Source organism: Psittacula echo (genome assembly GCF_963264785.1).
Source record: "Psittacula echo genome assembly, chromosome: 3".
Classification (NCBI taxonomy): Eukaryota; Metazoa; Chordata; class Aves; order Psittaciformes; family Psittacidae; genus Psittacula; species Psittacula echo.
In genome coordinates, this window is record NC_137736.1 from 29,102,343 (window position 1) to 29,246,521 (window position 144,179).

Below are 144,179 nucleotides of genomic sequence, written 5' to 3' on the forward strand. Positions count from 1 at the left end.
CAGGCAGCTCTAGGTGCCCATCCCTCATGCTCTGAGGGTGGGCTACAGCTGCATCAGCACGAATCTCTCCAGCACTGGTTCACTGCATCCATTGTCCACCCCTCCTCCACCAGCCCATCTGCTTTCCTCTAAAGGCAATAAATATCCTGCCTGTGCAGTCATCCCTCCCATAGCCTGATCTAGAGCCTTTAATACCTGGTTAAGGCTAGGATAGGAATAAGCTGCTCTTACCTGTTTATCAAGTGCCAAGAGCCCAGGGGAAAGCAAGGAGATGATCCTCCTTATGGTAATTACTTTCACGTTTCTTGTTTGCACCTTATTTGTGAAATTTCTACCAGCATCACTAGGGCATAGAAATAGCTGCCATTTTAGGAAGTGTGTATGAGAGATGTTTTGTCAGTTACCTTTAATTTTCTAAGCCAGATCAGAAGGATTGATCTGTTGTCAATAAGCTTCCTTTCAAATCATGGATGCCCTCATGCACAAAGCCTGCACTTCACTCAGGAAAGCAGAGGGAGCGATGCGAGATTTTTTTCAATGCACATGATCTCAATTTGTAGCACAGCAGGTTAAATCCTAACACAACTTCAGCAAAATGGATCCCGCTTCTTGCTATCCTTTTGTCCGTTCCAAGCAACTAATTTGTGTGTGAATTATGGGTGGGTTTATGTTGCCTTCTCTGCATACAGCATTCTCCTCAAAACATATGTTTCTGTTAGAGCTGTATAGAGGCTTTGTTAGTGGGAATAACAATACTTGTATTACAGAGTTTAAAGTGTGTAGATGCTGTACTGGTAATGCATCTGGTCATTTATGCTTATGGTATGCTTAGTTTATGCCTCTGGTGTAGCATTTGTGAAATACCCTTTTCATTGAATACATTCAAACTGTGCATTGCTATTTGCAAGACTTCTGAAGCCCCTTACATTGATTGTTAGGTATTCACAGTAAATAGCACTGTGTTTTAATTGGGTTGGAGGAGGGCTGTGTTTGGATTTTTTTCTTGTCAGGGAAGCAAATTTAATACAGATGTTCATTAGCGGCATGAAGCCAGAACATGTTAAGGATGATGCCAACCATTTGTTGCAGGTTAAATTAAGGCAAAGGACATGGCAAAAATACAAAAGACTCCTTCATACCTGCAAAGAACTGCTGCTTCTCACAAACCCTGAGCGGCACACAGTCTTTGTATGCAAGAACCTGCGATTTTACCACTCATCACAACTCCAGCCTAAAATTTTCTATTGTTCAAGGCATGCCTCAGTTACAGTCACTTACGGTTTTGAACCAGCCAAGTAAAAATTATGATTGTGGGTTTCTGAAGTTGCTTTCTCCATGAGACGTTAATGTTGGTTATTTGCTCTGCCCTCTTATTTTATTAAGAGAAGTGTATGTAGATTTTCATGAACTTTCTTTCTTTATGCTGCACAGCTCTACAAAAACATAAAATCCTAACTTAAAGGAAAATAAATTAGATTTGGGAGATGCAAACTCCCTAAAAAGAAAAGAAAACAAAGACTTTAATCAGTGTATTGTGATCATGGAAGACATTCTAAAGAAATTTAATGCCATGTAATACATATTTAAAAGGCATCTTTTTGCAGTTGTACATTTGTTCCTGCTTGTTTATGCACGGTAACAAGCAGCACTGAGACACAAAGTGCATTAGAGGCCACCACACAGCACAGCCAACTGTGGAAACAGCAAGTTAATTTAGCATCAGCTTCTTGTGGTTTTAGATGCAAACGGCAGATTCTAGTGGTACCATGCTGATGCAGCTAGTTGTCCTATATCCTTTCTCTTATTCCACTGAGATACCATTCTTGCAGCTGTGAGCTTGGTTGCTACTCTGACACATTACTCGGTTATATGCACTTTTCTTTCTTTATGCTGAGAAAATAATTGCTGTTATAGGACGTGTCTCCTGTGACAAGCTTACCATTGGGATGTAAATGTAGCTTCTTCCATGACTCAGGGAACTCTTTCAGTTCTAGATTGCTAAGAGAGGACCAGGCATGGGCTAGCTCCACCAAAGGACATTTGTGAAACAATTCTGCAGTGGCTGACCCAGCCTCAGTCAATGAATTCGCAATCCAGGGTGAGTCATGTAAGTACCCCAGTCAACCTCAGGGAAAGAGTACATATATTGCACTTGGATCTGTGGACATGTTTTCTAATAAAGGGTGAGACTATGATGCACTCCAGGTTTGCATCTAATGTACTTGGCCACTAATAGTATTCAGTTTATGGGACCATGCTCACATTAATCTGACACAGCCCTTCCAATATGCACATAGTGCGGATACGAAGTCCCCAGCACCAAGTGTTTTCAACTGCACATCTGTTCCCACTGGACCACAATAGTCGCTGATGTACACAAAAGCAGCAGCATGATAATCCAAGCTGTTCAGCTGCATTATCCTCCATCTGAGATTCAGAAACCCTGAGCTTCTTCCTACATGGTTGCCTTTACACGTGAATCACTGGTACAGACAGAGATGTTAAACAGCCACAGATTTTATGTCATCTTTCTCCTAAACACATCAGTGACCACCAGTAAAGCATAGGTGCACAGAAACTTCAGAACCCCCAAAAGGTGAGCAAGGATTTTGATTTATTTTTATTGATTTGTGGATCTTTTTCCAACTCAGTAATCTCCTTCTCTCTCTAAACTGAACTTTCCCTTCAGTTGCTTAATACCACTGGTATGTAATAAGTTCTGAGAGATTTTATACTCTCTCTAAAAGACACGAGCATTCTGATCACAGTAAACAATATTTACAAAGGAAGTTCAAGCTGTTTCCAAAACTTTGACTGAACAGGGTCGAAGTTCATCCAGTGAACTGTATTGTACTCTGCCTGTGCATATCTTTGCCTCTAAATGAGTAAAAGATCATGCTAGAAATTCATTTCGGTACATTCACTGTTAGTGAGAGCCATAAAAGCCATGCTTTTTAAATTTTGACGACTTCCATCAAATCACTTACTGCTGCCAAATGCATAGAACAGCTTAATTAAGGTTAAAAAAAAGGACCATCATATGCAATCAGGATCCTATTATTACAAGAGAAAACCATTATTCCAGTGACCCTACACCCTTCAAAATTGTTTCTGCACATAGATGGAAAAATACTTTATAATGAGTCACCTTTTGACAATAAAGGAAAACCTATCTGGATTTCAAGAACTCTGACAGTTTTTAAAAAATATTTTAGTTTAAGAGAATTTAAGTCTTAGACATGTTACACATGCTAGCTTTTTTAAGCAACAGGGTGGAACTGAATGAGTAGGCTGCAGTATCTCTCTAAGTTCTTTTCAAGAGGCCTCGACTCTTTTTGTTACATATAGATTGTGGCCATAACAGACTGTTAGGGGAAAGGTTTCACCCTGAAAATATAAAAGGACAATAAATCAAAGTATGCATCATCACTTATTAAATCAGAGCTCATCAGGCAAATTTTAGCCTTAGCTCTTAAAACTTTCCCTTAAGAACCCCTCAATAAATATGTTGATGTAAGAGCACAGAAAACATATATTTTATATTAGGATCTGAGATAAATCTTTGTATTTATCTTTAACGAAACCAGGAACTGCTTCAGTATGTGTTAGCTGTGTCTCTTGAACTGTTTTGTAAGTCAGTGTTGCAAGAGGGAAACAATGCAGTGAACTGAGCTCCTAACAGCACTCGTTCCCTCTTTCAACTCTAATTTTACAGTGCTTTGGCACAGGGGGTATGGACAGTAATAACGAAAATCAATGACGCCTGATGAATCCTCCCTCACATTTCAGCTGAGGCTAGGTACAATTTCCTGGAAAAGTGCACCAACAGGGGTTGACTGGCTCAAGAACCTGGGAGTCCCCTGCCCTTCGATGGCTCTTCCCATGCTGTACAGATCAGCAGAGGCTGAAAGAACATCCTCATGGCCTCAGCTTGTAGCAGTGATTCATGGTTTCTAGAGGGCAGGCATACACATGAGGAAGCCTGGTCCGCAGTGGACATTCTTTGAGATGATACGGAGAAGAGGTAATTTGCAGACTCCCAACATTGTGGGATTTCCCCTTTTTTAAAACCTTTCTTTAAGAAACATAATCGGCTTTGTCAAAAGCCATTTCTCACCATTATAATTTACAGATATCTCAAAAAGCAGCAACCTTCACATTTCCAGCTTTTGCAGCAGATTATTATTTCTGGACAAAAAGCAATGGAAATCTTGATAAAGTATGTGAATCAGATGAGAATTGCTTTCTTCTTAAAAAAAAAAAGAGGCAACTGAGGCTCTTGCACGATTCCAGCATAGTGGAAAATTCCCTTTCCTTCTGCTGATCTGAAGATAACTAGCCAAAAAAGGCTGGCTGCATTTATTTTCTCTTTCATGGGATCTCTGCTCAGAACACCGTGTCTACTCCAAAATCTGAAATTCTGGAACTTGTCCCTTTGACTTAGCTGGTGTTTGATTCAGCTACACTTTGCAGTTTGGATGTGACATTGTGTTGGATTTACAAAGTTTATAGAAAATAGTGGAAGCTTTGAGTGATACTTTTTGACTTTTCTCAGTGCAGAGATTCAGAAAATGTTTTGGGGAGATATTCAAAATCAGTAACATTTGTAAATCTTTTCCGGTTCACCTCTCTGCTATCTCTGGCTGACAAGCCAGAAAGTTTATTGGACTCTTCCTGTACTCAGCATCTCAGCAAGGTTAATCGGTTCTTCAGGATATGATTGAGAGCAGAGTTTAGAACTCTAAAAGCAGAATTTAACACTCTGCTATGTATTCAATGTTACAGATTTCTTTTGTTCATCCCTGAGTAAAGAACTTACTGTGAAAAATCATATTCCTGAGCATTTGTCCTGCAGCATCTTTATTCCTTGTTTACAAAGAGAAAGTTGAACGAGTCCACCATATGGGTATAAGAATACTATCTCAGATGGCATATTATTTTATACCATCCTATTTCCCCAAAAATCTGAATTCTTACTCACACACTACCCAAACATTAACGGCAACTACTAAACACTGACATCTGTCCATTATCACCGTACTCTGTTACCTAAGGAAATGAGGTTATAGAATCATAGAATCATAGAATAGTTAGGGTTGGAAAGGACCTTAAGATCATCGAGTTCCAACCCCCCTGTCATGGGCAGGGCCACCTCACACTAAACCATGCCACCCAAGGCTTCGTCCAACCTGGCCTTGAACCCGTCAGGGATGGAGCATTCACAGCCTCCCTGGGCAACCCGTTCCAGTGCCTCACCACCCTCACAGTAAAGAATTTCTTCCTTATATCCAATCTAAACTTCCCCTCTTTAAGTTTGAACCCGTTACCCCTTGTCCTGTCACTACAGTCCCTGATGAAGAGTCCATCCCCAGCATCCTTGTAGGCCCCCTTCAGATACTGGAAGGCTGCCATGAGGTCTCCACACAGCCTTCTCTTCTCCAGGCTGAACAGCCCCAACTTTCTCAGCCTGTCCTCATACGGGAGGTGCTCCAGTCCCCTGATCATCCTCGTGGCCCTCCTCTGGACTTGTTCCAGCAGTTCCATGTCCTTTTTATGTTGAGGACACCAGAACTGCACACAATACTCCAAGTGAGGTCTCACGAGAGCAGAGTAGAGGGGCAGGATCACCTCCTTCAACCTGCTGGTCACACTCCTCTTGATGCATCCCAGGATACAGTTGGCTTTCTGGGCTGCGAGTGCACGCTGAGGCCGGCTCACATTCATTTTCTCATCGACCAACACCCCCAAGTCCTTCTCAATCCCACTGTCCATGTCACCAACAAAGATGTTGAACAAGACCGGTCCCAACACCGATTCCTGAGGGACACCACTCATTACCAGTCTCCAGCCGGACATCTAGCCATTGACCACACAGTATCACAGTATCACAGTATGTTAGAGATTGGAAGGGACCTCAAAAGATCATCTAGTCCAATCCCCCACAACTCTTTGTGTGCGGCCATCCAGCCAGTTCTTTATCCACCGAGTGGTCCACCTATCAAATTGATGTCTCTCCAATTTAGAGACAAGGATGTCATGTGGGACAGTGTCAAATGTTTTGTAGAAGTCCAAGTAGACAACGTCAACTGCTCTACCCCTGTCCATGAGTTCCATAGCCCCATCATAGAAGGCCACCAAATTGTTCAGGCAGGATTTCCCCTTAGTGAAGCCATGCTGGCTGTCACCAAGCACCTCCTTGTTTTTCATGTGCCTTAGCATGCCTTCCAGGAGAATCTGCTCCAAGAGTTTGCCAGGCACAGAGGTGAGACTGACTGGTCTGTAATTCCCCGGGTCATCCACTTTCCCCTTCTTGAAAATGGGGGTTATATTTCCCTTTTTCCAGTCATCGGGAACTTCACCTGCCTGCCATGATTTTTCAAATATGATGGCCAGTGGCTTAGCAACTTCATTTGCCAGCTCCTTCAGGACCCACGGATGGATTTCATCAGGTCCCATGGAATTGTTATGCAGTTGAACTGTCTATCCATCCATCTGCCTGTCTGACAGTTTCCCCAGGCCCCCCTTAACAAGTTCTTGGCCAGTTGCAGTGGCATTTGACAGAAACATTTACAAGAAAAAATTAACAAGTTTCATGAAAATGAAAGTCAGGCAAAGGAGACAGACCCAAATTACTGTCAGCACTGTGGGAAAGGCAGGCAGGGATGAGTCGGCCTCCACCTGGCAGCAGTTACATGGATGATGAGCCAGCATGTCCTCACCTGCCCACTGGTGCAGCGGGGTCCCTGCCTAACCTCTGCCCAGACTGTTCTTTACCCTTCATGGTGGGATAAGAGTATGCGCAGGGAAGAGAAGTTTTTACCACAAGGAAAAGGGTTTACAGACACAAACCTACAGGAAACTTAGCTCCTGGAGCTAGAGATTTCATCAGTTCTGCAGCTCACAGGAAAACTTCTCTCTTATTTATGTGCCAGCTGTGGCTAAAAACCTCTTTTCTGTAGCAGAACCAGAATTTTCTCAGCACTGTACAAATACAGAATACAAAGATAGCCTCTCCTTCTTCCTGCCAAAGTTTCAGTTGTTCTTACGGCAGTTTCCCTCTTCTGATTTCGTGTAAAAAAATCCAATAAAGACAACAAATTGTGCAATAAAGATAATACAGAGTGGCAGGGAAAACACATGTAAAAAATATCTAATGAAGCCAAATCATTGCTGGTGTAAAGTGTCAAGTATGGTTAGTGTCTTTGGATATGTCACTAGATTTATTTTGTATCCTCAGGATATGTTGCTGACAATACCTTCAAGAGGGACTGATTTCTCAGGCGTAGTTGCTCCATGCTGTGAAATCTGTGTATGGGGCTTGTGCAGCTGCTCATCCAATGCGAATGGCTGAAATTATTGCTCCCTCAACCAGAAGTTCCCTCCCTGTAGATGCATTGAGATGAGTAAACTGACCATATGCATGCTCCAAATCTGTTATAATGTGAAAAAGAACAGGTAGCTTTTGTCACACTTGGTCTGTTTCTGGCTCCAGTAAATGAAAATAAATCTGTCCTGTCACCTTAGCAGGCATGATTTTCCTTCTCTCTCATGGGCACTAAGAGGTTTTGACAAGAAAACTACCTTATATTTGAGGAAAAGGAGAGAAAGCAAATAAACATAATGCAATGTCTCAAAAGTTCAGTTGACTGTGCAATCCCAAATTAACCAGGAACAACAAAGCCCTTTACTCCTGGCCAACCCAAAATCCTCCCCAAGGCTCTGTGAGACACAAGGGGAACCAGAAGGGTGCCCACCTTGAGCTAGCCTCCACCCTGCTTACATCAGCCCAGCTCTCCCATCAAGGCTCGCAGTAATGTCAAGTTTTCAAGTACCTGAATCTAACCAGGTTTCCCTTCAAAGTCAGCTTGATGATGTTTCTGCCTCTGACCTTGCCCAGTCAGGGCTAGCTGGTCCCAAGAGGGACTCACAGTGCCAGCGAACATCCCCTCCTGGGACGTGCTGGGAAGGTTTTCCTCACTAAGGCACCCCACAAGCTCAGGGTGATCTGTGTAAGGCACATCTCCTCCTGTGTGACTTCAGCACAACTAAAGCTGCACAAAAGAGGAAGTCAAACAGGTATATTAAAAGCCATGCAGACTCTGGGGAAAGTGCTGGAAATTGTTTTGAAAGACTACAGCAGCTCACTGGTAACTACTGGATCACTTCAGCTGCTTGTCACAACAAAACCAGCCAATTCAAAAGCATAGAAACCCCATGAAACCAAAACAAGCATTGGGTAAGGAAGGTTGCGCTTTATGTAAACGAAGTAAATGAAGGCCATGGAAGTTGGGCCCCCCACTTTTTTCCCATATAGAAGTATAGAAAATAATCTCCAAATCCAATGGTCACAGGGTTTTTAGTTAGACAAATTAATCTTGTCTTGGTCAGGAGGATGAAATTCCCCAAAATCATTTTGTCATTTTTGGTTTTAGTTTTACTACCTCTTTTTTTCTGCCCTTTGGGCAGTTCAAGAAATCATGCGGGGTGCTGAGGAGAGACTTTCAGTGCTCTGTGCTGCTCCATCTCAGCATAAATTTCAGAGACAAAATGTGCAGGAACAGAAAATTCTTCTTTTTTAACTTGAGGAAGGGTTAAGCCCTTTTCTCCTATCTACAAAAATGGGAACAACTTTGAGATATCTTTGCTCTAATCCTTTCTGCTGAGGAATAGCATTGTCTACATCAAGTCACCGTATGGCCTCATACCAAAAGGGCTCTCTTCTTAAAGAAAAAGAAAATTCCATATTCCTGTTTTTATTCATAGTTTCTGCCAAAACTATTTGCAGGCTCTTTTTGTGGGTTAAGAGGAACAGTTCTTTCATCTACACGCAGTTACTTTGACTTAATTTCCTTCAATTCATTCTATCAGCTGCTGTAATTACTTCTCTTCACAGAAACCCTTCACTGCCTGTTATCAAATTCCCGGCACTGCGTGGCTGAGTACCCGCAGCAATACTTAACCACCAGTAACTCAGCACCAGAGCTGAGCGTGTCTTCTTCTGAAGGACAGATTAGCAAACGGGCTCTGTTTAGGTGTTCCTGCTCTGGCAGGGGGATTGGACTAGATGATCTTTTGAGGTCCCTTCCAATCTCTAACATACTGTGATACTGTGATACTGTGTGATACTTCTGATGCTTTCCTTTCCCAGGGTGATAGCAAGATTGTGTCTGCCTGGAACAGAAAGGAAACACCATTCATGCGTGTATGGTTTATTTTGAAAGAAATAGTCAGGAAAAAAATGGCCAGTACAGAGAGGAAGAAACAGGAGTTCCCATTGCTCATTTCTGGCTGCAAAATGAGTTTTGCTGTTGCAATTATCCAGTGTGCTTTCTGTATATTTTCAAATTAACAAGGCAATGTGTTGTGGCAATGTAGACTGAACAGCAAAGGTAAGGAGAGTCTTCCCGGCAAACATTTGGGTAACGCAGGGCAGTCTGTGGTCGGCCTCATCCGTCTATATGGCAGCAGACCAGACTATTGCAGGGCTGGAGCACTGCTGCCGTAGTCAGAAACAGGAACTCGGTCTTTCTCCAGAAAGAAAAACTTTTCCTTTTCACACAATTTCTGGATCTCTCATCCTTCCATGCATCCAAACATGCACACTCCTTTTGGCTAGTGATATTTCCCAGTCACCCATCCACTCTGACCTTATCTTCTCTAGCTCCGTTATACCTTCACTACACATCTCAAATTCACTACATACTGCTTACCTCCTTTGGGTAAGTGGTGACTCTGTTTCTGCTTTGAATATGCTGCTTCTGAGACAACACACCTACTGAACAGGGTTTGACTGCTTTGTTGCAACACCCTCTCCAGAAGTGATACCGTTCCTCAATGCCCGCCCTGTGCTAGCTCAGGAATCACCGGCAGCAGGTCAACTGGCCCTGTACGTGTGTCTTCAGCTGCACCTACTAATTTTATACATACATGCATGGTATGGAGGCTACAGGAAAACTGTTCTGCACTACCTAATCTCCTTTAGAAGAAGATGAGTTCTAACTGGTTTTAAACATAAAGAAAAACAAAAAACTCATTTTATCATCTTTAGACATTAACTTGGGTTTTAAAAGATGTGTAGGTGTGGCACTTAAGGACATGATTTAGCGGTGGCTTTGGCAGTGCTAGGATAAGAGCTGGACTCAATCCTAAAGGTCTTTTCTAATCTAAAAGATTCTATTATTTGTACAAAGAAATCAGATGACAATGGCTTTCCCTCTGCTTTCTTATCTCTTCATCATTTTTCTTCACCCTTTTTTTCTTTGTCTCGCTCATTCTTACCTCGCTCTCTTTCTGATCTTTTCATTCTCTTTTGTGTTTCCCTTATCTTTGAGTTCCTTGATGCTGCACATCACCAACCCCTCCCTCCAGCCTGGTTCCACTTGGTACCCCGAGCTGACAGAAGCCCAGAACTGAGGCAGCAGAGTTCAGTGTAGAGCAAGGTTGTCACGGATAGGACATGCCCTATGTTGCTTAGCACGTGAATGCAACTCATTGTCTTCTTGATGGTTCTTCCTAAACATAAAGCTCTCAGTTCATACTGGGGAGTGCTGTCTGAAAGGCTACAGCCCAGCACTGAAGGGACAAAGCCAGTTTTCATTTGTTGATGCAGATAGAAATTAGCTTGCACAGACAGACAAAAAATTTGGCTGACTTCTGTATAAGCAAGTTTCATGTCCTGACTCCACAGAAACTCTCTGCATTGCAAACACTGTGCTTCTCAGATGAATTTTGCAGGCTATTCAGTACCACCAGTGTTCTCTGCTCCAGCTTCTTGCTTCACTGCCAGTGATGTCCAGAAAGGTAGATGCCAATCAGCCCCTTCAGGTCCTCTTCCACCAGGCAGCTTCCCCAAGCCTCTAGTGTTGCACGAGTTTGTTGCGGCCCAAGTGCAGGACCCAGCACTTTGCCTTATTGAACCTTGCATCACTGGCCACAGCCCTTCAATCCAGATCCCTCTGCAGAGCCTTCCAACCCTTCAGCACAGCAACTGATCTTGTCCTGATCATTGATGAAGATCTCAAACAGAGCTGGCCCTAGTACTGAGCCCTGAGGAACACAACTTGTGACCGTCTGCCAACTGGATTTACCTCCATTCATCACCACTCTTCGGGCTCAGGCATCCAGTCAGCTTTTTATCCAGCAAAGAGTATGCCTGTCCAAGTCATGAGCAGTCAGTTTCTCCAGAAGAATGCTGTGGGAAATGGTGTCAAAGACTCTACTAAAGTCTAGGCAGATGATATCCACAGCCTTTCCCTCCCTGCTGGCCCAGGCTGAGTGCTTTCCTTACTCATGAATCCTGACTGTAGGCAGGTCTTCGAGGTTTCTGGGAAGCGGGCTTTCACCTTTGCAAGCAGGGGTGTGTGGAAGCATATGATCTGTATCAGCAGCACCTTGTTCATCACAAAAAGCCATGCAAAGAGTAAAAGTAATGCATTTTTTATGTACTTCTTATAAGCACTAATGCCTCTGGGCTATAGACTCCTTTTTTCCCCTTCATGTTCTCTTTTACACTAGTGGCATTTTATCAGGTTGATAATTCAGCTATATAAGAATCCCTTGATATCAGCATTAGTTTTGTCAAATCCCTTACCCACTGAATGAAAACAGATGGGCATTTTGTTGAAACAATAAATCCATTATGTCAACACAATTAATTCTGTTCACTGACTAAAATGTTCAGTTGAGGAACAAAAGGCATTAACCTAATATCTTTATCTAGTTCAAAGTCTTTGATGTCATTGTGGCTTGTGCCAAGGAAAATCCTTCTTTTTGACATATCATTTTATCACCATTTTGTGGGAGTCAGGACACATGTACCTTATCAGGGCTCTGCTGAATGACACAAAGTTATTGCATCTGCTTGTGCTTGTGTTTCCCTCTGTCTGTCTGGACTGGGGCATCGGCAGAGAACCTTTTCTAATTATGTGCTTGTACCATGGTGGTCTGTTCCCTGGGTCAGGGACCATCATTTCTCTGTGTGTTTATATTTGTAATACAAAAGGAAAGGAATATGTTCCCTCTCTGCACTTGCAGCACCAACAATAAGCACTTGATTCCTCTTGGCACTTCTTAATGCTATTATAGACCAAATCACTTTCAAAGTCATTGGTGAACACAAGGGGTTTGGGGGCTCCAAGTTTCTAAATGAGATCAGCTATCCATGCATGTCTCCATATGCCTTAAGGAAAGCTGCTCTCTTCTCACACGTACGTTTTTTCCTACAGCCATTGAAAATCAGAGGTTCAAATTTCACATTATTTCTTCAGGGAATTATTTCATTACAAAGACACCTCAGGTTTCACTGAAGCCCTTAACAGTGGGCTGCACAAGCACAGAGAAAGGAAGTTTTACACTGGAGTAATGTTCTTTTTCTCCCCCTTTCTCCTCAGAAGAGGTGAATTACATTATGAGATGAGTTTTTAAATCAGTGAAGCAGTGCTGCCTCCCTGGAGGTAAGGGTATGGTGGCAGTTTCTCTAAGCATCTTCTGGCACTGGGATGGCTCCTCTGCAGAGAGGCTGGGATTGGAGAGTATCAGAGCAGATGATGCAGGAAAGTCCATCCTGATGTACAGCATGGCCTCCATGTGCTTGAATGGGGCTGAGATGCAGATACAGGGCAGGACCACCGGTGAAGCCACTGCAGCAATTCCTTTACCACCCATGGATGCATGTACCAGGACAGCAGCCCATTCCATAGTAGCAACCCACATGCAGAAGTTCAAATTTGTTTTGCAATAGGCACAGGGTTTGTGCAGCATATCCAGCATCCCATTTGGACATGTCACATAAAGTCAGGTGCTCCTCAGGTTCATCCTCTGAGGGAGGTCCTCCTTTAGAGATACCTATTTTATTTTGTGCTAACAATGCTGTACACAAGCATGCAGATTTTTTTGCTGAATGCACTTTTTCCTGAATGGAAAGGTTGTTATGGAAAGGATTCTGGCAGAGATTTCTCGAATCTGAGATATATATAATTCAAAACTAAATCTCTGGTCTGCCAGAGGAAACCTGTGTGTCACACACTTCCTTTCCTTCAGTGTCCATCTGGAAACGGCCATTGTGGCACTTCTTTTCCTCGCAGTGAGAATAAAGATCTCTTGATGGAAAAGAGGGTTGTGAGGTGTTACTGTGTGCAGTAACCTGAGTTAGAGCTAAGCACAAATATACTTTCAGAAGATGGAAATTTCACAGTGGTCACTTGGCTGTCCACTCCTTACATACCCTGAAAGTAGCAGAACATCAGCCTTTGAAGTACTGCAGGTCCTACACACAAGACTTCAAACACAGGTCAGGGCCCAGGGCTGTGTGAGAGTCATTTTAGCTACATTCATGCTACACCTGCCTTATCTGTGGGACTAACGTTTGATAGCAGATCTAAGAGGTTCATTTTAAGAGAAAAAAGAAAACCAGAAAGAATTAAAAAGATGCTTACAATAAACATTCAAAGCAAATCCTCAAATTACACTTCATCATACCCAAACCTCCTTCAGACTGCATGCCTACATTTCTTTTTCAAATTCCCAGGAGTTAGGTTTTTCTCCTTACACTGTCCAAGAAGCAACAGTGTAGCTCCACACAATGCAGGTAGAATGATTGTGAATTGTGTGGTTATCAATAGATTCCTGATTAGCAATTTTTCTTCCATTCATGCTTGCAGTGATTAAGAAATATCCTGCTCCTTCCTTCATTCTTTAAGAAACCTTCTTTTTTCCTATTCTGCTGGAAAACAATCTGTCTTGGTTGATCTGTGATTTGGCCCTCTGTTGTGGTCAGGCATTGCTTCAGTGTAGCTTGTGAGTCACAGATGTGAGCTGAATTTCTAATGTACTCATGCATATGCTTACCTTTAAGCTGGCAAGTGATCCTTGCAAGATCAATAACATTGTGTTTAAGTACGTGCTTAGGGCTTTGCTGGACTGAGACAGAAGTGTTCAGAATCTACAAAGCTGAATTCCTGGTGGCTAAGTGCTGTAATCTTTAGATTTGTTATAGTTTTAATTTAACAGCTTTCTCACTTATTAGGTAGCTGCTGTCCCCTAGGTGTATTGGCCTTGAGGTTTTTTTGAGTGATCGTTTCAACATTCCCACAGGCCTAAGCTGCTGTATCAGCTAAGGCAGTTCTCTCTCTGAACTTCAGAGGTAGTACAGAAGCTACCGGCAGGATCAAATGATGTGATAGCTATTTTGCTAATTCGGTTAATGAGATGCTTTTTCAGTGTGAGACAGATGTTGCCTATACACACAGGCACAGAGAGAAACCTAGATCTCTAGAAACAGAATTACTGCCTTCAGAAAATGTTCACCTCAGTGTGCTCGTAAATGCTTGTGGGAAGCCATCCTGGTTTACCTAGCTGAACTGTGGTAATAATAAATAAACCTTGGCCACATCACCTAACTGAAGCAGCAGGCATGGTGCCCCATTGTCAAAAAGAGGCTTCAGCCATTCCCCTGTGAGCAGAGCCTGGAGGTGATGAGGGCACCTGGGGTCCACCACTGAGGCCCAGGGATGCAGCAGAGTCAAGAGAGGGCATGGTCTAGCCTCAGCAGCATGGCACCTTTCCCATCCCTCCTCCTCCATAATGCAGGGGGCTCATGACAAACCTGAAGGTCTATTTGGATTTCTATTGCTCAAGAAACACTTCAGAGCACTGTGTGACTGGTGTTTCCTGAGCCTCTGTTAGTGCCTGCATCCGCAGCAAGTCCTGGAGGTCTCAGCAGCTGCATGCTCGAGTCATTGGTTCAGACTCTCATGTCCCCATTCAAGGCCAGAGTGCACGATGTGTGTGTTCCTGGAGCAGATCCTCCACTTCCACTTAATCCAAAAGGGTGCCAGATCACTGGCACCAGCATCTCCCTGAGATGAGAACCGAGGCTGGGTCAGTTGGGGTGATCGGGATGTTGGCTTGGAAAGCACGCCCCAGAGCCAGCTAAAACACTAATGCAAACATGCACTGAGTGCGCTACTCCACATCTGTTTCTGACCGACCTAGTATAGCAGCTTTCAAGTTAAACAGGATTTTTATAGCGACTAAAAGCATTGATTAACCAGTCCTCAAAAGAGATTTTGGTGTGGAACTCATTAGGGCTATGCAGGGTCTTTTCCTACATGTTTTGAAAATAAACCAGAGTTAAAATGGAAAAGGAAAAGAAAGAAAAACGGTTTTTTTACACGTTGTTCATGTTTATCATTTGAAGGCAAGCTTCTCGGAGATGAATGCCTAACGTTTGACTATGAAATCTATTGTCACACATCCCAGCCAGCACTCACCAATTGTTCTCTTGAAATTTTCATAAATGAAAACTGAAAGACTAGTCATTCTAACTTAGTACCAGTGCAATGCCACAGCACAGCTAAAACAGCCAGATGAAAACCACTAATGTAAGATGACGAGCCGCATGGATGCGGGGTATGATGTGCTGAAAGCTGCAGGGCTTTGTGCTCAACATTCAATAGTTTCTACATCATCACCATTGAGATAAAAAGACTTTTTCTCCTTTGTTCCTGTTGCATTAGCAACCCACAGAGCCATGGTGCCACCAGGAGAACTGATGTGGAACCACCTCCCTTAGCAGGAGAGAGAGATACTCAAAGGGTGCAGAGCTTACTGTTAAGTAGGTACATTCATGCCTCTTTAATAAGCTTATAGGAAACAAATACAATCCAGGTCCCATTTCATCTGAAGGCATAACAAAACTTCCTCAGAACTTCAGAGCGTATCATGTCACCGCAGACTGAGCCACACTTATTCAGTAACACAAACTGAGCCATAGCTAGCTCCTGCGCTTCCACTGATGTTTCTCTGCAAGAAGGTAAAGTTAAAACTAGGATCAGGAAAGATAAATTTGTGTCATGAGAAATTAGTAATTTCCATAAGTACCAAACAAAACAAAAGACTGGAATTCCCTACCACACTGAAGAAAAGGTGCATTTGTTCAAAATAGTCTCACAGAAATGATAATGCATCTCTTCTTGTGTTTTGTCTTTAAAGGAGAAAAGCAAAGCCTGTTTTCTCTCTTCATTGAAGAGACTTGCACATTTGCATCTCCAAAGCAGCCCCAGGCAGGTGAACACCATCTCTCTTGAACAGGATAAATCTATGCTCTCTGTGAAGAAGTTACAGTGAGAAGAACTTTCCCCAGCCATGAGTAGGCCTGAGCAAATTGAGCTACCACGGTCATTTGATTTTGATTTACTTCCTTTGAAATCATTTGCATCAGGGATATACTGAGCCTGCTGACTTTTAACAGTGTTTTCCAGCTCCTGCCACGATGGTGTGACAGCAGTTTTCACAGTGCAATAGGCTAGAATTTCCCAGTCGATGGTGTCACCATTGCACCAGCTGGGAACAGGATCAACTGAGAGAGTGTGAATATGCCCAGGGCAGTAGCCTGAACTTTGCTTCAGGAGCCCCAGATGAAAGCAACTAATGTAAAACTTCCTCGCCACCTTAATCGTCATTGCTGATTCTGGAAGGCCTCTTCCACTGTCACCAAAGCAACAGAGAGCTGCCAACAAAAATGGTTGTATGAGTTTTTATCATCTAGCGCCTAAGCTCGAGAGGTGTTTAAACACGCTCAGGATTGTTTTGTCAGCATTTCTGTCTTGTCCTTACACTGTGCTATATTAACAGTCCCTTCAGGCTCAAATTCAGTTGAATTTAACTTTATTATCAAAGCAACATCGTCCCTTCACATGTCTAACATTTGTAGTTTCCAGAAACAAATACTGCATACAATGTCTCAAGGATGTTCTTAATAGAACATCCTGCAAGTATTCTATAGAATACTTATATAGAGCCTGCAAGTGAAGCTGGCTCTAGTTGCTAGGGCAGTGATGGAGGAGCTGTAGGAAGAAAACACTCCATCAAAACCAGACATCACAGGTCAACTGATATGGCCCTCAAGTTTGTGAAATTGTTGTTAACCCCAAATAACTCCTGTTCTTTATGAAACTGGAAAGAGGCCTTTTCCCAGCTGTAAACGCAAGATAGATAGTTAAATTCTGGGATGATGCTTCCTCATTTCTTCCTGATTTCATTGTTTTCAGGACCAGAGAGCAAGAATCCAAGAGAAAGCTTAATCTATATACTATGCTTCCCACAAACAGATCCATTTTGTCACTCCAGGTGACATGGTGATAGGACCAGCCAGAGATCAACATTGCATAATGATACTGCAGATTTTTACGCACAGCTGTGTGGATTACTTGACTGTGTCACAATATGACTCTAAACTCGTGCATGTTTGGGATCTAAGTGTTTTTATTTACACAAGTTTCTTCCTCATGCCACAGCATCAGTCTGCCCAGGGGTGGGTCATCTTTGTGGACTGTGGCTCAGGACAATAGTTTTGCAGAGCGTTAATTCCTCTGATTCATGCTAAGCACATTCTTTGCCTACTGCTGCTGTGCATTTTATACTTACATGTTAGTGTAGAGCCACGAGGCAGCACTTAAAAATGTGCACAGTTTTAAAAGGCAGATAGAGGTGTAGAGGAAGTGAACTGTCACCCAGCTGGTAGCACAATATGTTTTTTGCTTAAAGCCCAGCCATAAAACCAACCAGGTGAAAGCAGCAGCATCCCTGTGAATTTTCAACAACAGAACAAGCAGAGACCTTGCCCTGTGCTGCAGACCTCAGCCTAATGCAAGGGTGAGATGTGAAAACCTGACACAGCGCACAGAAAAATGGAGAGCCCCTCTGGAGCAGACGAGCCCCCTTGCCAGCAGGGACAGGCTCTGTATGGGGGGTGTCTGTTCTGCTGTGCCTGCAGCTCTACCTGCAGATCAGGGCAGCACTCTCCAAGTTCAAGCTATTCAGCCTAAATATCCTAATAAAACAGTCCTCCCCTGCAGTAACTATCCCACAACTGAATAGGCCTGCAGTACATCGCCTCCCTTTCCCAAGAGATTCTCTCTTCATTATTCTCTTTAGTTCCCAGCATTGCCTCACTACCCCCCCCCCCCCCAACTTGATCTTAAGCCTCCACATGTCTGTTTAGCACCTTCCAACCCCTGCTTTTACCTCAACATCCTGAAACATTTTCTTGGGCCATCTACAGAAATAAAGTCAATCGCAGCACACTGCTAGGGGCCTTTCCCTGCATCTCCTTGGAATCTGTTCTTGCAGGTCCCTGGGGAAATGGAGAGGTGAGCCCCACAGCTCCAGCTTATCTGCACCATGCTGTGGTGAATCCTTCCAGACCCAGCTACTTTTTTAATCAGAATGCGTTTGCTGTGCAAATGTGTAATTTTCATCCCAGCACTCAGCTTTATTTTACTTCTAACAGCTCTTTCTTTACTTTTTAAATGGGAGGCAGAGAAAGAAGGGTCATTTAAAAATCATTTCATTACCAACTGCTCATTTTCTCATGCTTCATGAGGTTTTGAGGGGGCAGAGGATTGGATTTTCTTATCTTTTTAAGTTGCTTTTTTTTGCTGTCTTTATCTCCTTTTTCCCGGAGTATTACAGTATATAATTCAACTAATAGCCTGTTATTGCAGTGACCTCGAAGAAAGATGATACTCTTCCTCTAGTTGAGCCTTTTAGTTTCTTACTGGAGATCTAAAGGGCTTTTTTTAATGCTGCATTAGGAACTTATGGGAGAGGATGAAGTAGGTTCTTCTGAGCTGCATTTGTATCAAAGATTGTTTCCACATCCCTCTGCCTTCTCCAACAGAAAGGTTTTCCCCAAAACTCTCTAGTATCACGGAGAACTCTTTAATGCTCTTCACTTCCCACTTTTAAGCACAGCGCTGCAGTTCTCATGCTAGGCTCTCCTCTTGACCTACCCAGCCAGGGCATGTCAGGAAGACTCTCAGGATAAACCTGTAAATGGTCTTGGTGAATGGCTGCTATCTCCCACACCACCTTGCAGATCCTGCAACAGCAGTAGGGGATGATGGGCCATACATGCCACTTCCAAAATTTGCAGGTACAAAATCTGTTTCTCTTCATGCAATATTTGCATCTAAAGCACTGGCACAGGCCTCATGATGGAGGTGAGAAGCTGGCCATCTCCCAAAATTTTTGCCTGTTAAAAGCTGTTTCTCCATTCTGACCCTCCTTTTTAAATCCTTAATGGGATCCTTTGGTCTCTTTGAAGACTTAGTACCAAATGGCAGACAAGCTTGAGGGACAGTCTGCCCTCCTTCACGGGGGCAGATCCGCATGGACCAGGCGCATCACTCCCAGTGTCATTAGTGCTTGGGCAACTACGAAGACACTAAACCCTCTAATATCTCTGGAGAAGTTAATTAACGGGGGTTAATCTCTGCTGAGAAGACACAAATCTGAATCTATCCCTGGAAATTACTTTCTCTAATGGAATGACGTAAAACCCAGCCAGCACCCTGCATCAGGTCTATGGGATCCTTGCAACCGCGCGGGATGCCCTGTGTAATGCGAACAAAGAGGACGGTGCTGGGCTGCCTGCGGAGCACGCCCCTCTTTTCCCTTATTTTTCTGATTATTTGTTTCCCGGAAGCGGAAATCCCCACGTTTTGAACGAGCTCCTCGGCAGGGCGGGAGGGAAGCCGGGAGCGGAGAGGTTTGCTGGAGAAGAGTGACCCCTGCTGGCCACAGCCTGGAAGGGGACCTTGGCCCGCCCGAGAGCTGCGAGGAGGAGAAAGACGAGAAGGAGATGCTGGGTATCGGTGTCCTCTGTCTTTGCCCTTCCCCCCAGACTCCTGTTCTCCCCCATAGAAAAGCGGCCTGGCTCATGTCGGGTTTGGAGCTCTGCATGGTCCCCGCTGCACAGGCAGAGCGCCCCTTTTCAGGGCGGCGCCGGGATTCTTGTGGCAGCCCAGGGGGTTTGCCCTGGGGAAAGCACCGGGCGGGCTCATGCAGAAACACCGCTCCAGCCTCTGCTCTGCCCCGCGCGGTGCGAGGAGCCCGGCCCGGCCGATTGCGGCAGTTCCGCGGCCAGAGCACTGATGTCGGCTGGGGCCCTGGCCACGTGCTGAAGCGATGCTGGAGCTCACTGCCTCCCAGACAGCCCTGAGCACTGGCGACAGATGAGGCTCACACCGTGGTCATTGGGACCAAACCGCATGGGTCACTCCAGAAAGCAAGTCTTGGGTTCCTGCGCAGTCACCAAGTACCAGGTCAGCTGCTTTTATGCTGTCCATCACAAAACACTTGGAGAACGTTGTGCACAGTAGAGAAATCTGAGCGGAAACTCCCCCCCTGGAGGACCAGGTGTGCTGTACTGCTGTGCTGAGTGTGCGGAACAAGGTTTTGGTAGTAGGGGTTCTACAGGGGTGGCTGCTGTGAGAAGCTGGCAGAAGCTTCCCCTGTGTCTGACAAAGCCAATGCCAGTGCACCAATATGGACCCACCACTGGCGAAGGCTGAGCCCATCAGTGACAGTGGTAGCACCTCTGGGATAACAGATTCAAGAAAGGGGAAAAGTTACTGCTCACTGCGGCCAGAGAGAGGGGTCAGAATGTAACAGAAACTTCCCTGAATACACCCAGGTCAGTGCAGAGGGAGGAGAGAGGGTGTTCCAGGCACCAGAGCAGAGATTCCCCTGCAGCCCATGGTACAGACCGTGACGAGGCAGGCTGTGCCCCTGCAACCCATGGAGGTCCATGGTGGAGCAGATATCCACCTGCAGCCTCTGGAGGTCAACAGGGGAGCAGATATCCACCTGCAGCCCATGGAGGTTAACGGGGGAGCAGCATTCCTTACTTGAGGAGGAAGGAGTAGCTGAGATAATGCGTGATGAACTGACTGCAATCCCCCATTCCCTGCACCACTGAGGAGAAGGTAGAGAATTTAGGAGTGAAGTTGAGCCTGGAAAGAATGGAGGGGTGTGGGGAATGTGTTTTTATGGATATATATATTTGGTGTTATTTCTCATTATCCTACTCTGATTTGACTGGTAATAAATTAAACTATTTTCCTCAAGCCAAGTCTGTTTTGCCCATGACCATAACTGGTGACTGATCTCTCCCTGTCCTTAACACTCAAGCCTTTCATTGTTTTTCCTCTCCCCTGTTCAGCAGAGGGGAACAATAGGGCAGCTTTGGTGGGCACCTGGTGTCCAGCCAGGGTCAGCCCACCACAACTGTGAGTTGCCTTGACTAAGCAGGGCAAAGCCTTCCAAATCCTGGGGACACCACACAGGGCTTGCCCTGTGCAGCAGCAGGAGAGCCTCAGGGCTCACTGAGTTTCCCTGGAGGAAACCCAAACAGCAATGACTGTGCAAAGCAATAGGCATTTTCTCTAGGAATTGAAAGGGAAGTTGCTGGAAGTACGGCTGTGTGATTAGATTCAAAATGTAGCACCAGAGACTACTCTGGCACTGGCAACAGGCGATCCAGAGCAACCTGTGTCTGTGGCCTGTGCTGTGGAGCTCCCTTAGTCTCCCAAATACCATTGCCACAGGCAAAAGTCTTGTGACCATGTGCTACCCTGTGCACTAATGCTGGGGAGCCCCAGAGGCTGCAGAAGCAGGACAGCATCTGGTGCAAGGTGGTACCCAGAGAAATTCCTGTAGATGCAGTGAGTGCAAAGGTTCATCCAGGACAGCTGCCTACCGGCCCTTGGGCATGGAGGAGTGCTTGGCTTTTTCCTCATCACACTCCAGGCACACCAGATGTTGATTCGGAGCCTGCTCTCCTTTCATAAACAGTGTAGCATATACTTTATATTCTATTCACACCTCTCTGCAGCTTCATGAATCGCAGTTTCTGGCTTTGGTCCGGTTTGTGCAACATTAATTAATTCCAGGCCCTCTTCTTTTTTTCAATACTCTATTTCTAATTATTTCTTATTTCCTCAGGTTGCGTATTTCATTTCAGACAATTTTTTCTCCAAGAGCAGATTACTTGGCTGTTGTAACAATGTGTGATTGCATATGGGTCACCAGCTAATTGCATAGGTGTGACATGAGGATCCACCTCTCCAGCAAGAGTCTGTCACAGCACTCAAAACCGACCTCTCCAAACTGCATGGAATTGCAAGAGGAACTGGAGGAGGAAGTTTCCCTCCTTCTTACTCTGTGTCACACACGGACAGCTGGCTTGTGGTAGCACAGAGCTTTCAAGCCAAAGCAGCGGGAAGGATTTCGGATCTGGTGCGATGAAGTGCACAGCGAGCTGGCATACAGGAGCTACACTGCTTGTGTGTGTGCTCTCCTAGTTGTGTGCTGCTTTCTGCTTGATGCCCTGACTCTTCTCCATTCCACTACTTCACCAGCTTCCTGAAGGTTTTGGATTAGTCCGGTAATGTTACAAGTTGAAAATAATCCTACCTGAAGTAGCAAACATTAACTTGCTGCAAGAGATGCCACTGCTGTAGGAACTGCTGCAAATGCCATACTTCATTTTCATGTCATTTCCTCTCTGTGCCGTTTATTGTCATCCCCTAGAGAGATGTGGAGCTCTGCAAAATTTAACCATTCGAGCAATCCCTGTCAGACTTCCTGGCAACATATTCAAGATGTTTGACTTCTTTTCACTGTTGTACCTTCATACTTTCAATTATCTGCTGGGGAAGGAAGAAAGTCCTGTAAACTCAATGAGATGGATTGATGGCTCTTTGAGTACCTGAAAGGGCTCAGACTGGAAAAAGAAGCTGGCTATGAGGAACATGACAGGTTTCTAAAGTCAGGGATGACGTGGAAAAAGTAAGTAGAGGTTGACTCTTGAGTTTCCTCCAACATAAAAAGTTAGAGGAGTCAAATGAAACTAGGGGGATCAAGATTCAGAATGAGTAAAAGTGGCACATCCCTGTCTGGGTACCAGACCTTTGAGACTCCTTGCCAAAGGTTGTCTGGATGCAGAAAGCTTGCCTGGCTTCAAGAGTGCACTGGACAGCCTCCTGGAGCAGAAGTCACTGTAAAGCTACTAAGCCCACACCTTTAATGTCATCTGTGGGTGCTGTTTGAGGCAGGATGCTGGGCACACCTGTAGAGGAGCCCTGAGGCATACCCTAGCTTCCATTGCCCCTTGCAGTCAGCCTTTCCCAAGAGATCCCTCCTCCAGAGTAGCTGCTTTCTGAGTAGGATGCTGACCTTTGAACACCTACCGGGCTCTGTGAGAAGGGGGAGTTCTACCTTCAGCTCTGATGTGCCAAAACAGGGTGTTCAGAGGAGATTTTCTCATATTTCCTCAAGTATTTTTCTTCAACTGGGAGAAGACAGGTGAGTAGAAAACATGATTTTATATATCCAAACACAGTTTGGGCAGAAGTCCAGTGGCGCTTTTGCAGCAAAGACCCAGTGGCAAACAGGCACTTCTGCCATTTACTGTGTTTAGTAGACCAGGGGCATCCCAGGAGATATGTCTGCACCTGCACCAAACACTTCTCACTGGGGGTGAGAGGATCAGGAGAAGGTGACTTACAGCTTCTTCAGCTGTCCCACCCCTACAGTAAACCTATGTTCCTGCCATTTGCTATGGAAGACCAAGCATTTGTGAGTGTGTCTATTGGTTGTCATTGCAATGTTTTCACCTTTTGACACAATAGTCAAGATACACTTTGCAGTTTGCTCCTGAATGGAAAAAAAAACCCCAAACAAATCAACAGAAACTTATCCTGCGTGATCAAGTATGGAAGGGTGCAGAGGAGGAGTCACAGCACCACAGGATAACGCAGGTGGAAGGCTCCTCAGTAAGGTCTCTGGTCCAACCCCCTGCCCCAAGCACGGCCAGCTCTGGAATCAGACCAGGCTGCTTAGGGCTTTCTCCACATGGTTCCGGCCCCCCTGCAAGGACTGAGCTGGCACAAGCAGGCGCACTGATGCATATTCTCCTGAGGCCAACTACAGTCAGCATAAGCTGTAACATCAGTGCACAGAGGGAACAGTCACAGAAACCATGTCTTTATTTCCTCCATGGCAAATACGTCATTGGTGACAATTATTCACTGACTCATCAACATCCTTCCCTCTCTGATTAAATTAATTGGAAACACGGAATTGAAAGGCAAAAGCAAATTTGATACCACAGCTGCACATCACGGACAAACCAACCCCTGCTGCCCCCTGTCTGTGTGATTTTTCTGATCAGTTTATTACTCTGCCATAAGAAAGGATTCCTTATTACTTCTGGCTAATTACTACTTTACATGAACAAAAAGCAAACATCCTCCAGACTAATGGCTAAACAGCCTTTTGTAAGCCTTCTACTGGTAGGTACCACAGGCTTGCTGCATAACCTCGTGCGTACTCCTCCTTGTGTGTACCGCTTTCATTTGTCGAGTTTAAAATGGGAACAATTTACCCAGGCCCTAAGATTTCATTATTTCAAAACCCTACTCAAGCTCATGCCCACATACAATGCAGAAGCACTACTCATTATTAGCAGGATGTTGCTGAAAGAAAAGAGAGGAAGCAATTTTTCAAAGGCTTGCTTTCTCCTAATTTCCCCCTAGAATAAGGCAGAGATGCAGCAAGCTTCAAAATACTGGATTGGATTCATTCAGTAATACTGACACGCTGACAGTCTTCAATCAACATGCATGACAGGTGTCGCAATTGAAAGGATTGAAAATGAAGAGTCTGGTGTTCAGCAGAAGTTCTGAGAGCAACTGCTGAGAATAAAACTGAAAGCAAAACAAGTTGCAGAAGACACCGGGAGTAGGAAGATGAGCGATGGGAAGCACTGTTTGATGTCTCCACCATTATATGGCTACATTTAAAATAGCCACATGTAAGGAGCGGGGTCACATTCTTGCCACATTATTTGCAGAGACAATAGCCTCAGAAACAAAGTATTTCCTGTGCTGTCCTGAAAGTGGTGCAAGGAAAGCAAGTCTGCCAGAGAAGACAACAAACAACAACTGACTGCTAAAACCAGTTAAGAAAAGCACTTCCCAAACCTCAGTGTTACCGGCTGACTGTGCTCTCACCACAGATGACCGCTGCTGTTCTTCTACTGCAGGCAAGACCAGTGGGCTATACAAGGCTCTTCTCACAGCTCTGGCAATAACCTCTTGTTTTCTAATAAACCCGTTCCCTCATGTCCACCAGCCCACCTTTCGGGGACAATCTGCCAGAATCCACATAACCCAGTACATCACTACTTCTAGTTCCCCTAAAGAGAAGTGGTGGGGGTTAGGTCTCACCGGTGGGCCAGTTCCTGCCCAGGCTGCCCAAAACACCACCCCACAGCACACTCCTTTATATCTGGACTAAAATTCAGTACCCAAAAGGGAGGGGGTTTGGCTAAACAACCAGCCATGGTGAGACCAGAGAACTCTTCCAATGTAATCGGAATTCTGCTGGAATTTGCTACTTTTTTCTCTTTTTTTTTCCCTTTTTTTAATATATGCACTTAAAATTCCTTGTGACCAGCACAGAAAAAGAAACGGGCCTGACTAATTAGAGACATAAGAAGGAAAATAGCAATTCTCACTTTGGCAAAATACCAGCCGAGTCTTAGCTGAGAGCTCTTTACTAAGCTACAGCATCTGGTAGGTGAGAATACATGAACTGATCCATTGCATTACACTTTCACCTATCACACCTTCTGTGTAAGGCTTGCTATGTGATAAGTGAGCTACATAGTATGAATTTTTAATGCAACGCATGATGTTATTGCAGTAGGACAAGCTCTTTAAGCAGCTTCATATACCAACTGAAAGCTGAAGTCATTTGCTAGAAACATCACAATAATTACCATAGAATCACAGACTGGTTTGGGTTGGAAAGGACCTTAAGATCATCTAGTTCCAAACCCCCTGCCATGTAAGTAAACACACTAAACCTGTGGAGGAGATGAACACATGAACACATCTAAAGAGAGATGGTGGCATTTAAAATGTAAGTTCACACTTGTTCACACTTATTCTGTACTGAGCAAGCTTTGCACTCACGTTTCAGTAGAGGTTGATGCAGCTTCGTGGGTTTGGGGAACAGTGTTGCTGACCATGTGGTTTTAAAGTCAGTGGTGCCACTAGAGGGAAGCTGCATTTTGTCTCAAGGTGTGCATCAAACAGGCACACTGTGGGCAAATACTGGCATCTATCATTTGACCTCATGTCTGTCTTGTTTCCTATCCTCTAACACGCAAGGTCCCATGCTTGCACCTTCCACTGGGGAAATTAATAAATAAGTAAAGCTGAGGTTTCAATTGGATTGAGGGGAGGCTAACAAGCTTGCCTTAGTCTTTCATGTGGGACAGATGGAAGCTCACCACATGCTGGCCAAAGGAGCTGTTACTTACCCCTGAGCTCATTCCCCACCAAAAAGCAGAGCCCAGGCAGGCTGAACCCATTGTAAGGGAATATCCACACACAATACAGGGCACAGTCTGCTAAGGATGGAAAACTTACTATTCAGGAGACTCCCTAGAGGTTCTTAAAGCCAGGAGAACGATCCCAACAGCTTCATCTACTGTAGGATCCGGCCTCTACTTGCTTGCCTCCACTGAGACAGGCACCTGTGCTGGAGCGTACATGTATCACTCTCTTGTATTTTTTTTTTCCCAGTATTTTATTTCTGACAGGCATTTACAACGTTCCATTCATAGAACTAAAAACATAAAAATAGACCTTCTTTCAGCTTATAAAAGAAATATATAAGAACCTTTGACATAGACATGTCATGACATTATGTACAAGAACAACGGTACCTTCCCAGTACCGGCCTTCCAGTATTTCAGCATTGACTGTATTCCACTGGGTACAGCATAGGACAGCTAAAACCTCCACTTCTCTAATATGCTGGGACACAACTGACACGTAGATGATATAAAACAATGATGTGATAATACAAAGGGTATACAAACCTTTCTAAAGCTTTTACGAAAAGAAATCAGAAAATAGCAAAAAGTTAATAGAGAAAGCTTTCATAAGATCAAGTATAGTGCACCAGAAACCAGAACGGAGGGGGCAAGGGGAGAATGCTAGCTGGGACACAAAGACAGTGATGGATTTTGGGGGGGAATAATTTTTGTTACGTTTTAAAATATAGTCAGAGTGGATTTTATAAAATATAATCCTAAAGCTATTATAAAATTTAAGGTTTTCAAAGTACCTACTAATGTGTCAAACATCAATAGATACCATTAAAAACAAAACAAAACAAAAAGAAGGAAAAAAAAAAAAAAAGAAAAAGAAAATTTCTTATAATCTTGCTTTTTTCCTACAGGTGAAACCAAAGTGGGAAAAGCTATATAAATCTTAAAAAAAAAAAAAAGTGCTATTTTGTGTTTCGTATTTGGAAGTCTACTTAAAACCCACAAGATTTTAGTCACATTTTACCCTGTTTTAGATGTTTAAATAAAGATTTAAAATGTTAAAGAGGTTCACTTGTGTAGAACTTGTTCATAATCTATTGCAGTGGAAAAGCTTTTATAAAGGAATCAAAATACACTAGTTTCACCCACAGTAGCAGAGTGGATGAGGTCAGTTTTTTGGCCATGAATTCCCTGTCCCCTAAGCCCAAACTTTGCAAGAGAGAGTGGACCAAATGGATCTGTGATGTTGCTACACTGGCTCCAGCGAGGTTACACTCCAACCTCCATCCGAGGTGGATCGGTTTGGTCCACTACAGTCATGTAATTTTATTTTATTCTTTTTATTATCTAACTAAACTCCAGTCTCAAACATATACAATAATCCTCTTCCTGAAGAAAGTTATACCTAAATAAGAGTTTCCAGTTCATATTTTAATATAAAACCACCATTCCTATCCCTCTGCAAAAAGCTAGCCTTGTATCCTAGACGTGGAGCTACGCTAATGCTGTAAAACTCATATCCCTTTGTGCCCCTGCATCTCAGGTAAAGTACAAAAAAATATTTCTTCAAGTGTTAAATTTGGATCTCTTTTAAGAGAGTTTGGCATCTTTATAATAGTATGTAAAACTAGAGCTTCCAACATTGACATTAAATTAGACCAGCCACAGACCAAGAGGACTTAACACAACATAAATCCCAAACCTTTCCTCACACACTCCTAAAATACATGTATAGTCTCTTACATTTAAAGAGGGAAAAGTAATCAGAGTACTGCAACTGTACACATTAAAAAGGCAGTTTCCTCATTAAGGAGATGAGCCTATGACTGACATTTTACAGTTATAAAACCCTCTGTTCGTTGTGCTCTGTTTAAGCTAGTTCGCTGCATGTAGGTTAAGACATCCAGAGTAATTTGTTTTCCAGTGATTATATTCTCCCCGTACTTGATTTCAGCCCCTGATTATTTCAGAATAAATAAAATAGTGTGAAAGCCCTTGGTAACATAAGACAGGACCTTAAGCTTATTCTGTTCCAGGTTTTGAGCGTTTTACAGTTGCCTAAAGTGTGGCCACATGGCTTCGGACCAATTCAGCTGCCGAAATGGTGTGTGCAAGTGTGCAATCTATCGGGATCAGCTCTCCGCAGTGTGCGGGGGCAGGAGGGAGGGATGAGGGCAGGATGGGGAGACCTACACATCTAGGCAGGGAAGGGGACTGGTTTAGAGCTCTGTGTTCAGTTTCCTGCTAGGGACAAAGTCTTCACGCCTGACCCAGATGACCTCCTCGCCGTGGCCCTCCACGTCGCCGTTGATGCCAGAAAAGGCCGCCTGCTTCTTCAGCTGGGTCATCCTGGAGGCATGCGTGTCCATGGTTGGGCGCGGGTGGTCCCCTCGGCACGGCTGGCTGCTCGTGATGGAGGCTGCCTGCAGTCGCTCCCGAAGGTCTCGATCGGCCACAGCACCTCTCATGGCCTCGCAGTACTCATCGTCATCGCTGAGGATGTCCGTTTCCTTGATGTCCTCCTGCTCCTCATACTGAGCAAGGTCAAACTGTTCCTCTACCCAGCGGTCAGTGTCCCCACTGTGTGTGGACTGCTGGGGCTCTTTTTCAGGGCTGCTTGTGTAGACGGCATCTGAGTCAATGGTAAACCTGTTTCGGGCCAGCCGCCGCCTCCTCCTCCCAAGAGACTTGCTTGGGGCTGACACTGCGCACACACAAAGATAAAACCCCACGGGCTTTTTACACACGGTACAATTCTCTTTAAAAAGACAGTCTTCCAGGGGCCCTTTATTTAACATCACTAGGCACAAAGCAGGCAGACTCCCATGAATGACCTGTCATTCGGCATACTCTCTGCAAACAAGTCACACTTCACTCAGGTACTCAGCACAGGTCTCTCTCCAGCTGAAAAAGGGAGTTTCTGCTACTCAGATCCACAGTTGGGATAATGGCCCACAATTACTGTTCCTCCTAAGCCGTAGGCAGGCAGCCAGCCAGCACAAAGTGCATCTGTTCAGCTCAGCTTCTCACATGCAGTGCCCTGCTGTCAGCACACTGCGAAAACCACCTACCCTTACACTTTGGTATGGGAAATTGCTTTGTCCCAGGTAAAAGCAAAACCATAGGTTCCCAAGTAGCTACCTCAGTGTTGAAAATGCTGCAATAGCATTATTTATGGGGATGTAAGTTCCCTGTCCAGGCTCTGCTGCTTCCCTCCCCGCTCCCTCCCTACTAGGGGGGGAAAAAACAGAAAACCCCAATACCAGAAAAACTTTCAGAAGTTCCTTACTCAGCATCAGCTGGTCTACTAGCTTTTGCAACTGGCCCAATTAGCAAATTCACATCTTCTGTGTTGGAACATCTTCATAAGAGGCTTGTGAGGCAAAACGGGATGAATCCTGCAGCTGAAGGACCTGCAGGCATTCCAGCGCTTTACGTGCACTCACACGTAGCTCCACGGCAAGCAGGTGAACTTCCAGGTTATAGTTTGTCCCCTTCCACTAAACAGCACCTTAGCACTTCCAGTATGTATTTATTAAACTCTAGCTTGGGGGTGAGGTTACATTTTAATATTCCTGAACCTCAAAACATGCATTAAGTACGATAGCTCAGCAGTTGTAAATTTTAACTGTAGTGAGAGGTCTGGACTTTAAGAGAAGATTTTAATCTCTGCAGAATTCATCATGCAAATGTGCCAATGAGCCAAACTGAAAGAAGGTTTGGCATCTGCAGCAGATTAGCCCAATAGGCTGGTTGAATAAGCACTGTGCTAAAACAGTTGCATTTTGGCCCTTCTTTGACTCTTCTTCCATACGATTTTAAGTGTCTCTAAGGCAGATGGCTAGCAACACCCCGAGTGAGAAGCCATGCTGCAAATGTTATTGGTCTGGCCTGCCCATTACAGAAGAGGAACAGAAAGCCTGGTGGTCTACATTGCTGGATCTAATGAGCAGAAAAAAATAAACCAAACCCAAAACCAGACCAGAACAAAACATGCAGCGGTGCTGTGTACTTTTCAGTTGGAGGCAAATGTTTCTTCCCTCCATCATCTAGTGTTCTGAAAATGAAAACCTGCTTTTCCCTGGGATTCTCTCATTGGTTTTGCCTGAAGTCAACTGAAAGGGAAAATCCATGGTTTAGGACAGGCCATTTCAAGAAGAATAGTATCACGTGCATGCTTCTCAAAATGTGAGAAGTAGAAGCACGTGCCCTTTAGCAACAGAGCTGAAAAGGCTAAAATGGAGGACATACAATGCTATCTCTTCAAACAAAGCCACTCACTCAGGGGAGCTGATTTTTCTTGTGCATTTTAGTTTAAAAGTGCTAGGGTTAGCTTGAAATTCTGTACATGCTTTTAAGAAATATGCAGCAGGCTTCTGCTTTGTTCAGCTGAAACCCATCTCCAGATTAAAGTGCACAGCCAATCGATATTGACAAGAATCCCATTTCTTCCTTCCTCACTAGAAGGACTCCTCTGAAGCTGAGCCTTGAGTGCAAAGCAAGGTAAATAGAGGCAATGTAAGGCTCTCAAGGAGGTGAAGCATGGAAAACAAGCAATTTTTACATACGCAGGAGAGAACGTTAATCCTAATACACAAGTAACAGACACCACCACATGTCCTACAATGGTGCTGGGGTTACTGGGATCTTGAAAGTCTGTAGCCCTACAGTACCTGCCCTGTTCATGGCTGGCCTTGCACCTTTTAGAGCACACAATCTTTTTCCACCAAAAGGAACATATTGCTGGGATGAGGGCAAACTTTCGGTTTTAAGAAGTTGTCTTCTGTGTTTATCCCGTAAAATCGAGTGCACTGCCTTCAGAAAGTCCTTCCTGTGTTCTGGTGAACTGAAACATAGGCAAGAATATAAAAGGCAGTGTTATCTCTTGGGAACTGCTAAAAGCTCTCTGTAAATGAGAGAAATGATGGCCAGTTGTGTAATTTAAGACAGCACAAACTGACTGGCATGCACTTCCCCCAGAGAAGACTCAATTTAATACAGAATTTTCAAAGCAAAGCTAAATCAATAAGTCATTGCAATGGACATCCAAGGAAACAAATACACTGTTCATTAACAAAACATTTAGCCATTTACTCCCCTCGAGGCTTCCTTTCCCTCCATTACCTATCACACACTTCACTTTGTCCGATACACATCAAGCTGACCTGTGGTGACTAATTAAATCGTTTGTCTCCTGTTAACACACACCAAGCAGAAGTCCTGCAACTCTCTACTAGCTAGTAGTAGGAATTGGCTTGGTATCAGCTCTGTTGGATCCTGGTTTACTTGTGTACCACGTTCTTATTTGAACTCTAAAACACATCAGTGCAACCACCATAATGAAGATGGACAAAGCTTACTTAAGGAGAGAGCAACACCCTAAGAGGAGGAGTCAGAATGTGGTGGCATGAAAGGCGCCAGCTAAACATGACACATTAGCAGCTACCTGGCATAAAGATGCACTGCTGGCATTTAACTGGATGTAAATTTTAAAAGGAAAACTGTAATAAGGATATTCGCATAATGGTGCAAGGCTGATCAAATATATGTCTTTATTTTAATCCATTTAAAGAAATTCTTTCTAGAAATAAGGCTTTAACACCCTCTCCCCGATTTCCTAGCTTGCTCTTCACAGATTGCCTTAAAGCAAAAACACAGGCAAGCTGGGGTCCAGACGTGCAGCTGCCATTGAAAATACAGTAACACACTTACCTACAGCAAAGGTGAAACGTTCTTTCTGGCCTGCCTTCAGACTCAGATTTAACATGGACAATTTCACATACAGAATTGGCTTCTGCATCTAAAGTGAAAAGCAAGCAGAACTTCATATAAGTTTCTTATATTTAAACTTGATTAGAGTATTTATTCAATCATTCTGCTAATAATATTAAGTCATGGCTGAAAGGCAGCAGTGGGCAAGTGACTGATGAAACAACAGACTTAAACTTGCCAAAAACTAGTAGTATTTTATATGCACTCAGTCCCATAAAAAAATATGGGGAAAACCCCCCAAAATCTCAAACCGAAACCAAAACCCAAAAGACAACACCCAGACAAAAACAATCCAGCTTTTCAGGTATTCCACAGAGTAACGTCACATTCTACAGCTACCTCCCATGTTCTTTCCAATTTCTCTTACGCATTAGAAATGGAGCAAATTGTTTAAAATTATGAAATTTTTAATACTACAGGTTTCATATAAAGCCATCAACCACAAACCCCAAGAATTCACTAGCTCTGTTGTCTCACAGCTGCAAGATTGCCTTCTAGTCTCCAGAAGAGGAACAGAGTGAACCAGGGTCAGCAACAACTTTGCCCTGTTTTTCTAGAACCCTGCCTAGCTTCAGAAAAGTACTAACAAACCAGAGATACACAACTGGAGCTTTTGCTCCTTCATCTCTCTCTCCAGGACTATTATGGATGCTGAGGTTAAGGGTTCCTTTTTCAGGTCCCAGAAACTGCAAGGACAAACATCGGTCAGTGAATGCCCCCTAGCCGAACACCTAGAACCCTGCCAAATTCATGCAGCAGGAACATTACCTGCACTTGCCAATGCGCGAACTTGCAGTGCTTCTAAAGGTATCATGTGGCGAAAGCGGAATGGATCCCAGTCTTCATAAATTGAAGCTCTATGTGATCCTCCCTGGAAGAATTTCAAAATACCATTAGGAAATGAGACACCTTGAGATAGACACAAAGTTCTCCTGTGCCCTGTGCTCCTGCATCCAGCCAGAGACTTGCTGCAATTCTTATTTTCTCACTACAGCATTCTAGTAACCATTGTCACTGAAGTGCCTATCCATCAAGAACTTACTAAAATCCAGACAAAAGCAACCATTAGGCCAATCAATCTTATTAATGATTTCAGTAGTCATTTGAGACCAATGCCGCATTCTCTCCTCCAAGTGCACATACATGCACAAACATGCACTAGTTTTGCTTTAGTCACTCCAAAGTTATCTTGTGGCCAGTTGACAAATCATATAAGCATTTCAAATCACACTTGAGTTTATGCCATACGTGGGAACCAAAACGTTTTCTGTAATAATATAAACTATGCTCCCTATTGTAGCATGTGTTTACCATCAAGCTTAGCTTTAACTTCTAAACCCAAAATCCCCTGGTAGGATCCACTGGTTCGTATATACTGTGGGCTCATTTAATTTAGCTGAGAGCAGCCAGCACTTGCTCAGTGGCATGCAACAGCCAGGACTGAAACGAGGTCATTGTGTTTCTCTAGGAAATTTGACAGACATCAGCTCTCATATTTGGTTCATATACACTGACCAAAGAGTCAAACACAAGAGAGATGTTCAAGGTGATACCTTGTTTCATGAAAGTCCACTCCACAGCACAGAATGGATGGCACAAGCAACATGAGAGAGAGCAAAGGATAAACTAAATGAATGCTGTCAGACTGCTGCATCCAGGATGAACAGCAGGCCACTTGGCATTACCCAGAACCTCAGTTGTGTGGCTGAGAACAAGGATCACATATAAGCACACTCTAGCACCACAGCTTTATGGAAAGCAAATCTTGATCGCAGCACTACAAATGCACACAGCATCACCAAAATAGTTCATGCAACTTACAAGTTTCTTCTTCTGTTTGGAACCATCCTTGTACACAAGGACCACAGCAGTTTTGAACACTAGAGAAAGTCAAAAACAAAAGCCATGTAGTCAGTAAGGATGAGAATGGGTCTCCTCTACGCCCATCCACACAGATCTTTCAACTGCTCAGACAGCCCTTGCCTGAGTCAGGGAGGGAAGGCAGGAGTAAACCTACCAGCCCTCTTGCATACTCTTCGCAAAAAACCCAAGCTCAACAGCTTTTACCACACAAAAACAGGCTACTTCAAAGTCACTTGAAACTTCAAGAGTTTAAGTTATTATTATCAGAACAACTACTCGAACAGCAACAGTTTCATATAAAAATTTAGAAAACTTTAATCCCCCTACCTAAGTTCACCTTGGACAAATGAGGAGCATCCAGCTATGTGCCGCCAGTCGGCATGGACATGATTTGAAGTACTTGCAGGTGGGACAGAGATCTATATTGAATCAAAAAGTGAGCACCACTGGCAAGCAGAGGTGTAATCCAATTCCTCTTTTGCCACATAACCTCCACATGGAGCTGGAGTTTGTCTTTCAAGACTCCAGTTTTCCTTGCTATCTCTTTTTTCAGGTCTCAAGTGCACCCTTTGTTTTCAGACTGAATTGCATGGACACTTAATTTTGGACACCTTATGAAACTAATTCAAAGATTTTTTGGAGTAATTAAGAGTTGCTGCAATTCCTAGCAGCTTTCATGAGACCATTCAGCTTCAGGGTATGACCAGGTGCTTTCCCAGCTTATAGGAAAGCAGTCAATTTTTCTGTGTTCTTCCAGAGAAAAGCTGAAAGTCTTCACTTGTTATATGTGTTTCATATAAAACAAAAAAAAATCACTGGCTTCCTAACCAGCATCACTTTCTGGAAACAAGAAGGGAAAAGCCCATTGCCTCTAAAGAATTTAGGAACAAATAAGGAAAGGTTAGCATACTCTGCATTACCTGACATAATTCTGAAAATAAGAGAGATGTGTGATTTAGCCAATATAAGCTATCATGTACCTTTCCAGGGGACCATACTTCAATTCAGTGGAAAGACCTTGAGATCTGTGCCAGCAGCAGTCTCAGTTTCTAGTTAGGCCACCCAAGAGAGACATCTGCTTGGAGGGAAACAGACCACTCCAAAGCAACCCACTGGGAGTCCTGGCTTAGCTTTTAAGCACTTTTTAAAGCTTAGACAAGTTCTTTCTGGCAGAAGGCATGAAGAAAAAGGCAAAACCTCTGCAAGCCCCCATCACATTCTACAGGATGTGAAGCAGAGTTACTTGTCATTGACCAGACTACTGATCTATATCTTTTCAGAGACAAATACCTTTCTATATAGTTCTCAGTTCATAGCCTTGGATACAGGTTAAGGTTTCTTAAGAAACTCTTGCACTATTATAGCAGTTGCCTCCAAATTCTTCATCAGTTCTAGATCAACACAGAGAATTTGACCATTGCAGCAGAGACAAATACAGTTTTATGTTCCAACCAACCTTGTGGACAGCAATGCTCAACTACCTTCAACAAATATCTGCAAAGTCATGCTGACAATCTTTTAGGCACTGAAAATAAAATTACTAGGATACAAACCAAATGCTGCCAGCTCAGGCTCCTTCTTCCATTTCCCCAGTGAAGCAGGAGGATTCAGCCATATCACTGTATTATGCAAGAGCAAGTCTCCCATTGAAAGGTCTGCAACCTGTCAATACAAAGACATGCACAAAGACACAACGTGTAATCAGTTCAAGTAAGCTTACTTGAATTTTCAGTTCAAGAAAGTTTGATTGAAATTTATTCCCAAACGAACAATAAAAAGCCCCACATGCAAACTTTGGGAATATTTCATCAGATGACCGCAAGCATGTGCAAACAGGCTGTGACAGTGAGCAACGGATGCATGTAAACCCTTAACTGGCGAGCATAAATTAGGAAAAGTCAAATTCAGAGTCTGGCTCTCATAATTTGGTGGGAACTCAGGGCAAACCTCAGATATTTTCCTTGAATTTTTTTTTTCTCCTTGTCCATCTTTCTCCCCACCAGCTCCTTTTCATTTTGTTTGAACATTCAAGCATGGCCCTCATCCCACACACACAGTTTGGGGTAAAATTTAGAGACCACATTATGTGAAGCAAAGCACTTCCTCCCTACAGTTGCTATGGCTCTTGATTTCACCCTATGGCTCATCTGTGGAAACCACGTTGCTGGAAACAGACTAATATAGGAGTTCATAACAGTTGTTGAGAGATACCTACTAATACTGCAGCAACCAAATCTTTCACTTTGACTTACAGTCTCCGAGACTGACAAATGAAGGACTATTCCCAGTCTACGGGCTACGTTATCCCATTCCCCAACCCTCCTCCCAGTAAAGTCTGACTTTTACCAAAGAACACCACAAACATCATCAGTACAACAATCCGAGGGCTCCTCAATAAGAACAGCAACACTAAGAGATGTGCTAACTGCCTCCTTTCCCAGATTAACACCAGATTACTCTCCCAACAAATGTACTGACATGCTGTCTCTACCACTGCTTGCCAGCACCAACCCTTGTCTCTCCCCTCTACCCATCACCAGATCCTCCTTGCTGCCTCTATCCAGCTCTCATGCTTCTCAATTCTGTCAACACTACTTCAACACTACTCAGTTCCAGACCTCCTTTGTTTTGTAGCCCAATGCCTCTTACATGTGTAACTTCATCCTGGCTGCTAGCAAAACCCCATTACCATTACTTCATACGGTCATGTCTCTCTCCAGCCTTCACCCACATCGGCCCTTTAAGTGTTTCTACCTCTCTTGAGTCTTCCTCAACCTTACTTCATTCCCTTTTTACTGCCCACCACCCTCCTTCCCTGGGCTGCTGGACTGCAGACCTATGTTTTACCAGTAAATGGAGAGTCCAGGTCTCAGCCTGAAACTTCAAGATGCCTTCCACAGGTTTCTGAGATGGTCAGCCAGTACTGAGCCACACTGGATCTTCACGTTTGCATATGTGCCATATGACACATCTAGACCGAAGTCCAAGGCTCTCTCACATATCAAGCCCACTAACACACTTTCTAAAAGAGAAACAGCAGTTTCTCACACACTGCACCTCACATTTTGATCTCTTTTAAAGTGACTAAACAGCTAAGTACAGACTTGCCTCAGCATGACAGTCCACTCAGACTGGTGGGATGAAATTATTTATGTGAAATGAAAAACAACAAGGTGCTTGGTTTACAGCCAGCATGGCTTCACTAAGGGGAAATCCTGCCTGACCAATTTGGTGGCCTTCTATGATGGGGTTACGGAGCTGATGGACAGGGGCAGAGCAGTTGATGTCATCTACCTGGACTTGTGCAAAGCCTTAGACACTGTCCCACACGACACCCTTGTCTCTAAATTGGAGAGACATCAATTTGATGGGTGGACCACTCGGTGGATAAAGAACTGCCTGGATGGCTGCACGCAAAGAGTTGTGGTCAATGGCTCGATGTCTGGCTGGAGACCAGTAACGAGTGGTGTCCCTCAGGGATCGGTGTTGGGAGACATGGCATGGAGACCTCATAGCAGCCTTCCAGTATCTGAAGGGGGGCTATAGGGATGCTGGGGATGGACTATTCATCGGGGACTGTAGTGACAGGACAAGGGGTAACGGGTTCAAACTTAAACAGGGGAAGTTTAGATTGGAAATAAGGAAGAAATTCTTTACTGTTAGGGTGGTGAGGCACTGGAATGGGTTGCCCAGGGAGGTTGTGAATGCTCCATCCCCAGCAGTGTTCAAGGCCAGGCTGGACGAAGCCTTGGGTGGCTTGGTTTAGTGTGAGGTGTCCCTGCCCATGGCAGGGGGTTTGGAAATAGATGATCTTAAGGTCCTTTCCAACCCTAACTATTCTGTGATTCTATGATCCACATAGATGTGGAACAAGGAGAGCTAAGGCATGGACATCATCATAGTGAGCTGCAGGTTATGATGTGATTTTGACTCAAGCACAACATTGCTTAATTCATGTTGGTGAATTAACCCACTGCTTCTTTAGATTGGTCCCACTTGCTGAATCATACATGGAAAACCAGTTTTTGAATTGGATTGGGATTTACCCTTTTACACCAGGATCCACTTAAATGACACAACAAGAAAGGTAAATACTTGATACAACTTAACATTCATGCTACAGGCACCAAAATAACAGCCTTTGTCTCTTAAATTTCATCATATTACCTCTTTTTTCTCCCCTGTTTGCTCTGCTATGAGTTGGTCAAACACTGCCCCATATTCTTCATGGATTTTTTGCATTTCATTAATGTGGCTGGCAACTTTGTTCATTGTTTTTATGGCCACTAGAAGAAAGAGGGAAAAAAAGTATTTTTAAGCCTCTGAGAGGAATAAGGAGGAGTAGGGCTACAGATCAGAGATAAAACAGGGAAAAGCAACTTAGGCTAGCTGCCTACCATCAAGGTGATAATGCTCTTCACTGTCTACATCAGTCAGAGCAAAGAGCTCCTTCAGCAGGAGAGGGTATTTCAGTATCCGCTGGATGGGTTTGATGAGGTAAGACTCCAGTGTGGAGGAGTGCTGTCGTCGAGGATTCTGAGCATCCAGAAATGCCTTGAAAGCAGTGTCTGTCTTGGCTGGAAGATTAACATGAAGCAATTGGATAAATCAAAAACTGTAAAAGCTGCTCTGATAAAGTGACTTTTCCAGCTTTAAATTCATATATACAGAAACATTTTGCAAGTAAGTGCAGATTTATCAAGTCTACAGTATTGGATTTATGCATTTCGGGTTTTAAGTTACTGAAACTTTGCCACAGATGTGCTATTTATGATTTAACAGCAAGCACCCACCTACTGTATCAATACATATAGTTTTTATTTTCACTATCCACAGTATATCTGTGGATAGTGAAAACTGAGTTGACCTTGCAACTATTTTAGAGTAGCATGAATTGTTTTAATCATCTGTTTCCTTTAAGAAAAGGCTCAAATTGGATATTTTTAAGAAATCAATACTCATGAGTCTGGCCTGACAGGTATGCCTGTAATATTGGCGAGTTTGGTTATCGTTATCTCATTAAACCTTAAAATGCAGTACTGAACAACAAAAATCAAGAGCTAGTATGGAGGCAGCAGGGAGCGAACATCTGATAGTACACCATATTTTGGAGCACAGGAAGACTGGACACCTGATTGCTATCATCTTTTCTATGTGACTGCTACTGAATTTATGAAAGTACCATATTCTTTGTTGCTCCCTCCACTGGAGCATAAACTTGAACAATAGCAAGAGATATGGAGAAGGTGGCTTTTTTTTTTTAGACATTAAAGTTATTCATTGCAGGAATATTTCCACACAATTGCTTTTATTAGGGCCATGTTCTCTACCAAGGTTGGGTGGGTTTTTTGCAGACAGTCACCTGATTTCAATAAAGCAACTTCAGTTTCAAATTCAAAAGCCACCTGCACATCTTCTGAGGACACCAAATTACACTTGAAATACACTCCCAGGCTTATCCAAATTTATCACTGGAATAAAATGTCGAGTTCTGTTTGTGCCATAATTCAAATACAACCATTTCTCATTTGTAAATACAGTTAGCAATGAAAAAACAAAGCAAACCAACCTTATCTACCTAGTCTACAGTGTTAACATTAAGGTCTAACAAAATAATGCCAAAAGAAAGCATGGATGTGACTAGCAACAAATCATTTATTCATGCATTCGACAGAGCTGCCAAGTATTCTTTGCAGAATGGTAAATAAGAATTTATAAGTAGAAATGACCAAAACAAAAAAAATGTTCACAGAAAAAAAAAAACAAAAAACAAAACAAACAAACAAACAAAACCTGAACAAAACCAAACCAACCAAGAAACTAAAACAAACACCAAAACTTCTGATTGTCAGGCATCCAGATGTTCTTTGAAAAAATAGGAGCTCCTCCCTAATGACATTGCCTCTACAACTGGAACCATTTGTTTATTTAATGTCTTGGCCAAAAATGAATTGCATGAAGCACTGCTAACTCCAAGAGATTAACTTTCACAGGGGAAAAAGCATTACTCCAAGGCAAGGAGGCTCATGAGCATTTATAAGCCAGACCACAGTTCATTTATCTTCATCTCAGCAAGCCAAGCTCTGCTAGGACATAGAAATTTCTTAGCCAAATTGGAACAAAGGTGAGAGGAAGAATAGAGGGGAGACAGAGCATACTGAAGTTAATATATTTAGACAGCTCCCATAAAACATTCTCCCAGGCTGATCTTTCCTAGTGGGTATCAGCATTCAACCACATCAGCCAGAGCTTCAGTGGGATTCACAGCACAAACTGTAGGAGGATCCAGAGGTCTTTACAAGCGTCACCACTACTGGTTCCAAAGTACATAGAGATCCTTTAGCACACACCACATTGCTCATTTATGAAAGCTTTCCACTTCCCACATGACTGAAAAGAAACTAAACATGTCAGGGGAGAATAAAATAACTGGGGGGGGAGGGGGGGACACGACCCTACACGTGAGGTTAATGACCTCTTGTTATGAGCCACCTGGGTACCATTACATCGATGGTGGTCCAAGAACACCCACGGCACAGAGCTCTCTGCAGCTTCTGAGGCCAAATGCTCTTCCTTACTGTGAAGGCTCTTGGAAAGCAACCAGGCGCATGTGTGCTGCCATTCCTCCACCACAACTCACCCTTGCAAGTTGCATGGTTTGGGGGTACAGTAGACACCTCTCATCATCCACAAGAACAACCTGCACCAGCCTAAACCAACAAGTTGCTGCCACATCTCTCTCTCTGTATGCCCAGGTCTGTCTGTTCAGCACATGGTTCTTACCTTTCACCAGTACTTTGGGGACTTTCGTGTGGCTGGCACAGAAGGCACTGTACAGCTTGAACCGGTCAGCATAGTAAAGAAAGGATCCACCCAAGGAAAACAACACTTTCTAGGATTTTAAAAAAACCAAACAAACAACAAAACAACAAAAAAGGCATTAGGAAAAAAAAAAAAGCATATGAAAGCCAGTTAGTTATCTTCCCTTCTACCAGGTCTTCTGAGTGACAGGACACTGCATTTTTAGAGTGTTTTCACACTATCTAGCAAGAAACAGGCCTAGCCTTGGCCTCTGGATTCAGGCTACATGATTAACATCATTAGCCCAGTTCCAGTTAGATCAATCTAGAGATACCACTGACTCCAGAGGGAACTAGGATCACAGCTCCAGAACTGCATTTAAATGCTTGACCTCAAAACTTTATTGATTTAAGTAATGACCAGAAACCACAGAAAGGACTGGATGTATCCAACTTTGTAATGGATAGACACTAAGAAGCTGCATGCAAGACTATTACCCTCTGTAAAAACACACCAAGGTCTTATTCTTTTGAAAATAAGTTTATGTTAAGGGCCAAACACAATCTTTCTCTAAGATGTCTATGCCACAGTCAAGCATTTGCTCTCCTGCCCACTTAGTAACAAGACAACATGGAGCAGGGGGAGTGAGACAACACATACGCAGCTTGCCTGAAGTCAGCAGAGGCAAGCAAACTGCAGAACTGAAACAATGAAGCCCTGAAATCCCATTTTGCCCAATGCTTTGAGACAACACCCACAGGACAGAACTCAAAATGAAGCTGATGCACTTCTTATAGAAAGAGGTGGAAGCAGCAGCACTTAGAGTTCTCTCCATAAAGAGGCGGCATCTTCCGCACTCCCCTCTCAAAGCTCAGAGCACTCAGTGGTCACAGAGGCTTCATCCACTAAAAAAGTGTCTCTGTGCTCTCCATTAAGGGCACATTTCCTGAAAAACAAAGGCTGTGTTCTAGTTACGCGAGGGCAGCATTCATGACTGCTGCTTATTTTTAAATAAGCACCTGATGGCAAAGCCAGACATGCACAAAGAGGCAAATTCTTTCAGTAGTTCTTCCAGAGCTCTGTATTAGCTGAAGAGCAATCCTAGTGGAATTATTATTATGCATCAAGTCATCCTGTCCTCTACCAAGGTGAGTGCTCAAAGAAAGAGTAAAATTCCCCAAAGACAAACATTGTATTAGCTACTTGCCATAAATCCAGTACATGACTACAGTAGAAATAAACCAAAATCTCTGTTTTCACACTTTTTTAAATGAAGTTTATATATCTTTGGTTTACATTTCTACGTTTGATGCACAACTGCTGATAGTTGAAACTATCTGCCATACATTTCTGCTATACATCAAAAGCCCAAATACAGAATTCGATTTGCAGTTCTAGTGGGCTTCTGAACTACTACATTAGACTTGTCAGAAGAAATATTTCATGGAACTTCCCAGTTTTAGCTTTTCCTAATGGCCTGAGACATGAAATCTGGCAGAAGGGCAAGAATAGCATCTAAAAGCACATGGTGTTGCTGATTTCCAGTGCTCTACATGGCTAAATGTAGCATAAACTACAGTTGTAGCAGTATGTTTTCCAAACAGCTCCAGTATTTGCTAAAAATTATTCCTGAGTAAGTAGATGTAGGTTTTTACATTAACAGTGACAGCAGTCAGGCAAGTAACATGAAGACTGTTAAAGGACTACTTGGAATGTAAACAAAGAGATTACCTTAAATTGCTCAACTTTTTCAAGCTTTTCCAGGTCTGGAACCAGCCTTACTCCATCTTCAAGAGTTTTCAAGAACTCTACCTGGAATGCTACCATTTCAGTCAGATTCCCAAAGAGAACGTCCAGCTAGTAAGGAAAAACAAACAAACAAACCAAAAAGCAAGATGCTGAAAGTATCACTTTGCAGCTAAATCACATTTTCTAGATCTTTGGTAATTCTCAGTCCAATTGTATGATCAGTGTGATATCAGTGTAAAAAAAAACCAAACAACATAACCCTACAGACTGTACATTACTGAGCAGTACTTTTATATTCTGCTCAATCTAGCATCTTAAAAGAAATAGAATTCAAAATGTCTCGATAGCCCTTGCTCAGACAAGCAAGGCAAGATGGGGGGTGGGTGAAGCAGAGGGGTGTGCATAAGCTATCTAGCAGAAAGATAAACAACAGGTATTAACATACCTCATCTGGTGTGAGGAACGTTTCTTTTTGTAGAGGCTTCAGGTATCTCTCCATTAGACAATTTAAGTCCTAAAAAATCAGGAAAAGACTCCCATGTTGGTACACCAAACTGCCTTTGAATATTTACTAAAGTAGCAAAGACCACCATTTACCTAGTCTATGAATTTTTCCCCTACACACATAAGACAAAATAATCAGATTTCACAGAATTTAAGGTAGTAAAAGGAAACTTTTACATGGTTTTATTTAGAAAATCAACACTGGATCTCACTGAGCAGTGTTCCTTTCAACACCACCTAAGTAATTTCAAAATGACAGCATTAAGAATCTGGAAAGCCTACTTTTTCAGATGTTTAAATTACATTTAATTCTACTATCTGTCCCTAGAATAGTAAGTTAATTAAGAGATACATGCATGAAACATAATTTGAAGTATTAGAGAAGAAATTAACAAAATTTTCCAGAAGGAGAAAGTAGGCTGAAAACAACACACTGAGATCCCTTACTTTGACATAGGTGCGCTCTGTCTCGAGAAGTTCACAGATAACCTTTCGCAGTTTATCTGCATCTGTGAGTTGTCTCATGGTGGCCAGCTGGGGTCCTGTAAATTCCTGAGGATGAGCACTTGAATCAGAAGGGTTCATTTCATGCAGACTGCGACAGAAAGCAGCGACCTGCTCTGTACTCTTTAAAAAGAAGGAAGAGGAAAGACCAGCAGTAATATTTTAAGTAAGACCTATAGGAACGATGCAGCTGAGAAGCCTTTGCAGTTAAGCAGTTGCAGGCTGGGGCTTTTCAGCATGTGCCAAAGTCCAGAAGTACACACATCATTTCATATATCTGTCTATCCTACCTCTCAGTGACTGGGGACTCAGGAAGGGGGTGGTGGGAAGAGTTGCACAATTCAAGTCAATTGAAGTGCTGTTCACTAACATTCCTGGTTTCAGATAAGCATGAACTTTAATTAAAATAAGCTGTCCAGCACTTAAGATTGAAAAACAAACAAGGCTCAAGAATGAAACCAAAAACGACTGTGCAAATAAAACACACATCCCAGCCCTCTGCCAGTTCCCTAATTTACTTTGCAAAAGTCCTGTGTCAACACAAACAAGGAGACAACAAGGAGACAGAAACTGTTTAAGCTGCTTTTCGGGGAAGCAGAACCATCTGGGGAACCAAAGCCTCTCAGGGCTTCAAACACAAGCTCTTTGGGAAACTAACTGTGTATCCGTTCTGTGTCTGGAAAAAAGCTTTGCAGGGTGAATAAGTCAGGTTTTTCAGAGCTGTTACATCTAGGTGGTTTCTTTAATGTTTCATCAGGTGTCTATATATACAGTTATCCCCTCTTCACCTCCTGGTGTTCGATCACAGTCTAGCGCCTTTTGTTATGCTGAAAAGTTTGGAGCAGGTATAGCCTCTGGCGCCAGTGACAACAGCCCCAGGCTTCCAGGGTTGCCAAAGCAGCAGCTGTCCTTGTCTCCATCTCTCCCAGAGACCTGGAGGGGGCACGGGAGGGAAAAGTGCTGTTGCACTTCATCACACCTCTCTAACCTTCTGTGTCTCATGCTGCCATGGTATCATAATCCAGATTTAGTGACTTCCCAGCACTGCCTCCATAGCCTACAAATTCATACTAAAATAACTGATTCAAAATTAGCCTGTTCAAACAGAGAATGTGCAAAGAGATAACAACCAAAACAACGCAAAAAATGCATCATCACCTCGCAGTTGGGAGGCAGAGCCCTGACCCTTGGGAGATCACTCCCACCCTTCAGCTGGTAGCAACAACCTCAGCCAGAACCTGCACTACCCTACACCTTCGTGAAGACCCAGTGCTGCAAAAAATCTCTGCATTTTTTAAGCAGCACAGTCTGCTCACACAAAGCCATCTGTCCTTCTCAGTGCACCTACAATGCCATGAAGCCCAAGAGGAGCATTAACCATGCTCGTGACAAGTAAAGGATTTCCTGACATAATGCAGTTGCTTTCCTTAAAGGTATCTTAACGGTTGTAAATGCTCATCAGAGAGTACCACTGCAAGGCATATTAGTAAAGATGCTTATCATGAAAAGGATAATTTTCCTGAGGACACAAGTGTAAGTAACAAACTAATTGTGACTGACTTTATACAAAAATGCCTCTTGGACACTGTTTATTATAGGAAAAATATTAATCCTCAGTATCTGAGGTTTAACTCTGATGAGGAAGAAAGAAATTTTTGTAAATTGAGGGCAGGAAGAAGCAGCGATTTTAACCAGCCTATTTCCAACTTGCTCAGCTTCTGGTAATGACACGTGCCACTGAGGGCTCAGATTTATTACTCCAAGTAATTCCTTTATTTCTCATCAAGATTTCGCCTGTACTCACAGTACTCTTAAGTATAAGCCATACCCGAACTTTTAAGTTAAGCCTACATTAGATTTCAACAGGTGTGATTTTGATCCCAACAGCTCCAAATCCACAAAGCTCAGTAGGTTAAAGCATGACTTCTGCATAGGCAAAACCCCCCACCCTGCCTAAGTTACCTGCTCTGCTGGAAAGGGATAAAGAGCTGACAATTAATATATGTTAATCTGAACCTGCAGAGACTCAGGATATGCAAGCCGAGAAATGCTTAGCTTTGTTACGACTATTTTGTAAAATCATATTTGAGGAAGACTTATCTAGTTGCATTTTGTTTCAAGAGCCAATATACATTATAACTAATTTTATTCATATAAAACACAGCATGGAATCAAAGTCCAAAAATAAACTAAGTATTCTAAGCAGTTCATGCTTGATACTTTGCAGACAGCTCACCATACTGTGCATGCACTTGCAGTAAGTTTCCCTTCAACTGCAGGGAAAGATGGGTCACCCAGAAAGAGAGACTGAAAATCCACTTACACCATGGAACACCAGCTAAACACTAACAAATAGTTGAAAATTGAATAACTGTCATACAGGCACGCAGTCTGCTCCAGAAGGAATATGCCAAAAAGGAAGTGGATAAGACTTTTAAAGGCCTTATCTCCACTTCTGCACACTTAATAAAGCACTCCTTGACTTCGGCCATGCCCAGCTCCAGCCAGCAGCAACAAAGCTCTGCCTTGCCACTGCCCGGCCTCACATCTTTTTGTTATTTCCCAAGTTGCACTCACCTGACACTATTGGGACAGACAAAAAGCCTCCAGCACAGCAGTGTACACAAACAGTTCTCTTGCTTGTTCATTGAACAAACTGTTGTGGCTGTGTGCCTGTCCATCCCTGACTTAAGCCATAACAACCAGGGGGGCTGTGATGGCTGCATGCTGCTTACTCTGGCTGTTGGGGGGATAGATGGCAACACAGTAGCCAAGGGCTGTCTGGAACGGTAACCCAGACGTCTTGCTGGTATGCAAATATGACTATAAGTCAATCACTTTACTCTATAAATAGTGGATAGCCCAGGACCCATTGAGCTTTCCTGTATGGCAGCAGGCTGAAAGCCAGGATATCCCCTTGACTAAGGACACCTCTCAGGGTTACTCCCTGAGGTTGAGAGATTCCTTGCTGCAACAGATTCTCAGTAAGTAATTAATAGCATGTTAAATTTTGACATTGTGGCTAAGTGGCATAGAAGATTGATTGCACATATATAATTTTTTAGACATAAACCATTGACCAAGTCTGGGACTAACTCCAGATCTAGCTGCACCTAGTCTCCTCTCTGAGGAGTTCAGAAAGCAAGAGGGTCCTTTCTGAACCTCATCACTCAAGGGGAGGTTCTCCCAGACTGTTTTGCCTGACCCAGAGCTCTATGCAGTAAATAATCAAGTGTACCTTGCTATCAAATCTTGTTAAACCAGGTGCATTTACTGTTGCACTTTGTTAACTTACTATTTTGTGTCAATTTGTTTTGTTTCTCTCTTTGAGCGAAGCCCATGACTCCAGCTGTGACAATTGTCTTGTTTAATTCCTGAGCCTCATCCTGTCTGCCTTATCTTTACCTTAACAAAAAAATCAATTTCTAGACAGAAAGCGGATGGATATATTGCAAGGGAGGGTCAGAATACTGCTATTTTGATGAAAACTCTCACACAGTATTGACAAAAGCCTCTAAGCCCCTGTTTTTCTAGAGAAAGCAAAAAGAGTAGGAAAGGTCTGGAACAGAAACAGATCCTTTTATCTCCCCAGTACCAGATCTGTTTGGCAGCTGTGACAATGGCATCACTGAACCAGGATTTCTTTAGGAGAATTACCGCATCACACTTTAGGCACAATTCTGCAAGCAATTCCAACTAGCAACCTTAAAATAAGATGGAGAGCTGGCACAACAGGGCTGTAAAGCTAAGTTTATTTTGCAAGTACATTAACCCCTCCTCTGCAGGAGGCTCAGCTGAGAAGCTAAACTCACATCCTCCCCATGCAGGAGGAACAAGTCCTTAAACTCATCAAGCATGTTGGTGCTCCCCAAAGTAGGGAGTTTTGGCTGCCTGCCCTATAGCTTTGAAAGCCAAGTGCCATTTTCTCTTGCGCTTACTGTGTAAAGACATCAGGCAGACTGCCCCCTTGAATGGCATGCAGCACCTCTGTTCTGCCACGGATAACAAACTCTAAGCGGTATTGATCTCCCAAACAAAACTCAGACAAATTGCATCCTTTCATGCGTTGTCAGGACTGCTAATGACATTCCACAATAACAAAAAGCCTCTATAGGGTACGTACACCTCAGCCTCGAATTTATATCCTGAAAATTAAAACATGAAAATTCATTTAACTGCTAATTACTTAGACTAGTCGTGTTGCACAGGAGTTCTGCTCACCAAATACAGCATACGGTACAGAGAGTCACCGGCTTTCCCAGCGCTTTCAGTCTTGAGTTTACGGTTAACTCTCCAAAGAGCCGACATCGCTGCAAGGGCAGTATTGCCAGAGCTATCACTCATCTAGGAGCAAAATCCCAGTTCTCCACATATTCAGCTGATCCGAAAGGCTTCCCCACTCCAGACAGATACTCTGTGCTGCTTATTTGGCACACAACACAGAAGATGGCTGCATTTTAATAAGGAAAGGCAGTGACAACATTTCTCTGAGCAAAGCTTTTCCGCCTGTGTCATTTGCTGCTGGCTTCGTTAGCTCACCACATCAGCTGGAATTACGAGCCGGCTACTGGTCGAAGCTGAGAACTCAACGCCGCTTGTCATAGGCTCATTAAGAGCAAAACTTCAGCAGAGAGGCTGAAATGCAGCAAAGCAGAGGTGAAGGCAGCCTGGGAATATAAATGTTTGTTGCCTGTGGCTGAGCATGAGCCGATTGGCTACAAATGGCACTGCTGTAGAATATTAAACATCTGAAGAGACAGAGGTGAAGAACTGAAAGAACTTAAAAAAGCCAGTTACGCTACTGGAGAACACAGCCCTCAAATCCCTGTTTTAATCCTTTCGCATCTATTGCAACACGTTGAAGGTTTTGAGACTTAATTCTGGTCTTGAATAATGCTGCAGAGAGAAGATGACCTATTTTCTCTGAATAAAAAAAGACCTCCAAATATTATAAGCATGTACACACGCAGCCCATTACAGAACGCTCCCCCAGCCACAAGTGCTGCGAGGTAATTTGTTTTCAATGCAAGAAGCAGATGTCTTTAATTAGAAACAGGGAGAAATGAGTGTCCTGCAGTATTTTAACTGATGACAGTTTTTAAACACATCCTCAGTTAAATTCAAAGGACCATTACAGGAAAAAATATGCACAAAGACTGATCTTGAGATGCAAGACAACGCCTGTTTTAGCCTTCAGTAACCTGCAACATTAAGAGCTTACACATATACTCAGTTTTCAGGGTACCTCCTTTGAACCTCAATTTATTCTACAATATGTAAATGGCCAAAACAGTCAGATCACCACAGAGGCAAGTAACCACTTAAGAAATGACTCTGCTACGAAATGTTCCCAATATTCTGTTGAACTGGAGACTGACAGAGGGATACCATCCAGATGTCATAAACAGCTTGAAACTTGAATTCACATGCTAGATGAAAATAAGCCTGAAGAGGTGGCATAGAGGCCAAATTTCCCCTACTCTTCTTCCTAGGTCTATCCTCATCTTGGCTCCCACAGGAAATGAGGAGAGAAAGTCAGAAGCCCACCCCAGAGCTGAAGCAACTGGGAACACAAGTCAGGCCACTGCCAGTTGTATGGCTTAAAGGAAAACAGTTGCATCCAAAAAGCATACCTGCTTGCTACTGATCACACAGATTTCAACCAAAGAGATACCATACCTGGGAAGGCTGGCTGACGCAGGGAAAGTATCATGAAATTAGATAAGGAGTGAATCCATGGAACAACAGCTATCCCACACCACTGCACTGCCGACATCTCAACTCACCTTGGAAATGGCTTTCTAGCGTTTTATCAGATTAGTTTATAGACATCTCATTTTTGCTTGTTTTTTCACACACACATATATATAATAATTACTTTGACAATAGTGACGGATGAGTAAGTTCTATGTGATCAGGTCTTTAGGATATACAGAAAATAAGACTTCCAGAAAAAGGAGGAATCCTCAGAGCTACTGGTGTATCCTCCAAATCCTTCACCACCACCCACAGCTTGGAGACTTCTGCAGATTAAGAAACAAATACACCCCTACTAAGGAAATACACACCCACGTGCACACATGCTGGGCTGGGGGAAGGGAAATAGACAGCTAGGAGGGGGGAAGAGGAGAAAAGAAGATATGTTCGAGTAACTCCTGTGTTATACATCCACCTATCACTTACATGGGAAAGCTACAGGTAAGTCAGAAGGGACCCAAGCCCAGCTTCTGGTAGGATTTCACAGAGCTTACCTTCACAAAAAGCCTACCCAGCCTGTGCTACAGGAGCAGATGAAAGAGACCTGCAGTGCTGCATTCCTCTCCTTTTCCCATGAATTATTTACTCTCCCCTAGGATCGCTTTGCTGGTTGGAGAGCCGGGAAGTTTCCTCACAGAAGCTCAGAGCTTTCCTCTTCTGCAGTGCTCTGTGGGCAGGAGCAGTCCGCCAGCACCACAGCACGGAGCGGTAGCGTTTGCAGGATTAAGCCCTGCCGCAGGATCATGCTATCACAAGGCAGAAGACAACCCAAACGCTATTTTTGGATCTTCAGCTGCTAATGCTGCATCTGCGCTGAAAGAAGGGGAACTCTGCTTTTAGCTGGGAGGATCCAATGTAGTTAAAATGGATTTCCTCTCCTATCCTGTTTTTGCCAAGAAGGGCAGAAGATAAAGCCTTCCCTGGACTCCACCATCGTAGTGAGATTGGAACCTGGGGCAGTAATGGCAAAAGAGGGGAACATGCCCCTTCTGGTGGTATGAGGGCAGAGTGTTTCACTTCCCATGTACAAAAATAACAGCACTGAGGACATCGGCTTAATCTTCTGCACCATAATCCTAGGAGCATGGAAAGGTGTGGCAGTGCACAGACAGGAAAACACCTTTGCTTTTTCCCTCGCCCTACCAGCCGGGTGGTGACTTCCCATGGGAACACATGTCTTACAGACTCCCCACTCCCCACGTACATCAGCTTTCCCAAGCACAAAGAAAAGCAGAGGGATTAGGAAAACCCTCCGGTTCACTGAGCTTTTGTTTCTTCCCCTCTACAATATACTGGAATATAAGCATTGCAGAATAATTTGTGGGGTTCTGTAGCTTTTGTTAAGAGAGGAACCAGAGAGAAAGCCCACTTAGTACAGAGCTCTTATATGTGAACAGGGACAGCAGCCTGCATCAGTTTGCCAAATTAAGCACCTTACATATACTAAGATGCTTAATGGAAGACCATTTAAAGCAGTTTGTTTCATAACAAACAGAATACAAAATAAAATGCCTCATTCCCCTCTGTATTGCACAAACAAAACTAGAAATATTTCTGAATTTTAAAAGAAAACGTATACTGTTATCAACATTTCATTTACAGAAAGAAAGATGTTCCTCTCAGTGGAAACCGAGGCTTGTTAGAGTTACAAGTTACTCTTCCAATATATGAATATTAAGCATTAGAGCTGCTAATGCACATTTCTCGGTTTAACTAAATCTGCTGAGCCACAGAGCTAATCATGTAATCCTTACGCCTTGCTTCAGGCAATTACAACTCTGAAGATCCAGGAGGCAAGATGCAAAATGGAACCTCACAGCGTGTCGCACAGTTCAGAAATAGAAAGCTACAGAAAGCACAGCAAGAACACTTACTCCCCAAGCAGCTATGTGTTATGTTCAGTGCTCTTCCACAGCTTCAGCAAAAGAGACTCTTTTCAGAGCATATGAAAATCCCACATATTTACAGTTAAAAATCCCAAAGTATCAACAAACTCTTCCACTTACTGAAGAAGAAATTCTTTGTACTTACAAGAAAAAGTTCCGTAATAAAACCTGGAAATAAACTGTACAAGTAATCACCTTCTCTGCATGTATTTCATGCATAGGAATATTTTCTGTTATCTGACTTCCACTGTCTGGCTATCAAAGACAAAACTACAGGCTAGCATGACATAAGAGATCAGGAAACAGGAGGCCAAGGTCCTTTCCTTCCTTTCACTACAATGACAAGTAGAACAGCACAGGGACCAGCTCAGAGCTCACTATAAGACATTTTAGTTAAAACGAGCTGAGAAAAAACCACACCTGTACAGAAGCACAAACTGAATGACAACTGATTTTCATTAGATCATTAATTCCATAGAAAAATAGCTGTAAGCTCCCACCATCACCTGTGCAACAAACAGCTAAAAGCAATCAGTGTCTTTAAAATAAACTCACTTGATCATCACACTTAATGCTGTGTAAAGCTCCTCAGCATCAGAGCAACTGCAAACTACCAACCACTGCAAAACCCATCCCTTAATAGATGGCAATTAACAATCCATTTTCACAACCTCTTAGCTGTAATTGGAGAGTTTTCCTTCAATTTAAGGTAGATTGGCTATAATTACTTTGCATTTAAAAACTAGTATGTGTGCTATACTATTGATTTAAGGAAATACTGTTTAACTTATATTCCTCCTATGTTTGGAGATCAAGAAGGAATAAGAAATCATAGTAATGCACCTGATCTATTAGTTTAGCTGCCCTGCTGTGGTGAAGGAGGTAATAAACCAGTCTGTTTAAAACTATGTGGAAATACTATCACAAGATACCAAAGATGTAAACCAACCCTGGGAAAAGGGCAGAAGTCCTGCTTAAGAGATAGTGATGTACCATAATCAGAGCTGTAATTTGTTACACTCAGTATTTCTGTAAACACCTTAAAGTAAAATTAACATTTTCCCAGGAAAGATGTTCTGATCATGTGCAGCTGTGAAGGCAGCACATCAGGTGTGACTGTATCGTGCTTTCACTCCTTGTCATGTGAAAATGAAACTTTCTCACCTTGCTCATCTTATCGGCCTCGTCAGATGACTCTAAGTCTTGTGCTTCTGCCTCCTCTGGAGCTGCCTCAACAGAGCTGTCCGCATCGCCGGAGTATGAGTGCCCTGCTGAAATTGAGATGCGTGTGAAAACACAACCATAATTTCCAGAAATTGAAAAAGCTGGGTGCAGAAGACATGGAGTTCCCCTGGAGGGCCAGGGCCCATCCAGCACACAAGTACATGCTAACAAGATGTTATGCCAGAGGCACCCAATGACCTCAAAAGACTACCTCAGTTTACAGCTGGGGCCCGATTTAACTACAGGTGTAAAAATAAACAGGTTATGACCACACACACTATTTAGTTAGTAGCAATGAAAGCCGATTCAGAGATAAGGCTAAAATGCCACACTGAAATTCTTACGTTTAGTATTAATTTCTTGGCTGGCAGTAATTGCCTACCTTTATACTTCAGTGGTTTCAAATGGAAACTGCAGCATGTGAACAGGCAGGCCATGCCAAGAAGCAAATCTTGGGACAGCGTTTTCTCCGAGTTAAGTTGAATGTGATGAATTTAAGCTGCTTGCATTTTTGGCCTAACACACCCACTACTGAGTTTCTATGTTGATATTTAAGGAAATGAACCCTGGTTTAGCAGGTTTTAGGAGTGTATTACATTAACTGAAAACTAAATTTCATTTCCATCATTATGTGGCAACAACTATGCACTGCTATACCTGAGCAGTCTTTTGGAGACCGTATTGTTGATACAGCTAATAACTCCTTTGCTTATTGTAAGTAAATGAATATATATATACCTGCAAGTGACAAAAGAAAGAAGTAAACCCAGTGTGAGAGCTCTGTGCACAAATGACTTTTGGAGGGATCTAATTCTCTGACTCAAATACCTGTTAGAAGCAGTATTACTATACCTTAGCCTGTCTTCACAGAAAAACCCACGTGCATCCTGCCACACGAATATGACAATGAATGTCCCACCAGGGATTACACCTTTTATTTAATTCCGTTTATTCTTCAGGTAATGCAGAAAAGCCTAACCAAAGGTCAGAACCCAAGACTCAACAGACAATGAACATAATTCTTGGCTGTATTGTTAGCACGTAGCATTTAAACATTTTGGTGGGAAATTGATCCTTTTCTGTAGCAGAATAGATTGTTTTTAAAACAAGTGCTCTTTGTTTGCCAGCCCTACAAATAAAAGCAACCCAACAGCACACTATGATACCAGCCAGCCCCTCCTATTCACTACTAGGCTGAAACACTTGACATTTTAGAAAGATTAACAGTGATTCAGTACATCAGATGAAGTACCATGTCTATGTTCGTCCCATGCCGACTCTGACGTTACTTGCTATTTTTCAGTTAAACATTTCAGTTTAGGTAAGTCATGTCTATTTGTTTATAAGGAGCATTTGGCTAGATAGCAGTGTTGTGAGTGAAAAGGCCACAGTGGTGATAACACACATCTGTTACACTGATATATTTCAGTTAAACACTGTGTGGTTTGGCCAAAAGGGCTATAATAGCATGGATGGCCTTTTAAATTCAGATAAAATGGCAAGCTGTTTTAAAATTAGGACATTTTGAAAAAACAAACCCTGATTACACACATCTAGTGTATTTGTTTATATTTATACTGTAATGAAATACATTTCATGATACAGAAATGATAGTATCTAAGAAATATGTTTCCTGAGTAAGAAAAATTCTGCTTTTCTCAGTCCCTTCACTGCGACTCAAAAGCCACAGCTCTTCTTTCAAAGAGTTTCATGTTAACGCACAATGTTACATCCTAGGTAAGATTCTCTGCATCAGGGCTGAGAGCACAGATCCAGGTCTGGGTTCCTCAGTACTCAACTTCCAGCCGCTGTTCTTGCAAGCTCTCAGCTACCAAATACAAATTGCACAGTTGTGGAAATACTGCACAATATTTCCACTTTGATAAGTCCAGAAATAATTTGGAAAAATTGGAATTCAAATATTTAGAAATAAATTCAGATCATATTCTGCACACTGGGATGGAGCTAAACTGGACATCAAATGAAATTAAAAGGACGTTAAGGGTAGTTCATAGCTGAGATTTGGAAGACATGCGTCTCTTCTGAAAAGATAGGGTTTACCTTTAAGGAAGATGGACCTGTGGGGGTGGTTTGGCAACACAGAATCTATTTGAAAAAGTGTTTTTTTTCTGTAAGGAATTAGGTTTTCTGAGCCTTTCCCAGATTTTAACGACTCAGACTATCATCGTTCTGGTTTCTCTATTAATGTGTGAAAAAAATCTTAAAACCCTTAAGCTATCCATTAGAAATAAGAGAAAAAAAATATGTGCTATGTGTCATAATTTGTTTGGGGCAGTATGCGTTTTTTGACTGCAATTAATTCCCCATTATTAGCCATGTGAAATACATCTTACAGCTGTTTCTCACCCAGGCCAAGGCAAATAATGTTTGTTTGGGGGTTTTGGCTTTTGCTTTTAAGCTACCACTTTTTCTTTTCCTGTATATTAAAACACCACTTAATCTGTTTCCTGCAGTATAAACACTTTACCCAGCAGACAGCAATCTTTCACTTATGCCTTAATGAGTAGTCACAGCACATGTGCTCAGGGTATTTCTAATGTCTTAAGCTGCCAAAGCCAATGTTGATTTTAGCAGGTTTATCTGCTGATTGTTAAACTCAGGCTATCAGTTCAATAACGCTGCATGTTTCTGCCTTTTAATACCTTCCAGTTACCATCCCATTTCTGTCAGGTTCATTACATCATTTTATTTTTGTCCTGTAAATCTTTATTTAGTTCTGCAAGGAGCCCTGAGGACAATGTGCTCATTTCCTTCTGCAGCACCTGAATGCTGCCCAACCACTACCATTTGCTAGGGATGATAACACATGGGCTTCGCTTGACATTAAGGAATTACAAAGGGAAATCCAAAGAGCAGCAGGAAAAGGGGATCAAATCCATGTGGCCACCAGCACAGATGGAGGTCACACAAGCTCCCAAGTTGCCTCAGCAGTGTAATATCCATGACATTATGACTAATGCCCATTAAATGACCCCCTACTTATTGCAAGAACTAACAAAATAGAAGGAAGTCTTGTATCACTAGAGCAAAGGTGCTGGGTCTTAAAGGCCTGGAGAATCACGTAAAGCTTAAGCGCTGTGCCAACACTTGGCTGAAATTTTCCACAGCTGCTGCTTTCAATTTACAGAGTTGCTGTAGCTCAGGATTTTAACGAGACTTCAGCAATATCTGGTGGTGCTTTTAAAGCCCGCTTCTGGGTGCCAGATTCTTTTTTTCTTTAATGCAGTGGAAAGAAATATTCCTAGCCAAGGCCTGTCAGCTGTGGTGCAAAGCTCAGAAGTGTGCATCCTACTAACACAAAAAGCAGCATACAAATCAGAGAACCCTGCCTCGATGCCTTATTCCCCGGTATGTGGAATGGGCAATACTAAATTCTGTCTTCTCAGTGACAGCATCAGGGAAGTACTGGCAAGGTCACCCATCTGCCAGCATGTTATACACTATGAGCCAGAAGCTATTACAGGCTTCAGTGGTTGAAAGCTTTGGTTTGTAACTTCAAGGTGCCTCAACATCCTAAACAGGTTGGTTTACACATCTTGGCGCACCACACAACACCTTGCTGTGTGACTGAGGCAGAGCTTTGTGACTCCTACAGCCAGCCCGCAGGTGTCAGGGACTGAGGAGTTCAGCCCAGTGTCCTTTCCTGCCCACCTGCCACCACTTGCTCCCTGCAATAGGTTCATTGTGCTTTTCTGTACTTCTTTCACCAATGAAAGTCAGCAATACTGGAAGTCAAATATAGCGATTGCTTAACCAATTTCAGTGGAAAATAAGGAGTGACCCCCATCTGAGCTGAAACCACAGGAGAAATATGGACCAGCAGAAGGTGACTACCCCAGCTGAATCCCAACCAAGACACTGGGGTGTCTGTACTCCCTCAAGAAATGCTGCAAAGGTTTTAGTGGTCAAATGCTGTCAGGAGCTCATGTTTGACTGTAGTCTTAAAAGAAAAGAATATCACTTACTTGGGCAGTTCAGCAGCAACTTCCTTAAACAGAAAGTGTCATTTCTAAATGCTGCTGGGGGACGACCCCATGGTGACAACAGAGTACCTTTCAGAAGAGACTCTGCCATTGAACAGAACAATTTTAATAGATACTGCTAAGAAACTGTCTCTCAGATTAAATTTTTATTTGAGACAAAATTTTGCCTATAAATCCACAATAATAAAGGTAAGTATGCATTTTTTTCTTTTTTAGAAGAATTGTGGTTAGCTTTGAAACACTAAACCACAAAAGAAGGAAACATCACTTTTACACTGGGGTATTCTGTCCCAATGGGAAGTCACACAGAGTTGATAAGTTCTCTGAGGACCTGTAGAACTGAGCTACAACTATCACAGTTTCAGTCAAGTAAGTTATCGAAGAACGTATAGGAACAAACTGAGAAACTGCCTTTCCTGGAGAGCTACAGAACAAGCCTTATAAATCTCTTCTCCTTTTAAGAGAACTCTATTGCTTCTCTTTCTATTTCAGCTAGGTAATAAATTGCACAAATATAGAAAAATCTAGGGAAAAATGCAGATTCAATGACACTTTCCCTGTACCAACTGTTACTGCAGCCACTTTTCATCCTGCCCAGGTCAACGGCCTAGTCAGACACTTGTAATATACTTGAGTAGCCCCTTTGGAATAAACGTGAGTTTTCATAGATGTAGAAATGAAGCATGTGCTCAGGGACCTTGGAAACCAGGGACATTGTGATCAGAAAAAACACCCTTTTCTTCTGCAAGTACTGTGCTGCAGGCTTGGGTTTGTGAAGCCGGCAGGGGGAGCAGCAACACAGCAAGAATATGAAGATGGGCAGCTAACATGCAAAGGGTCAGAAACCTAAAGCCACAATGCAAAAACTGGTGTCCTAATAGCCCCCTTGCTTATTTAAACAGCAGATCTGTCAGTCTTTGGAAGAGCCAAGAATTATAGAATCGTGTAATGGTTTGGGTTGGAAAGGACCTTAAGATCATCTAGTTCCAACCTCCCTGCCATGGGCAGGTTCGCCTCACACTAGACCATGTCGCCCAAGGCTCTGTCCAGCCTGGCCTTGAACGCTGCCAGGGATGGAGCATTTACCACTTCTTTGGACAACCTGTGCCAGTGCCTCACCACCCTTACAGTAAAAAAGGATTTCTTCCTTATATCTAACCTAATGAGAGCTCTGAACACAATTCTGATTGAAGCAACATCCTTGAGCTTTGTCTTTTAAGCTCTTAGAAATAGATTTTGTGAATAACAGTTCTGCATGTCTCTAATTATATGCAAGATCTCTAGATTGCTGCTGGAGTATATGCCCCTGGAATTGTTAAATCAAGCACTGAATGATAACAATATCTTCTAACATGCTACAAAAGGCATTAAATTAGTCATCTGCCTCAGGAAAATAACCCTAAAGAAATTAAGGTTACAGTAAGTCTCAGCTTCTTCTGAAATCCAAATTACTTAGCCTTAGGGGACCTGTGACAGGACAAGGATGGAATGAAAAATAGTGGCCATTCTTATAGTACAATGAAAGTTTGTTTCTGTTTTATATCATAGTCTTGAGACTTCAGCCTCCGGTTCTCCTGCTTTCTGAATAGACACCTCAAAAATACCTAACTGCTTCATATCTGGGAGGTTAATACAGCCATTCAAAATATGGTCATACTTTCTATTTATACATTTTTTACACATTCTGCACAGTGATTTATATGGCTTGCAGTTACCCCTGAAGAGTTAGCTCTCGCACTAGAGGTCTACAAACTACAGGAGCATGCAAAGCCTGAATCTCAGACTCTACCCCAGGGTAAAAAAAGGTAGTGAATTGTGGGGAAACCACAAACAAATATGGATAGTACTTCCATTCCCAAATCCCCTTCTAATAACAAAGCATCTTCTTTATGATTTTGGAGCCATGTAACACTGTGTTTCCAGCTTTCAGCCTTTCATTCCCTGGACTGAGTGGAGCAGAATGGGGAGAATAAACACTCCTCATGGGGAAGGGAGACAGCTGTCTCTGATCCTTCTAGGCAATAAGGAAAACATGCTGCAAGGCTCTAGACAGAATGAGAGCTAGTCCTCAACCAGGATTTATGCAGACTGTGTTAGCAGGAGAGAAGGCTAAAAGCCAGGAAAACAATAATAGATGAAGGAAACAAAACTTGTGGCTCTGCAAGCTTGATGTAGCATTAATTCCTAACGGAAAGTATGTATCATACCCAAGATGCTATTTTTTCACATCAATTAGAGATATAAAATCCAAGGTCATTTCAAGAATCACCTGTTAAACAAACACAATGAACTACTGCGACAGAGCTGATTTGCAGCTCTAGCACCTACCTCAGTATATATAAGGTAATTCCAGATAATGAAACAGCTGTAAGAGACATTGTACCTAATGGGAGCACTGGCAGTCACTTCAGGGAGGTTGACTCCCAGAAACACAGCCCCTCTTTGCTCCTGGAAGACCTCCCACTGAGTAATAAGGCATAAAAAAAGCTTCCTTAAGAAAAATGTAGCACAACATCTTTCTGTTGAAAACACAGAATATGAATTCCTGGCACAAAAACCCTACCCTTTGCTGCCTTCACAGCCAATGATGAATTGCTAGTGAAGAAGATAATGATAGGGCATCAGCATGATCAGTCAAACAGACCCTGAATTTATGGAGAATGGATGTGCCCACAGGTGATTTATACCTGCTGGCTTTCTGGCCCAGCAATGTTTCATTATGCTGAAAGGAGGGCCACGCTACTTCAGGACCAAGGAAAAAAGCTGCATGCTATAAATAAAGCATACAACAGGAATCACTGAGCTGATTTGCCTAGCCAGCCAAACCGCCAGTAATCAACAAGGGCACAAATAAATGGGTCAGTGGGTATTTCATACTTGACTGCTCTCTACAAGAAGCTGTAGAGCTGAAATCAAAAATCTAAGATACAGTCACAATGTCCCAAATAAAAGCACATACCTTTTTTCAAAATTCCATGTGCATCCCAATTTAGGCAACAAATCCCTGAAAAAAGCACAGGGCCAGAAGAAAGGGTTCAGTAAAACACTGTTCAGTAAAACACCTAAACAGAGAGAAATTGATGGGGAGGATCAAAACACCTGCCTCCCAAATGCACACTTGGGTGCATATCCTTGTTTTCACTCCATCCCCAGGCTAAGTCATCCCAAATTAGAGCATCAACATTGTTTAGCTTTAAACACTATCTTAATGTCATTCTTCAGAAGCATATTTCATATAGCAAGTACAGGTGCTTTCAGAAGCTCACAGACACCTGCACATCTGCTGATGAGCTATTGCGTTGCTTCTGTTGGCTAAAGAAGTATTCCTTCCCCTTTGAGGAGGAATGAAAGCGATTCCCAAATGTTTGCTAAGGTTTGAAGGAAAGCAAATGTCAAGAGAGCTCTAGCTTCTGTGCTGCCTGTCACCTGAGAGAGTGAAGGAGGTGACTACAGCCCACCACGGGGAAGCTGTACTGAGAGAAATCTGAAGGGAAAAGGGAGCCCCAAAGCTTAGCCCCAGTCCTGGGGATTTTATTTCTTTATTTAAGGAGGCACTTTGGCCGACCACACAGTTCACGTGCTCTCTGCAGTACATGGAAGAACAAGCAGCCGTTCCACACCACTGTGATAACCACAAAAACAGCTCTGGAGAAGCTAACAAAGGAGGCTAGACATGACTTGAGTCGAGAGCAGCACAAAGGAAGTCGTTTCTACAAAGCAGCAGAGGCAGGAGGTCTGATTTTGCCGTGACATACCCATCAGGCACATCCTGTGTCTTCATTTCACATGGGGCACACAGATTTATTACTGAACACTGTTAAAAGGCAAATGCTATGCTCTTCGGACATATTTTGCAAACTGTGCACTATCTCACCTTCAGCAAGGAAAAGGACCCCTTGAAGACCCTGAAAATACTGATGCAGAGAACTGACAGTGGCAGAGAAACTGCTTGTTGAGACCAGCTGTTGAGACCCTGTGTTACAAAATGTGACTGCTCTGCCTTAGAGATTACTATGTTGCCTAAATACAAAAGTCTCTGTTCCCAATTCTTTGCACCCAGGGCAGACATGCACTTCAGTGAGAAGTCAGAATACAAGGACTCAGCACTCAGGGTTTCAGCAAACAAGCACAGGCAAGGACAAAAGGATGGATCCACGAAGAGCTGGTGTTAAATAGGAAATGGGGGCATCTTGTGGCCAGCTATAAAAATGCACAAAGATGAGCTTGACTTTTCAGCACAAAAGCCTAACTAGGAAAAGTTCAATGAAAATTAAAAGGGGGAAAAGTGCTTCTGAAAATGTTCCATTTTGACTGTCTTTGGGGTTTTATCCCACATCTTACATGAGGTTGCTTTTATCAGTCCCCTCAGAGGTATTTGCAGTAAGCTGGTTTTAAGCTTTCTTGTTTATGCTATTCCAGTTGTTATGAATATCCCACTCCCCAAAGTCAGGCTAGGAGTCCAGCTTTCCTTTTCCTTACTACACGTTCCCGTCACATGAACAATGGCATTTTGCTACATCACTTTCAGTAAATATTTTAAGCAAAACGAGAGCAGCATCCAGATATGTTGAAAGGCAGCCTGTACCTCCCTGACCCTCTGCAGGCAGACATGAGTCAGCTGGGTCCTGAGCCCAAGCAAACTGTCTTTCACTGTGGTTCATTTGCTCCAGCTCAGCATCATGCTGAGCACACTACTCCTGGGTTAGCTCCAGTTTGCACCCAGTCTCATCCCAGAAGCCCCTACACTGAGTGACTGCAGCAGAGAGACATGGCCTGGGAGAAGGCTGACTTTAACACCAGTGAAATGGATTAACAGCCCTGCACCTACTCCAACTTTTTATTCCAAATGCCCAAAACAAAACCGTCTCATAGTTGCCAAAACAATTATTTTGACATTCCTGAAACCTTTACTCTGGGGAGAAAATAAAGTATTTTGACATATTCAAATGGCATTTACAAATTTACCTTAGCTCAGAATACTTCTGATTATCTAGAAACTATTTCTTTTCGGCCATTCCATTAATTTTTCTTGCATTTTAAATAATTAAAAAAAAAAAAAAGCAAGCAGGTATATCCAGTATCTTTCTCTGTTTTCAAGTACAGGGCAGCATTTAGAAGCTCACAAGTAAGACCTGAGTAAGCAGGAAAGTAAGAGGAGACATGGTATAGAATCTTTCCTATCTTACAGAGGTAATGACTAGCAACCACCAAGGTGGCATCCTGCTCTTCTGCAGCCGTTTCTCTTATCCCAGCACAGGTGCTTGTCCTCTGCTGATTTAGGAAGCTAAACTAGTGGCAAACAATTCCTGTTTGCTAGGGATTAATTTTCTGCCAGTTCAGTGCTCTGAACAGGGCAGCATAGTGGGCAGGAATGCCCCTTGCCACCAGAGTGTGCTGTGTGACCAGTTAGGTCCTTTGGCTGTAATGTCAGTCCCTACCTTTAGGTGTTTTGTACTGCCCTTGTGAGTTATTTATGCATGTCAGCAAACACAAAGGTAGCCTGTGCTCCTGGCTAATTCCAGAGAGGATGACGCCTTATTCCCTCCTCCTTCCCTGCCATACATATATCCTGTGGGCAAATCCAAAGGTAAAGGCACCTCCTGAGCAGTCCAGAAGTAAGCAGTTAGTTCCTTGACTCGCTGTACGCACAACTAGATGGTGTGACAGGCATTTGGTGATGACACACATTTCACAGCCTAACTGTGTATGCAGTCATCCTTCACTGCTATCACAGATTACACCTTCCACCTTCCACAGCTTCCATGTATTATCTGCCCAGTGCATTCAGACTGTAATCCCGCTTACTTATACCATGGAAATTATACACAGGGATCAATGGGATTACACCAGCACATTGTAAACGTGTATCCTCCTCCTGGTAATTTCTGCATTGAACCCAATACCTTGGTTGCTCCCAGCAAATGCCAGTGTGCTGTCACTCAAGTCAGATGGGTTTTCCAAGCGACGTGGTGGTGGCTGTGTTAGTTTCTGCCCCTCCTCTATCTCAGGATAGGTGCGCACGGTAAGACATAGTGAAGTCTGAACAAGGGCATCTTTCAGCAAAGCTGAGTCCAGATCCTCAGCAGCTTTCTTGTTAATCTCCACAATTTCATCACCAGCTTTCAGGCCTGCAACACAGAAAGGAACAGGTAAGACTTGCACAGTAAGGTTTCTCTTACCTGCAGATATCAAGGAGCTCAGCCAGGCATTTATGAAGTACCAGACAGTGTCATGTCTAGCCATAAAGTAAACATTAATGACTACAAATGATATGGAAATTTGATAGACTTTTGCGAGATCCATTGTCAGGCTGATACTCTAGTACCTCCCCTAATTGCTCGGTGCCCAGGAAATCCCTCACAACATGCCAGCAGCAAGATATCCCCTTTTTCGTTTTAATATATAAATATATATTGAAGGACAGAGTAAGACTTCTTAAGGTGATGCACACAGGACAGAAAAAGGACGGAGCAGCTCAGCCAGGGTGTATGGTGTAGGACGTCACATAACCTCCTCTCTGGCCCTGCCTGAATCATGTCCTAGCACATTGATCTTCAAAAGGCGTATTTTAGCACTTGGTAAGTTAGTCATTGTATTTTTTCCCATGTGATTTCAGGAGTTATTTATAGCACCAGTGCCCAAGGGAAAAGGGGATCTGCAGAGGAAACAACTGACTCCCACTTGCTTCTGGGGCAACACTGCCATGCCGAGAGGTGACATGCAGCCCTCTGAGGTACCACAGGAAACCTGACCTTCCCCTCAGCCAGGTGGGCCTGCTCTCCAACTAACAACAGCAAGCTGGGACAGGGTTTATCCCAAATAATCTTTAGGGCTAGGCAGGCAGCAGTGCACATCGGTGCCGACAGCCACAATCACTAGAGTTGCTGCTGCAGCTCTTGTCTCCGCTTGAGGGTGATGCTGGTAGTCCCTGACATGCATACCCCCAGGAGCACCTCCTGTGGCACCTCCAATGGGAACATACTCTGCAGTGGTCACCAACCCAACGACAGGAATGTCATCCCAGTCACTGTCCTGGCATTTACAGAGATGAAGGCTGGAATTTACAGGATTGAAAGAGCTGATCTGTGTAGGTGACCTGTCCTCGTGCCATGCAGCCCTCTCTGGCTGGGCAATCATGTGAAGGATGAGTCTTGCCATCTTTAAAGCCTGGATGAAAGGCCTGACTTGATGGGTCTGAGCTACAAACAGAGCTCAGCTGCATCCTCCAGGAAACAGATTATCTATCCTCAGGTTGGACAGGGCTTTGCCCGTAGAAAGGGGGTTGGAACTAGATGGTCTTTAAGGTCCCTTCCAACCCAAACCATTCTATGATTCTAGAAAGAACTGTGGAAGAGAGCAGGCTTAAGAGCCTCACTCTTCTTTAGGTAAATTGAGATCTTTCTAAATGCATGTAATTGTGCCCATAAACTGTAGTGTGGCATGCTGTTCCAGAGAGAATAATATGAACTAGATAGAAAAACTACAAAGTAAATGGACTGTAAAATCATATTTGAAACAAGGACAAAACAAGGCAAGTCAAGCATTTCACATTATTTCATTTATTCTACTTAGTGATGCCATGTCATAATAGTAGTACGTTAATATGCCTGCAACTATAAACATCAATCTGGGGCTTCATTTACTCTTTGTAATCCTTGTTTTGAATCATTTGGGATAAAGCATTGTGTCTATCTTGTACAATCAAGCCTCTCAAATTCCAACAATGGTCTAGCTAATGCAGACCAACAGAAAAAATAAAAAGACAAATAATGAAAAACATTAGGAGAAAATAAAATCAAAGTTTTCTAATTGGACAAAAAATTGAGAATTAAATACTATAACTCATCTGATTAGACTTACAATAGGACATGCAGTCAAAAACAAACATACGTGTAAGTAATAGGAGGAAGAGAATTTTCCTCCCTGCTTTTTGCTAACTCTGGCTATCTTCTCAGAATATTCTTCCAAGTACTGTTCATATAGAAGTGGCTTTTCGTATCAGTTATGAAGAGTAACCTATCACTGAAAGCATGTTTTAGCATTTCAGCCCTACAGGAGGCAGTCTGTGTTCACATATTCATTTAAACTGTTGCTCAAACATTAACTAAAAGCTAATAAGGAAACCCTGCTGAAACCCCCTTACTCTCACCATCTCATTCTCTCTGCTCCCCACAGAAAACATACAGAGTTTTATTTCCTTATATCAGGCTGGCAGAAAGCTGTCCCTCCAGTGCCCATTCAGGGTTTTTTGCAGAACATTCATTCTGTCAGCAAGGGAATCATACGGGGCTGAAGTACGTGAGGAGGACCAGGAAAGAGAAAGATGGTCTTTTCAGGCTTAACAGAAATACACAGCAGCCTCCAGAACCACCCACATGGTTTTCCTAAGTTAGGGTTAGAGACTACAGCTGTGCAAAACCCCAGGCTCCCTGCAACCAGAACTGTTTCTCTGTCCCCTGCCCCTGCTTCTTTCTTCCCAGTTTCTAGCTGTGCAGTCTGTCCCTCCACTGTGCCACTTCTGCCACTCCCGCCACTCATTTCACTACAACCCAAACTCCATTTGCTAGCGGGTCAGGAAACCAGCCACTGCCATGGCAGTTTTCTATCAGGACAGTGAGCTGAATTGGCTCAGCAGAGTGCCGAAATCAGCACAAGACAAAGGGCTCAAGCAGTTTAGAGGATACCAGCCCCCATTCCTTTCAGCAACAGCTAACTGTTGAATAAGCTCTGCAAGACATATAGCCACTCGCCAAGAAAACTCTGGAGGTGTTTCTGAGGACTCTGTGTACATTGGTTATAAAGGTTATGAAGAGAGTCTTCTCACGCTTCACACTCCCCATGTTATACTTCAAAATCCAGACAGGTTTCAGCTGTCCAGCGCTCTGACCAGCACATCCCATGACTGCACAAGCAGCAGTGCTGCCACATCAGAAAGGGCAATGAATGGGAAAAGCAGTAACGGCACAGCAATGTCAGGGTTGACCTCAGCTTGGGTAAGCTGCAGTTAAACCATATCCTGTTCTGCCTTGGGACGAGCCTGGCAGCCTAGTTATCTCTGCCAGTTTCTGGTCCAAGTGCTGTCATGCTTCCTGCAAAGGCTGGAAGCAAAACTAGAGGCAGTAATCCCAGCCAGAGAGAACACTATGATGACCTCTACTGTACCCATTTATCTTGAAGTGACTGACTTGAGAGGGCCCCTGCTCCCCTGTCTAGCTGCAAGGGACATGCTGACCTTGCTACATACACAGCAATTCAAAATTAGGAGGTTAACTATAGCACAGCTGATCCCAAGAGCAGAACAGCCATGTATTTGGTACCTAAGGTTGTTCCCGAAAGACCCTGGTTCCTTTTGGACTAGCACCCTAGTTTAGTATGTTTGCAAAGCTCCTATCTCAACAAGCTCATGGTCTATATCAGAATTAAACAAATAGTAACAAAACCACTCATAAAGTATTTTACCTTTCTTGAAAGCTAAGCCTGTCTCTTTGACACTGTTCACATACAGCCGACGAATCCCTTCTTCTTCCACAGAGGACAGAGAGAAACCTAAGGAAATACCCAGCAAAATGGTTAGAAAAAGCCAATCACTTCCAGTGTGTCCTAACAACTGCACACAATACAGGCAAAGCTGTGCTGTCCCCACACTGAGCAGTTAGGAATTACTTCCTTCTCCTTTTCCTTGAACCTTTACAAAGGTAAAGTTACAAAATGAAATTGGCTTTAACAAAAACGTGAACTGAATTTCTTAGTTTATATATAAGTCATCTACAGCTTTATTTGAGGATATCACAGCTGCAAAACATTGGAACAGACTTCAACTTCTCTTGCCACAAAAGTTTTTTTCAAAAAGTTCTGCTGTTCATAGACAAAAGCTGCACAGAGTGTGGCTTTTGACCCAAACCAACAAAAGCCAGGAAGTGAAGAGCTATGGCTGACATGACATCCTGAACTCAGACAAGGCATAACAGCTCCTGCTAAAGCAGAATGACAACTTTTACTTTTGCAAATTACTGGACTGGACAAGTCTGTAAAAATGCCACTTTCCCTTTTTCCCTTTCTTTACTTAGCTGTTCCTGGCACAACCTGTTATTTGCCAAGTCTCAGCTCAGCACACACTTTGTAGCTATGTTAGAGACCCACAGAATAGCCTTATAATGGAAGTACTGACACAGCCTTAATTTAAATGGTGCAAATGGTACTGTTACATTTGGTTTTGGTAATTTTCTTGCCATTTGTGTTTGACACCATTTAAGATAACAATGGTAAAGGAAATACGGTTAATTAAATGCGGGTTTTTTATTTATGTTGAGAGTTATCTAAAACAGAACATTTGCCTTTCTGAAACTTCATTACTCCCTAAGTGGGTCTAGGCAACCATTTGCTCTCTCTTTTTCCAGCTAGAAAAACATTTACAAGCATCTGGGGGGAGATGCTTGTTTGACATGGATTCAGCCACCAGCCAAGAGGTGCAGATGTGCTGGGAGCCCATTCTGACTTTTAGGACTTCTTTCAGGTTGGTGCTTATAGATGAGAAGTTATTTTTTCATCCATCATTTTAAAAAAAAAAGGAAAAAAAAAGGAGGAGGAAGAATGTGGCAGCCGAGAAGCGAGGAGCATATGGTCCTTCATGACTTACTGAGCTACTTGGAATCTCTATGTGAGCTCCTCAGCCTGAATAAAATGGAATTTGTGAAGCTCACTCAACACACCAACTTTGGCAGAGAGAAAAGCTCTCGACTAAACACAAGAGCAGTTGTAAAATGTAGTAGTGATTGGTTGTCATCACCACAAAGCCTACCTGGAAAACCCTTAACCAGAAGCACAGTGGAGCATGCCCAGGACTACAGTTTGAGTCAGCAAAAATTGTTACTAATACCATGACCCTTTTTGCAACTGAAATGCTGTTTTGCAGCCAATTACCATACAGTTAAAATAAGGTTGAATTGAATCTCAAGTTTTCACTGTGGCTAACTGGAGAGATTAGCACACTTTAGCAGTCCCAAGCTCCCATTCTCCTCCATGAGAAGACCTCTGCCTCCTCCAGTCTGTCAGAGCTAAGAGCATGTGTAGCTGCTTTTTAATTCATTTTTCAGTCAAAAAAAGAAAACATAAATCCTGAGCAGTAATTACTGGCTGAATGGGTGTAAGGAGCAATTACACATGTTGTCATCAGCTTTAAGAGATGAGGTTTGGGCAGCTGACAACAGCCTTGAAATGGTCATCTCACAAACACACTTAACCCCTCCACAGACAGAGTATGTGACCATACCCCAAGCATGGATAAACTGTTTTATTTCCACAGTTGTGATAGTAGCTGGATCTCATAAACAATTTGAAGCAGTATGCCTACCCCACTGCAGTGCCATTGCCAGGGCTTTCACTGCCATAGAATCATAGAATCATAGAATAGTTAGGGTTGGAAAGGACCTTAAGATCATCCAGTTCCAACCCCCCTGCCATGGGCAGGGACACCCCACACTAAACCATGTCACCCAAGGCCTCATCCAACCTGGCCTTGAACACCGCCAAGGATGGAGCATTCACAGCTTCCCTGCGCAACCCATTCCAGTGCCTCACCACCCTCACAGTAAAGAATTTCTTCCTTATATCCAATCTAAACTTCCCCTGTTTCAGTTTGAAAAAGCAGAGCAGGGAACTCATCCAGATGAGAAATACTTCACTCAGCTGTGTGTGTATATATATGTATTTAGTTTATATGTATAGTGTAAATGTTCACTTTCCATATGGCTGAATTCCGCAGGTGCTCAACACAAACACGTGTACAAGCACTGCATGAGAGGAAGGGCAGGAGCGGGTGGAAGCGACAGCGATTGCATAAGCTGGCATCACTGCCAAAAAGATTATCATCAAACTGTGCATGGACTCTGAAACACAGGTGTGAAGAGATGGGTGGTGACCCAGACAGAGCCTCTGCTTCACGGCAAAGTTTTAATGACATGAAAACAAAAGTTTGCACCTATAAGTGCACGTGGCCTCACTGAACCAGCACAATACACGAACAAATCTGCCTCCAGAAAACTACCTCAGCCTCCTGCGATAGACATTTGCTAACAAAAATGCCAGCAACCTCCCAGTACATACAGGAGCTGGAAATCAGTGTGCCCCGATTTCTGCCCACACAATCTTTGTGAAGAGGCTGGTACCAATGAAAAAGGCAAGACTGTGTGTGTCCAGGAATCAGCAACAGCATCACAGTGACACATCTAATGCTGGCAAGGTCCAGCACGCTGGCCAGACACTCCAGGAGTGCCTCTTACCATGGGCATACTGGTGGGAATAGAAACACTAGGAAATGTTCCCAGATGAGCTTTCCCTGAAACACTCTGCTCCATCCTCTTTAGATAGCTTGCACTCATGGTGCAGTCAGGCATGATGGCAAAGCTGCTCCAAAGGCCTGCTAATGCCTGAAGGAGCAGCTCTACGCCTCCCTGGCACCAGGATCTCTTATCTGGCCCAAAATAGCTTGCAAAGCCAGCAGATTCACATCTATTGTCTTTCTGTCAGGCTAGTGAGCTGAACTGGCCTGTCTTAATTGTACCTTCAGTAAAATCATTTCACCTCCCTATCTTCGATACTGTCTGTTAAATGAAGATAACAGCACAAAGTCTACATTGCTGGGATTAACTAATAGCTGCTTGTAAAGTATCTTGAAAATTCAAGGTGATTTACAAGTAGTATTATTGCTATAGCTGGAATACTAGCAACAGCAACAGGTAATGCTGCTAATAATTTTCAAAATCTCATCCATTTTCAAAATGAAGACTTTTCTAGTTCTTCTGGGAATTCTGATATGTTTTTAAATAGAAGAAGTATGAGAAGGTTTGAACAGAAAAAATCCCAAATAATCATCAGAACAAAACATCCCTTAGTGCCCTAGACATCTGTTGCAGTACCAGGTCCTGACTTCTTCCTAGCACTTGCTGAAGAGCTTGTGAGGGGCTGAGACCCAAGCACTGCCCAACCGATGAACCAATCTCAAAAGCAGTCCTGCTCACGCAAAGACTTATGCAGGTGCTTAGATGCTTGGAGGCTGCGTGGTCACATTATTGATTTAGGTCCTTTTCAAAACAAAATCAGTAGCAAGAACCCTTAAGGAATCCTGTTAAAAAGAGCCTATGCTGAAATTTTAAAGCTCTGATCTTTGTATTGCCATAGCTTGTGAACGTGCTGTCGCTTTCTCTCTGGATTGTAAAAGTATATATTGGCAATACTAATTCTGTAAAGAGACTAAAAGAACTAGTAACTCAGTAACAGGATGGAAAAGGATCTCAGGAGGAACCCTAGCCTTCCTTAGCACCAAGACAGGATCAACACTTTACCTCTGCTCCTTCACACACATGTATTTCAGCACACATTTGTCACTGTATAAACCCATAATATCATTTCTATGATACTATAGAAATTCTGCTGCTATTCAGAGTCAAAGTAAGTTTTGCCTTTATTTTATCAATGAGAGGAAAGCCAGCTTTCCTGGGGTGCATTTAGCATTCACTCCCTCCAGGGTCAAGGCCACTGGACAGACGTCTCACACAGATGATCTCGTTTCACAGGACATGACAGTGCATTTCATGGTCTTTCCTATCTATTACTTCAAAAAAGAAGACAAGAGAAAGAGAAGGAAATGCCACCATACCCCTAACTCCTACCGTGTTTTCAGGAACAGCATCATTACTGAAGCTAGGGCTATCACTGTGCTAGTTAATATTTCTTTCTTAGACCTGCAATATTCAAACCACAGTCAGTACCACTGCTTTGTAGCAGAGCTCAATATTCCAATGGCCTGCAGCTGTATAATAAGCAGTTTGGGGATTCCGAATTATTCTAGTCATTAAAACAGAATATTTAGATAAACAGTAAAAAGATGCAGATTGGCTTCCTGCAGGGTAGGTTGCACAAATAACTTTAAAATACACTACAGAATTGTAACTGCCAGACCAAAGGGCAAACTCACCAGGCTGGAAGTCTATAACTTGAAATACTTGAAAGCTAAGAAATATGTCCATCTACACATAAAGATTAGGGATTTTGCTGAAATTACACAGGGAGGTCTTCCTCTGCTTTGCGTTTTATGCACAGATTTGTATAGCATGTCGGGTTCTTGCTCCAGGAGTCCATTCCTCCCCCAGCCTCAGGAACATGGGAGCAAGACAGGGGCAAGACCTGGTGAGCCCCTGGCAGGTGGGGAAAGGGGACAAGCAACCTCTCCTGGGACAGCTGCCCATCTGCAGACCTTGAGATGCCTCCCACCCACAGAAATGCTCCTGGCTGCACCTCTGCTATCATGCTTGGTGGAAGGAGTAAGGAGGGGGAAAGCCTTCTAGCTTGCTAGCAGTGGCAAGCCACAGCAACAGCCCTCTCTCAAACCCCACTGCAGGGCCACCATGAACGGCACAATGCAGGCATTCATGTAGGATGTGACAACTGGCAAAGGATGCTGTTTTCCACCAGTGCTCAGTTGCACAGCCTCTGTAGGTGGTGTTTTGAGAAACTGAAAGAACAAGAAAACAGTTGTCCTTTCTGCCACCGTAGCTCTCATCAGAGAGATGCACATCCTACAGCTCACATACCAGGAAGAACAGCGTTCAGTGCACTACAAATAAAGTAGTAAATGCTTCAGGGCAGGGGGGCAAGCTTTCTGTGCCACAGGCATCAGATGTGCTTTTTTTATTGTGCTCAACAGACCTTACAGGTATATCAGTGAACAGCAAGCAAGAACCTGCCCACAGCAGAAATGACTTGCTAGAAGAATAAAAACAAATCAAGGAGAAACTCACCATAAATATCAGAGGATGCATCAGACTTCTCTATTTGAATGTGCTGTGTAATTTTCTGACAGATTTCTATCTCTTTGTACAGCTGAATAGAAAAAAACAAAATGAAACACAACAATGTTACTGTGGAAGGGAACATTAAATGTAGTTATTTTGAACAGATTTTTTTTTTAATTACAAGCAGCAGAAATGGACTGCGATCATTATTTATCACACAGTTTTTCTCCACGTGTGAGATGTATTAGTAGTGTAACTAAGCTTTAATGTTAGAACAGTTAAAGAGGAGGCAGCAGTGTTTTACTACCACCATCGTAAAAGCAAGGATACATCTATTTCACTTGGTCAATACCATTTTGTGTGCACAAGAAAGAGACCTCCTATTCCTGTTTTCACATTTTATGGGTAGTAATCATCTAACACTTTTATAGTATTTTGATTAATACATTGCAGGAATTCAATTTTTCAATAGTATTAAAATCACAAGGAGGGATTTTCTTTCTTAAACACATTTCTTAATTGTTAGAACACTATCAGATGTGATATGCAGCTCTTTCTTAGCATGAAATTTCACCTTTAACACATTTTTGTTTATTTGTAAGGAGAAAAGCCCCAAAAGTCTTTGAAATGGTCATTAACATCCTTCCTGGGATACCAGCACAAATTTACACCTAGGTAATAACCCAGAAGCCTACACACACAAGTGTAATTTACTCTGCCTTTCAGGGGTAAAGGACCCCTGAGCAGGGAAATCCTACTTTTCCAGACTAAGTCAGATATTTAGAGACTCTGAACTAACATTCTGGGGAGTCAGCCCCGACTTATTTCTCGTAAGACAGCCTTGACACACTGGAAACCCCTGGCTCATCACAAGATTGAAGCCGGTTTTTCCATATCACAGGCTAGCACTGAAGTAACAAACCATTGTTTTGTCTTTGGAAAAAATCATACCCGTAGGTGAATGAGAGCCCAATGTAAATATTAATTTTGTTTACATGCTGGTACGAAGGTGTAAAAAAGCAATTCACAATAATTAACATTTTGAAACTAAGTGACATCAATGTTTGGACTGAAGTATTTAAAGCATTTCTTTAAAAGAGTAACTCAGCGGTAAAGTTTCCTTATAAAAATACAATTTTATGTCCTATGTGTATCAACACTTACATATCTGTTTAACTGCAAATATTAAGTATTACAGAAAGCTAAATACCCATTTAAATGGTTGTATATAGTAAAATAAAACGCAAAATTAAATACGGATGCCATGCTAGCAATATTTTTTAAATGCCATTTTCAAAGACAAGAATGTATGGTTCAGAACCTGACAAAAAAAGGTCAAATGATATTTACAAAGATCTCAGCATGATTTTAGCAAGGATTTTAAAAAGAGAAAAAAGGAGCAAAAATAGCAGTATTTTTAGAACAAAACTTGTGTCTGATCCCTGCAGTCATCTAAACTGAGCATGCAGGACCAGAAGCAAGGACAGCTGACAGGCTCTCACAGGAATACAGAAGCCACTTCTTGCCCGCACCCCAAAGCACTATTCTCAAGCAAGAACTTCTGTTGAATGGGAGGCAAATAACCGGGGTGCTCAGACTGCAGCTGAGCTGCCCAAACCAGACAGCCAGTCTGACAGCAACCCTGAGGTGCTGCTCCCCTTTCTATGACCCACAGATCCACTGTTCTTACACCAAAGGCAGGCAGCATATCTGGGATATGGTGGCACAACATGAAGCTGCCAGCCTCTTGGGCACCATGGGCGGGTGGGGGAAACCCCCTTCAAACCTGCCATGGGGTCCTGGGCTCTGCACAGAGATGTTTGATAGTGATACCAGAGCGATTATCTCAGGGGTTCTGCTATGCACTGGAGAGTGCCCAAGGACAAGATTTCTTCCTGACAGCAGCAGCACCCCTCCAGTGTGACTCCAGTCCCTCATAGTGTTTCTTATAGCAGCTTTGGGATAGGAGTAGTAGTACTGGGGTTTTGTTGGATTTGGGGATCTTTCCCCTCAAAATTTTCTGTTCCTTGCCCTTTTTCCTCTACCATTTTTGGTCTTATCTCAGCACCCAGTCCCACGGACACCTTTTCCAGCATCCCCAGTGCCTTCACCCCAGCCTCATCCTAACTGCCAGATTTTCAGAGAGGCCTTCTGTTTCCTGCTTCCATCTAAAAGTGCCATCCTACCCAAAGTAAAAAGTCTGGCATGCCAAGTTTCAGCCAAAACACTCCAACACTTAGATTACAATAAAAGGTGCTTAAAAGTGTAACTGGCTGGTACAGAACCTAATATTAAATACTCTTCTCTGAACCCTTAGTAACTTTTTTAACACATAAACTGAGCTTGTGAATTTTTGAAAGACTGTCAGGACACAAATGTCACCATTATATTTTGGTGAGGAATGGAATATGGATATTTAATCTCTATTTCTTACTTAAATATATCTGATACATTCTGCAAGAAAAAGGAGTATCTTCCTAAGAAATTACTTTTCTACAGTAATGTATGTCTTTAAAAGCATTTTAGTAGATGGAAGACAGTTCCAGCAAGGTGACATTGATGTGAGACAGTATTATGAACAGAAGGCTACAAAATTAGAGGCATTAGTTTTATCATATTGCACCAGAATCATTTAATTAAATACTTAAGCAAAGCAACATGAATTTGCTCATGAAACAAGCACACACACAAGCAAACATACAAATGTGTGCTGTTTTAATGTTACTACGTCAGATATAACCCTGGAGCACCTATCTACATTAGAATCTTAAAGCAGGTACAGAGTCCCACTGACAGTGGAGTTTTGGTTTAATATAATTGTTTCAGGAAAAGCTGTAACTGATTACTATGTCAATCCTACTTCCTCTCAACATAAGTCACCAAAGTCCTCCCATGCAATGAGAGCTAAAATCTGTCTCCTCTGAGATTTTATTTTCCCCAACTACATTTCAGTTCCCAGTCTCAGTGCTCCAGCAGTTAGCACTTTCTCACTCTTTTTTTTGTTGTTGACAGTGTTAATAGCAAATCCCGGAGCTTCTTTACAAAATGAACAAAAGTATCCATAACCAGTAATGTTTACTTTTTATAAATAAAACAGCCACCCATGAAAAGGACTTTAAAAAGCTTTACAGTGTGCATGTGTAGAATCACAGACTTAAAGCATGACACTAATTCTGTTTGGTCGCTGGGGTTTTTTTAATATCTCATTTCAAAATTCCTTTGAAGTCTGTTTTTGAGATGAATGACATAAAAACATCCAGCTGAAGCAATTAGGAAAGTCTCTTTTCACATCTAACTCCAGAGCTTTTTAACCTCAACGTTTGTCTCCCCATTGAGGAAAAAAAAACAACAGACAGGAAAAGGCAACCTTGAGAGAAATTAAGCTTAAACGTATGTTACAGTGACTTTCACATATTACCTGCGGCTGTTCTTCCTCTCTCTCTTCCACACAGACACATGCATGCACAAACGTAAACTAGACACCAACTCTCTCCTCAAGATTAAATGTTTGGAGAGATTACTTTACTGTAGGCCAATTTGCTATGGTCTGCAAAGCACTGTAACTGCAAGTTAAAAAAAGCATAGCCCTGTGAATTACAAATGTCAGATAAACACTAATTAATACTGTCCTACCAAGTGTCATTTCATTTTGCTCAGTAGGTAGCATTACCAATTCATAGATATCCTCTTCTGGCTTTGGTACATAAAATTGGATCTGGTTTTCAATCAGGAATTTAAGACGCAGGTAGTGAGCAGAGTAATCCAGTTGGTGTGTCTGCAAGAAATGGAGAACAGGTTTTAGAAGAGAAAAGCGATGGCTCACATCATCTATACTTAGAGAACAGCCTGACACTCACGAAGGAAAATACCCCACGCTGTCTTTCACAAAAGGCCCATGATTTCCTAACCTGAACAAGAACTTGAACCTCATCTTCTTTCCCAGGAATAAGTGTTCATTTAACCACTGTCCAGGGTGTCAAGGGCAATGCTGGTACTCTAAGCAGTCTCTTTGGTTCTGCTTATCTGGCAGTTCCACTCCCTCTCATGCTATTGCAGAAATAAGTAAACACTATTATTGCAGAAGACTCAGAACATACCTTTGTATACAAAGGGCATTTAAAATTGCAAGGAGGACAATAAATGCTCTGCTAACAGAGAATTATGTAACTGGAAAGTTTTTGGGTTTGTCTTTCTTAGCATCTTCGTAATTAACTAAGTATGATGTGGTAAATTTCAAGCAAGGTTAATATATATATATATAAATCTGTATGTCCTCTAAATTCAAAACAGCTTGGGATACACAGGCTTTGTAAGGCTAAAAGAAGCCAAGAGCTGCATCCTGGATTACATCCCAGTGGAAACAGGTCACATCATTTTAATGAATTAGTTATAATTAGCTGAGGATGCGGCATTTGGTCTGGGAGATGTTGATGACCTTTTCTCAGCACGATTAATAAGCTTGATTTAAGCAGAGGTTAATGCAGTGTGTAATCAAAACACATTAGAATTATGATAAACACAAAGGATGTCATTCAGAAGTTATTTTCAAAACTTCATAAACTGTTGACTAAAGCTGGTTAAAAGCCCCAAAGTGATTCACAAATACAGGAGGTAAATTCTCCTGTCAGTTCTTGAATTCTATTATTATAGGCTTTTATACCCCGGCCTTTTCATTTTATTTGAGCAAATTACCACAATTTCCTAGGTGGCACTTAAAAACAGTGGCTCATCTGAAAATTCATGCAAGAATGTCATTATTGCCTATTTATTGTGTTTTTTAAAGCCTTGATTATCCAGTTCAAGCCAAGAGGATGATACACCGGCAGTCAGGTGACTGACCACACAGCACAGATGATGAGTAATGTACACTGAGTGACCTGTAGAAAAGATCACACACTGACCTAGCAAACCCTTCAGCAAATACTCAGAGAACAGCGGACGGTTTTGAAAGGCTAGATTAGCCCATGAATAAAAAAGAGCTATGGATAAGAAGGAAAAAATAAGACAGATATATTGCTGCACTCTATGAAGCGCTATGTTCAAATATGTCCAAGTCAAAGACCAAATTACCCTTATATGAAATGCAGTATGTGAAATGGAATAACCTCCGTAATCTGGACAAATACCTAGTTAATTAAATAAAGAATTTGAAACCCATCAAGAGACAAAATAAGAAGAGCTGAATGTAGGAGATCCTTGCCCTCTCCCCTTTTTTTCACTTTTGATAAGCATTTTGTATGCTTTGGTCATTGTTCACTGTTTTAACTAGTTTCCTCTTTCACATGGGCATATGTACAAACACCCCAGAAATTAAAGGAAGCAGAACTGGCTTTAATGGTTCAGAAATTATACAGAGGAATCCTAGATGAGTTTCTGGCCACATTAGTTTACTATCCCTAGACACAAACTGAAGAGTGCCTTGCATACCAACTAAACAAGAACATACAGAGGAGGCATAAACCCATGGACTGCACCACACCCCATGTCTAGAGGGAGGTCTGTGACAAGTCTTTCTGAAAGTCCATGAAATTCTTGAGCCATTTACAGCAAAGCCAGTGGGGAAAATATGTATGTGGAAAAACCATGCCAGCAGAAAAAGGAGCCAGGCAACCTGGCAGCCTCCTCCTGCCATCATGGTGTATCTTCTCATGGTCTCCTGTGCTGAAGCTCTCATGTATGTGCTGCATGAAATGCAGCACCAATGGCCACACGGATCAGCCAGGTCTATGCTGACAAGCTACATGTCAGCTGAAGCCCAGAGGTGGGAGAGAGACCCCAGCCTCAGCCAGGTATGCGTGTCACTTCAAACAGTGACTCCAAAAGCCCTCCTCTTGCAGAGTAGACCCAAAGGGATGCTTTCCAGCCTGCCCCAGGCCAGCAGAAAATCACAACCTGTTGCAGAGGGACACTAATATGTTCAGTCTGGAGCCTCCAGCTACTAGGCGCAGACTAGGAGCTGTCTTAGCCACACTGGCAGGGCAGGGAGCCCTGCTCAGCTACCCCTGCTCAGCCACCTCAGGCTCCCAATGGGGTCAGGGAACCCCACGAGCAGGACTGGGGCACCCCATCACTGCCAGTTCAGAGGCAACCCCTGCCCTGGGGCAGGGGTAGGGTGTGCTCACACCAGCTTGCAACCTGCTCTGCAGGCTGAACCCTGATAGCATCTTAAAAGAGCAGCCTTCCCATAAGGGGTGGCTTGATCTGCTACCCCAGCAGTCAACAACAGGGCTTCTGCCTGCTTTGATATGAGCACTGCCTCAGCTGTGGAGGTGACCACAGACACCTCCATGTTCACGCCTGTCCTTGCAGGGAGATTTGCTTACCAGAAAATCATGTTTGCTGGCCATTTTACAGAGCAAGAGAAGCTAAACACAGGATGACCAATGCTGTACTGATGCCTTGAACTATGTCAGAGCACAGCATTGTCTGAAGAGGTCACTGGGTAAAGCTCACATGTATTTTAAGGCACTCATTTCTTCCAGGAAACACCATCAGCCGAGGCGGATGCCATTCATTCACTACACTGCAATTCAATCCAAGTCAGGCAATGAGAGTCATCACCATTAAAGCTGTGGTGGTGCAGCAGCTGAGCCACACCATTTAGTTAATTAACATTCGTATAGCTGCAGCAAGGCTTTGACTACCTCAAAATTTTACATTAGTTAAACTGTTTCAAATAGGGATATGATTTTCCAGTGAAGTGAAAGGAAAAAGGCCCTCTTAAAGTGAACATAGCCAGTTTGCCCTAAAAGCCATACCATTAACCCACTTTTTCTGTTGCTGGTCTAGCTACATCCAGATGTGGGAAGGTGGGAGCAGAAACAAGGCAGCTTTAATGATACTAATATCCTTTCGAGACCACCCAAAATACCTTTTAGCAGTCCAAATAAGCTTCTTAGTTTATTTATTTCTCTCCTAATAACTCTGTCTATGTCTGGACTAAATTAAGCAGCTAACCCAATTTAAAGCACAACCTGACAGCTCTTGAAGAAGAATTTATAGCCTGGGGTGTGATCCGATTCAACAGGCTCTGCGTGGTGTGGCGGGTCAGCACACAACCCAAACTACTAATCCATTTTATCTCCCTTCTAGTGAAGTGAGGGAAAAACATACTTTCAGCTTGGTGGGGGAGGCCTTCATTGGCACTGAAATGACAGCATCCTGGAAACATGCTAGCCATCCCACCATATTACTCCAGCTTCACACTTGTGTGTGTGGCCTGAACTTTTTCAGCAGGAAAGCACCAGCTCAAAATCAAAGTAAGCCCACAGAGCATCAGGCTTAAGTAACTTCTCAAGAGACTGTGAGCACAGGTCCAGAGACCAGGGGAAATCTGCTTCTTGCCCCTCGTGCAGGTCTGCTTGAAAAATGTGAATTGTGAGCTAGTGCTTTGTTCACTTCTGGTGTTTTATCTAGTTCAGTCAAAAGACTAAATGCCACATTGTCTTCTATGCTTGATTTTTGTTGTTATTCTCTCCATACTGGGTCTGCCTAAGCCTATATACAGTGTGTGTTTCTACGCAATTTTAAGACATAAAGTTATGTAAATGTTAGTAATCGTATGCACACGTTCACACTGATCAGTATTATCCATAGGAAGCAGTTTAATGCACATACACTGATTTTCCTACCTTCCAAGTGATGTTATTAGTTAAATCTTAGGAGAAATCTTTGAGAAATCACTTTAAAATATGCTTTAAACTCTCCTCCCACCAATGTTGAATCATAAGTGTCACAAAACAGCCTCCAAAATCTAACTCGCTGTATAACAAGTAGCAATGTTAGTATAAGAACACATTTTCTATAATGACTTGAGTGCACTTAATGTTCTCCAAAAGAAAAATCAAGCTCAGTTTAATAGCATATATAGATTTAACCACATGTACAAACATGAAGAGGGTTATATGAAATGTAATCTCGAAATGTTTACTGTACCAGAACTTGACTGGTTCTCAGATGGCAGATGGCAAACTGATGTAAAATGATGTGGATCAGATATTAAAGGGGAAAAAATAAGCTGAATTCAAGAGACAGAAGAAAGAGATTGATTATTAAATGCTACAGGAAAGAAGGCATCCATCAGTGTTTTCCAGACTGAAAATTTACAGAAAGGAAAGTAACAGATAGCTCTTTAAAAAAAACATGCACCCACCTCCCCTTTTCCTTATGCACCACTGCTCACAACAATGAAACACGCAGCGAGAGACCAGATTCTCAGCAGGCACCTACTGAAACCAGTGGAGCTACACCAATTTACTCCAGCCAAGGATCTGGCCCACTGAGTTAATCACTCTTACCCAAAGGAAAATATAAATCCTAAAATAAATCATTACTAATTATGTGTCATCCAGCTTCCCTATTATGTCTCTCTCCAAAAATGTCATCTTTTCCTGAATACAATGAAGAGCTTTCACAAGCTGCAGCACTCTTTAATGGTGCACCTTGCAGAGACACGAGCATGCTGTATAATTATTGGAAACAAATGCCTTTCTCTCACCTTCCCTCTGTTTTGAAGCACATGCAACATGTTCTGAAAGTCCTCAAAGTTAAGCTTTTAATAGCAATAAATGTTTTCTTTCCTTTTGCTGTTGTTGTTGTACAAAAGAGGACTCACTTTTTAAGAACAGCACATGACAGGAGTTGGGACTAGCTTGCAGTCAGCTGGTTAGCAGAAAACATATATTATGTAGCTGCCAGAACTGAAAGCTTGTATTTAATTTGTCGAACTTTCAACTTCTCTGCTGAGATATAACTCTTTTAATGGCCAAATGTCTCTGATACTTCATCTTGCAAAGAAATCCAGGTGGTTTTTCTCCCACCCCCCCAAACCACAGATAAAAGCTTTCCTCTCTCTTCCCTCCTGCCACCTACACCTACACAAGGTGAGTCTGATTCCGCAGTGCAGACGGCAAACACAAGCATCTTCTCCTACTCCTGGAGCGGCTGTTTTCTCCATGTATTCCTACCCCACGCCAGCCAGAGGGGAGGAAGCACAGCTTGGGGATAGGAAGGAGGAACAGCACCTGGAAACAGGACAACCTGGCACCTGGGAAAGGGTGAGATCACCCTTCCTGCCTGGCAGAGGAGGGAGTAGGCATGGGAGAGCTTGGCAGAGGCCAAGGGTGGTCAGGCAAGGACAGGGCAACTGCACTACCATGCTCTTGGGTGGCCAATGAAAGGAAGCGGGCTAAGGGCCAGGATGTTGGGGAGCAAAGGGTCCTGCACACAGCTTGGTCTCCAGTGGAGGGGAAGTGGGTGGATGGCAGCAAAGTCAGGGTGTAAAAGCACTGCCGAGGCTCGTGCACAGCAGCCAAAGTGGAAAAGGCAAAAACTAGTCTGCCTTCTTCTCCCTAAAACCATGCCAAGATTAGTCCAGCTGTAGGATCTTTTCTTGCGTGGTGCTAGCATGAAAATTTCAGTGTAATTCATGTTTTTCATCTAACGTACAACTGATTTTCCAACACAGTGCAGTCTCAGCACTGGCATATGAGAAGATCATCATGAGGTTCAACTGAAAGGGCTCAGGGTTGTAGACACTTCACATGGCTCCAGGGCATGCTCACAGCCTTTACCTTGCAAATCATTTCCAGCACATCTCGTGTGGTGTCCCCAGGACGGATGACTGTCAGAACAGGCTGGTTGTTTGGCAGGCAAAACCAGGACGGCGTGAAATACTCATGAACCCAAATATCACAGTCAGGATTGTGCTGGTGGACACTGCTCAGTGCCACTTCTTTTTCTCTCTAAACAGACAAAATCCATTATGACTCTACTAGCCAAATACAATCTCCTTTTTCATCAATAACAAGTGTAAGGAACATTATATGCTGTATCAAAAAAGCCCTCTTATGGAGAAGACATTTTATTCATAAACCTAGACTGAAGGCTTGTCTGGGCAGGAAATTTTGCAGCTTTACCTGAGCAGTATAAAGTGTGCCTTCCCATGCCACCCACACAGCTACTGTGGTTTAATGTGCTTTTCCTGGGATTTCACCCTATGGCTGTTGGGAACGAGGAATGCAACAAAAAATAATAGTGATAAAAAGAGATTTAAAATTAAAACTTCAATGCACTGTGTTTCTGGGTAAACCAATCCAAAGCCAACAAAACTGTTGTAGATGCTACAGTTCCTGTATCTATAAATGGCAAAATAGCAAATCTTTGTATTTCTTCTGAATTTACTGCCTTTTACACAGCCAAGGTGCATTCCAAGCTATAAATCCCCAGGAAGTGATGGAACTGCAGAATGTCTATTTGCTGCAAGTGGGCTCACGCAGCTAAACTCATATTCACTACATGAAAAATGTGCCTCTTAGCACTGTCTTAATGCTGTTTTATAGCTGACTTTTCTTTGGGAAAAGTGACAACAGTTGTAATTGTAGCTGCAAAAGCAGAAGTGCATGAGAAGAAAACAGAAAGCTTTACTTCATAGTTGTGCCAACCCTTGATTATGAAAACCCCATATGGCCACCACAAGGAGCCATTTTCCAGAACCAGTGAGTCCAGGTCCTCTAGCATTTCCCTTGCGTGCAGAGCTAACACCCCTCTGGGTCTGGCACCTCCAGCTGCGATGCCACACACAGTGAGCCCTTTTGAGCATGGGCAACCAGCTCAAACCTCACCAGAGTGGCTACAACCACTACAGCAGGTAAGGCTTGTAGGGTCCTCTCCTCTCCCAGAGGCTCTGCATCCCTTCTTGCATCCCAGAGTCAGTGCTGCATTTAGGCTGGCTGCAAATGGGGGTGAGGGAGACAGCTGGAGAGCTGGTGTTTTACCTTGCCATCTGGAACTGTATCGTCAAAGATGCCTTCAAGGGATTTCTTTACTGAATCAACTCCTTCACCAAACACCTGAGGAACAACAGAGCAACTCTGCTTTAAAACATGAAACCCGAACATTTGCACCGTCTGCAGCACAAGCTTAGGGAAGAACACGGTATCTAACATCTAGCATGAAAATCAAAACATAGAAAAGAAAAATATCAGCTTGTTAAAAGGGAAAGGGGGGTAAAGGATAAGCTGGTGATGGGGCACCATGCTGAAAGACTTGGAGGCCAGTTCTGCTTAGTGGTCTGTCACTGACTTACTTGGTGGAGCGGGACAAACTTTATCTCCTTTTGTGCTCAGTTTCTAAACTTATAATGTGAGGGAAATGAGCACTTCTCCACCTCTGCTAAGGCTGAGATATCAGAAAAAGGGCTCCACTTCTGGCTGGTTTTGTAATAAATCAGCTTCTAAAATGTCCTCAGCAAACATTCAAGTACTGTAAGTCAGCATAACCCTTCTCTAGTGAAATAAGAGTTGGTAACCCAGCACAAGCCAGAGCCAAAATCAATAGGACTCCATGCAGGAGGAACAACAGGATGGGAATATTTACAGGATCCACCCCAACTCAGCACAGGACTGCATCAGACAGGCCAAGAGACTTGTTACTGCAGCAGAGGTTATAATTAAAACTGAAGAAGTTTTATAGCTCCACATCAGGACAGCTTTCTGATCCAGTTGCTGAGTTTGGCTGTTAACTATTCTGTACCTAACATGAAGCAGGAGCTTTGCAGGATGGGAGAAGGACGCTGCTGTTTAGGGATTTACAGTTTACTGCCTCAAATTGGCAACACTTTGCATGCTACTACACACAAGCAGGGAAAATAGGTTCAGGCACTACATTTATACATTTTGCTACTTTCTCAAAACTTTACTTTTTCTTTGACTCTCTCCAGTATGACTTTTCCTTAACCTGGAATAAAATCCCTTCTGATGCCTGTCCTTATTGAGTGAGGATGACAGGGATGGGGAAGAGGAAGGAAGTGTGAAGAATGCATTTATCCCCACTGAAAGAAAAAAAGATTGAGTTCAGGGAAAAAGAAAACAGGTCCGAAGACACAGTGTGGGCGAGATCTTAGGTCAGGACAAGGGATTGAGCTTGATTTGGGGAAAGAAAGTACAAAGCAACAGGGATACCACAGAACCAGCGCAAAGAATTAGGAATGTGCTCACAGAGGCATCTGTTGCTTCCCTGCAAAACCCTGAGCTTTTGATCAGCCACTAAATATTAGGTGAACTTTTACTGTCTCACTAAAAACAAGCTGAACAATTTTGCAGCATTCATCCTCTGCTAAACAAAACAAACACCCACTGCTCCTCTAACAGAAGGAAGAAAAAAATCACAGGGCACAGAACAACGTGTGTCCCAGTCTTTCTCCCCTCAAAAAGTGAAAGAAGAGAAAGAAAATAAAAGCCTACATTTCCTGCAATTAGATGAGGTATGGCTCTCAAAAGCTGAAAGCTATAATTAGGGATGTTTGGAAAGAATAACAGGGAAGCATCTTCCCACCACACTGAAACACATTTTCTAGAGAAATATCTGGGCAAAACTGGGTGGAAACATTTCAGCTTTTGCTCTTTTTAAAATCTGAAGCAAAACACGGACTGTCCCAACTAAATGCAAAGCTTTTGGTCACTTTAGGAAGTTTTCCCCAGACTCCGCTACATGTATATGTTTGTATTCTACAAACTCATCATTTTAAAGAAACAAAAAAGTATGCACTTTTTTACTTTGCTTCCAAAGTTGTATCTGTTTTACACTATTGCTTTGTTGTTTCTGGGTTTAGGGAAAGTACCTGAGAAAAAGAAGAAGCAGCAGAAATGCAGCAACAGTAGAAATGCAACCAATTCAGCCAAAGAAGGTGTGAACACCAAACCTTTGATGGGAGGTGCTGTATACCTATCTGTAACTACGGTCACTGATTTTTGAAGAAGATGTGAAATGACTATATACTGTGAAAGATTAAACAAGCAAGGCTAAGGCTGGATATGTAATTGCTTGATGCAAGTGACTCTTTGCATAAGCTGCATTCTTCACGCTATCAAGTAAGCCTTGAAAAATCCAATATCACAGACTTCCACACACTTACCTGATTGATGCTTGGCCTCCCTTGCTTTTTCTTCGAGGTAGTATCCAGCCCCCAAAGAGAAGAAAACCTGCTTCTTCGTTTACTGGCAGATCTAGACATGGCCTGTGTCCTTCTCCTCACTCCAGACTCCCCTGTGCGAGCCGCCACCTGTCAATGCCACATGGTTTTAGAATCAAAGGTTGCAGCATCCCACTGCACCATGGCTTATATAACCTAACAAACAGTGGAATCTAGTTTGTTAAAAAAAAAGGCAAATACTATGGCAACAATGTGTACTCACAACAGGGACAATGGTGATGCTGCCAGGCTACTTCCTTCTCACTGCCATTTAGCTCACTTCCTCCAACTTCAAACGCCAAAAATTAAAACACACAGTACCAGCAGTCCATCCCCCATTTTCTGGCATTTAATCTGAGGTATTTTGAAGCATCACGAAACAAAGCCTCGGCACCAGTAAGGAGTTTGGGGTTTGGTTTTTGTTTTATTTTTCTTTTTCTTTCCTAACATATTTTCAAAGCTGGCCACATGAAACCTGAGACTTCCACATTTATCTGTTGCTTCTGAAAAGCTTGGTCTTTCTTTTTGCTCTTTCCTGTAGAAGCACTCTGAGCATCCAGGAACTGACTCATAACTGCTACAAGGCAAGATAAAGGCTTGCAAATAGGTCAAGGTATTTAAAACCTGCACTTCCTTAAAGATAGTAACATTTGAAGGCGTGAGCAAAGCACAGGAAGGAAAAAAGTGAGCTGAAATGACCCGTTTGATTAGAGCAATGTTAAATGCTTGGGTACTTGAAAAATGGCCTGTGGCAACCCCTTTGGAGGGAAAAGATATTTGCCTTTACTAAGACCAAATATTTGGGGAGTGTTTTCCAAGTGAGGAAGCTCTGGTAAAAATTAGTGAGACATTAGTCAGAGGTGAAGTGCTTAGGCCAAAGTTTAAGCAGATTTCTCATGTGGAGGTGGCCTCAGGAGAGCTAGCTCTCTCTTGCAAGAAAAGGAGCAGTAGGAGATGGCAGGTGTGAACGGGAGCGCAAGGCAAAGCTAGACAGGCAGACAGACAGATCGACCCACCCTCCCGACTTGGCTGTATGCTTCCTGGAACACCTTTGTACTGGATTCCCACAGCCGAAACTAGCAAAATGTGACTGTCGTTTGGCAGCCCCAGTGGGAACACCCAAATCTCTGAGTGATGCCCTAAGCTACGGAGCTGAGAAACTGGTTGTTTGGGTGCAGCAGACACAAAAGCCCATATAAAGACAAGATGAACAGAAGGCTGGCTTGTGTACCCAGAGAAACGGCACTGTGTGAGTAATGGTGATTCTCCTTAGGAACCATGGAGAAACCAAGCAAAAGGAGAACTTAAAACAGTACTGCAAGTGTCTCAATTTCCACAGCCTGGACTTGTGAGATGTTTCTTAGCTGAACCTGGGACATTTGTGCAGAGACAGCTGAGAGACTTTGCACAGCTTCTGACTAAGGTACTGGCAAACACCTTCGGGAGAGCTAGCGGTGCCACGCTTCACCATGCAGCACCAGCTCAAGTCTGAGACTCACTGCACCATCTCCACGCGACTGAGGGCAAAGGAGGACACGAGAGTTTGCTTAAAAAAGAAGAAAGCACGTGTCTTTTCCAACACAACATATTCAAAACATATTTTTTTTCACTTGGCTCTCAAGAGACACCAGCATGAAGAGGCAGACTGTTTTTCAAACTAATGCTCAGTGCTTTGCTAGATGCAAAAAAATAAGCATAAATGCAAATTACAGCCCGCCACTTAAAAAAAATACATAAATCCACCAGCAATTATCAGGATGATGAAGCTAATCTTTTCATATATGGAAGAATAAAACGCCCCTGTCTGAATTACAGCTCTTGATCCAATTGAAGGGTACAGCTGACATCCACAAGACAAGAAGTGAAACTCAGCTATTTCTGTGAAGTTCCAGGAGTCCAAGCTGAAACTACAGGAACTTGATTTAAATTTATTAAAAAACTACCACTTTGCCATACATTTCCCTGTTTTTTTTAAGAGCTGGGTAGTTATTTTAATTTAAACAACCATTTGAAGCATTATTTGTCATGCCATAAGTAGTAGAGAAGAATGGTTCCCCTCCCTTGTGGAGCATCAGGTGTTGATCACTGGAGACCAGATATTAGACTAATTGGTAAGTAGTTTTATCCATATGGTAGAAAACAAGCCATGCTCAGAAAGGTCTAAGCCAACACGTGCTGAGGGGCTCGGAAAGACGCACATTGACTTGACAGGACTTTTGGATCAAGCCCATGTACATGAACATTAGTGGATCAAGCCCATGTACATGAACATTAGAGATGAACCTGCCTTTGTAACAGGAAGATCTGTTTATAGAGAGCATGTTTAGAGTGCAGATTTAGAAATTCAAAACCACATGTTTAGGAGAAACATGGCTCTTCCACTTCCGTAAGGCCATGGATTGCAAGCATCTGCTTTTTAATCTATGCCCAGGGGACACACCCCTTTCAAGAAGTACAATATTTTGCACACTAAGGTAAGGGCTCACTGTCCAGGCACAGACTGCTGTTTGTCAATGTGATCTCTCCATTGGACACGTGAAGCAATTTGCAGGTTGGCAAATCCAACCCCTGGCCTCTGTTCAAACTTACCAGTGCATGAAACGATGAGACTGAAAAGATTCCAAGACGGCCCATTGCAACTTTCGTTGGACGGCTGGCAAAAGCAAGCAACCTTTTAGGGTTTGGGAGCTCCCCTCCTTGGAGACTAGCCAAGTAACAGCGGTACCGAAATAGGTCCATCTGGAACTGTTCAAGGTTTTGTTCCCAAACGAAGATCTGTGCACAGTGAAGATTGAGGAGCAAGACGCATGGGAAGAGAAGGGGAAACGAGGAAAAATAAGGTGGTAAATACCTTTACAAAATTCTGCTATTGCCAGTAACACACCTTTTTCATTAATGCACAAAAAAATTTTGATTCCCCTTTTTTCCCATTCTCCCTTAACCTCCCAAGCCCAAAAAGTATACAAAAAATTAAACAGTTTTCATTAGATGGAAAACAACTTTTTTATGTTCATATTAGAAGTCTTCTCCTGGGACAAGTGCTCCTTTGATACAATGCTAATTAATAGGATTCAAATTTCATTTTTGAATTCCAGGGTTCTTTTCTAAGCAGTATCTTATAAGGCTTCTTACACGAATCAAGGGTATCTGAGAAAGCAGAAGACCAAACACCATCAAATTCCACATACAGAGCACCCCAAATCAGCAGCTGCAGCAGCAATGTTGCTGTAAGCATCAGTGGAGCGCGCCATACTTGGAAAAGTGTGGATACACTGGGGATAATTAATCTTATCAGCGGAAGAGCGCTATAATCAGCCTCTGTAAGGATTTCTTTAAATAATTCAAATTGCCGACAGGAAACAGTTTCAAAGCATTTAGAAAAACTCAGTTACATAAAGACAGAGACTGCTCTGCCCTCTCACTGTGAGTGACAGCCTTTGAGCGGAGCTGTTTCAACAGAGGCAAGCATCTCTCCCCTCCCTTCCCCCTTCCCATGGGCTTCTAGGGCATACAAACTCTCTTTAGCTTGGCGCATTAAGGCCGCAGCCGCTCCCTATGGTTTGCATTACAGGCGTGCTTGGCAGCCGTGGTAAAAGAGCTACAAACTAATGAAGCAGGAGCCATATGCTAGTTTCCTAAAATAAGGTGCCACTGCGGCAGCAGGAGAGACATCTGCTCCAGGCTCTCTGCTTCTGAAACACAGCTACGTTGCCCACATGAAGTCAGAAGGAGTGGTCCTGAAGCTGCAACCATGAGGTCAAGGCAGGCCCCTGTAACAAGGGATAGCTTCTTCACCCCATCTGCCAGCCAAAGAACCAGTCTCTTCCATGCTTAGGACAACAGCAGCAGCAGTATGTGTCAGTCTATGATGAGCTCTTCTCTAAGGCATTCTGCTGCCATGGCCTGGCTGCCTCTTTGCTCCTCTGAAGCCCTCACTCAGCCTTCCAGTGGTTAGCCAAATCACTTGTGTGGAGCCAGGAGAAGACAGGCCATGCTGTACCTTAGCACACATCGTTTGGAGAAACAATGCAATTAGAGCAGCTGGCAGAGCTCTGCTGCCAACATACATCCCACCTGCTCTGGAGAGCTCTGTCAGCACACACACACAGCACAGGGATGCAGACAGAGGCAACACTAATCTGGAGAAGGCCTTAAATATTTGCTAAGGGCTTATTTCACATAAGCAAGTGAGATTACTTGATCCAGTATGGTCTTCTTCTTCTTGGAGTCTGTTACTGAAGACAGCTGCATTTCACCCATTTTCTTCATCTTCTCATCCATATCAATCTTCTGCTCCAGCTTTTTAATCTCTGTTTTCAGGAGCTTGACGGTGTCCTCTTTGTGATGCTGCCTTGCCACCGCGGTTGCACATGCTGAATGGATTGCCGTGATCCAGTTCTCCAGTTCAGTCTGGCTAGAGGTCTGAAGAGAGGAAAAGAGAGGGAAAGGATGTCAGGATCCTCTTTAAAATTGACTGGAGATTAACAAATGCAATTCCAAGGAGTTTCCTTTCCCTTTGATCTTAAGATTCGAAGCCTTAAATCCATTTACAAGAGAAGTAATAAAACCCCCATCATACTTAAGCAGGCCATTTTTAACTCAGCATTAGGCGTTCAGCACTCGGAATTACACCTATATCTGTGCTATGCAGCTGTACAGTGTTTCCCAGCAAGGTCTCAAGAATTACCTTCCTTGCACAATGCAATGCTGTCATAATTTGTAGCTCAATATGTAATGACGTTTTCTATACTCCCAGTTCCTTAAGGCAGGGAACATATTGTGCTCTTGACACGGAGAGCTTTTTTGGCATTCAACACTTAGTAATAAATTAATGGCATAAAACGTGACCATGATACCTATAAGTAGCTTTATTATGATGCATAGACAAACAAGATTTCCACTTCCGAGGGTCTCAAAGCACTCTGAAGACAACCCTGTTATCATTAAAAGAAAGCTCATCATAGTTTTTATGGCTCTAGTACTGGCCCTCCACATGCAGATGTGTGACAGTTCAGGAAAAGGCAACACTTCCCCTCCCTAGAAGTGTTCAAAGCCAGATTGGATGAGGCTTTGAGATACAAATATCCCTGCCAATGGCAAGGGGGTTGGAATTAGATAACCTTTAAAGTCCCTTCCAACCCAAACCATTCTGTGATTCCACAATTCTGTGATTCTATAAGATATCAGTCTGGGGCATGGGACACCAGCACATTTTTCTGGAAGAGCAGTATTCTAATTAGAGGCTTTTGACCTAGAAACAAAAGTATTTCAAAGTGTTCCTTTTTCAGACTTTCAAAATGAAAAGTAAATCTTATTACACTTCTTACTAGACTTCACTCGTTTTTACAATAGATTGTAAAACAAAATTTACAGCCAACTCACAGTTGCAGCAGACTTTGAGTGTCAGCCTGTAGCAGTAATCACACTGATATTTGGCTTGTGACTGAAAAAGTAGCAAAGTGCCAAACCACCTTGTTCTAATTAAACTTTCGGATGATACCTGATCTATTAATAGACAGCACCATATGACTTCTCCAGTTGCTAGCACAGATTAAGAAGGTCATCCTCACCGCTCTCCTGACGGTCACAACAGCAAAGGATATAGCTTACTGAAGCCAAGGAGAGACTCCCACAGATCGCCAACTGTGAAAGTCACGTATGCACAGGCTGGACTTTAAGCTTATGCTCCCAAAACTTCTGTGGTACTGAAGCAGGTGAAACACACATGTCCTAGAATGACATTGCTTTCCTTAGCTCAGGTTAGAAGTCCTAAACATAAGACAGGGTCTGCAGTGGAAAGGCCAATCTCTTACCAATTTTCTTGTCTTCAGTTGGCACTGTGCAAAGTATATTGCTTCAATTGGTCAGGCTCCCTGCCCAGCTAATAATATTAACAAGCTCTTATTCATAGACAGGGGCTTACAATGTCTTACAGCAACTGCTGAAGGTATGTTGAGCCCCCACCTTGCTGAGGAATTACTGCTGAAAACAGAAACTATTTGCAGAACAGGAGACACTTTGCCTAGAGTCAGGTGGTGAAACCTAGTCCCCAGTAGAGAGTAGCACTAGATTTATAATGAGATGGCATGTTTTGTTAATTCCTAGTAAAATCACACACACACACACAGAGAATATTAGGAATTGGAAGGGACCTGAAAGGATCATCTAGTCCAATCCCCCTGCTGGAGCAGGAACACCTAGATGCAAGATGTAACGCTTTTATCTTATTCAATTTTAGAATATTATCAATATACCATTAGACTTGGTTTTCTTTTTGGTTTCCTGGGGAGAGGAAAAAAGGTATCTGGAGTAGATTTCAGGGCTGAAGACTCTTTTGGTAAATGAGTAGGTAAGGGAATCACTCCACTTCTCCACAGAAAGGACCACATAAACAAGCTGCAAACACCTCATAGATAAGTACGTGGTGTCACAAGTTTCTCTGAGCTCCCAGAAAATACATGTGATGTGCAAGTAATGGATTCGTGTAGGCACGATAAGAACTGACTGAGCAAGAAATCATGGTGTAGGATGTATGTGATGTCTCTAGGTGCAATGCAGTGGGAAGGCTTGTTACAAGATAATCCAATATCTGTACTCATTACAATGCAACCCTATTTTTCTCCTTAAGTACACAGTCTCTATAGGAGAGGAATAATCTTCTGCAGGTCTGCGGTTTCTTCTCATCAAACCTCTACTACAGCACTGTGTTATATGTGCACGGATGTGTATGACATGAACAGTTAAGTAACACAACTGAGCAGACATACACATGCATCAGCTGCTCTGAGTGCAGTAGAGCAAGCCCTACAGCACAATCACTTGCACATTACTTCCACCAATGCAGCTGGTCTCCTTCCCTTCTCCCCAAACTCATCCCTTACTTCTCTTCTGCTTCACTAGCAATGCATGGGTTCTGTGGCTGAAGGGACACATCAACAAAAAATTTCTGCAAGACAATATAAATGATTTTTCATTTGAAAAGGCTCATTTTTGCTTTTCTCCACAAATTTATATGCAAATCAACCCACGGCATAATGACACAGAACTTTTAAAGAATAAGGCCCTATGTTGCCACAAAAGAAACACACTGAATGTGACCTTTTCAGTATTTAACATCCACTGGCATTAATTTTATGAGAATGAAGGCTTTCCCTTAGAAAACTGCATGGAAAAGATTTTACAGCTCATATCAGTAGGTATCAAGAGGAGGTGGTGCTCCACAATCTTTCAAGCACATGCTGAGACTACTTACCTCCTGGATGAAGCTCACCAGGTGGCAAAATACATGTACCCTGTCAAGGAAAGGCATAAAGTAGAAAAGGGCAGTCCAGTATTACACTATGAGCTGAGGAAAAATCAGACTGAGGTGGCAGAGTAGCTAGTCCACAAAAAAATAATTCTTTTTTTCAGTATGCAAATAGATACTCAGTCTCTTCAAGATGAAAGGCAGCACCACTTCCTTCCAGTCAGTAAGGCTTTTTTGTTTTGCACTGGTTTGAGAATCTAGTCCCATTCTAGTGGAATGCCAACCTAAAAATCACTCAAGGAAGCAGCAGTTACTAAAATACAGAAATCTTTTTCAGTGAAGCACATCAACTAATGTGTGGTCTTTGATATAAGTACCCTGTGAAATTCAGACATTTCTATTTTCTGATTAATAAAACTAAACATGCAGTCATGTTCAGTTTTCAGTCTCCTCTCTGGCAACAGAAAAATCTTGATTAAGGTCTGTATGAACAATGGGCAACTGGATTCTCCAGCACCACTGGGAGAGCACCTGAAGGCCCAACTACCCCTCGCACTTCAAACTCCTCCTGGTCTTGTAAACCCCTTGAGCCTCTCTGCATGGTCCCATCTTTGATACACTTCTTTTACGAGACACAGAGAGTGCTACAGCACATTAATGCACTACTGTATGTCCTGTATGGTAACTGGCCTGGTGTGTATGTTAGAAGCAACTGTCAAAACATGCAAAACTCCCAGTTTTCACAGGGATGTAAGAATATTTCTTACTTCTTACTTTGTTCCAACCATCTACGCAAAGAGGGTCTGGTCAGTCAATAAAATCAGCAGACCTGACAGTGATTCACATGTGGTAGTGGGTCTCTTGAGTGGCATTTACTGAATACATCATGTCCTTCCTCTAGCACTGCCAGAGGAAAATCCCAAACCTACTGGAGTCAGCAGGATTTTCCCATTGATTTCAACCACAGCTAAGATGTCCTCCTTGGTCAGAGACAGTAAAAAGGATCAACTTTGTCAAACCCTTGAACCGGACCAACCTGAAAGAGGAAAGCGTCCCCAAGGGAGTTACTGAGACAGAAGACAAAGTCCTTCTTGGGGTGTTCAGGCACCGCTTGCACTATGCTGTTTTCCACCCAGACAGCATGCTTTGGGATGCTGTTGTGGTCAATGCCGGATCTGCCATCAGTCTCATAAAAAAACAATGTGCATCCTAGAAGAGATGATTGTATATTAGCAAGCGATACATTTAAAACACCGACAGCCACCCTGCATCTCTTCAGCGCTGGTACTTGGGACTATAAATCATCCATAAAACTGTCACAGGGATGAGGGAGGATTTGCCGAGGCCGTTTAAGTTTTCAGCCCCACAGCAGAAAGCACCAGCACCAGCCCAGTTTTCAGCTGGACAAGGTCGTGGTTTCCACGCCATGAAGGCACACCATGAGCTGTACGGTACATGAAGCTGTGCCCCAGCAGGCCATTTTGTTCACTCTAGGCAGCCACAGGCATGAAAGTCATGGGTGGTAATATACAGCCCCAAATGAGAAACATCATTATAAGTCCGAAAATGGGGATCCTCCATGGCCATCCGGTCCCACTGAGGGGACCAAAGGAAGACACAGGCGTGACAGCATGTCTCCCATGGCAGTGCCGGACAGCTTTGAGCGGCCCTGCGGAGCAGAGAGGCCCCAGGCAAACCTCCATGGCCCTGCCTCAGCCTCCTGCTGCTGCTGCAGTTCCTGCAAGGCAAAGATCAAGCGATTTAATTACTGGATGCAGATGAGTAACTGGAAGAAAAATGGAATGAGTTTTGCTCGCTGACAGACTGACGTACAAAAACAACCCAGCAAACAAACAAAAGGCATAAACCAAAATCCGTATTCCATTTATTCCTTACTCCAGCTCTGACTCAGGGTGATGCAGCCAAAACCAAAACCCCATTATAACTGGGGGCAGCAAACAACCTGTTTGGTTTTACAGAATAGCCTTTACAGTTCTCGGGGTGGACGGGGGAGGTAGGTATAGCAAGTCTGCAGTTTCGGGGACTCAAAAAAAAGTTGTGTTATACTGAAACTGGCAGATAGTTTCTCTGTCTCTGGAACCAGCCCTCTCCGTGTAAAGGGATTCCCTGTTACCCAGCCTCTCAGAAAAGTATTTGCAGCCAAACAATAGCAGCTGTTAACTTCAAAGCCTCGCTTAAACACTAACATTATTAAGGCACAGCAATCCAAGGAGCAAACACTCCACTTGAGTCAAAGCACTTCAAAATAACATTGCCTCTGTGCTCTTCCTTCCCCTTTTTTCCTCCCAGATGGCCCTTTGTTTGCCTGCTCCTCACAGCAAGACCTTCCTGCCACAGGGCCTTCCTTTCAGGAGATTAGGGCTGCCTCTGCCCCCTCCTCTCTCCTCCTTCACTTTCCCAATCTCCCTAACCACTCCGAGGAAGAGCTGGCACCCAACTTTGCTGCTGGTTTTTAAACAGTGCTGCAAATTAAAACAACAAAAAAAAAGTTATCTAAAAAAAGCACTCTGTGGGGAGCACAGGGCTTTAAATAGTCTGAGCTTCTTGGTAATCCCACCTCCAGCAGGAAACATGGCTCTGCCTTCCCTGGTTCACAGAGGAGGCCGGTAGTGGTGGTGGAGAGCAAGGCCAATCCCAGAACCTTGCCAGTGTTGCTTCCCATTTTACTGCCAATGGAACCACATGAAGATTAATTAGAGGTCACTTTAGGAGGCCAGCTCCTGAGTTTCACTGCTCTGTTAATATTTATGTGCATTTATAAGCACTCAGACCCCAGACATGGCTGGAGCATGCTCCTAGCAGGAACGGCCGCGTGCTGAGGGCTGCCCACCACAAAATGGGTGATGCACTCAGAGCCAACATCTTCTCAGTCACAAGCCAACCTCGATGACCAAACTGCGGCTTCCTGTCCACACCATGAATGTGTTGCAACTCACTGAGTGTTTATACTTATGAAGCAGGTCTCGGAGGAGAGGCCAATGGCACTAAACACAAGAGTTACAAGAGGAATGCACACAAAGACAGAGCTCCTGTTTGAAGGCATGCCGCTGTCATCACTAGCAAACTCCCACTGTCATGTGCTTGCAGCTGCACACAGGTATTTTAGTTTGTCAGCAAGCCATAGATGCGCTTCTGAAAGGAAACACTCAGTGCTCAGAGAAGTCACCCTACATGGTGACAGCAGGACTCAAAGATGGGTATTCCATGACTCAAAGCAGGGTATAAACCCCATTTTAGTGCAGCAGTCACGTGTCTTGGACTACACGCGTTGCCATAATGTGAGTACATCAACAACCATCAAACAAAATTCCTGTCTGAAAAACATCAGGACAACTTCCTCATACTTGATGTTAATTATACTGAAGATCACAGCAGCTTTTGTTAAAGAGTCTAGGCTATTGGTTTCCTCATCTGCAGCAATACACAACCCACAGGACACCGCGGACACTCATCTGGATGACCCCTTGCACACTCGCTCTGTACCTTTCAGGGAAACCCAGTAGTGCTTCCATTTCCTGCGCGTGGCTGACTCCACTTTCTTGTTCTTTTTGTGCACCAGGAAGTTTTTCACTGCCAGAGCACCAGCTTTCCGCACCGTGCCCTGGGCAGCCGTCAGGAGGATGTCAGACTGCCCTGGGGAGCTGAGGGTGCCGCTGCTCTGCTCGTCGCTGAGGGCAGAGCCGGCCTCCTCCAGGTTCTCACTGTTGGTGGTGCTCATCTCCAGCTCCCGGCGGAAGTTCTCGTACACCCCCTGCCGAAGCCCATCGCCTGTCGAGCTGCTCCCACTGTCACTGCCGATGAAAGCCCGACTGGCCGTCGGGGAGTAACTTGAGTTGGTCGCATTGGAGCGTCTAGAAAGAAGGTCGGTGTCGGTGGCTGCTCCCTCGATCCCACTGTCGGTGAACTCGCTCCCCTCGCCTGCGTTGACATCCTAGTTGCAAGAGAGACACAGTGTAAGATGAAGAGCCTGGACAAGCCTGTCCTTCTGGAGATACCATCAGAACCCAAAACGCACAGGTGGCACCATGTTTCTCCACACCCCCATTTTGTCTGGCACTGGAAATCCCTCATCTCTTTTTGTTCAAAAGACAAACAACTGGAATTAAAGGTGGGGTAGGCAGAACTTCCATCACAGTTTAGCAAATACCAGTCACACAGGTACAATTTCAGGTGGTGCTTCTACAGCCTTAGCATTTTGGAATACAAGACACAGCATCATCTGTTTACATTAAGCTAACAGTGCTAAAGGTTTCGCAAAAGGAGAACATATGGGAGCAAAAACTGGCACTGTCAAGAAAAACAGCAATCAACCTACACATTTTGAAAGGAAAACATTGATATTGGACGCTCACACCTCCAGCTGAAGATGAATCTTACATATCCCAAAGATTATAATTTGCAAATTATATAACTAAAAAGGTACCCTTTTTTTCTTTTATTTTATGCTAAGAAGTTAATGTATTTGAGATTATTTCTGGTTTATGTCACTTCAACATCACAAACCCTAGCCATTTGCCATGTGATATCCCCTGCCAAATCCCACAGTGATAGACTGTCAAAATACCACAACAGAAGACCTTTCCTGGTCCCAAAGAATTTGCAGTTGAAGGATCAGAAGAGCCAAGAGTATGGCCGGCGTGAATAAGACAGGAAACATCACAACTGAATTCAGGTTTTGAAGGCATACTGGCTCAGCCTGCCCCCTGCAACAATGCTGGTGCTCACAGGAGGCTAACCTCTACCATCTCAGCACCCAGAGGCATCTGTGGCAGTTTTTGAAGGAGGAAAAATAAAGGCCAAGCCTTGTAAGTGGAGACAAATATCTTACATTAGATACTCAGGAGAAGAGGGAGCCAAGGAAGAAGATGCAAAGTGGTGAGAAACACGGCCAAAACAACAGGAATTTCAGCCTCCGCCTCTCCCGCAAGAGCAGCTGGTGCTCAATTTACAAGTTATTTTTAAAGAAAGAGAAGTCTCTGAGAAGAGGTGGCAGAATGCAGTGTTTATTTTGAGAGAAAACAAGCTTCTAGGTGTTGGTTCAAGCACCAGTTTTCTGTGCATTCAAGAGCACCTCTGCAGAAACCAAGAAATCCTCAACCTAGCTCTGTTTGAAACCTTCCTCCTGTAGAGCACAAGCTGGATGAGGAAACCTTAGGGGGAGGGGAGGGGTGTTGCTGAATTTGACTAACTTTTAAGGCATTTATTTGTAATGGATGGGCCCGTTCTGTATAAACGCTACCTCTCAGGGGGGACTTGAAGTTCAGCTGGAAGAATAAGTGCTTCCTTCCCTGCTCAATGAGCACAGTTATCCTAGTCAGTCTGGTTATTTAATGCAACACATTGTGATAGACAAGCTGCTCTGGACTGGCCAATATTCCTCTAGTCCCATTGCATGTGAATGAGCTGAGAAGGGCTTGCAGTAAGTGCAGTTATCTATCCGCACAGAGCAGTCTTCACAACCATATGATTTTCCCTGCCGTTTCAATATACGTGTATTTTGGAAACCAATTTTCTTCCCATTTCTTGCAGCCCTGCAAAGGAGTGATATCTTGAGAGGGGAACTGGTGCTGCTCAGAAACCTGTGTTTACAAAACACTGCTGCAAGTGAGTTTTTGTTCTCCATCAGGAAAAGCTGGATGGTGCACCTTCTGATGACAGCACTCCATCTGAGACCCTGTGTGTCAGGGAGCCAGGACTGGCATGGCCGCTTGATACTCACACGCTCGAGGCACTGCCTCTCTGCCAACATTGCCACATTGGCCTAAAACTGGAACACCAAAGAATTGAATCAGGTCCCCCATATTCCCCGGGATAATTATTCCCATAGAAGAATAAGGGTTTGCATTTGCCTTCTGGGCCCTCCTTCTTCTGTAACTTTTTTGAAGGGAAAAAGTGTGGCACTCATATGGCATAAATGAACCTGCATTCTGCAATGAACACTGCATAATGGTGGCACCAAAAATTATTTGAGCTTTAGAGCATTTTATTTTAGGTTAATTATTTAATAAACATTCAACCTGTCTCACAATTATTTTGCCCATGCTATACAAAAAGTACAGAGCGAATTTCAAATTTTTAGCTAACATAACTTTAAGGAAGCATGTCTCAGGCTTTAACTAGAATTAGTCTGTTTAAAAAATAAAGAGCTACTAAAACAGACCACCAACTTGAGGGATATAGGATTTGTAATTTTGACAGGCAGTGGATGCATCAAATTTCTTTGGTGCTTTTTAGCAGATGGAGTGTTTTTTCAGAAACAGAAGTTTTTGAAACATCAGAGATGTTCAAGCACAGCTCTGCAGTGCCGGCTCTCGTGGTCCCTCATGCCCAGTGATACACAACATTAATTGCCTCAGTTTCCCCATCCATACATGAGGATTATAGTCCATAATTGACACACAGGCATAATCGTTAACTGTTCATTAAAATATGCAAGGATGGAAAGCTCAGACTGTTATACATGCTCTTGAGCTTAAATTGTAACACTTTCTGCAAACATCTGTATAATCTTTACCACAGTGCCAACAATAGGCTGGATGGGTCAAAAGATCTTTTCATCATATTGCTGCAGCCCTGTGCTGATCCCTCTGTTCTTAGACTCCCTTTTCCTGTCTTAAATATCTTGTATCAAAGACTTCGAGCAACCAATTCAAGCCATTTAGTAGGAAGGGGGTCTGAGCATACAGAGGTCAGAGTGGTTCAAAACCTACAGCCTGGTAATATTGTTCATGCTCATGAATTATGAAATGTAGCATTGAGTGAGCTTAGCACTTTCGGAAGTCTGCTGTATGAGAAGATTGGTCTCAGGGTTAGTAGGGTTAAGAGCATTCATTGCACAGGTCTCTGACTTCTGAGTTCCTGCTGCAATGTCAGCTCGTTCTCATCGGAGGGTATGAAAAGATCTGACAAAGCAGCCAGCATCTGCTCCGGCTGTCCTGCAGTGCTGTAACCCACATACTGAAGCGCATTCAATTAAGAGTTCAGTAGAAAATAGAGAGGTTTAGTATTGTGCTTCCACAGAAGTGTGCCAAGGCCGAAGGGTAGCAGTCCCAAGCCAAGCAACCAACTGTAGCAGGGTCTGTTGAACACATCACCAGGGGCACAGAACTACTGCAAATTTTCAAACGAGGATGCTAAAAATCAGACATCTCAGCTCACACTGTGAGCAGCATGGCTCTCCGCTGATGAGATCAATGTGGATACATGGCCCCCTAGCTCTGGTGTCCAGCTTCAAAGTACCTACTGACATGGCCATCACAGGCTACTACCCAGAAGCAAAGCAAACATTGCACAACCTTGATGAGAACTACTTAAGAATTACTCATGTTTCCTGCTTAGGTTCTCAAAGAGCCCCACGGGCAACAGCAACTGTCTCTCTCCTTCAAGGAAGACTTATTACCATTCCAGGTCCATGATGGGATGCACCACAAAGGCTTGCTAACAACACAGGCATTTCAGTCCTTGGCAGAAGGAGTTCCCAGGTGAAGACTCTTGAGGCCAAGAGTGAACTACAGACATGGCTCAACCTTCGCTACCAATACCTCTGACTCCTACCCAGTGTCCCTGCAGCTCTGCATCATTATGCTGATGGCATGTGCCAGGCACATCTTGGGAACTGGGGAGACAGCTGAAGACTGCAGAGCGCAGTTTGGGACATTATACACGCATTACAACAAATCACCAGCACATTACTCGGGACTTGTAATTGCTATCACCAAGGGCCTCTGGTTTATTTTATGGGTCAAAACCTACCAAAGTTTCATTCAGCAATGTGTATGATTCAGGACACCACACGTGATACTTTGCACTTAAGATTTTGCTTTTTGCACTTTCAGGCTGGCAAACAGCTGTATCCACACAGAGGAATATTTTTGCCCAGAGAAACCATCCCAGGAACCAAATGTAAGACTGGAACTAAAATCTGTGCTGCCCCACTTAGCCTTTCCACTGGTGTTTATCTAGCTTAGGGCCTGAGAGGACAAATAGGCAAAGCAAGAGGGAGGTAGAAATCATTAAATTGGTCACACTAAGTAGAAAGCATGTAGCAAAGAAAGGAAAGCATATTTCCTCAAGACAGAGAGATGGGGGAAGTCATGGGAATAGCAGTTTTTGCGAAGACAGCAGGTCTTGGAAGACAGCAAACTGAACTAAGATGGGGTTTTGTCACTTTGATTTAAGATTACTCTATGGAAAGCAGGGTGTATAAAGACCGCTGGCTGAAGAAGGAAACTAAATAGGGGGTAGCGACTGCTGCACAGTGTGCCTTGATGAGGAGGTGGTAAGTAGTAGCAGAGCTTTCACCAGGATCTGGGATCCCTGCCACTGCTGAAGATGCCAGAGAAGCAGAGCCATTTCTTATACTGGCAGTGCTACTGTATCAGTTGTAAATGCACAGGGTTTATGAAAGGAGGTTCAGCAGACAGTAATGGAGGGAAAGAGGAGGGAAAGGTTGAATGCCTGACAACAGGGAGATACAACACAATGAGAAAACAGAGATGAGCTGAATAGTGCCATTGTTACCAAAAAAGAATGCACTGAGGCTCAGCAAGCAGGCCACGTGCCAGGACAGCTACAACAGTCCTAATAGCATTCAAGTGTAATGAAGCGGAATTATCACAGCCCCATCAAATTCAAAGAACCATTTAACTGATGAACCAATTAGGTAAAATATTAGTGAAAGTATTTGCAACCCACTTAAATATATGGTTTGTCCTCACATGAACACTGGGTTTCATGCAAAGCAAGACACTGGGGAATAAAACTGTAATGCAAGCTACATCAAGCTAATGTACTCAGCACTGTAGCTTTTACATTCTCACGTGACACTCGTATCTCTATATGTCCACTACAGCCATTTGTTAAACATTATTTTGTTAAAAAATTCTTGCTAAATTTAGAAGAGATACAGGAAAAGAAAAAAAAACAAACCAAACCAAACCAACCAAACCACTTTTGTTTTAGAAAAGAAATTCTAGCTTCAGCTATCCAAAATGAAGAAAAAATGTTCCAAGTGTCTTTGTCCCCCTGTTGAACACATTTGGTATTGGCATCTGCTAGCAAGAGACCACTGGATGGGACAAACCTTTCCCAACTCTCTGGCTCATGACTGGACACACTCAGATGGCTTGCAATAACGATGCACTTACCAAACTTCCCACCAACCTATAGCCCTGCTACAGACACTATTAAAATGGCTTGATGAATCACCTTCTCCTGCCTGACTGACATCAGTGATTCATGAGCACTTTAGGCATGTGGGACCTATTTAGTAGGAAAACTCTTACTTCCCTAATATTAACAGTTCCTTATGTGGTTAATACTTCTTACTAATATAACCATTAGATTAAAAGTACTCTTTAGTAAAGGTTTGGTTTTTTTTCTTGGAAGGGGCTGCCTCCAAGAGAATGCATATCCTGTGTTCCCCGTCCTGTTCAGCAACAGAGCAATATGGTGTCCACATTCAGCAACAGCCTGAAATTGCGCACAACCTGTCTGGCTGCTAGTTAGGCAAGCACCACAGAATACATTTAAAATAGATGGGTAAGCAGCCTGATAGTTTGCATGCTTTTATGTGCCTGCTGTCCCTTTGAAGCTCCTCTATAGAAAAAGATCGGCCTGATAAGTGTTTTTTCTCTCTTTTCAGTCCTGACTCTACCATGATTTGATGGTCAAGGTAGTCCGATAAGGCACAATTTGCTCCAAAACAAAATTAAATCTTTTTTCCAGAATAACTTGAACATCCGGTAATGGATGCATTACAAGATTTCTCTGTCTTGAAAAGAGTCAAAACATTCCAAGAAGCAAAGATTAATCATAAATTGCAAGTGAAACCTGAGTGGGAGAAACGGCTTTAAAGCTGCAGTGGAGAAACACAAAAGCAACTCCACAGCTCATTCTGTCTTGGAGGAATACAGTTTTGAAGACTGTTACAAAGGCACTGAATCATGTCCAAATGCCTGTAAAGTCAGAGGGATTATAATAATGACATGAAGGAGATCTGCCACCGCAGCAATGAACAAAGCCCCTCAACCAGATGCTGGGAGTTGATATGAAAGAAGGTTCTGAAGATACATACAGACCTGTGTACAACAGGACAGTACTGTATGAGAACTAGCCAGGATGCACCAGATTGACAGCAGGCTTTGCAGAACTAAACTGACAGCCACAGACCAGCACAGGCCAACTGCAATTTTCTCCTGGATTGGCTGGGTGCTGTTTAAAACTCCTAGGAGGGCTCACAAGTTGAGTGAGGTACAGTTAGAAGCCAACTGCAATTTGTATGTGGACACTAGACTGAGATGCTGGGTTTGTTACCTTTGGGAATTCAAAGAGATCGGATACTGATATGAACAAGCAGCTTTGGTTCCTACTTCTTTGCACTCACCACACACAACGGTTCTTCTGTTGATGTCTGGAAACATCAAAATTAAACAAAACAAAACTTATATGTATTATTAAAGCTGCTCAGAGTGGTTTAACAAGCAAGCAGGTTTTGGCCATGGTTCTCTGAAATCAAATTTACTCCCAACAAAAAAGTTACTAGCTCAGACCTCTAGACATTTCTCCTAGCAGGAAACTTCACATTTACTGTGAAAGGATGAATCACAGTCACATGTTTCTGGGCAGTAATCCCTGAGAAAGTCTTAAGGTGTGAATTTCAATCGGTTTTGGTTCCAAGGTTCCTCTACGAACTTCTCTTGGTAAATGCTGTACAGTGTAATTTGGCACCTTGGAAAGACAGACAAGACACTAGGTGCCAGGTACCCAGAAGATACTCAAATATGGGAAGATGTGCATCCACTTTGCTCCTGCAGGACAGGCAGGTAGCAAACACCAATGTATCAAGCATCCATCAACCCCATTTCCTTTGCAGGCAACTCTGATAATGTATGGCTGTTACCTTAGTCTTACACTTGGCTCCTTCACGTTAAACAATCATCTAAACTTAGTGCTGTAATACAGGGGTTGGCAACATTTTTGGTTCACTGACTCCCTGGACATTTTCCAGCTAATACATGGGTCCTTCCAGAAGCGTCTTCTCTGCAGATGTTGTAGATTCTTCCCCAAGGGGCCTGGTTTTCTTACTGGACTTAGATGCCTTATAGGCGAATTACGAACCCACAGGGCCTCCTGCAGCAGGCAGGAAAGTACAACCCCTGGAGCACTTGTCAGCTGTGAGGCAGAAAATGTTGAAAATTAAACTGTCCCCCATACAGCTGCAGGAAAATATATGGGACAGCTTTAACCTTCTCTCCAAGGTCCTGGGCACAGTTCTTCACTGACTCAGGAGAGTTGCAGCATCAGTCTGTGATCTGTTCACATTCAGAAAGTTCATTTTGCATCCCTAAGAGCTAAAGTATTGGGCAAAGGGAAGAGGATGTTTTGATTTTGCTTTTTAATAACATGACAGAAATCCAAGCCTGCAAGAGAATGCACAAAGAACAACACGGCCCTTAGCTGGAAACAGCATGAAACGCTACCATGGGACCTGAGCACAGAGGCTCTTCCCTGGCTTTAGCACTGACTTTTAAAGAGTGCTAAAGTATATAATACCATGAATGAGAATCAACCTGTAATCCAGTAAAGCTTCTTGGACTGTGGTCCCTGCACACAGCTTTCAACACCTGCACAGATTTGGGGTAGGCGCCTGCTCTGCATTTCCAGCGGTGGGAAGAAGTCTCGGTTCCTGAGTGCTGCAGTGATTAATCCCCCTGTTCCCAAATGATATACTGAGGACCCCCCAAAACTTACCTTGCTTTCATCCCAATGGACCACCCAGATGAAGAAAATTTCTAGATGGATTGAACTAACCATAAAGTAATGCAAGCAGCCTAACTGTGCCTGAGTTAAATAAATGGCAATATGCCTAACCAAAATCCTTCAAGTAAAATACTTTTTTTTAAAATGCTTTTTGTTCGCTCAGTGCCAAGAAGAGGCAGTTCTTCTTGAGAAATGCAACAGAGGGGGTAGAAGTGGGGAAGGGTGAAAGCTGCTAGAAGAGCAGCTTGAAATTAAAACATATCACGTGGGGGGTGTTCACCTGAACAATCACCTAACTTAAGGAAGCAGAGAAATGTCCGCCATCTGGAAAGATGACTAGTCACAGGATCACATGCTGAAGCTCTCTGAAAAGAAACATTTCAATGGAGCACTTCATGGAAAGGATCACTACTGCAAATTAGATCCATGTAAGCACAGCCCAGCAAACATGCAGCTGGGGCAACCTGCCTGTGATTTTTAAGTGAAATGTACCTGAAACTAAAAACATGCAGTATTATATGGCTTTACAGAGAATACAATTATTGCCAATGGTACAAGCACTTGAGATGTATAAATTACAAAGTCCTACTGTTTAAAAAAAACACGCCTGAATAGAGATACATCAGATATCAGGACTGCTGGTTTGCTTTCCATTGGCTTCAGACCAAGAGCAAAGGAAGAAAAACAAGATCTTCGAAAGAGTATGAAAACATCTGCCAGCAAAGACCAAAATACTCTTTCTTACATGCTCCTCATTTCCCTGACAATACTAGGGCAGAGTTGTGTGCTCTGAAGGAAGTGACTGCTATTTGCTTTCAAATATCCTGAATAGGCAATACCTGATCTAATCTCAAACATCTGGGAAAGGCAGCCTGTTTGACAGAGCAGGAAAGACCTCTGAGTTTGGGCCTGAAACGCCCTATTCAAGCTTTCCTCAGGCTCATGCTGAATCTGCTTCCAGTTAGCCAGGCTATAAACAACTCATTTGGTCTGGCCATCAAATGGGTCTCATTCAGACCTACTGAGAGTAGCCAGCAGGATGAAAGATGTGGATTGACATATGCAAGCTTGGGCTGCCACCAAAATGAGTGGCTACCCCTTCCCCCCAAGCCCATTTCCACCCCTCCTTTAACTTGGTGCCCTGTGGCTACTAGCTGAAAACAGAGGTGTTTGGTTTTAATAGGATAGTTTGCCTGGAAGCTCAGCAAAGTGACCAGCTGACCAGTACTCTTTATTGGGATTCAGCCACTTGAGTCACATGAACCAAACCATCCAACTTAAGGATCTCCAGCTTTTGCATTCAGAGTGTAGCTCAGGCTATTCCTGATACCTCAAGAAGAACCTCCATTTGAAAGGCACAACAGGACTACGTGAACAGGGGCTTGAATCAGTGAGATGCACACTGCAGCTGAAAAGCAAGAACATCATCTTACTTTCAGGCACTTACTAAACTATGTGTCACTAATTATAATTTAATGACACACAACTTTGTCTTTATTTCTTTCCTCAATTCCATGTGGAGTCAGACAACTGAGATTAAAGGCCTGGGTCAAACTGATTAAGAATCATACTTAGACTGAAAATAGCCATGTTTTCCAGACTACAGACTGAGATGTACAGAATTACTTTAATAGGAGCAGAGCTTCAGATATTCAGCAGAGCTTCAGTTACTCTGCCTGGAAAAGTGGTAACTGAGGAGGGTTACAGGAGCAGGCTGCAAGGTCACAAGTGTTGTACTGAGAGTGAACAGGATGCAGTGGAAGCCAGAAGCAGAAAATTATTTAAGAAAAGAGAATTCATGGGGGACAAGTCAACCCCACAGTCTTGGATTCATTCCTTGCTCAGGAAGACTCACATCACTGATCTTCTGGGATCAGGAAGAATGCCCCAAAGGAAAGTTTACCCTGTATTCTCCCACTTTCTTTCTTTTTCTGACCTCTTGATATTTGGGAAACAAAGTATTAGGCCAGATGGTGCTTTCATGTGACTGCCTCAGTGTGGTCCTTTTACATTTGAGGTTATGTCCTCTATGCCACAAAACAATTCATGAAAAGGTTTTACACTACTTAAAAACAAGCATCAGCAATCTGGAGTTTAGCCATCCTACAGAGCATAATGAAACACTATAACCTGTTATGAAATTCCCTGAGATGGTAAAAAAATAGTATCTAGTGGAAAGATATTCCAGTTTTAGACTGGTTTCTCTGTACATCCTCATCTAATTCCCACAAAAAACCCTTGGTTTCATCTCCTGCATATTCTGCAAATTTTTTTTCATATAGGATTTTTTTTTTAAGGTTTGAGATCCCAAATTCCTTCAAGCTACCTACAGAGGCCTAAAAATAGCAATAAACTTGACAATCAGACAAAAGAGGATTTCACATGCCAAGGACAGAGTCTGGGGCTGGCGCTGACTGAGGTGCAGTTTCCAAGTCAATCAGGCAGGAAGTTTGTTCACTCTCCTCCTGCTCAGTTCCACAACCAACGCTGGACTGGACACAGGAAAAAAACTTTGTAAAAAACCCAGAGTTGAGGGACATCTTCTAGCAGCTCCTTCTCAAAAGTTATGTAAAAAACCTGGACTGCATTATTGCAGCACTAACACTGGAATTGAGCTTTCCACATGAAATCATAAATTGGACTATAAAGCTCTGAGAGGAACAAGACACTCATCTCATAGGTGAGTGGCTGACCACGCAGAAATGCTTCGGCCACCGTGTATCCTTGGATTTTAATGTACACAGGAGTCACACCATGTTCTAAGCACTGCTTGTAGACACCAATGCTCCCATAGAAAGCTTCAGACATACTAGGAACTACTCCTAATGTCTTCCCCCACAAAGCAAATAACCAGCACTGGAAGCCCACGAAGGTCTCTGGCTTTGATGTCCACTGCCGTCACCACCTCAACTATCACAGAAACCAGAGAGGAGGAGTGGAACCTGCTGAGCCAGAGCCAGCATTGGGTAGGGCTGGCTTATGCCAATCCGCAGCAGACACCCATGAACGGACATGCTGCCAACACTACAGCCAGGCACGTAGGTTTTGCTGTGTGACAGGAACATCTTCTCTACATGCAGGATGTCTTCACACAACTGCCCTAGTAGCAGAGTTGATAATGTCAAAAGAGGTTCATGCCCTAAGTGAGGCTGCATCCCCCTCGTTTGATGATCTAAAGAAAACAGAAGTCAGAAATTATCCACAGAGGGGGAACACGGAGTAAGGAGATGTTAAGATGGGCTTGGAAGTGGCACAAAAACGTATCTCACGGTTTCCATTCCTTAATTCCGCTCCTCAGGTTTCAATTAGGGCTCATAACAGCAGGGGAGTATGTGGTTACATTTGTCTCTGAGCATCCACCAGGAAGAGGAGGAGGAGGAGGAAGAAATATCCCACAGGTAGATGTTTAGCTGCAAGCAGGACACAACAGAGCCATTTCACAAAGTCTGGATCCCAACAAGCAGGTTGTAGGATCCTGGGGACCTCACAACCCACAGCCAGAACAAGCCATATCCAACTGGAGCTTCTCTCCCTTTAAGCAAAAATGGGTGAAAATGTCAGCCAATTAAGCTTTTTCCACCTACATCACGTCAGCTCCAGAAGCCAAACATGATCCCAGCAGAGCTCTCCGGGAAGTCTCACTTCAGCAGAGCAGAACCCTTAATGTTAAAACATTACAAAAACCAGAACTGCTGCGTGGGTGCCCCAAGCCCACCCTGTGAATATTAACAGTTTGTGCATATTGAATATAATTGTCTCTCCAGCATTAAAAAGCTCTCCCTCTCAATTAGTGGAAAGTGACTCCCACAGTTCAATTTAAGGTTTAAATTTGGAAGGGAGAGATTTGGGGTTTTTTTTTTCATTTTCTTTTCTTTAATGTACTTGTAAAGAACCCATGGATAAAGCATTACAACAAAACACGTACAGCTCCATTCAAGGATGCTTTTTTCCAGGAGCAGGGGTGAGCACATCATGAAAATTACAGCTACTGACAACTTCTAATCAATTTAGCTCACATAGAAAATATGACGCACATGCATGTAGTTGAACATGCATGTGACAGTGGCTGGACTCAGGAATGAAACACAAGGGCACAAACCCATTGCTGTGGTCTCACACTTAGCCTACATTCATTGCCTTCTGCTTTCAGGGACCTCTATAGCAACTAGACTATTCAAAAGATACCTACAAGTGACCACCAGGATCTTCAAGCACTACCAGCACCAGGGTAGGTCAGACTAAAAAACATGCTAATATCCCAGCTATGACTTTCCAAAACCTGAAAAAAAACCCTCACTAATAAATACAAACCTGAATTCTTGTGAGGATGGGCAATGGTGATCTGGCCAGAAATCTCACTCCTGTCTGTTAGACTCAGTTAGGTGACTTTGAACAAGGGAGCTACATCTGCACTGTTAAATAACACAGGGTCACTGGCCTGGAGGCCAAGAGGGAAGACTGTGTCCAACACCACATTACTTGTGGCCCTGGGTCACCTTTGTGTGGTGCCCCTATGGCCCTAAGACATAACTATCATTTTGAGGGATTGGGAGGGGGGAGGCAGCTCAAAAGGCTGGAAAAAACATGGCAGTTTTGCGTCAGTCCACTAAATTGTTTTTATAGCATTAAATGTTTTACAGCATGAGGACACATATGGCAGGCTCTGGGTCAATGCTCAAGGCAATCATCAAGGGTGTGAAGCCCCTTGAGAAAGTGTTGAAACACTGGGAAAGGCAGAGGAAAACAAAATTCCCCAAACTGCGCTCAAGTACTGTCTGGCACAGACCAATGCAGTCCCAAGGAGCACGTTAACATTAAAGCAGCAAGGCCATCAGCTCTACAGCTCAGCTTCCACCATCTCAAGTAGGGTAACAATCACGCTCTACTTCACACCAGGAGTGTTGAGTAAAGATGAGCAAAGTGCTGAGACATTGTCAGACTGGGGACCTAGTGCAGACCGGGTTGGCAGCTTCCCTCCTCTTGCCCCATCCAAAGCCACCTAATCAGGTTCACCAATGAACCAGTCCTTTTATTTTGTGTGCAAATTTGGTCTTCCTTTTTGCTCTATTAAACATATAATGATTGTCATTTCCCTAAGCTTGCTAAGGGTAGGCTTGGGCTAACAAGACTTCATTGCTGAAACATATCTTATCCTGTATGCTGCTAGGATTAAAGACTTGGAAGGAATTTTAACCTTTCCAAAGCTTTAATTCTGTTGAATTTATGTGCTAATAAACACTGCTGAGACTCCTTATAGCCACTGTCTCCAAGCTCAGGAGATACATCTAGTGAAACCAGCCCCACAAAGTGATGTCCCTGGGTATGGCTGAGGCATCACAAAATGCTACGCAAATTTTTGACTTTCACTAAGTGCCTCAGAGTAATCTTCCTAATGTCAAGAGAGACACCAAGAAGAAAAACAAACGCTTCGCTGCTCACCAGCGACACTGTTCCCTTTTTGTTAAATACACTTAACAGAGGGCTAGAGGCAGCAGTTGCACCTAGCAATCTCCATGAAAGCTGTTAGGTTTTCAAGGCTGCCAAATAACATCCTTTTTTTGCTTGTTGTTGTTGTTCTCTTGCTTTTTATCCTGCACTGCCCTGATGGAGCACCAAAGGTTTTTTGCACTCGCACCATAAACATACCCCTGAAAATAAAGGGCTGATTTTGAAGTACAAAGCTGCTGTTGTGGGACACTGCAGCACCTGCTGTAGCATGTCATTTTTATATTTAGAAGCAGCATATCTCCACAGATCATGGCCAGAAAGTCACTCAGCAACCCCTTCCCATCAGCTCTCACAAGTCAGTGCCAGCAGACAAGGGGGAGCACAAGCTCCTCTTGCCCTTCAACAGCCCTCTGCACCTCCACAGCCCTGCACCTCCCCTGCGGCACACTGCAACCTGCCTGACTTACGCTGCCCAGCCTCGTATCTCCAGCACTGGTGTCCTGCCAACAGCTCAGTCCAGCAGCAGGACACGAGCCTGCAGGCCTCCGACTCTGACAGAACATACTGCTTTTCCTTTTTCTGGGTCACGCAGTGCGGTGCGTGTACGCTGCATGGCATATGTAGGATAAACCATGCAACAAAATCAAGGGAGCCACTGAAGCATGCAATCTGGTGCACAGCTCTGACCTGCGCTGCCACACTGTTTTGTCTGTGTTCCCCTGCCATATTTCTGAGCTGGTGCCCACAGCTACAAAGTAGTTCATGTAAAAAACACAGCCAGCCTCTTGCATTAGGCAGCTGGACCATGGCTCTGAGAAGGTCCAGCAAGCCCAGCAAATGCATTTAAACTGAGGGCAATATGCCCACTATGTGCATGCCACACACAGCTTGTACAAGTGGGCAGGATTTGTAGCTCCTTTTTCCACCTCTCTGAGCAGTCTGCCTCTTTGGCGTAAGCAGCATTGCTGTTTGCAGCACCAGGCGGTGCTGTGTAACTCTGTCAGGCAGAACACAGCCAAGAAAAGCAGGGCAGAACATAAAAAAGACCCAACAGCACCCATCAAAGCAAAGGTCACAGGTCTGGTATTTGGATAGTGGGAGGGGCACCAGATAGAAAAGCTGATCTTGGCTCAGTGCTGTCTGTCTGTTAAAAGGATGAAGGATGACGTGTACGATGTCCTCCCTGGCTAGGAGAAGCAGCATCTTCTCCGTACATCTACATCCCCTATCATTTTTCAGTTTACAGCAGGTTGGCACCGCAGCTTGCTGGGCTGGCAGTCTCCTGCGAGGGACAGCACTGTTTCTGGGTGATGTTCTGCAAAGATATGAACATCAGCTAATTAGAAGAGTGAAATTTCAACCTAGCAAGTGTTTATGAAAGAGGGGAGGGGAAACACTGACGTGCTGCTGCTTTGCTTCCAGCCACAAGAGCCAAGTGCTTGCACACGTGCAGGCAGCAGAGGGCAACAGAGCAGGGAGGGCAGAAAGGGGAGACACAACCAACACACATCAGCTCCCGACTGAAGTGATTGGCTTTGGCAGCTACCCTGGGAAAAAAGGCACCATCAGCACTGCAAAACACTCAGGAAAATCTTTAGCTGGCAAATGCAGATTTATCTTTTCCAATAGGCAGTGAGGAATGGAAAAGGCCCAAAGCTGCAGATAGGGAAGGGAGCAGTGACGGGATCAAGCCAGCTGTGGACTCTGGCTAGTTCAGCTCTCTCCTGGATACAGCCCTCTTCTTGGAAAGGGGGTGTTGAAGGAAAACAGAGCCTGGAAGAACCTGGAATATCTTTATCTACAGACACAGCTTAGCAAATGACACACACTTCATTTTACGCAGAATAAAACTGCCTTACCTGAGTAGTTTTTGCCCTTCTACCTTGCATGCTGTTACTATGGCTAATTTGAGGGTTGGTGGCCCCTTCGGAAAGGCAGTGGGATTTCCTACAGGGCAGCGTATTGTAGTTACTGTAGGAAGGCGCATCCTCGGCAGTAACCGATGCCATCTTATGGCTCCCAATATCTGGGATGTCGGACACTAAATTCCGGCAGTACCCTCCAAAGGCATTCCTTGGGCCCCCGTTGACAGTAGCGCTTGGGGTTTTGGGGGAATACAAGTCACTCATAGAGTTGGCACGCTGGCAGGCAACCAGTGGCTGGGGGCTGCCATCAGCCTCCTGTGCCCGAGTGGCTTCGGCATCCTTTTCCTCAGCCAAGCCCAGGATTTCCTCATTGCTCGTTAAATGCTCCTGGCTGAGGTCAGAAAGCGAAAACTCCAGGCTGTCTTCACGCCAGATGTCGGCCGATTTGGAGCGCTTCTTCTTGAAGCTGGCTGTCTCCATGAAGTTTGTCCCGTTGGACGAGTATCGATGTGACCTCCCATCACCCTCTGCCAGAAAGGGTGGCTCGTCCCCGTAGAGCCTGCTCTCCTCTGAGTCAGGCATGCTCTGGACGGAGGCGGCGGTGAGCACGGTGCTGCTGTCCACGCTGGGGGTTACAGAGGAGTCAGTGTGGTAGGAAACAGGCCGCAGGCCCATGTCCACACGGTCCACCCAGATGGGGCTTCCAAAGTCCTCTAGGTTAGCTTCCTGGGAGAAGGGCTCCAGGCCATTCTCCGCCAAGGACTGGGGTATGCTGGGGGTGCTGCTGGAGCGGGTGCTCACTTCTGAGTTACGGTGGATAATTTTTCCAGAAGAAGCATGCCGCGTCCTACGAGACGCTTTATTGGAGAGGCGCAGAGAGCGGGAAGTGTGCTTGCGGCCCAGGCTGGTGTGCTTGTCTCCATAGAAGGCGTGCTCCACGCTCTGGCTCTCTGCGTTTCCCATGGTGTCACAGTCTGCAAGGGGAGAGAGCAGGGACGGTTAAAGGCAGCAAGCAACACGCAGCCGAAAAGATGCGCAAACACCCTAGTACACAGAAAATACTTTGTTTTGCTCATGAGCCTACACCACAGCTTCCACCTGGTCTCACAGCACACGCTTTAACGGCGGCAACTGATCCCATAGAATTAATTAAGGAAGCCAGGAACTGTACCAGCAAACTTACAAACACAACTCAGTTAAATCAGTATGCAGGAAAAAGTCAGACGATAACTATGCTGGTGTAAGTGAAGAGTGTAGAAGAGGAAAAGATTGAAGCTCGGAGTAAACTGCAACCAGTTTACCACCAAAGTGCACTGGCAATCTCAGCTCTGCACATGTGTAGTTTGATTCTTAGCACTGGCTTTGCAATTCCAGAAAACCCTACAAACTCAAAAATCAACAGCTATTGTTTATCTGCGTATAATAGGAGGCCAAAAAGTTGATGGATATACACCTTTATCTGAAATCTCACTTTTTTTTGTTAGGAACTGTGAATTGAAGAACCAGATAGCAAAGTACAAATTCAACTCTTGGCAGCAAGCTAATGATAGGTTTGATTTCTGGAACAAAAAAACCCAGGGCAACATTAAGCAGGTACAGAGAGACCCACACAAAAAAGCCATATTATGAAAATAAATTAGCACGAGTGACTCAGACTACACAAAAATAACTTTTCCTTCCTACTCACTCTGAAAGCAGATAGCTAGATCTAAGCACTTTGATCTAGCAAAGGGAAAACTAAGCTGGAACACACGGACTGGATTTCTGCCCCCATCTCTGTACCTCGCCTCCTGCATTATTCAGTTGTGCACATTCTGTCGTGAAACAGGTTTCCCATCCAGAAGATAGGAGTGATGATTTGGATTCAACCTTGGAAAACACTTTGAGGTCTGTGATCTCACTCTACAAATGTCAGGAATATTTTATCAGTAGTATTGGCTCCTTCTGGCCAAAGAGCAAAAAGAAGAACAAGAAAAGTAAATGTTAAAGTACATGGACATTCAAAACTAAACAGGAGATCCTGTATTACACACAAGACAATTATATCTAGATAAATAGTCCATAAATCTTGAACATAAATTCCAAGACAAAACTTCGTCATATTTCTGTTAGTCTTGGTTGAAAAATAAGCTGCCTTGACAGTAAAATAATCTGGAGGTTTTCATTTCTTTGGGCAATTTCCTCTCCTTTAACAGGATGTGCTGATGAGTATTGAGCCAGATGCTGGCAGAATGAATGTGATCGTGTATTTTCCCTTGCTACTTAAATACACACTGTTGGTGCTGCAAGGAACTGAATTAGCCCTACATAAATTACATAGAAAGTGAAGTATTGATCGTGCTAAACACAGGCACAGCAATTCTGCCATAGGCTGCCATGGATGCATATGCTAGAACTGAACTTACGCAGTGATACTTCGGAATCACAGTGATTGGACTGCTCTTCTCTACTCTTCTACACAGCTAAGTAGGTTGTATCTGAGGCTAAAAATCTGTTCAGTGCTGGAGCAACAGGCGCGTCCATGTATCTAAAATAAATATAATCACACGTGAAGTAAACTATACCAGGAAATACCCTACCATCTATTGGAATGAATGGCTGAACTCCCATTGACTGTCATGAGACTTGTTTATCGTGCATCGTTTAGAAAAATAAATGCACTGAAGAGAGGGCAGGTTTTAATCTAAAAAATTCCGACAGCATTATAAATCCCTACACATGATTTATTATTCCTTAAAAGCTACAGCCCTTTGATACAGACCAGACTGAAAAACAAATGTCAGCTAGGTTTTGCTTCTAAAACATTTTAAAGCACAAACGCTGCATTTTGTCTTCCACACTAATGTCTAAAACCAGACCTCAACACCCTCCCCCGTCTTGCAAAAGAAACCCTCTTGGGGTAATGCTTTTAGCTGCTTTGATTCTGAGATTCCTGCTAACCACACTTTCATTTGACAGGATTTCCACTGACTGCAAAGCCCATCAGAGCGTGCAGCCATCTATCCCCAGTCTCCAGCTTGCAGCCATCACTTTGGTGCCTATCTAAGGAGAAAGAGCAGTTTCTAAAAGTCCTCTTGAAACCCTGAATGATTGAAGAGTGGCTCTTTACCTTCAGAAACTGAGCTGCTGAAAGGCAGAAGCATCCAGCGCACATCACACAGACAGGCACAGTTGCTGATGAAAATGCCAGGCAGTGTGGCTATGGAAAGCAGCCCCGTGCCACCATCTCAATGCAGTCTCCATGCGAACCAGGCAAAATTTCACCCAGCCAAAAAGTAACAGAACCACAAACGACTTGGCGAGGAAAGCAGCAGCAGCTCAGGCTGCATCCCGTGAGGAAATAAACACTCTCATGGAAGGAGGAAAGTCTTTTCTCCGCAGACAGGAATGTTTACTGAGTGATTTCACACAATGAGAAGTATCTGCTAGATACTGGCAAGAAGTGTCAGACTTCAAAGTAAAGAGCTGTCCTTTTTTAATTCTGTGGATTGGCACTTTAGGTGAGGACACATTTGCAAATCACACAGACAGCTATCTAACCCATAGACTAGCCCATACCTCACTCTTGCACCCCAGAAGAGGCCGTACCCTAATCCGCAGATTTCCCTAATCCACTGATTTCCCCAGCATTACATTGCAGGTTTGCACGAATGCTGTTCGGCGAGTGCAAGAGGGCTGCAGGCAGACATGGTGCAGCTGATCCATCTGCAGCAATGCAAGACAGTGCTACCTCCGTGGCTTGTCACCATACCCCAGCAGAGGCCAGCTCACTTGGAGATGCAGGACACAATAGGCTGAGTCCGCCTTGGATGGGGAAAGCCAACCCTCCTGGGTCAAGCTGAGGGTGACTGTGGGGTGCCTGAGACCCATGGCTGCCCCTGGAAGGGTCCCCCATTCTACCCTCTCACCCCCGTTTTTGCCTCCCCTTTGCATTCCTGGCTGAGCATTTCCAGCAGTTAACCTGAACCAATTCAGGTGCTCCTGCAGCCGAGTCTACTAAACCAGCAGAAAATAAATACATTTAGGGGAGGGGAAGAAGACAATGACTTTTATTAGTTTATCTTCCCGAGAGAATGAGTTGAACTGGCACATGCCAGAGGCAGCACAAGGGTGCCTGCCTGGGGACACAGCAGGGTGAGGACAAGGCAGCACAGCTGGAAGGTGATGCAAGAGCCAGGAAAACGGGAACAGCAAGTGGCACCCCACTCATTTTTTGCAGCACTGAGCTGTTAGGTCAGCTGAGGTTGATGTGGAAAAGCAGCCCTGAAACATGTGAATTCACACTGAAACAGATGCAGGTGTCCTCAGCTAGCAGGAGCAGGCACTGGGCAGGGAAGGGGAGCCCCAACCTCCCCCTTCCTGGGGTAGTGCAGACACCCTGGGGCAGAAATGTCTTAAACTGCTCCAGCTCCGACTGCCAGATGCTGCCTGTCTATGGCTTAACTGAATTTATCACACTCAATGAAAAAAATCTGTATCAAATTAAGAAAATGAGTAATGTTAATGGGAGTTGCACGCAAATACTAGTAGGACAAAGGCTCCTCTTGTTAGCTCACCCACCAAATCCGAAGGTGACCATTAAAGACCCATCATGGTACCACCAGGATACAACATAAATCAAGTGTGACACGTCTTGATGCTTTAAGCAGGTCTGTTGCGTTCGACCATTGATTGCGACGTGTCAAAAATGTGTTCTGAATTACTCTCTGAAGCAAGCAGAGATCAGCGCGCACAGACCACGCACTGCAACCAGAACTGGTTGGAAGTTTTTCAGCAGAAAATGTTGATTCATCAAAACCCAAACTTTTCATGGGAATAGACTGCTTTTGATGAAAGGCTCCTCCACTCCAAGGGGGAGAGATGTGAATGCTGAAGCAGGGAGACAGGCACGTCTGCTGAAAGAGGCACCGGCTCAGTGACTCAGTTTCTTGCCAAAGATGCGAAAGATTGAGATTCGTATCTGCAGCCAAAGTCAGGCAAATGAGGGGTGGCAACTTGTTCCTCCACATCCTCAAGAGGCAGCCTGACCACCGAGATATCGGGCTGACCACTGGGCTATTGGGTGCTCTGGGAAAGAGCTCTCTGTTCTGAAAGACCTGCTCCTTCCTGGTTCCGAGCAGGGAAAATGTCAAAACGGTGGAAGTCTTCAAGTGGACAGGAAAGTCCCTCTTGAGCCAACTTGCACATCAAGAGACATTACATGGGTTTGAATTGATTGGGTTTTTTTAAAACCAAAACTTAAGATTGATATCAACATTAGGATATAAGCAGGAAGACACGCAAAGTCTGCAGGAAAGCTTTGGAAATAACAGGGTTGCACCACACCAGCTACCCTAGACAAGCAGGCTGACCTCTAGCTGAACTGCTGAGTTTTTACTGGATGAGTTTTACATGAAATGGTTACACATAAAGACAATCACATTCCAGATGACCACTGACAACAGCCCCCTTGAAGAATATAATTTTATTTCAAAACAGTAATTTTCCTTTAACTTCCCTTACCCCGAATATTAAATATTTCTGAAAACAGCTACAAACCCAACATACCCATTTCAATAAAACCTAAGTTACTGACTTTCCAACTTGCAAAAAGTTGGGCCATTAGATTCCAGAAGAAAATCTGAACTATATTAACTTTCCAACCAAATCTGAAGCACCTCACAAGACAACAGATTGCAAATTTAAAATTAGATTATAGTGGGAGGCCCTGGTGACAAATCTGTATTTTTCTCCTGGAGCGGAGCTTGAAGACTGTGAGAACCAGAACAATGATCAGATCCACAGCAAGCAGTGAGCCTACAGAAATAAACTTCTGCTAAAATCTGCCAGCCAACAACAAAGATTTTTACTGAACTCACAAGAACCACATAGAAAGATGTACAGGACTAATAACCAAGTGCGAACACACACATTCCATTGTAATTAAAATGTGCTTTCTCAAAAGGGCAAGAGAGAGGCTGAAATTGCACAGTAAGCCTTTGAGTTTCTCAGAAACTCCAGCGGCGTACTTAATTGTTTTCAAATCAGAACTTTTTAACCAGCCACTGGTTTTTTGTAAGCCTTTCTCACTTAAGTTAAAGTATGGGATGGACTCCAAAAAGGCCCTGCAGGCAGTTCAAACAACAGGAGGAGAGAGGGAGGAAAGGATGTCATCAGTAGCTGCTTGATAGCCATTCAAATGCTGTTGGATTGCTAAACGGGTGTAACCATAAACCACATGCAGCTGATCCCCTCCCTCGAACCACTATACAGCACAGCAAACTCCTCAAGAAAAATATATGGACACACATGTACCTTCCGAGGCAGTACTGGTATCCAGCGCAACCTTCCCCAAGAGAGCTGTGGCATTTAGAGGTGCCGAATTGCAAATGATACCAAAATGAACAGTTACTGGGACTGCAGAAGCTGTCAGCACCTGCCACTCAGCGATTCCATTACTCTCACGTCAGAGTCTATGCCTATATGCCAAAAACCTGGGGAGAAAGAGGGAAGAAAAAAAATCAGACAAAGGGTTAGCAGGAACAGCTATACAGGAGGACATCTTCTGCCTGTTATCATCACTTACCTAAGAAACACCGTGCAATACAGCACGCAAATGCTGTGCTCAAATTTGAGTGATGAAATCTGATGAAGGCAGAATAAATGAAAAGCCCAGTCAAGCACCATTCAACCCAAACCACATAATGTGGAGAGCTCCTCTTCCCACCACTTTGTACAATAAAAATCCCTGGAGACATTAACATGCCCCTGCTGAGGACAGTCTGTGTCAGGCAGGGCTAGAAAACCTCAGGTCCAAAAACACACCTGCATCCAAAGATGCCCACCAAGAAAGAAAGGCACCTTCCCATCAACCAGGGTTTAACTTCTGGCAGCAATGGGGGGACCCAACAGCCAAGGGAACAGGCCCAAAACGAACCTCAGAGGAGATTTCTCTGCACACACTGTCTCATTTACAAAAAGGGTGATTATCCAAGCAGGGTTTTCATTAACATTTTTCAAGGGCGAACCAGACTGTAGGGCAGAGCATTTACATGCATTTTTGTGCACAGTGAAAGGATCGTTGGGTTAATTGCATTCACTAAGGCACAGATACAAGAGACCAGTCTGCACTTATTTAGACATAAGACAAGTCATACGAATAGTCTTCAAGTTACACACATGCGTGCACTCGTGGGTACCAAATCCCAGTCCTATTTTGTCCTGATCCTGCTGGCAAGCTTCCTTGCAAGTACACCAGCTCAAGGTCCAGTCCTGTGAGACATCAAGAATCACAGCCTCACCAGAGGGCTGGCTGCACTGCCCATGTCAGCTCTCAAGTCACCCAACTCCCCCTTCTCCCAACCAAACACCAGCAGAGAAACATCAACTCAACGTCACACACAGAGTGTTGAGAGTTACAAACTTTTCCAACAGTCTCAAAGAACAAAAACCTTGGAAGAGATTACTGATGCCCTTCATGTTATTATTGCTGCTTGGTGGGGAAATTGTGATCCTCACTCTTGGCTGGATTCTCAAAAGAGATGAGAGTCACCAGCTCCTTTCTAAATTAAAACCATTCTCATTTTCTTTCTCCTCCTTCATGTTCCCCTCTCTGCTCCCCACCTCCCCTTCTTCCCCCAAGCTGTTGGTTGAGATCTGAAAAGCAGTTCATGAATTGCTCAGGAGCTGGCAGAAATTAATAAAATGAAGCTCATTTAAATTGAAATGGACTCATTACCATGCCAGCTGCCAATAATTTGCAAGACGGGAATCTTGCTGACAAACAAGGTCCTACAGGCAAGAGGCTTCCCACCTGCATCCACCACACGATGAGCAGCCCTGCAACGTGCATTCCTCACCTCCAAAGAAAAAGGAATTGTGACCATCTTTTCCAGATCCACCTGCTGCTGTCTCACAAAACTTGTCCAAAAGCAGAAAAACCCAGATGCAGCTGAGCACTTTATCTAATTTTCCATCTTGAGCAGCCTTTGAGGAGTTTGTAACTCAGACAAATCTGGTCCAGACTGAAGCAAAGTGGTCACTTCTGTGACAAACTAACTACAACACTGCTCACTCTATACGCTCGCTGCCTGTGCTCCTCCAACACAAATTGTTCTCTTCTTGCACTCATTTGTTAAAAAGGTGGGAAGATCCAAAGTGGATGTTTACAACTGAATACTTCATTATCCAAATCCTCTCTACACTTCAGTACTTTTGAAGGGCTGGCAAAAGCCTTTACCATGAACAGATGAGTACTATACACACACAGCTCCTCCAGAAGAGAAGTATTTACCATTACCCACAGATTCTTTCCTGAAAAGCTCTGTTCCTGTTAACTTTTACAACGTGGACAGTCTTCCGAAATGAAACCAAGTCATATTTTTCAAGAGTAACATCAGTTTTTCATACTTTTCTTTGTCTCCCATCAACACACACTGGAATGGTCCCTGTCCCTACGCATCCCAGTTTACCCCAACAGCCAAGCTGCACAGCAGAAATTCTGGAGAATAGTATGAATCAGTAGTCATTTCATACATGCGGTGCTGAAGTAGTCTCAGACAAGGACTTCCCTCCAGCAAGATCTTGGCAAAAGGGATGTCCATGCTCCTCCATCAGGAGTAAAGGCAGAAGCAAACATGTGCACAGCCCCATGGCTTGCTTCCCAGCACAAAACCCTTCCCTGCACAGGACGCATTTGCTCCCATGGACGTTTGCTCTGTCAGTGAAGCCTGACAAAGGCAGGAGCTGACCCGCGTGTTCAGACCACCAGTAACTCACCAGTAACTGTTCTCAGGGTAGATGGTCAGTTGCAAATGTTCACACATGGAACACTTCACCTCATTAGAAAAGAAACATCAAATGAAGATTTCCACACTTCTTTGCTTAAGACAATATTCAGACTCCTACAGACATGCATGCACACGCACACATACATACATCTATGATGCATGTATGCACACTTGTACACCAGTGTCTACATACATCAATGCAACCCCTCTTGTTCTTTGAAGGTTTGGAAGTAGCACAGCTGTATTTATTTCACAACCACAAACCAGCGCCTTGAAAAATCAGGCCAAGGAGTTCCCACCGGGCTCATCACACAGCAACTTAAGTCAATCCAAACTGAGGAAGCTTGCAGCAATCCACCATGAATGGATTAAATAAATGCATAGTAGGGAAGCAGAATATATTAAAGGAGCACCTTTTTATTCATCACATCTGCTACCTGCGATCCTAGGTACAGCAAAGAGAGGTTTGACTTTCACATGCTGGGAGCACTTTGCCATGCCAAGAGATTAGGAAGAAAACCAGCACACCTGTTTTCTTTTTGCTTGCAGACACTGGACATGAACAGTAATGGATGAAAAACACAGAAGATGTAGTTTTCTTAAAGCCTACTTTCTCAAAGCAGAACGCAGCCTTTCCAGTAAGGAAAGATTAGTGTTGCCAGTATAACCCCTTGTGCAGTGTACATGAAGTTGTCAAGAAGGACGACAGCTCTATTTCAATTCTATTTTTACTTTTTTATTTTATGATGCATCGGTTTTGTCAGATTCCAAATGCAACTGCAGATGTGAGATCAGTTGGTCATTAAGCAAATCTTCATCCATCTTTGAGAAGCCCTCAGTAATTCCATGATAAAACATCAGGATGTATATACATAGACATAAATCAGTAGTCATTTCATACAAAAACTGTTTAATATTAATCAGTGAACTGAATAGAGCTCTGGGCTGTATTCCCCACCCACAATCCCAGTTCCACAGCACTGTAACTCCAGTGTTCGATCCCATCTCCTGAAACAGAGAATCAGGCCCTTTATTTGTAACTGGAGGCCACATTTTGTTAGCCTTTATTATCTCTAGTTAATATGAATTACTGCCAAAATCAAACTATCAAAACACCTACCCTGAGAAGAAGGTAAATGGTCTAGAATGCTCCAGAGTCCTGGTACCCTGACAACTCTGGCTCTGACCATCCCATAGCTGGGGGCTGCCCTCCACAAAGTGAAACACTGCAACCCACATGAGATGGATGGATGGATGGATGCATGGATGGATGGATGGATGGACGGATGGATGGAGAGAGGCTGCTGTGCTGTGTGGCCAGATCTTTGTCTGACAGGGCTCGGTGCACGCATGGGTTCAGAAATGTAATTCAGAAATGCTCCCAGCTTCCCTGTTCTCAATGTAGTCAATGAAACTACGTACAACACTGAGCCCTTAGACCAACACTAGTGGATTGCAGAAGCTGGCTGATTCTTAAACCAGTGAAAATAAATTACAAACACTCTCCTTTTTGCGTTTTCTTTTGTATGACATATAAAATACCTTTTCACTTGTGGGAAAAAGTCATTTTAAACCAAACATGGCTTATACTGTCAAAGAAAACAGCTACTCCTGAAACCGGAGGCTGACAACGATGAACATCCTGACAAGCTTGGGGAGACCATTTGCACATCTGCAAGAATTGGCCGGCAGAGCTGGAATTGCAAAACCTCTCTGCAACCGTCTCACTAACATGCAACCTTTGTGTCTGTCACGGTTAGAACAATGCTGGGTGATTGTTCCAGATGAAGAGGAGGGGAAAGAAAAATAAACCCACATTCCCTTTGTGAAGAACTCTTAAAGGAAAGATGTGGGAAGCCTTGTTCCTCCAGCACCACACCTATGAGAATTTCTAAGAAAGGGAAGAAAAGGCAAAAAGAGAGGGAGGGAGGGAGGTACATCATGAGACCTAAAATCTCTGTATAGCTGACAATCAACCACCCTCAAATCACAGTTAAGGAAAACAAAACCAGAAGCATGGCACTGCCAAAGCACTGTGGGGACCTGGTAATAAATTCATGGAAGATAAGAGCAGGTAGCCCAAGGGAAAGACCCCTCTTCAGGGTTTCTATATTTATACAAGGGGATGTGAATAATTGACACAGTTGCGGCTTTGTTTGTTTTTTAATCATATTTACAACTATCTGAACGTGTTTTAAGTATTTCTCCTTCCCTTCCCCTTTATTTTTAATGGTGAGAAAATCCCCCTTTCTTCCCTAGGGGAAATCTGCACGGTTCTACACGTTTGCAGAGAAGGGCAAAGCAGGGGAAGGATTCTAATTTCAGATCATCAGACATAAGCAAATCTATGGGAAGCCACGAAGGCAACTCCCTGGAGCCTGTGGGGCATATGAACAGCAGCTTCCGCGCAGCACCCTGGGAAGTGGAGGGGGTTTATAATCCACTCCAGGGCGCTGCAGCCAGCCCCAAGCCTCAAGAGAGCTGCAGGGAGAAAGGAGCCCACTTGGCTTCCATGGAAGACAAGAATGAGAAAGGACTGAGTGTGCATTTATGAATTACTTTTTAAAAAATAAAAAGAATGCCCAAACTTCATCTGAACTAAAAATAAGGTACGGTTTGTTTATTTACCTTTAGGTTATACATAATTGTTATTACACTTTGCTTGAAAAGGACTTCCTGCTTGTGCCAAAGGAGTAGAGAACTGCTGATACACAATGAGGATGGGACATGCCAACTGCATTAAAAAATCCCTTTATTTAGTAGTAACAAAAAAATGTGCAGACCGGGAGACAGAGCTCAGAATGGATCCATTAGAGCGCTCACTGCACAGCCAAGGACAGGTAGCTGGAAGAGGAAGGAGGGAGAAGCAGAGCAGGACATGGCAGACGATGCACACGCAGAAGAACCACCCAGCACCACAGTCCCCACAATAAAAACTAAAACACTTGGCTTGAGTGACCAGGGAACCGCTGAGGCAGGATGTGAAGGATTAGAGTGCTGTGGAAAAAAATTAAGGCCAGTAATTGGGAGAGGGGGAATTGGAGAGGAAGCGTTTAGTGTATATCCTCATTTAAGCACAGAGGTAAGTAATCTGATTTTCAAGCAATGCCAAAGACCTCACACAGATCATTAAGATGGTGCCTGAGATATGAAGACAAGTATCTAATTTTAGATACCCGACTTAAGTACTGGGGAGGGATTCCAGAAGTCTACAGAAAAACAGGCAGCAAATTAAACTCAGGTGGGTGCACGATCAGAGTAACTTTCATATTTTGGTCACTCTCTCTGACAGAGAATGAGGTATGTCACTGAGACACAAAAGCATTGTAAGCTATGCTACATAATTAGTATAAAGGACATAAATGTTACAACAACTTCCGCAATGAGGCCACAAGGGAAGCATAATAAGGAAAAGCATTGTAGCAAAGGATGTCCTTTTAAGTTTATAGCATGTCTTGCAGAAGTTTTGGTACCAGTGTCTCAGTGAGCTCACACTTTCAAATCAGTACCTTACAAAATTCAGCCTTCACTTAAATTGTTTGCCAGGGATGGAGCGCACAGCAAAGCTTGCTTCCTGCCTGCAGCCTGCCTCCTGTGCACCCTGGGCAAGCTGGGGATACTTCCCACAGCTCCTTTTCCTCTCTGCCAAGTGTGAATATAGCACTCTCATCAACTATGGAAAGATCCAAAATGGCTATACCCCCAATTCTAAAAGGCACTGGGTGACTCCAAGGAGGAAAGTCACCTCTAACCAGCAGAAAGCACATGTTAAACATCCTACACGTCCTGAAAATAAGACAGCTTGTTGCCTGACATGTTGGAGATGCTATGGCTTGGCTGCTCTGGCAGGATAGGGCAAGGTGGAGATGCTTGAGACTGCAGTTCACCCAGACTTAAAAAGAAGACACCAATAGTACTACCAGCTTCAGTATGAACTGAGCACTCCCACCACCAGGGCTCCTGGAGAGGACAGGAGGAACAAATAGGAGTCCCAGTGAAGAGGCAGCCCTGCTTCACAAAACCCAACACTGGGAATTAGAACTACTATTCATTTATTCAGGAGCTGGGAGGAGAGGCAGGTGAGCATATGACCATATGGCTGCTGTTTTCACCTAGTGTGATGATAACAACTGCAACAGAGCAGGTTTCTCATCCTGGCATTACCATAGTGTAAGCTCTCACCATTTCTCCAGCACACAAAACACTCATGCAAAACTCAGCTGGTCTGTACCAGCTTGGCACTGTCAAAGATAAATTAAGAATTCAGATTTTATCTTGCACGTCCTGACAGAACCTGATCACTCAAGAGCCCTCGCAGAGATGTATCCGCACCACCACAGTTAAGTTTATCTGGGTTGACCGGTTTTAGTCACAACTCGTACATCACATCTCCTGACACAGCTCCTGCTGATAGCTCTTCCCTGCGGGAGGAGCACACAACACCAACACGTTGGGTGTTGCTCCTTTAATTAAGAGGGGGCAAAACCCATGAGGGATGGTAATCCTGGGGAAGACTCCCTTAGGGCACAGGGTGTGAGCCTCCATCCTGGGAAGAGACAGCACAGAGCCCTGCCACAGGGTGGGAAAATGGATCGATCAGCAAATGTTTTAGAGAGGAAAAGCCAAAACTACCAAAAGTCAGGCTAAGATAGCTTCATGATGGAAAGCTGAAACCCATCAGCTCTGAGTGTGGCCTCAAAATAAAATGAATGCTTTGCCTTCATTTTCAGTAAGGGCATGGGGGAGCAAGGCATGTGAATCACCACATCTGAGGTATCTGAGGAGCAAAATTCAAAGAGTTGAAAACGTGCCAGTCAGCAGGAGTTCTGAATCTGCATCCCAAAACTATGAGAGAAGCGGTGCAAGCAACCACAGGGATACAGACAAGAATTTTTATATTGAAACCTGAGGATCAGGATCCTGCCTGGGACTGGAGAACAAGTGATCCCAGCAATGACATACCCATCTGTCTGGCCTCAACGGCACGCAAGACTGGAGAGCACATCTGAGAGACAGAACAGGGAAAAACATGGGAAGAAATGCGAAATTGAATAAAATGCAATATGGATTGTGGCATGTTACTCTGATCGATTTCTCCAACAAAATAACCCATCGTTCAGGGGAGGAAAGGCAGGAGATATCTTTCCAGGAAACTACTAGTTAACCTGAAGATGATGAAAATTGGCATAGCAATTGATATGCATAAGAATCTTTGCAAAGAGGTTGTGCTGAAAGGAGAATTATCTGGCTCAAGGGACCAGGTTTTATAATGTTTTCAATGATGACACGCAAAGAAAGAACTTTCCCAGTGATTTGTGCTGATGACACAGTTAGAAAAAGTCACAATACAAAGAGAGCTTTTGTCTCTCACATTGATCCCAGAGGACCACCAGCTCCCAATGTGATAAAAATGACCAAAAAAGTAAATGTAATCAAAAGATGCACCAAGCAAGACCTGCCCAGCAGAAACAGGAGTGAATGCTGACGCAGAAGACACTGATCTCATCTGGAATGACATACGCAATCCTAATCATCTGTGGCAAAGGTTAATGCAGGTCAGACTACCTTCAAGAAAAGCAAGGCAGACACAGTGAAGCATAGAGTTTCACCCTGAGAGGTGAAAACATCAAGACTGTGTCATGTGGCACAACAAGAGGCTGCAAAAGGACATGATTTATAAAAAGGGCAGGTTAAAAAACTCATAAATTCAAATAGTTGTATTCATAGTAATTTCATCCTGACAATACAAGCAAGGCAAGGTTAAAGTGGACTGTGCCTTCCTCCCGCTCCCTCTCTCCTTTGCAAATGTCCCCAGGTCTGGCAGCAGTCCCTGGCTCCAGCAGAGATCTTCCTAAAAGCAGCCAGCTCCCAGCATGTGGTTGGGATCCCCCAGGACAAGACAGATGTACAGCAGGCAAGTCCCCACCATCCCAGTGTGACTGGTGATGGCCCCGGGAGCTGCAGGAGCAAGCCAGGGTGATCACTCTCTCAAGCACGTTTCAGAGGAGAAGGACTGAAGGCTATACAAGTTTTGCACAATGATTTCTCTTAGACAGATTGAACTTTGTCTCTAGAATAACAAAACTGTAGTCAAATGGGACACAAGCATACAGTAAAGAGGCACCTTCATGCACTGCGCAACCTCAGTGTACCCACTGAGTTGGCTTGTTCAGGAGATAGCTACTGCCCTGGATTTCACGAACTGACCAGCCTTGGTGTGATCCATGGACTGCAGTTGCATCAAGGGAGAGAGCTCAACCTTTCAAAAGATATGAAACTCACACCTTTCCTGAGCATTATGAAAAAAGTAACATATTGATGCTGCTGGACTAATGCTCCATAGTTTGGCAGGCACAAGAGTTGGTTCAAATTCTCCTCTGGCTTGCGAACTATGGTCAATAAAGGTAAAATGTTGTTGCTGGCACACATAAGCTACCTGTAATTAGCACAAAGCCAGCACTGCCAGATAACCAGCTGTGGGTCTTGTACCTTTTTGCTCCTGACATCCTACAGAGCAGACTGCCAAGAAGAGCATCGGTTTTCTTCTTCTTCTGAAAACAATTCAAAAGTATGACCAGAGAAGGGGCAAGGAGAAGTGCTCCAAATCCTAGGTGGGAATTTTCCAGCACCAAGCTCTCTCTTTTTCTTAGTGCCCCAACATTTAAATATTATATGAAAAATATAAGCAACTACTTACAAGACAAACTGAGGACAACTGTTCCAGGAATATCTTTGTAACATAAGTAATTCAAGAAAGCCTCCTATGAAGGTGCCTTCCACAGAGAGGTGCACCATAGGGATTTTAGGCTTACCAGAGGACTTTCACCTGGACCTCCCATGTTTTGAAGGAGTGACATCCTCTTGGGCACAGATTAGAAAGCAGCATGCGGGTGTATGTGCATGTGAAAGGGTGAGGGTGGTGAAGCCACTCTTCTCTATTTTATTGGTCTATGTGGAAAAATAAGTTTTCAGTTGAAAATACTGAGTAAGTTTAAGTCAAATGCATAGTCATAGTGATCACTCACAGCCTCCAGGCCTGCCACGTGTCTGCCTAATCCCACCTGGGAGCTCCAACGAAGCAGCATCACTTGACTGTGGCCCTCCGCAGCTTATAACCAGCTCCAGAGTTTCTCAGCTGTCCCAGACTCACAAACCACATTTCAGTGAATCAACCATTCACCAGAAAAGAAAAATTGATTGCCTAGCCCGAAGTGAAACATTACTGGAAAGTCACCCAGCAGAGCTATTTATTACAGAGAGTGCTACAGATGCTGCCTGACTGAAGCATAACCAGAGTGTTGGTGGAAAACTGCTTACTGTCAGTTCTGGTTCAATGCCTTTTTGATAAAAGAAGGTCACTAATAAAATGTTCTGCCTTAATATTTATAAGGAGAGTATTTTCTTACCTGTAGCAGTTACTGTGGGGTATAGTCACAGAAACGAAACATTATACAGTGCTAAAGTATTAAGTGGGATTTTTTTAGGAATTCTAAAGTACACATTAGAAATGCAACCTTCTCACAAAACAATAGCTGTACTTCTTCAGAAATGCTGGGTTGGTGAAATATCAGCCACACTGTCAAACGAAGACACAGTAAATCTACACAGCACTTGATATTTTCAGCAGTAGTAAATGTCATTCCATCATTTCAACACTTCATATTGGTATGTGGCCCAAAATAGTCCTAAGAGAAAATAACCCATTTCCTCTTTAAATTTAAAGAGTAGTAGATGATTTTAGTAGCTGAGAAAGCTACTGATATTTTCTGTGGCATCATTCCCGGCCCAAATGAAAATAAAAATTGCAGTAAATGTACACACAGTGTACTTGTAGACACACTGACCATATTCACCTATGCCCACAATACAAGTGAATTATTCAGCTCACCTGAGCTCACAACAGTTCCTGAGTTCCCATGAATGGCATCTGTCCGACAAATGGAGTGATCTCCAAACTGCAGAAAAGACCACAATTTCCCAATAATTTCCCAGCACCATTTTTGTCCCTATGCCCACACCCCCCACTGTGCTACTGGATAAAGTAATTTTTATTCAAATGGGTGTTAAAAATAGTATCAGGGAGCCTGAATTTCAGTCCTCTTGAAAACCATGTTTTCTCCCTCCTTCCCCCTGGCTAAAGCCACCAGGAGAGGTGACTCTCCCATGCTTTCCACTCCACCAGCAGCCACAGCCTCACCACATCTCCACACTGATGCTACAGACCTAGGGCAGAAAAAGTAACTTATTTTTTGCAGCGAGTGGATATACCTCAAAGACAAATAAGAGACTACTGCCATTTTGAAGTGGAATTTTAAAGGGAAGCCCTTTAAAGAGGGGCCAAAAGAGAGTCTCAAAGGACACCTTTACAGTTAAGCTAAACAAAGACTCCTTGGTTTGCAGCGCTGCACCAGCCTTTCACCTCTTTTTGGAAGACAATATTCTTTGTGCTGGTTCAGAGGTCTTTATCATTGAAGTTTTCACATCGCTAGTACAGAGCCTGCCTTAGAGATGCTCTGGTGACCTCTGGATGTTTTGCCATCAGAGACAGTCTTCCCATCTTAAAAGATCACCTTATCACTCAGCACTTACGGGCTGCACATCCTTTCAAGTCACCCACAAGTGAAATCAAAATATTTCAAATGCAATTCCCTCCTCCAGTTGTTTACTTGGTTTTATTCCACCACTCGTCGGAGCCAACATACCTACATGAAAAGAGGAGGAGGAGGAAAGAAAGCTAGTATTTCGCACTTCATCATTTAGAGTTTTCAACCAACGCCTACAAAATCTTTCTCCAAAACCTATCCCCTGTACATTAAAGGAGGAAAGACTGTGCATTGTAGGAATATAAGCACAGGCTCAAAATTGAGGCCAGACCTATGTTACAAATACTTGCCAACACAGCTATGTCAGTCACAAATTTGATGGAGCATGACCTCTGATTATGCCTGCAGAGACCACTGCAATACAGTTATAGGAGCAAAACTGTGACATGACTTATAGTAACACTTCTTTTTTCCCCAAAGAAAAACAAGCTTAGAATAAGCTCACCCAGCAAAAGCAATGTTTTGCTGGCATAAGCACCAGCCACATCAAGAAGGCTTTGTACCACTGCAAGGAGGCCAGGCTGGTGCACCACACCAGTGATGAGCTGTTAACGCATATCTGGCCTTGCTGCACCCCACTTCTGCACCTGCCCTCAGCAATGCACTGCCTTTCTTCATTCCTCCACCAGCCCTGCTGCTCTCAGCTTCCTGGGAGGGGAAAGTCATTCTTTTCTGCATTGGTCCCTGTTGTGTAAAACCTGGGCTGCTCCCAGCAGCCTCTGATCATTGCAACACACAGCAGCACAAACGCTCCCCTTTTTGCCATACTGCAGCCAATTGCTTCTCATCTGCAAGATTCTGGCTGCACCAAGGGTGGGCTGAAACCTCAGGTCTGTCAGGGGAAGAAAAAGTGTCGCCTTCCGCCATGCTGACACCATCAAGAACCTGTCGAGCTTACGCATATCAGTCTCACTCGGAACAAGCCACCACATAAGAGAGACAGCAAGCCTCCCTCCCACCTTCAGAAATAACAGCTCTCTCACGCACCTTGCCCAAAAGCCTTAGTGAAATGGGTGAAAAATTAATTCAGTGGGCTGAGGGAACTGGGGGTGTTTAGTCTGGAGAAGAGAAGGTTCAGGGGGGACCTTATTGCTTTCTACAACTACCTGAAAGGAGGATGGAACGAGAAGGTGACTGGTCTCTTCTCCTAAGTAACAAGTGATAGGACAAGAGGAAACAGCCTCGAGCTGTGTCAGGAGAGGTTTAGATTGGATATTAGGAAATATATCTTCACCAAGAGGGTGCTCAGGCACTGGAACAGGCTGCCCAGGGCAGTGGTGGAATCACTGTCCCTGGAAGTGTTCACAAACCGTGCAGATGAGGCCCTCACTGACACGATTTAGCGGTGGACTTGGCAGTCCTGGAGTAATGGTTGGACTTGATGATCTTAAAGATCTTTTCCAACCTAGCTGATTCTGTGATTCTATTTTCAGCACCTTTTTCATTGCCCCACAATCCCCTCACCAGCCAGGCAGCACCTGTGCCTCTAAAGCCGGCTCCCCTTGCCCCTCTCTCAGGGGATATCCCACCAGGGTTTGGCTGAGGGGAAGGTTCCTTTGCCACCTCCTCCCTTTCTCCCTGCTCTGGCCCAGAAGACTCAATAGCTCCAGTGAGGAGGACAAGGAGGAAGCAAAGGCAGTGGCAGGCAGCGCTGCTGCTCTCCCCAGCTGCCGGCTCCAAGGTAGCAGTCCCAGGGCAGCACATCTCACTTGCCCATCTGAAAAAGGCTGTCCTTCAAAGGAAGCACACAGTAAGCATTTTGAAAACACCCTTGTTAACCTCTTATACATAACTTTTGGCAATACCTGAAATTCCCATAGCAGCTATGTTCAGGAAGGGTACAAAAAAGCCACCATACACTCTTGTTCCTCTGCAAAATGGATTCATTGCTTTAAACTTTTGAGAGCCCAACAAAGACGACACAGGCTTGAGCAAAATCACTCCTTCTTTCAGCCCATCTCACAGGCTGTAGCATTCACTATACCGTCTTCCTGGTGACATCTGGGAGGCTGCAATTAGCAATACCTACCAGCACTTCTGTAACCTTATACAGCGTAGCCAAGAGCGAGCCCATTAACTGCGACATTTTTGTGGGAATTCTGTCAGTTCATTTGTTCCGGAGGCTTATATTTATAAAAGGTACAGAAACCTGACGGGCTTCCTTTGTTCGCAGTGTTTCAGGCAGACTCACCAATTTTCAGGGCTCATTTCAGTTTAAGTAATTAGATTAACAATTATCAATATGGGTAGTAAATCCATTTTAAAGATAATAACATTTGAAGAGTAACTTAATGTTAAAAACAAGAGTGGCACTCCTCCAAACATCACCCAAAATCCCACTGCACCAATTAATATGCAGGATATTGTTTAGGCTGACCACTTATCAGCACAGTAGGTCACTAGGGAGAAGTAATTTAAACCAGCCATGCCTGCAACAGTTTTGAAATGAAACAAATCAACTACTATAGCCACAGCTGGAAATGTGGTTTGAGGCCGGCTTCCACCACCCCCATTTACCATTAGTTCTTCTTTACTCTGAAAAGTCCGAGTGATTTCATATGACGGGGGAGCGCAGACCTCATTCACTGGGATGAGGTGATGGGGCAGGGAAAGCAGCCTGTGCACTGCTGGCCTGGCAAGTTAAGGGTCAACAGCAAGCACCATAGTGAGAGTGGGGTGCAGATCCCCAACACGGAGACAGGGATGGGCACCAGCACTGTTCATGAGTACCAGCGCTGCATGTGCGCCACAGGCAAAGAGGCAAACACCCCTCGACCACCTCACCCCTCTCCATCTCAAAACAGAGGCCACGCAGCAGCCGACGCAGGAGAGGGCTGCAAGAAGAAGCCAGACACGAGGTTTGGCGTGTCTTATCTACGCCCAGCTGTGGGAAAGGAGGGAGGCACTCAATTATCGCTTCTCACACAGGTTTTAACATGCCTGGACGTATTCTCTGCCTCTTAAAACAAAAAAATAATTAAGGCATGGAAAGTAATGCATAATCACTTTTGCAGGGTACCTTTCCTCTCCGGCTTGCAGCGTCTGCCCTGCCACGTACTTTTCCCAGCGCAATGTCACTTGAGAAACATTTAACACAATGGGCACCTCGAACTATTCAAGGGGAAAAAACTTCCCCCGGCCTCACCAGCAAATTAGGTGGAGGTGTTTGCTGATGGCTCCCATACCAACAGGGAAAGATGCCCCAGTGGAGGTTGAACACAGAGGTGAAATTAAGAAACATAAGTGCTAGTTTACACAGGAGATGCAGGAAGCTCTGGTCAAACGTACAGCCAAGTGCATCCCAGGCTGCTGGGTTCAAGCTTTCAGTCAAACAACTCTTGCAGGGCCCGGTGGAAGCACACACATTACACGCTGTGACAAATTTTTAGCATCTACTGAAACGCGGAAAGGCTCTACATGGCCCGCTCTAACCAATACTGTAACATGGAGGTGCAGACGCTGGCAGGGAAAAGCCTTCACAAGAATAGTTCAGCTGTGGGCAGGCAGAAAGCCATGCCAACCTTCTGCCACGTAATGCAAGTGCATCTCTAGAGCCATTCATAAAAGCTGGTGCTCAACTTGAGGCACGAAGCATTGAGAAAAACCCCAGACCATGAGGCAGCTAACATGACCTAGAACATCAGAATGGGAGGGGAAGGGAAAGGGATTGCACTTAACCTTCCTAATGAGCAAAAAGGCTGGGAAAACTCTAGGAAGGTTTTGTACAGGGATTTATAGGTGCTCACAGGAGCTCAGCAAGGTTAATAACCTGCTCTTCTTACAATGCCGCACGTAAATCCGCAACTTTAGGGCACGGGGCCAACTTTGTCAGTTTATGCTCAATAGTTCCATTTTAATCTTCCTCCTTACAGACTGACTTCCAACCGCGTTTTGAAAAGGAAATGAGTCCAATACTTGTCTTAACAAGTGAGCAACACCTGCTCCAGCGCTTTTGGTCTTACTGTATTGTTTTGCTGCTTAAAGCCCAAGCTAAAGGCTTAGGGGAAAAAAAGGCCCATGACCAGTTTCAGGAGTAAGAGGAGAGAAAAAGGCTTCATTCATTCATGCCTTTGTTTTCCGGAAACTTATCCTGACATTTCTCTGTCAATACATCATGAAAAATGCAGAAAATGCAAACATAGGTGGGATGCTGCTTCAAAGGGAAAAGGTACAGGCCTGCTATAGTTCCCGGTTTCTTCTGACTAAGCCTATATTCTGGGATATTTCTGCATCAAGAGACCTTTTTACTGGAACTTTTAACAAGCAGGGAAAACAGAACAGCATCCCGCTTGCCAAGAGTAATTGTTTATGCAAGATTTCCAGAATCCATCTTCTTTTCCCCCACAGAAAACTGATGTCCACTCACAGGGAAGATATTTAAACGCTATAATATGAGACCTGAGCAAAGCTTAGCACTGCTGTAATGCAAATTGGCTCCCACCAGACTCAAGGGGTGTTTTTATATGAACGCTCACGTGACTGAACTGAAGTATTATCCCACAGCGATGCACCAAGGTCATTATTTCAGATATCACCCTGACAAGCGACTTTATTAAAAGAAACAAGATTAAAAACTTATGCAGAATTCCAGACAGAATTAACCCATAATTCAAGTGAACAGCTGGAAGTGAAGATCAATGTAAAGCAAGGAATGCTTGCAAGCCTATAGGCAACGAAGCCATCCCCGGGCTACCATTTTTTCCAGAGAACTTTCAGATGAAGATTAATGGAGACGTGAGGACAGCTCTCAGTTTAACCTGTCAGCCAGTGACTTCGGACTAAATTGAGTTATGAATTGTTGATCCCATAAGAACACTACTTAGACGTTTTCTTTCAGTGTACATTGCTTAAGATGCTATCCATCAAAATGAAACAGAAAAGCATTTTTTGTCTGCCATGCATGATTTTGCCCAACTCATTCATTAAGGGAGTTTGAGGGAAATATTCAGAAGAATGCCACATGATGTGAGCAGCTAAGTAAGATGTCCCAGTGTACATATTTTCTAACTTAGCCTGTATTTAAGGCAAGCATTAAATAGCTAACAGTGAACATAATTCTTAGTGCTAACATAAATTAGTTAGTAATTTTATGCTAGTAAACATAAAATTTGTTGTTAATTCGGTTGATTCCTTTACTGTGCCAAGTGTAACAGGTTGATAAATTCCTACAGAAAGGGTATCATTCACAAGGACTATTCTTGCACTACCTGGAGGGATGCAAGTGACAATTGGAAACACTAAAGCCAGCCTAGCCCATGACACAGGAGTGGTATCTCAAGCCCACCTGTGCAAAAGCCCTGGCAGCCTGTCCAGTGGGGTTTGAGCCATGGTCTCTGCAGCAGCCCATGGGAATCCAGGAGATGGGGAGAGCGTGGCCACAGCTGCAACAGAGCACAGCACACTGCCCACTGACTACTTCTAAATGATTCACACCTCTGCTGGAATGGTTTTTAGGGATGCACTGACCAAAAGATGTTGAAAGCCACTGCGCGGAAGTATAGGCTATAGGCACTGGAATGGGTTTGAATTTGCATATGAAGAAAAATAAATCAGGATAAATCGCATTCAATTATCATGACAGCTAACTATAACTTTTCATTTAGCTGACATTATACCAAACATGACATCCTGGACTAGATTGACCATGAAGTTGTGATTGATGTCACACAAACTAACTTGATGCCTCAGCATCAGGCTTAAATACATTAATATGTTTAGACCAACTTTAAGTAATATCTCAAAATTCCACCAACATTTTTCTAATCCATTTAGATGAAGAAACATCGATGCAATAGCTATCCAGCTTTTCCAAGGAGATTACAGTGCCTTTCACGAAACAAGCCAGGAAGCAATTCTACATTCCAAGTTGGTAAACAGAATTAGATTTAGAATCTGAAGAGTAATAATTTCATTTTTCATAAGGGAAAATGGCAGAAATAATTAAGAACTAATAATTGTCATAGAAACCTAGCTGAAACATTTGTTGATTTTAAATTAAAATGGTTTTGTGTTGGACTAACAGTGAGTTGCAATTAGAATATTTTCAACGCTCTCTTAATAAAAATAGCACTTAAATTTATGGCATTTTTAATTAAAACAACAACCTACAGGACTTGGAAGAAAAACCTGGTACAGCTTTACAGATTACTCTGCTGCAGAGAAAAACACTCAGGTGTTAACCTCATCAAGAACATCTAAAAGAATTTCATCATATCATTCAAGTTCAAAATACTACAAATCTAAAATTTTACTAGCATAAAATTCAGATGATGCAGTATTTTTTCCTTTCCCCTCACTCTTACATTTCATGATTTCATTACACTCTCTTCATCTTTTCACCTATTAGCAAGGGATCACAAATACCACCAGGAGGGCTAGTTAGGGTGCGGCAGCTAAAACCATCCCCATGGGTGTACCCAAGTGCACTGCTGTGATTTTAACGCGGGTGAACAGGCTGAGCTGTACAGCTTAACACCCTATTTCACCATCGCTGCTGCAGGGGTGGTAGCTCCTAAAAGAGGACCAGTACGGATGGCTGTGGGCAGTTAGTGACTCAGTGCCCAGTTTAATTTGCTATTACGGAAGACAACACCCTTAGCTACCTTTTCTCCTGCACTCCATACACAGCTGCTGCCCCAGCCAGATCCCTATGGCCCTGTGGCTACGCCAGTGCACACCCCAAACTCTCCTCGGCTGGTAGGAGCTTTAAGGGCATGAAGAAACCCAAACTCTGGTCCCCATATAAACTTTTTGGCAATAAACCCCAAAAAAGTCAGTTCCACTGTGATTCTGCAGAGACAGATACAGTGCTACCAATGTACAGGTGACCTCTGCTGCTGCAGCTGAATCCCCTTTGCACAGGAAAATAACTCCATTGGTGGTCTTGGTAAGACCAAAACCAACCATGCTGAAAGAGGTGAGGGAAACCTCACCACAAGAGGGAAACTCTTATCTGGGAAGCCGACGGACCTCCAGGCACTTCCAGAGGGTCAGGAAGTCCTCATAGCTTCAGGAGTTGGCTGCCCAACTCCAACAGCACACTCCAGTATGCATACTCATCCCTACTGAAAGCACAAAGAAAATGGCTATCTGCACGAGTCTGTGAGAAGCTGGAACCATAAATGGTCATTTAGTCAAAAAACTCTACTCAGTTCCTATATGAGCTCATGATAACCCAGCCCAGACATGTGATCTGTATGTCTCATGCTCTTAGGGATCAAGCTCTTCACATACATTTACGTTTAATCCTTTGAGCACTATTACAATGTCATACCGAAAATAAAATAACAGCTTTCAAGTGCAGCTATTGAGATAATCACATTCAGCCAGAAACAATCAGAAAGCCTGAGTCCTCAAATCCAAGATTCACAGTGAAACAGCTAATGCTTACAGGTGGCATTTCGATCACATTCTGTACTGCTGAGTAAATTCAACAACATTATACAATGCTGTCCCATTGGGTAGACCCATTTTCTGTGATTAGCCTGATGAAACAACCTGCAGTACTTACATCAGGCACGCTCAAGTTCCTGTTATTTTCTTTACACTTAGCACTGCCACTTATTTTCACTTCTCCAACAAGAGTTTTGGAGAACAGTCAGATTAGATGCATGGGGGATGTTTTTCAAAGACGGGCATGTGCCTCTAAAGCTGAGGCCCCTTTTTCCTAAGTTTTTAGATTCTAGAGGATTCTGTTCAATTGCAAGCCAGGAATTTCGGCACACAGCACCCAGGGTTTCTGACAGGTTTATTTACTTATTCAATCGCAAAGCTTAAGCAAAGGCTGTATTTTATAGTGAAGGTACTAGATTAGGGCTCCACTTTCAAACTTAATTCCATGGATTCACAGGCAAGTATCTTAAATCTCCCTGCATCTCAAATCTCTTTTTACAGACAGAGAGATTGCTTTCTTGTATCACTGAAACAAGGTCAAAATAAAGCCATTTATATAAGTGAGGTGCTCAAGCAGGTGACATGGCGGTAACAAACATCTAGTTAGACAGAAGGGACTGTGCTCAACACCACAGAATTTCATCTAAGTATCAAAAACACAATGTCACTTTGCTGCACATAAAAAGCCTCTCTAAAATTAAGTGAAAGGAATCATGTCCCTGCCTGTGGCAAGGGGTTTGGAACTAAATGATCTTTAAGGTCGCTTCCAACCCAAACCATTCTCTGTGATTCTATATGCACCTCCCTGAAAGATGACCAGAATTAGTCTGATATAACAGACTTGTAGGACCCATGGCATTATTTTGAGATAACATGACAAAAACTGCAGGTCAGGCACAGTGGAATATGAATCCCTGGCCTCCAACATTCACCTATTAGGTTAGAAAAGAAAGGTCGAACACAGATAATCCTCTTATTGCTCTGTCAATTTTACTAAGAGAGACCCTACACATGAAATTTGTCCCAGCATTAGCAATAAAAAATTTCTTTCGTTTTCCAACATCCCAAACTTCTGCCTCTCACGAGTTCGGGCTGGGAGCCTCACCAAGCTCTAGGAGCGGTGGGTTCAGCCTGGAGCGCCTGCAGGCTTGATCCAGCCAACCATCCCAGCTTCTGAGAGCCCTTTGAGTGGGGAGCTGGGGAGGCAGGTGAGCAGAGAGGTTGGACAGGCCTCCACACAAAAGTATTGATTTCCAAGACTTCTGGAGAATTTTGCTAGAAAACTCACAGCAACAAGTTTGGGTACCATCTGGTGCAAAGAGGATGGCAAAAAGCAAGCGCTGCCAAGAAGGCATGAAGTTGCTGCCTCTCCGTTCTGTACCAAATTCTGAGTAACAGTAAGACGTGACTAACATCCTTTTTTCAGACTGCAGCAAGCAAGAAAATTTGTTGCCATTTAGAGAATGAATCAGTAGTTCTGGGAGGAATAAAACCTTCTAAAAGCTTTTATCTTCCCATATTCAAATGTACTTCCTTTTTAAAGAAAATTTGATAGAAGTCTAACTTTAAACACCTGCTGAAAATGCTTTAATCCTTAATTCCTTCTCATCAGTATCGCACACTGTCAAAACCTGTTCTCTGTTGGATTTTACTTCTCTCTCTGAATAATCTAGGACCAAAAACATGTTACAGATAAGGCAGTGGAAGCAACAGGTGGGTAGAGGTTTTGAAAATCTGATGCCGCTCCCTTAAGCGACTCATTTTGGGGTTCAACGAGCAAAAAGTGCATTAAACTTTAAAGGGATTCCTGTACAGAAATAGCTCTCCACAACTGGCTGGTCTCGGTAAGTCTGAAGTGAGGTGTACACTCTGATGAGCAGGTTCGAGATGACTGCTCTTAAAAAGCTGGCTATCTGCAGCTCGCCTGTAATCTTGTCTAAATTACAGGCAAGCTAAGGATGGCCAGCCGTGCTTCTCCCAAACCCACTGTGCCATCTTGGGCAACACGGGCTTGGGAACCATTTCAAAACCAGGATGATCAACCTGCAAGCTTGGGATAAACACAGCAAAGTTGGAGCAGGCTGTGGTGCCAAGCAGGATCCGCGGGAAATCCTGGAGCTCAGGGTAGGACCCCATCCCAGTGCAAGGGTGCACGTATTTACCGGGCCTGGCAGGCAGGTCTACGTGCTGGAAATGAGCTCAGCTGAACCCAAATCTGACTCCAAAGGCAAATTCCTCAGACTTCTTGTTCCTCTTGTATAAGAACAACAGCTCTAGGCTAAACCAACTTGGGGTAAGGTGTAAATGTGCAAACTATATTCAATGAGTATCAGAAAATCTTTGTAAATGTTCCCGAATCCACAAGATCTGTGTGTGTGAGGAGCCATCTTCCTTTACAGAGGCACTGAAGCACCTGAAGTGTGGGCAAGCCACTGGTGGCAGGAACGGATCTCCAACTCCAACCACCAGACTACACTCCCTGCTGAAGGCAGCCCGCTTTCATCTCCTCAGAAAATCAACACTGAAACCAACTTAAAAGTAAAGCTTTTGGTGGGGGAAGGGAATCCAGCAAAGCCCTGCAATGCAGATCAGGAACCTGAAGGTTTACTTGCGTAACCTCACTCAGTACATTTAAGTTAGTGTTACATGCTTGTCTCATGAGCACAAGGCTCTATGTCCCTCCAAAAAGACTGAAGCTGAACAGCTGCCCCCTAACCCTTCAGCTAACAACAGCCTCCACTGGCACCTCCAGAAGGAAAGCTAGTCTCCAAGGAATAAGCTGCCATCCCTGGATAGCAACTTCATAGCTTTCTGCTACTCCATGTCAACCACATACTACAATGTCCTCAACTTTTTATTATCATGCCGTCTCTATAACTCTGCACATTTCAGTATATAGGATGTTAATTTTTTATCTCAATAGATTTATTTACAATTTTGCCTGCCTGATCGCTCACTGCTGCCTGGGAGCTGTGGTTTTACTGGGCTCCTTCAAAGACTTCAACATTTTTTTCCCCTGCACATTGGCACTCGGCCTCAAACAGCCATTTGTTAGAGCGCTTCACTGTTTACTTTCACAAGACACATTTCTCTGATTTTGCTGAATTATGCAAAAATAGCATGCTCCACTGACATGCTTCCTATAACATTTGCAAGTTGTTCTATCTGTGTTTTATACACACGAGGGGCATGTTCTCTGGAAACACTTTTCTTCTGAGACACCATCCACACCAATCACCTCCTGATCATGGACCCTGCTGTACTTACACTGAAGTTGCAAGTGAAAGCTCCAGCATGGACTGAAATGAGAGCCCCCAGCTGCTTTGCAGCCACACTGATATGTGATCCTCGGTCCAGGAGCTCATACAAAGCTGTAGCTGTTTTCCCTTATCATTGGAAACTCAGGCTTGTCAGTTATTTCACTGCCATTTATTTGGTGCTGGGAACACTATGACTTGTGCAATGGGGCAGTACCAGCTCCCATTTCACATGGCACCTAATTGGGGAAACCAGCCCACACCATTCAACAAAGAAGACCAAGTTTCCAATAGGTATAAAGTGGCTCAGCCTTCTGCTTTCAAGGAGAACTAACCAACACAGATCCAATGAGACTCCAGTCCCTGCAGCATTGGCCAATACATCTGATGCAGAGAGACCAACCCCTGCTTCTATGCCTCTTTCCTTGAGCCCCATCCCAAATCCTTGCACTTCCCTACAGTCTATTCACTGCTAGCTTCTCCCTGATCCTTACCAAATACCTCTCCCTGGAAAAGGAGGTCCCAACAAGGATAGCTGGAAAGTCCCCAGAAATACAAGGTTTCTTCATTAGGTTTGAAGCCCTGTGAGCCTGAACAAGGCAGCAGGCCAACTTTCTCCACAAAGCCTCTATTTCCAGATAATCCTGCCCCCTCTCCCAAAGATGCAACACCAGCACCCCCAGCCCTGCAGACATTTATACTCTCAGAGCAACGTTCCGAAAAAAAAAGCCTTGATTTCTTTCTTTCACTTGCCCAGAAGCATAAATCACAAGCTGACTGTGGTAGGTACTGTGGTTTTATCATGCTCCCAGACAGCCGTGCTCTGCTCATTCCCCACATTACTTGATGTTATTTCGAAATACAGGCTCCAGCTGTTTGAGTACCTATGTGGATGTGCAGCTTTGCCCTTCTCCAGCCTCAGCCCCCTGATGCAAAAAGGCTGTAGGCCCCATTTCAGCAGAGAGGTACTGGCTGTATCCTGGCCAGGGGACAGCGCATGCTGCCGCCTGCTCCAGCAAGGCAAGGCAAGGCAAGGGGCTCCTAGAACACTGCCAAGGGACCCAAAGTCTTCACGAAGCTCTCGATATTTATACAGGTTTACCAAGTCCAGGTGGCCCAAACCAACTGACTGCTTCTATTTCCTACTCAAAAAGTCTCCCAACATTCCTTTTAATTTCCCTTTAAAAGAAAAAAACAAACGTAAATTCCAAACTTGCTCAGGTAACCACATCAAGCATAAAGACCTGTTTTAAACAGTAAACAGAAGCTGAAATGTCATGCATTCATTCAGATGCCTCCAGGAATGACAGCTTGAAGGAACATATCAAATAGTCTGACTCTCCAATTTTTTTAAGAAATATGCTGGTAAATTACAGTGATTTATCATTCCACAATAAAGTACACACACAAAACGTGCTTCCCAGAAAAAGATTACCAAGCAATCATCCAGATGTTACTAAAGCATTAAGATTAATTTGCTTCAAAAGGAAAAAAATAAAAGCAGCAAGGAAATGACTCCTGGTGGCTTTTTTGTTGTAAGTTTCTTCCTGCAACTTCCAACTGAATTGACTTCCGTATTCTGCCTCCAGTCTTACACCAAGGCTATGTGCATTTCTGGTGCCTGCTGCTGCCTATGCTCGCACCTCTTATTGCAGCACCTCACTAACTCACTCTGGGATGCCATAAAAGTCAACAAAAATGCAAATTTCCTCCCACTTAAGGAAATAAAAAAAATAAAAATAAAAAAAAAGGCATTTTCATTGTTGCAGTTGTGCAAGGGAAAAAAAATAAGGCTCCTTTGTTACTGTTAAAAAAAGCACATTAGTCATTATTAACCAAAACAACCTTTGGCATGTATTACACTTCACTTACAGTGAAAGTCATCAGACGCTTGGCAAAGGTTTTCAGTAACCACTTTAATTCGTTGCATAAACCTGCAGCGATCACTTAATAATCCCCCCCTCCAGGAAACCTAGGAGCAGTTAATGCTCCAAGTCCCGTGGCACCTGATGGGCAGGTTTCCTCCAGCACACCGTGTTGTGCTGCAGCATCCCTCTGGCTGCAAAGGGGCCTCATGAGAGGGTCCCCTCATCGGGCGAGGGGGGAAGCAATTCGCAAAGGGAAGTGAGCTGTCTTCCCACGCCTGAGGAGCAGCGGACAAAGCCTGCAGGCTCACACACAGCCTCTGCTCTGGGTCTTCCAGGTTTTGCCAGCATTCATGCAAAACCAGGCACGGGCGAGGATGCGTCCGATCCCTTTGTTGACGAGACTTCAGCATCGAGACACAGCTTTCCCATGACTGGGATAACCCAAAAATCATCTTCGCAGACACTTGCCGTGGGCATGGTGCTGGAGAGCAGCAGTCATACGGCTGCATTGTTTTTATACTCAGATTGATCACTTGTGCTCCGGTTGGGAAGTTTATACCATGTGGTTGATGCCCTTCCAACATGCAAGATTTGGTGGGTTTGGCAATATTTAGCATAATTCCATGCAGGGTGTTAAAATAATTTTTGCTTCTACCAGCTAGGCACATCAGTTAACATGCAGGAAATGTGCCTATCGAGCAGTGCTGTTCAAGTGAATTTTTGGCTTGTAGTAACCATTAAATACTCCTTCTCCAGCACATCCCAGACCTTGATCAAAATCCCTCCTGCCCCAACCAGGATTTGGTCCCCTTTCCTGCCTGGGTGCAGGGAGGCAGCTGCACCCAGCAGCCTCCCACCTCCCTTCCTGGTGGTGGCCTTGCGCAATGGGGAGTCTTTGTCTCCAGTGTCTAAGGGCCTGGAGCACACTCTGTATATACCTTCCCCGCCCAGGTTAATGTAAATGAATAACAAAGCAATTTCAGCTGGGAAGCAGACAGAAGAAGGTTTATTTGTCTTCCCTCCAACTTGAGGATTAGAGGGACTCAGCCGCAGGACCACAGAAAGCTGTTTGCTCACCTGGGAAAGTCACAACATGAGGTTCTCGGAGTGTTACAGCCATTTCTAACATGAGCTGTGGAACCCCCTCTCACCAAAAGCCCAACTGCTGCTAGCATATTTTCAGCAGCCACAAGGCAACGTAGTGTATAGAAGGAGAGACTGACATGAGGGGCTCTGTCCATCCTCCAAAACCAATGGAGGCAGGTATTAACACAAAACCTACACGCTTCCCTTTTTCCCTCCCACCCCTGCTATTTTATAGGCTTCCAAGCACTGTTTTCTGGCTTCAAACAAAGTACTACAGTGTAGGTCTGGCAACTTCCCTGACTCATCCATCTGCAGCTATGACTTGCTGGTACCCTGCACTGTCTACTTCAGAGAGCTTTATCTTTGGAGGAGTCACCCTCAGTGCTCAGGACAAACACCCAGATAGCTCCAACACTACCTGAAAGAGACAATTCCCTAGGCACGCAAGAAGCTTTGGCTCTGTGAAGCAAGAGGCCAATGCAGCAGAACCAGCCACCTCTGCCAGGAAATGCTGTGGTCCACCAGCCCCTGCCTGCCTTCCTAGCAGCTGTGCAGCTCCCTGTGGCAGTCACCATAAGCTAAAACGCATCTGGGCAACAGTAGCACTGCAAGTGGTGATACAGATTTAAAAAAGAAACCAAGTACTGTTTCATAAAGACAATGCTATTCAAGTGCTTTTTATGTGCTTATTATCCAATATAAAAGCCCCCCAATAAGTGAGGTGTTTTCTTGCACTAGTCATATGAGACCGAGTCCACCAGTTCACAATTGATTGGAAGGGAAAACAGAAATGCAGAGCAACTTTCACAAGGGAAAAAAAAATATTTCTGCTTCTTCAGAAACAAACACAGCCATTCCCACCATCACGGCCGCTCAGCAGCGCCACTTCTATTCCCTTAGTCTGCAGAGAAGCACATCTACCATGGCTTTCACACATTCCTATGTCCACAAGTAATCCACATACCTGATCTTTGGACAGACCCAAACCATTCCCGAAAACGTCCCTACCTCCAAATACTCATGTCATTACAGCAGCATGTACATATGCAAGATGATTTGTGGTCAGGCCCAAGTCAGCTTGCGGAGGTACTGCTCATTAGCTGCAATTCAGGCCCACCTATGGTAACACAAGGTAATGAAATTTATCTTATGCCACTGTTGGAGAAGTCGCACCATGGCACATTTGCTGTGCTACTCCTAACAGCATGTACACAGTTATAGTTCCTGCAGCCCAGGTCGTGCTTGGCAATTTATTAAACTCCATTAACATCACTGTGAGTTTGAGCTCTTAATTACCCTGTAATTTAGGCAAATACTAGAAAATGCAAGAGTTAAACCACTGCTGGTCTCATATGAGCTAACCTCCAACCTGCTCTTCGCTGCTGGGAAGACCACGAAAGGCAGAGAGGGAGAACTGGAACTGCTGTGGATGCTGGCAGCAGTGAGACCACTGAGGGCTGCATTGAGCCAAGGGTGGGCGCAGAGACCCTGCACAGGACCACCGCTACATGGGACCCCTAAGCCTGCACGCACCCAGGTGCACGCACTGCCTAATGGGCACCCCGCTCCACCACTGGCCACTGCTGAGATCACGCAATTTGCTGCATGAAGGCTTTTTAAGCTACCTGAGAACATCACATTCCAACTCTTATTGAAAGCATAATTGGAAGTCTCAAAAAGCAATTACACTAAAAGCATTCTGCAGTGAATCAACTAACTACCTGTTTGCCCATGAGCCTCTAGCACCAGCCACAGCATCAGCCGATGGGGCTGTAATTCCAGGATATGTGCATGGAGCTGAGCACGGAGGGAGGCTTCACACATGGGAACAAGCCAACAGCTTTCCCCTGGAAAGAATTGGGTTTTGTTTGTTACCACAAACACTCACCCTTTCTCAAGTCCTTTGACACCATCCCACCAAGAAAGCAAACAAGCAGCACATAGCAAGCCTGCTGAGCCAGGGAAAAAGGATGTTTGTGTTTGTTTACAATTCAATTACAATTTGAGATGTTGCAACCAATAAAAGGAAAAACTACATTCTGGTTCTAGAAACCCCTAAATCTTATGTGACCTATGCCTTGTGAGGTGCAATAAAAACATAAATATCTACATGATAACTTCCCTTTTTTCCCCCCTTCTTCTGCACAGCTGGGCTAATCCCATTTCCACTGCTCTGTATTCTGACCTCCTTAAACAACTCCATGCTAGGATGTTAAAACACTCTAATCTATAAATAATGTATTCCTCTCATCCAGCAATGGATTACTGGGCCGTAAAAACTCACTGCAACACACCACACAGTTGCCTGTTTAACAAAATAATACTGAGAAAGACATATCAGTAGAGAGTTGTCCTCTTTCTTGCCAAATTATTTTAAAGATTTGACACCCCCATTACTTTTGCATTGGAATTTTCTTTTTTAATAAATTGTTTAGGAGCTGGTGTTTTATTCTAGTGACCTCTTTTTCCCCTCTCAAAGACCTTTTACGTTTTTTTTTGTGCTATTAATCCTCAGAGCATGGCAAAAGACCAGCACCAGCTAAACTAATCTGAGCCAAAGTGAAGGGGGAGTAATAAAAGGCTCAGTGCTGCCATACAGCACAGGGCCTCAACATACACGATGAAGCCACACTTTAAATCCAAGCCAATCTGTTGTCCCAAGCGGGGAGCTCCCATTTTTGTTACACACACACACACACACACCCCCCGCCATACTCGTGCCTTAGTTTCTAGTGGGAAGATGCTTGGACATTCCCTGGACACCATGCTGGGCCACTCCAGGTCACTGGTCCCACAGGAAACTATTCGTATTTTCCTTGGGTTTGATTTTCAACAGCCACTACCTACAACTCAA

At 43.6% G+C, this 144,179-nt stretch overlaps 1 protein-coding gene across 4 annotated transcripts; it reads right to left on the reverse strand.

Moving 5' to 3' along the window:
• Positions 1-26,599: 26,599 nt before the first annotated feature.
• On the reverse strand, positions 26,600-111,314 carry TIAM1 (TIAM Rac1 associated GEF 1; the record flags this gene model as incomplete). Of its 4 annotated transcripts, none has more annotated exons than XM_080613088.1 (25): positions 26,600-28,892; positions 30,862-31,034; positions 31,901-31,988; positions 32,729-32,831; positions 33,782-33,840; positions 35,377-35,485; positions 37,991-38,109; positions 38,221-38,400; positions 40,607-40,715; positions 42,356-42,481; positions 42,819-42,887; positions 43,325-43,429; positions 52,189-52,292; positions 62,156-62,380; positions 65,712-65,798; positions 71,048-71,129; positions 74,712-74,816; positions 80,614-80,784; positions 81,817-81,891; positions 83,955-84,101; positions 86,601-86,786; positions 88,209-88,433; positions 92,294-92,466; positions 94,762-95,209; positions 110,346-111,314. In XM_080613088.1, the coding sequence occupies 25 exons, from the start codon at positions 111,312-111,314 to the stop codon at positions 28,408-28,410; spliced, it is 4,722 nt and encodes a 1,573-aa protein (XP_080469214.1). In that variant the 3' UTR covers positions 26,600-28,407. The 4 variants fall into 4 exon arrangements, with proteins under 4 accessions (XP_080469214.1, XP_080469212.1, XP_080469211.1 ...); XM_080613086.1 differs by having other exon boundaries at positions 43,325-43,504; XM_080613085.1 differs by having other exon boundaries at positions 43,325-43,504; positions 52,189-52,295.
• Between the last annotated feature and the right edge of the window lie 32,865 nt (positions 111,315-144,179).